Genomic DNA, 144,179 nt, shown 5'->3' on the forward strand with positions numbered 1-144,179 from the left:
AATCTGGAGTGTGCATAGGTATTCACCCCTTTCGTGTTTATTTTAAAGCCAAACAAAACCCAAAAATGTAAACAACCTTATACTGACAAATAATATCCATACAAGACATGCTCGAGTGTTCACTTGTTCATATTTGTGTCAAGGACCAGACAGGAGAGGAGATCAAATGCACTCAAACCACAGTTTAATAATAACAGGGGAAAAGGGAGTTGGAAGAATGTGTGTGTAAAGCTCAGTGGCAGGAAGACTGAGAGGCAGGGATGGATGGTGGAAGCATGGTGGTGACGTCTAAGGTCTCCCATCCAAGTATTGGCCAGGTCTGGCCCTGCTTAGCTTCTGAGAGCAGACAGGATCAGGCGTTGTCAGAGAGGTGTGGCTGTAGGCTGATAGCACTTGGGTTTCAGGCAGTCTCCCAGCAGTAGTCCCTCAGCAGGCTGGAGTTAGTGAGCAGGCTGGAACACAAAGTCACAGATCAGATAGTAAGATAGGGGACAGAAATGCAGGGTCAGGTTACCGGGGCTGAAGAGTAGGGCTCCAGGCAGGGCTGCTCACACCGGGCTGATGGAGAGGCAGGCGAGCAGCAGGGCTGGGCAAGCTGGAGATCAGGCGAAGGTACAGGAGAGGCAGGCAAGAGGCAGAGTCGACAGGACAGAAGGCAGATCAGGTTACCAGGGCTGGAGAGCAGACAGAGTCAGACGGAACAGAATATCGTCAGGAGTCAGAGTAGTAGGAACACAGAGCAGGTTATCATGCTGGAAGTTGCAGACGATCTGACACTGAGGCTTGGGAGAACTGCAGCTTAAATACACACAGGGGGGAAGCAGGTGACCGGCAACAGCCAATGACAGTCACTGAAAGTTAATAAGAGGAAGTGAGAGTGGGCGTGGCCGGTAATGCTGAGTGGAGATGTTATCTGAAGAGAGAAGCCCACAGGTAGGACCATGACAATTTGTACCTGTATACTGTGTACAGATTTTATTTTAAAAGAAGAACCATGTCCCTGGGTACTGACATCTTACTCTCTCCAAGGTGCAAATATTGTGCTCTGAGTACAAATCATGACATCACCAACTCCTCACATGATCGAGGCTAGAGGATCTAGTGGATGCATTGCTTCTAAACTGTTGTAAACAACCCCAAAGATGCTCGACTGTCAAGCGTTTTGGGTGTAAAAATAAGCCCAATCATTGATCATTTTATGTGACATGCTTTTGTTTGTTTTTATTCACTGAAAAAAGTGATCATTTTGGCAAGAATCATATTGTTATGGCAATAGGATTGTTTGCTAATATCTGTGTCAAGACTGCATATGCGTTATCTAGCCGAGTGAGATTTAAACTTCATAAAAGTGAAGTCTGTTCATTCATGAATTTTGTTGACAACAAAAATCATATGATTAGAGAAAATTTCTGATTAAATTTTTAGAATTACAGTGGTATGCAAAAGTTTAGGCACCCCTGGTCAAAATTGCTGTTACTGTGAACAGTTAAGCAAGTTGAAGATGAAATGATCTCCAAAAGGCATTTGACTCATTCCCTTTATATTTTAAGCAAAAACTTTTTTTTTTTATTTTCATCTTTTACATTTTCAAAATGACAAAAAAGAAAAAGGGTCCAAAGCAAAAGTTTGGGCACCCTGCATGGTTAGTACCTAGTAATACCCCCTTTGGCAGGTATCACAGCTTGTAAACACTTTTTGTAGCCAGCTAATAATTTTTCAGTTCTTACCTGGGGGATATCCATACATTCATCCTTGCAAAAGGCTTGCAGTTCTACAAGTTTCTTGGGCTGTCTTGCATGCATGGCTCTTTTGAGATCTATCCACAGATTTTCAATGATGTTTAGGTCAGGGGACTGTGAGGGCCATGGCAAAACCTTCAGCTTGTGCCTCTTGAGGTATTCCATTGTTGAGTTTGAGGTGTGTTTTGGATCATCGTCTTATTGTAGGACCCATCCTCTTTTTAACTTCAACTTTTTTACAGATGGTGTGATGTTTGCTTCCAGAATTTGCTGGTATTTATTCGAATCCATGCTTCCCTCGACCAATGAAATGTGCCCTGTGCCACTGGCTGCAACACAACCCCAAAGCATGATTGATCCACACCCATGCTTCAGAGTTGGAGAGGTGTTCTTTTCCTGGAATTTGGCACCCTTTTTTCTCCAAACATACCTTTGCACATTGTGGCCAAAAAGTTCTATTTTGATTTCATCAGTCCACAGGACTTGTTTCCAAAATGTTTCCGGCTTATTTAGATGTTCATTTGCAAACTTCAGACACTGAATTTTGTGGCTAGGATGCAGGAAAGGTTTTTTTTTCTGATTACTCTCCCATGAAGGTCATATTTGTTCAGGTGTTGCTGCATAGTAGAACAGTCCACCACCACTCCAGGGTCTGCTAAATCTTTCTGAAGGTCTTTTGCAGTCAAACAGGGTTTTTTATTTGCCTTTCTAGCAATCCAACGAGCAGTTCTTTCAGAAAGTTTTCTTTATCTTCCAGACCTCACCTTGATCTCCACTGTTTCTGTTAACTGCCATTTCTTAATAACATTACAATCTGAGGAAACAGCTACCTGAAAACACTTTGCTATGTTCTTGTAGCCTTCTCCTGCTTTGTGAGGATCAATTATTTTATTATTCAGAATGCGAGGGAGTTGCTTAAAGGAGCCCATGGCTGTTGATTTTAGGGACAAGTTTGAGGAGTCAGAGAATTTATAAAGCTTTGAAATCTGCATCACCTGACCTTTCCTAACAAAGAATTTGAACAAGCCACAGCTCAATAAGTTAATGAAGGTCTGGAACCTTGTTAAAAGTTACCTGAGAACTCAAATGTATTGGGGTGCCCAAACTTTCGCATGGTGTTCCTTTTCTTTTTTCACTCTCCAATTGTACAAAACAAAAATAATACAAAAATCTTGCAGAAAATGCTGAAAAGAAATGTGTTGTCTTTACCCTTATGCCTTTTGGTGATCAGTTCATCTTCTGCTCACTTAACTATTCACAGTAACAGATATTTTCAGTAAGGGTACCCAAACTTTTGCATGCCACTGTAGAAGCCTTTTTTTTGTCACATACAGTGGTGCTTGAAAGTTTGTGAACCCTTTAGAATTTTCTATATTTCTGCATAAATATGACCTGAAACAGCCCTGTGATGACCTGGCGACTTGTCCAGGGTGTACCCCGCCTTTCGCCCGTAGTCAGCTGGGATAGGCTCCAGCTTGCCTGCGACCCTGTAGAACAGGATAAAGCGGCTAGAGATAATGAGATGAGAGGATATGACCTAAAACCTCATCAGATTTTCACACAAGTCTTAAAAGTAGATAAAGTGAACCCAGTTAAACAAATGAGACAAAAATATTATACTTGGTCATTTATTTATTGCGGCACGGTGGTGTAGTGGTTAGCACTGTCACCTCACAGCAAGAAGGTCCGGGTTCGAGCCCCCGTGGCCGGCGAGGGCCTTTCTGTGCGGAGTTTGCATGTTCTCCCCGTGTCCGCATGGGTTTCCTCCGGGTGCACCGGTTTCCCCCACAGTCCAAAGACATGCAGGTTAGGTTAACTGGTGACTCTAAATTGACCATAGGTGTGAATGTGAGTGTGAATGGTTGTCTGTGTCTATGTGTCAGCCCTGTGATGACCTGGCGACTTGTCCAGGGTGTACCCCGCCTTTCGCCCGTAGTCGGCTGGGATAGGCTCCAGCTTGCCTGCGACCCTGTAGAACAGGATGAAGCGGCTAGAGATAATGAGATGAGATGAGATTTATTTATTGAGGAAACTGATCCAATATTACATATCTGTGAGTGGCAAAAGTATGTGAAGCTCTAGGATTAGCAGTTAATTTGAAGGTGAAATTAAAGTCAGGTGTTTTCAATCAATGGGATGACAATCAGGTGTGAGTGGGCACCCTGTTTTATTTAAAGAACAGGGATCTATGAAACTCTGATCTTCACAACACATGTTTGTGGAAGTGTATCATGGCATGAACAAAGGAGATTTCTGAGGACCTCAGAAAAAGCATTGCTGATGCTCATCAGGCTGGAAAAGGTTACAAAACCATCTCTAAAGAGTTTGGACTCAGGGAGCAGCAGTTTACTGGGATATATATACAACCCCAATTCCAAAAAAGTTGGGACAAAGTACAAATTGTAAATAAAAACAGAATGCAATAATGTGGAAGTTTCAAAATTCCATATTTTATTCAGAATAGAACATAGATGACATATCAAATGTTTAAACTGAGAAAATGTATCATTTAAAGAGAAAAATTAGCCGATTTTAAATTTCATGACAACACATTTCAAAAAAGTTGGGACAAGGCCATGTTTACCACTGTGAGACATCCCCTTTTCTCTTTACAACAGTCTGTAAATGTCTGGGGACTGAGGAGACAAGTTGCTCAAGTTTAGGGATAGGAATGTTAACCCATTCTTGTCTAATGTAGGATTCTAGTTGCTCAACTGTCTTAGGTCTTTTTTGTCATATCTTCCATTTTATGATGCACCAAATGTTTTCTATGGGTGAAAGATCTGGACTGCAGGCTGGCCAGTTCAGTACCCGGACCCTTCTTCTACGCAGCCATGATGCTGTAATTGATGCAGCATTTGGTTTGGCATTGTCATGTTGGAAAATGCAAGGTCTTCCCTGAAAGAGACGTCGTCTGGATGGGAGCGTATGTTGCTCTAGAACCTGGATATACCTTTCAGCATTGATGGTGTCTTTCCAGATGTGTAAGCTGCCCATGCCACATGCACTAATGCAACCCCATACCATCAGAGATGCAGGCTTCTGAACTGAGCACTGATGATAACTTGGGTCGTCCTTCTCCTCTTTAGTCCGAATGACACGGCGTCCCTGATTTCCTTAAAGAACTTCAAATTTTGATTCGTCTGACCACAGAACAGTTTTCCACTTTGCCATTTTTTTCCACTTTGACAGTTTTTCACAGTCCATTTTAAATGAGCCTTGGCCCAGAGAAGACATCTGCGCTTCTGGATCATGTTTAAATACGGCTTCTTCCTTGAACTATAGAGATTTAGCTGGTAACGGCGGATGGCACGGTGAATTGTGTTCACAGATAATGTTCTCTGGAAATATTCCTGAGCTCATTTTGTGATTTCCAATACAGATGCATGCCTGTATGTGATGCAGTGCCGTCTAAGGGCCCGAAGATCACAGGCACCCAGTATGGTTTTCCAGCCTTGACCCTTACGCACAGAGATTCTTCCAGATTCTCTGAATCTTTTGATGATATTATGCACTGTAGATAATGATATGCTCAAACTCTTTGCAATTTTACACTGTCAAACTCCTTTCTGATATTGCTCCACTATTTGTCGGCGCAGAATTAGGGGGATTGGTGATCCTCTTCCCATCTTTACTTCTGAGAGCCGCTGCCACTCCAAGATGCTCTTTTTATACCCAGTCATGTTAATGACCTATTGCCAATTGACCTAATGAGTTGCAATTTGGTCCTCCAGCTGTTCCTTTTTTGTACCTTTAACTTTTCCAGCCTCTTATTGCCCCGTCCCAACTTTTCTGAGATGTGTTGCTGTCATGAAATTTCAAATGAGCCAATATTTGGCATGAAATTTCAAAATGTCTCACTTTCGACATTTGATATGTTGTCTATGTTCTATTGTGAATACAATATCAGTTTTTGAGATTTGTAAATTATTGCATTCTGTTTTTATTTACAATTTGTACTTTGTTTGTACTTTGTCCCAACTTTTTTAGAATCAGGGTTTTATATATATATATACATACATACACACACGCATGGTGGTGTAGTGGTTAGCACTGTCGCCTTACAGCAAGAAGGTCCTGGGTTCGAGTCAAGCGGCTGATGGGGGCGTTTCTGTGTGGAGTTTGCATGTTCTCCCTGTGTCTGCGTGGGTTTCCTCCGGGTGTTCCGGTTTCCCCCAAAGACATGCAGGTTAGGCTAATTGGTGGCTCTAAATTGACCATAGGTGTGAATGGTCTCTATGTGTCAGCCCTGTGATGACTTGGTGACTTGTCCAGGGTGTACCCACCTCTCGCCCATAGTCAGCTGGGATAGGCTCCAGTTTGCCAGCGACCCTGCACAGGATAAGTGGTTACAGATAATGGATGTGTGTGTGTGTATATATATACTGTATATATACACACACACACATATATATATATATATATATATATATATACACACACATCCATTATCTGTAACTGCTTATCCTGTGCAGGGTCGCTGGCAAACTGGAGCCTATCCCAGCTGACTATGGGCGAGAGGTGGGTACACCCTGGACAAGTCACCAAGTCATCACAGGGCTGACACATAGAGACCATTCACACCTATGGTCAATTTAGAGCCACCAATTAGCCTAACCTGCATGTCTTTGGGGGAAACCGGAGCACCCGGAGGAAACCCACGCAGACACAGGGAGAACATGCAAACTCCACACAGAAAGGCCCCCATCAGCCGCTTGACTCGAACCCAGGACCTTCTTGCTGTAAGGCGACAGTGCTAACCACTACACCACCATGCGTATACATACACACACACACAGAGTGTCTTTCAAAAGTATTCACCCCCCTTAGTATTTTTCCTGTTTTGTTGCATTACAAGCTGGAATTAAAACAGATTTTGGCTGGTTTAGCACCATTTGATTTACACAGCATAGCTACCACTTTAAAGTTGAAAATTGTTGTTTTATTGTGACATAAGCAATAATTAAGGTAAAAAAAAACAGAAATCTGGAGTGTGCATAGGTATTCAACTCCTTTCGTATGAAACCCCTAAATAAGAGATGGTCCAACCAATTCACTTCATAAGTCACATAATTAATTGATTGATTGCACACAGGTGGATCTTAAATTGTCACATGATCCGTCATATAATGTCTGTATAAATCAACCTGTTCTGGAAGGACCCTGACTCTGCAACACTACTAAGCAAGCAACATGAAAACCAAGGAGCACTATAAACATGTCAGAAACAAAGTTGTGAAGAAGTATCGATCAGGGTTGGGTAATAAAAAAAAATATCCCAAACTTTGAATATCCGAGGGAGCACCATTAAATCCATTATAGCAAAATGGAAAGAATATGGCACCACTACAAACATGACAAGAGAAGGCTGCCCACCAAAACTCACAGAAAGGGCAAGAAGGGCATTAATCAGAGATGCAACTTTATGCTTTATGGAATAGTGGCCAGAAAAAAGTAATTGCTTAAAGAAAACACATCTGGAGTTTGCCTAACATGTGGTAGACTCCCCAAACTCACTGAAGAAGATTCTCTGGTCAAATGAGACTAAAATTGATATTTTTGGCCATCATGGGAATTGCCATGTGTGGCACAAACCCAATACCCTGAGAACACCATTCCTACAGTGAAGCATGATGATGGCAGCATCATGCTGTGGGGATATTTTTCATCTGCAGGGACAGGAAAGCTGGTCAGGACTGAAGGAAATATGGATGGCATTAAATACAGGGCAATTCTGCAGGAAAACCTGTTTGAGTCGGCCAGAGGTTTGAGACTGGGATGAAGGTTCATGTTCTAGCAGGACAATGACCCTAAGCATACTGCTAAAGCTACAGTGGAGTGGTTTAAAGGGAAACATTTAAATGTCTTGGAATGGTCTAATCAAAGCCCAGACCTCAATCCAATTGAGAATCTGTGGCATAACTTGAAGATTGCTGTACACCAACACAACCCATCTAACTTGAAGGATTTGGAGCAGTTTTGCCTTGAGGAATGGGCAAAAATCCAAGTGGCTAGATATGCTAAGCTACAGTAATAGAGACATACCCCAAGAGACTTGCAGCTGTAATTGTAGCAAAAGGTGGCGGTACAAAGTATTGACTTTAGGGGGTGAATACCTATGCACACTCCAGATTTCTGTTTTTTTTTTCATCTTAATTATTGTTTGTGTAAGAATAATACAGCAATTTGCACCTTTAAAGCTGTAGGCATGTTGTGTAAATCAAATGGTGCTAACCCTCCAAAAATTGATTTTAATTCCATCTTGTAATGCAACAAAACAGGAAAAACATGAAGGGGGATGAATACTTTTGCAAGACACTGTATATAAGCCATATACAGTTAGGTCCATAAATATTTGGACAGAGACAACATTTTTCTAATTTTGGTCCTGTACATTACCACAATGAATTTTGAACAAAACAATTCAGATGCAGTTGAAGTTCAGATTTTCAGCTTTAATTCAGTGGGTTGAACAAAATGATTGCATAAAAATGTGAGGAACTAAAGCATTTTTTAAACACAATCCCTTCATTTCAGGGGCTCAAAAGTAATTGGACAAATTAAATAATTGTAAATAAAATGTTCATTTCTAATACTTGGTTGAAAACCCTTTGTTGGCAATGACTGCCTGAAGTCTTGAACTCATGGACATCACCAGATGCTGTGTTTCCTCCTTTTTAATGCTGTGCCAGGCCTTTACTGCAGCGGTTTTCAGTTGCTGTCTGTTTGTGGGCCTTTCTGTCTGAAGTTTAGTCTTTAACAAGTGAAATGCATGCTCAATTGGGTTGAGATCAGGTGACTGACTTGGCCATTCAAGAATATTCCACTTCTTTGCTTTTATAAACTCCTGGGTTGCTTTGGCTTTATGTTTTGGGTCATTGTCCGTCTGTATTATGAAACGCTGACCAATCAGTTTGGCTGTATTTGGCTGGATTTGAGCACACAGTATGTCTCTGAATACCTCAGAATTCATCCGGCTGCTTCTGTCCTGTGTCACATCATCAATAAACACTAGTGACCCAGTGCCACTGGCAGCCATGCATGCCCAAGCCATCACACTGCCTCCGCCGTGTTTTACAGATGATGTGGTATGCTTTGGATCATGAGCTGTACCACGCCTTCACCATACTTTTTTCTTTCCATCATTCTGGTAGAGATTGATCTTGGTTTCATCTGTCCAAAGAATGTTCTTCCAGAACTGTGCTGTTTTTTTTAGATGTTTTTTAGCAAAGTCCAATCTAGCCTTTTTATTCTTGAGGCTTATGAGTGGCTTGCACCGTGCAGTGAACCCTCTGTATTTACTTTCATACAGTCTTCTCTTTATGGTAGATTTGGATATTGATAGGCCTACCTCCTGGAGAGTGTTGTTCACTTGGTTGGCTGTTGTGAAGGGGTTTCTCTTCACCATGGAAATTATTCTGCGATCATCCACCACTGTTGTCTTCTGTGGGCATCCAGGTCTTTTTGCATTGATGAGTTCACCAGCAGGGCCGTAACTACCATTGAGGACACCGAGGTCATGTCCTCGGCATTTTTTTCCCATGGTATTTTTTTTTCACTCAGAAATGTGAAATTAATATATGATGAAAATCGTTCTGACTTTGATCGGTGGAAAATTCTAAATTCAGCTTGCATCCCCCTGTTCTCATTTGTTTGTCTAAAAATAAAGTCCACATAATCATTTTTAAACGAAGCTGAAATATCCGACATTGGAAACATATTTCATATCAGGCAGCCTCGCGATAGTCAGCTAAGCACCACGGGATACACAAGAGCTGAGAAGTGTTCTCATCAAGGTCCGACTCCGCAGCCAGTCAGTTTGTCAATTAGTCGTGGAATCTGAAAATTGACATAAGATGAAGAAGTCTACTACACTAAAACAAACCAAACTCAGCTCTGGAAAGTCAACAAGTGAGAGAAAAAGAAAGAGGGAAGGGGAGTTAATTTTGCCAGTCACTGACAGTTATGTGCCGGAATGCTTATGATCATTAACAGTGCAATTTTAATTAGCATTTCAAGCAACAACAGTCGAAGCCACTTAGCTAGATAGGATTTTCATTTTCCAGGCGGCACAAACTCTTTTATTCTCTCTTGTCTTGATTTGATTTGGTGCGTTTCAGATCAGAAAAGGCTGGACAGTCGTGACCTGTTGTTTATGAAGTTATTGGGTGCTGACGAGACTTGAGCTATTTTGCTAACTTACCAGACTATAGGCTAACGTGAACACAAGACACTATTGTTTTGATCATTGGTTGTATTTTCGAACGGAAATGAAAACGGGTAGCAAACTTATGTTCACATTTTATTTACAACATGATGTACCACCTCTGACTGCTTTCTGTCAATCATGAACAGCCCAGCCGCGTTCACAGCTCCTCCTCCGATCAGCAGCTGGAGATGAGCCTCCTCTCGGGAAGTCTTGTCCCGCCCCTCTTATTGACTCCCATCTCCAGTGAGGCTCAGTCTCCGAATGGAGCGTTTTAGTCGGTTTTGTCCAATAACCGTCTAGTATTTTGCTATTGAAAAGGGCATATATTTTTTAAAAAGCAATTGAAGTCCATTCAGGCTCGGCTAGATTGCGTTGTCACTCTCACTCACTCATTCTCACTCACTCACACTAACTCACTCACTCTCACTCACACTCTCTCTCTCACTCATTCTCACTCACACTCACTCACACTCACTCACTCATTCTCACTCACTCACTCACACTCTCATTCTCACTCACTCACTCACTCACTCACACTCTCTCTCTCTCTCACTCACACTCCATCACTCACTCAAACTCTCACTCACTCACGCACACACACAAAATACTTTTGTGATCGTGCAGTTTTGAAATTGTTAAAATAAACATGTTCACCTACATGTTCATCTTGTTGGGCTTGTGATTTTGACTCGTTTCCAAAATGTATGAAAAGTCACCATATTAGGACTTTTTTTTTTTTTTGGCAAATAAGATGCATCGCAATGTTTGACCTCGGTATTTGAAAAATCCTGGTTACGGCCCTGTTCACCAGTGCTTTCTTTCTTTCTCAGGATGTACCAAACTGTAGATTTTGCCACTCCTAATATTGTAGCAATTTCTCTGATGTTTTTTTTTTCTGTTTTCGCAGCTTAAGGATGGCTTGTTTCACCTGCATGGAGAGCTCCTTTGACCGCATGTTTTCTTCACAGCAAAATCTTCCAAATGCAAGCACCACACCTCAAATCAACTCCAGGCCTTTTATCTGCTTAATTGAGAATGACATAACGAAGGAATTGTCCACACCTGCCCATGAAATAGCCTTTGAGTCAATTGTCCAATTACTTTTGGTCCCTTTAAAAACAGGGTGGCACATGTTAAGGAACTGAAACTCCTAAACCCTTCATCCAATTTTAATGTGGATACCCTCAAATGAAAGCTGAAAGTGTGGACTTTATGTCCATGTCCATTATATAACTATAACCTGAATATGTTTCAGTAAACAGGTAAAAAAACAAAATTTGTGTCAGTGTCCAAATATATATGGACCTAACTGTATAGCCTAGTGCATGCCATAGCAGGGTGATGCACGTGCCTAAGTATTGCTTCATTAGATTCTGCCTTGTACTGAAATATGACACACACACACACCACTGTGTCAACTAAATAATACAACACAGGATCAAGAGAGATCACATTAATCCTGGAAGAGAATAAAACGTTTTGGAGTATTTCTTGGTTCATATTGAAAGTGCTTATCATAAATTAAGATGTGAGATCAGGATGGAGTGAAGGTGTAGAGCAGACAGTGCACTCGTGTGTGGTCCTCGCCCACCCGTAACACGCCCATATTACCCCGCCTCTGTCGGGATGAGTTAAGAGCATCACTTGTTCAGCGCTCTGATTGGCTCGTGGATTGTGCTCACGTAGAAGTCTGGGCTCGAGCACCAACTACGAGCCAATAGCGCGCGGGCTTTTGTGGAGATGTGGGTGGGAAGTAGCGGCGCACCGCATCCACATCTGCAGAGTCCATCAGCCGACCCTCCTCAAGGTCGCGCTTACAAAGCATCACGGGATGAATCGGAGTATCGGATTCTCCGTGTGACGAGTTCTCGACGCAAAGATGCGGCGCTCCGGATAAATGAAAGGAGGAGGAGGAGGAGAGAAAGCAGAGAGGTCACTCTGATTATTGGCTGAAGCAAACCAGGGGGCTTTTTTTTTCTTTCGTCAAAGGGCAACGTGAGAATCGTCACATATTCACAGTGTGACAAACGCACATGAAAAGACTCGTCCAGCATCAGTGGGTACGAGAGACAGGCACGCGCACGAACGGGTCAGTCACGACATCCAGGAAAGGTAAAGCGCGCGCGCGATGCGTTTCCGAAAAATGATGGCGTAGTTGCATTATCTCATCTCATAGTGCAACTGAATGTCTGTAATGTCACTGAAGTGTGTGTGTGTGTGTGTGTGTGTGTGTGTGTGTGTGTGTGCAGTAGCACTGAGCTGATGATGCATTGTGTTAAGACTAAATCCATCATCATTTTCATTCGAGAACAGTCGCAAGAGAATGAATGAATAGCCTGTAAATTAAATTAAAATGTATGAAGTGTATGCAAATGAAGTTTCAAAATTAAATGTGTTTAAAAATCCAGCAATCAAGCACCTGTTGTATGTCAGCTAAAACATCTTGAGTTATTTTTGCATATATGTATCCTTATTATTATTATATTTCATATCTGCATTATTTTGATTCTCGATTTCTAATGTTTCTCAATTTTTCAGCCTCAGTGTATTTTGTATCGGAACCTGCGTGCCAAATTGCTCGTTCACGACTTGCTCGCCACTCCCATTTCACTGAAACATGGAGGGGGAGAAGGTGAGTGCTCTACACCAAGACAACAACAACATGCTTAACAGGCAAACAGGATTCTCGAGGTTTAAAACGATCCCTTTTATGGTGTTTAGCCTTTATAACAATGTCACTACATTATGCCAAATGTCCAGGGTGTACCCTGCCTCTCACCCATAGTCAGCTGGGATAGGCTCCAGCTTGTCCATGACCCTGCACAGGATAAGCGGTTACAGATAGTGGATGGATGAGTTCACGACTCAATTTTCCCATATTTTTTAAAAAAGTTAAATGAAGAAAATTTTATCAATAAATGCAGCATTTGGTTTCATATTCTTTATCAACTTAATTGGGGCAGCACAGGGGTGCAGTGGTTAGCACTGCTGCCTCACAGCAATAAGGTTCTGGTTTCGAGCCCAGTGGCCAACAGGGGCCCTTCTGTGTGGAGTTTGCATGTTCTCTCCGTGTCAGCGTGGGTTTCCTCTGGGTGCTCCGGTTTCCCCCACTGTCCAAAGACATGTGGTTAGGTTAACTGGCTACTCTAAATTGCCCATAGGTGTGAATGGTTGAGTAGAGTAAACCTCTATAAATAATCCAGTAGAAGGCAATAAGAAACCATAATCTGTAATTCTTCCCTAGAAACTTGGACCTGCCATAAGGCAAAACACTAAAAAAAAATCAACTTAATTATTCCTTTTGTTAAATAAAAACACTCTGGTTACATTTTCTCTATAACCAACAGTAATTATTGACCCACATTTGTAAAGATTGGAGTAAAATGCAATAGCCTATTAATGAGAGTATTCCTTTTATTAAAAATGAAAAAGGGTTATAACAAATAGGCCTTTTCTTAATACATTTTTATGAACATTTGTCCTCCCTCAATTTGTTTCTCTTTTCTTTATCTTTCAGCAGTCTGTAAAAAGAGATTTGGTTTCTTGTTAAATCTAGTTGTACAGTCAATCACACAACAGCTCTTTCCCATTTCAAATCTGTTTTTTGTGTGTTATCACAGCATTAGAGTTGTGTTACTTGTCAGGACACAGGCACTTACTGATGTAATTGCAGAAGAGAGCGGGGAACAGACAGTAACCAAGCCAAATCGTGAAACAGGAATTGTGGTCATGGACAGGCGAGGGTCAGTCGATTTGCGAACAGGACAACGTAGACTAGGCAGGAAGAGTAAATGAGGAAACATAGCAAGAGTCAGAATAATGATAAGCAGTCAGGAAGATAAGGCTCGGTATGAACTGGAGAACTCAGGACAATACTTCGCAATGAGTGCTTGAGTGCGAGGTGTTTAAATAGCATTGTGCTGATTACAGATGTACTTCAGCTGTGTTCAATACTCAGGTGACTGGGGGTGCTGTGGTTCATGGGCATTGTAGTCTTGAGCGGCCATGTTTGTAGTTTGTTCAGTGCTGTCATTATCAACACTCATACTGACAGAGCACACACACACACACCCATGAGCTCCCTCTGGGAGCTACATTCTTCCTGAGGCGCCCTCTCCCCCTAGGTGCTGGCTTGTCTGGGTGTTCAGCATGGAATTTCTGCTTTGACAGGGGATCCAAGTTGTCTTTGGCTGCCACCCAGCTTCGTTCCTCAGGTCCGTAGCCCTCCCGGTCTACCAAGTACTCTACCTGACCTCCTCAGCATCTGGAATTGAGTAACCCGTTGACCTGGTAGATGGGCTCACCCTCGAGGTTGAGTGACAGGTGCTTTTAGACAGGGGAGTTCTCGGCAAGCGGCCCTGGAATGGCAGGTTTTAAACAGGAGACGTGGAATGTGCGGGAGATTCGGCTGTGAGAGGGGAGTTCTAACCTGTAAGAAACTTCATTTATATGTCGAAGTACCTTGAAGGGACTAATATACCATTGTGGCAGCGGGGGCGTGGTCAAGTGCCGGTCTGTGACCGGAGTGCGGAGTCAGGGAAGGTAAGTGGCAGAATCACTACACCTGATGTCAATTAACCTGTTTTTGTGTCTTCCCAGTGACCGCGCCCTATATAAAGAGAGAGAGAGCAGAGGAAGTGAGCCCTCTCCTGAACCAGATGACTTGTGTGTGTGTGTGTGTGTATGACTGGGAGAGTAATTTGTGTCTGAAAAGAACAAATAAACTAAGTTATGGAACTTTATTCTGGCCTGCCGTTTTTCTGTGCTCCTCCCCCTCCTACGAACTGCCACAACCATGCTTACAGTTTACGGCACGTGTCGGGTTCTCTGAGGTTCTTGGTCAATACCAACACTCTGTCACCTGGTGAGAACTCTGGGTTGTTACCTCTACTCTTGTTGGTGTATTCTTTGTACTTGGTGTTGACAGTCTCTATGCGTTGATGGAACTCCTCCCAGATGGTTTGGCTGCATGAGAACCAGTCGTCTACTGCTTGGACTTGGACTGGAGAGTCGTCCCAGGGGAACAGTGGAAGTTGGTAGCTGAGTATGCACTGAAGGGGTGTTAACTGAGTTGCCGAGTGCTTAAGCAAGTTTTGTGTGTACTCAGCCCATGGGATGAAGCAGGACCAGTCCCCCTGGTTTCTCATGCAAAAGATCCATAAGAAGCATCCGATTTCCTGATTGGTTTATTCCACCTGGCCATTAGATTGGGGATGGTAGCCTGATGTGAGACTTACGGAAACACCAAGTCATTCCATGAAGCAAGTCCATAAGCAAGAGATAAACTGGAGACCTCTGTCTCTGACAGTGTCCTCAGGGATCCCATAATATCTGAAGACCTGTAGGAACAGAAGTTCTGCTGTCTGGAGTGCTGTGGGGATGCCTGGCAGAGGGAAGACCTTCAGTGACTTGGAGAACCTGTCCACTAACACCATGATGGTGGTGTTGCCTTGTGACGATGGTAGGTCAGTGATGTAGTCAGTAGCTAAGTGTGACCAAGGTCTCTGAGGTATTGGGAGCAGGCAAAGCTTACCTGCTGGAGGAGTTCATGGAACCTTTGCTTGTGCACACTCAGAACATGATGCGATGAACTGGTTGATCTCCGTGAGCATGTTCTCCCACCAGTACTTGTTCTTAAGCATTTGATGGGTCCAATGGCTTCCAGGGTGTCCTGTGGCGGGAGATGTGTGTGCCCACGTGATGAGTTGCCCACGGAGATGCTTGGGTACGTAAAGAAGACCTGATGGAAGACTGACTGGAAGAGTTTTGGCTTGCTTTCTCCTGATCTCCTGATGTAAGTCCCATGTAATGGACTGCAGAAAGCACTTGGAGGGGAAAATTGGGTGGGTGGTGGGATCCTGATGGTCTGACGCGAAGGTGCGGGACAGTGCATCTGCCTTCGAATTCTTGGAGCCTGGACGAAATGAGATGGTGAAGTTAAACCGTGCGAAAAATAGGGGTGAGCGGCCCCCTCTAGCCAGTGTCTCTAATCCTCAAGGGCAACTTTGATGGCTAGTAGTTCCGGGTTCCCGACATCATAGTTTCTCTCTGCAGCAGTGAGTTTCTTAGAGAAGAAAGCCACAGGATGGCACATTTGTCTCTCGCCACTACGTTGGGGTAAGACTCCTCCAACTCCTGTGTCTGATGCATTAACCTTCACTGTGAAGGGCTTGGTTGGATCAGGATGTTGTAGAACTGGAGCTGACATGAATTTGTTCTTAAGACGGTTGAAGGCCTCTTCTGCAGATGGGTTCCATTGAAGCTTCTTAGGTCTCTTCTTGAGCAGGGCTGTTAGGGGGGCCGCAATAGTGCTGAAACCCCTGATGAAGTGATGATAGAAGTTGGCAAAGCCCAGAAACCTTTGAAGCTCCTTTATAGACATGGGAACTGGCCAAGACGTGACTGCACTAACCTTGGAGGAGTCCATGCTAACTCCCTTAGGATTATTATATATCCCAGGAAGGAAATCTGTTTGCAGTGAAATTCGCATTTCTCTGCCTTGATGTAAAGGTGATTAGCTAGGAGGCATTGGAGAACTGCTCTGACATGTTCCACATGGGTCTCCTTGTCAGGAGAGTAGACTAGGATGTAATTGATGGAGACAATAATGCACCTTCCTAGCATATCCCTTAATACGTCGTTTATCAGGCACTGGAATACACTGGGCGCTGAAGCAAGGCCATATGGCATTATCCAGTACTCAAAATGCTGTCTTCCATTCATCGCCCTTCTTAATTCTGATTAGATTGTAAGCACTGCGTAGGTCGAGCTTGGAAAATATCCTGGCAGAACGAAGCTGTCCTAGGGCTGACAGAACAAGAGGAAGAGGATAAGGGTACTTGATTGTGACTTGATTGAGACCTCTGTAATCTATGCAGGGTCAGAGCCCACCACCTCGTTTCTCCACAAAGAAGAAGCCTGCTGAAGCTGGAGATTTGGATGGATGAATATAACCCTGGTTAAGGGCCTCTTGGATGTATTCCTCCATGGCTGCTTGCTCCTTCAGAGAAAGAGGGTAGATTTGGCCCCACAGGGATGATATACCTGGTAGGAGGTCTATGGCACAATCATATGGTCGGTGGGGCAGTATCCCACAAGCCTTCCCCTTGCTGAAGACTTCCTGTAGGTCTTGGTAACATTCTGGGATGTGAATCATAAAACTTGGTTGCAGACTTTCTACCGATGTAGATGAAATGCACAAGCATGGACATGACAGACAATTTTGAAAACATGTGGGAGACCATTGAAGAATTTCTTTCTTATGCCATGAGATCAGTGGGTCATGCAGTTGCAGCCAGGGAAAGCCAAGAATGATGTCATGAAGAATGGTATTAGTGACATAGAGGGCTATGTGTTCAGAATGGAGCGCCCTCACCTGGATGTGAATGGGAGTGGTTTGGGAGGTAACGAAGCCTTCCCCTATGGGTCTTCCATCAACTGCTCAGATGCTGAGTGGACTCTGCAGAGGGATTGTAGGCAAGTCGTACTTCTTGACGATCGTGTTGCTGATGAAATTCCCCTCTGCCCCTGAGTCAATAAAGGCAGATATAATGTGTGTGGCTGACTGCAACTGTAAGAACACTGGTACCTTGAATGAATGAGCGTTAAACTTTCTTTCGGGACTCACCACTCGTGTCGGAACCTCTACTGGGTTGGAGCGAGGTGGGTGAAGAGGGCACTGGTAAATTTGATGTTCCCAGCTCCCACATTAGAAGCAGAGACCTTCCTTTCACCACCTTTCACGTTCTGAGCGCTTTAAACGTGTGTTCAAAACCTCCATTGCTGTAGCTTCCTCGGATGGCTGAGCAGGCATGGAGGTCTCCTTCAGAGGGTCGACTGGTCAACAGGTGGTCCAGTCAGATCGCTAGATCAATGAGAGAGTCTAAGCTTAGCTTCTCATCTTTTCATGCCAACTCACTCAGTACCTCAGGACAGAGACCTTGGCGAAACACGGCCTTGAGTGCTGGTTCGTTCCACCCACTTGCTGCTGCCACTGTCCTGAAGTCCAAGGCATACTCAGTGACACTCCGTGAGCCCTGTTTCATTTTAAAAAGGATCTCTCCTACCTCGATTCCTTCTGGTTCATGGTCGAAGACCTGCTTGAATAACTTGAGAAACCGCTCATAGGAAGTCATGTGATCTCCTCCACTCATCCATATGGTGCTTGCCCACTGTAGCACTTTACCAGTGAGAAAGGAGAGAAACTTTGCAATTTTATGTTCATCAGAGAGATTAGGTAAAGAGGAGAAATACATAGAGCATTGAAGCAAAACACTACAGGTGTGGATATCACCGGCGAATCTTTCCAGGACGGGGAGCGGAGCTGTGGCGCTGGGAGATGTCTCAGGGCATGGTAGGAGGGCCTACGACATAACAGCTGCAAGCTGTGCTATTCGTGTGTTGAGGTCAGCAAGCATCTGTTGATGTTCTCCCAGCAAATGTCCCTGAGCATTGAGTGCAGTATGTTTCACCTCCTCGGCTACATCCATTTTAGGCAAAGTATCCTGCCAGGACACAGGCACTTACTGATGTAATTGCAGAGGAGAGTGGGGAACAAACAGTAACCAAGCCAAATCGTGAAACAGGAATCATGGTCATGGACAAGCGAGGGTCGGTCGATTTGCAAACAGGACAACGTAGACTAGGCAGGAAGAGTAAATGAGGAAACATAGCGAGAGTCAGAATAATGATAAGCAGTCAGGAAGATAAGGCTTGGTATGAACTGGAAAACTCAGGACAATACTTCACAATGAGTGCTTGAGTGCGAGGTATTTAAATAGCATTGTGCTGATTACAGATGTACTTCAGCTGTGTTCAATACTCAGGTGACTGGGGGTGCTGTGGTTCATGGGCATTGTAGTCTTGAGTAGCCATGTTTGTAGTTTGTTCAGCACTGTTGTTATCAATACTCATACTGGCATTACTTCTGCCTAGAGTGAAGTCACATGCAGTCAAGCTATTGTATATTATTGTACCCTCTGGTGACTAAACAACACAATTACAGCAATTATGGGAAATAGTAAAAGATTACACAGCCTGATAATTATCATGATTAATTTTTTATTTCATTGACTCAAAGCATCATAAATTTATATTGTGATTTACTGTCACGCTATATTTCGCTCCATGTATATTATAACTTTTCAGTTATATTGCTGAAAAGTATCTATTGCCATGTTCACTAATGATGTCACTAACACTACTGTAGCAACCATTTCAAACTAGGAAATGGAATTTTATATTTATGGAATTTTATGGGACAGTGAAACATCTCAGTGGTCTTATAGTAAATATCAGCACTCTTGGTACACTGCTCAGCTAATCAACTTAGTGGACCAGGACTAGCTCTTGTGTAATGATCTTTAAACACATTCCAGAATGAACATTGTATGTATTTGTCAAACAAATATATAAATAACACATTGCCAAAATAGGTATGCTAATACAATTTTATGTTAATATGTCTTGTCATAACAGAATAACCTGACTATGTAATGTCACATTATTAATTTTGATAATTTAACCAATACTCTCTAAAAAATATTCTCTCTAAAACAGTACTCTCAAAAATGCAGTAGATATGTTGGGAGAAAGTGTTGGACTTGATCTTTAAGAGAACAGGCATATGACTGCTGTGGATAACCATTACACATCATGCAGAGCCTCTCATAGAGTCATGCATAGTACTTTGTAGTTCTCAGATATACACGTAGTAGAGTGGATATAACATATCTACACATCTCTGTAAATTTTTGTGATGTAAGAAAATAAAACCAAGTTAAATAATTATTAAATCTTATCCCACCTTTAATGTGATATGGCAAAATTCAAATGAAAAACAAACAGAAATGTTTTAGGATAAAAAAGGAAAAAAAAACTTACAATAACCTTTTTATAATGGGGCATGTGGCTTTGCTCAGAATTAAGTAATCACATTCAAACTCATGTTCAAAATTAATTGTCACACCCCTGCCATCAGTGAAGTGATTCTGATTAACCCCAAATAAAGATCAGCTGTTTCTCGAGGATTTTTTGACGATCTTCTTGATGTCATCATACTGCTGAGCCATTGTCACAAAGAGCTTATAAATATATAAATAACACAATGCCAATATAGTTGTTATTTAATTATTTTTTAAATGCCTTGTCATAACAGAATAACCTGACTATGTAAATTAATAATATACTTTTTGATAATTTCAACAAAAATTAAAATTAAAAAGACTCTCTCGAAAATAATATTCTTAAACATGCAGTTAACATGTTGGCAGAAAATGTTGGAATTGCTTTCATTTCAAATAATGTGCAGATCAATCATATAACTGCTGTGGATAACCATGGTTAACCCGAAATAAAGATCAGCTGTTTCTGTAGGATTTTCTTGACATCTTATTGTCTTCATCAGACTGCTGAAGTCATGGTCACAAAGAGCTTACAGAAAGCATGTGAAGTTCTTACTGTCTAAAGGTATCAATTAGGACAGTGGTACAAAATAATTTCCAGACCATTAGATGTACCACAGAACAGGGGTTCTCAACCTTTTCTGCTTTGACGCCCACCTATTCATACTTGTAAGGAGTCGCGGCCCATTGAAAAGCTCACCAATTATTTTGTTTCATCTATTCTATTAGAATCTAATAATCTATTGTAAAGTGCATTAATGGGATGCAACATCACTCCCTATTACAGATGTGTAGGGGGCTGCCATGCCGTAGCCATAGTACCCACAATTCCCTGCTTCACTTTATGGCCCATCTTCTCCCCTTTCACTGTTACAGCATTGAACACATCAATCCCTGTACTCGATGCCATGTTCTATCTCCGCCCATTCTTCTGACTCCCTGTAATGGTATTGGATACAGAGATGATACTGGATACCAAATACAGTGACGTCACGACTGTGCTTTAAAACCTGCAGCAGAATTGAACTTCTTTCTCTCTGGCGTTATCCCCACGCGTGAAAGAGATATTGTTGCATCTGTGCTACAGAAGAACAAAGGACAAAGAACGAGCTATTGATACCGGACCTTTAGCCAAAGTTCAATGTATTTGATCTTCGCATAGTTGCAATAATAACTGAACCGGTTAGTTACTGTAGCCCACGCAGTATTTTAAAGAGAAAAGGCGACCGGATCCCTTTTCCCTTTCTCAACGTCGATGAATTACAAGCAAGATTCCTTGCAGATCATCAGACGACCGACAGGACACCGAAGATCTTCAGTTGACGAGCTGTAAAAGCAAAAGGAACAGAACTGTTTTCTCCCTGGACCTGCGCGCTGCGCTGTCTTTGGATAACAGACGGTGCACTTTCAGTTGCCAAACAAGAGCGCTCTCAAGTAAGGCTGGCATCTGGGCAATTGTTAGTCTTAGTTGTGGCTAGTTAATGTGAAGAGTGTTGTTTATTTGAATTCATTCATGGTTTAAATGTACGCATTTTGATTCACATGAAAGTCGGTCTTAGATTGTGTGTTGTTTGACTTGCTTTGTTTACTATCCGTATTAGTTAGATCGTGCATGCTCTCTCTCTCTCTTCTTTAACTCCCTCCGTTGCACCACACCCCTCAACATTGGGATTTCAGGAGTAGCTAAGGGTTGAATAGAAGGTTGGGTTTAAGGCCTAACTAGGACTAGTTTTTAAGCTACTGATCCTTTGTCTCTCCCTCGTCCGCTCTCCTTGTTGCCCATCCCCTTTTAGGTGGAGCCTAGCACAAAGGCTCGCTCACTGCATTCACATACCACACCTATCTCGCCCCCGTGCACCGCCTTGTTCCCTCACTTCCCTCCTCCTTGTCATGCGCCTGCGCACGCTCTCTCTCTCTCCCTAGCTCCTCCTCACTTCTTATTTTTTTTTATTTTGACATTTATTAGAGTTACACTTAATATCTTAAAGATAATATGCACATGGCTCCATTCTCCTCATCTTGTTAGTGCACAGCTGCGCACACGTACGCACACACGCCTACACTCACACATATACTCTCTCTCACACACACACACATACTCACACAGAGAGTCTCACACAGACACACAAACACGTAATTTCCCTCTCACATTTTAACATCCACTCGCCCCTACACTGTAACACATGCATATAGCCCATTACTTCTGATCACCATTAGTGCCTTAGTTATCATCATATTCACTGCTGATTTTTTACTTTTACTGCTGGTTATTATTCTACTTACTACTGACTATTGCTTTATACACTACTGATTATTACTTGTATACATTGAATCACCATTTATATTGAATTATTCCTTGGCTGCTATTGTTGCTATATCTGATCAGTATTAGTTTGCTAATTCATGTCAGCCATTTCAATAAATGGTACCTTTGGAGTAAATTGTGTCCTGTCTATTGCTACAACATTCACTGAGTGCCAACCTCTGCCATACAAGTATTCTAATTGCCTTCGCCCATTTGGTTGTTATATGAATGTTATAGATCTAGAGTAAACGTATTACATTAGAGCTACAATACTCACTAAAACTATAGCAGCATCACCCCTAAGTTATTCCATTGATTTTAATATTTTAGCTATAAACTATTAGACACTTGAATTAATGATTAATGAATTTATGAGACTGATCCCTTTTTACATGAGACTGATTCGATAAGCCTATTGCACCTACAGATGGGAGCCCAGGAATTAAATAAATGCAATAAAAAACAAACTGTTTTTAATTAATTGCAGGTATTGTATTTAAAACCGTATGGATGTGCCAGAAGCCAACATAAAACCATGCATGCAGGGCATTCTCAGGCAAAAGGGATTAATGATCCAAAATTGGAGTCTGATCGATTAACATAGGAACTTATTGCCATGTTTGTGTACAGCAAACAAGCAAGTTATTAAAACTAAGAAGTACACTCAGAAGAAGTGCATATAGAAACCACTCAGTGGGATTAGATCCTTACATGCTAACAAAGAAGGATTTTCCCTATGAAAGAAAAATTGACTAGCTAAATTTGACAGTAGAATAAATTTTGATCCTACTATAGCCGGAACTAAATACAAAGACAATAGTTATGCATACTATTAATGTGAAGATAATTAACAGATAATCAACAGACTTTAAGGTTTTTTTTAAGATTGTGTTTATTTTTAGTCATTTGTATTTGTAATTATTTGTATCTGTGCATGCACGACCCCACCAGCTCTGCTGATCAACTTATAGTGTTTAAATAAAGTATTTCATTCATTCATTATGAGCTGGAAAATTATCCATCCGTTGAGTTCCCCAAAATTTCAAACTACCTGATGCTGCAGACATCGTTCTACATGGACAAACAGATGAAAACCTGGAAGAGCATGGAGGCATACAACTTTTTATATGTGGCTGGGTTAAAGATCTGGGGATCAGGACACTGCAAGATAAATCCTGTCTCATTTTCTCCTTCTAAAAAAAGTCTAAAGTCCCTCGCGCACCATATGGTGCCAGTCTCTGATTCTGTAGCCCTCAGCCTCTCGCCTATTACATAACTAGGGTTACAGTGGGGGGCTGGTCCTCTGGTAACCATGAAAGTTTGACTCCCCACTCGCATCTGTATTGCAGTATGCCTTGCCAGACGGCAGTAGGTACCATTTTTATGATGGTCTTTGGTATGAACCGATGGCAAGTAGAACTCGCGATCTCCCGATCGAGAGGCAGACACACTAACCACTAGGCCAACTCATAGTTAAAGTGTTTAAGAGTGTGTGGCAGCGGGGGCGTGGTCAAGTGCCGGTCTGTGACAGGAGGGTGGAGCCGGGGAAGGTGAGTGGCAGAATCGCGACACCTGAGGATAATTAACCTGTGTTTGTGTGTGTGTGTTTTCCCAGTAACCGCTCCCTATTTAAGGAGGCAGAGAGAGAGGAGAGGGAGCGCAACCCGGGACCAGACGAGCGTGTGTGTGTGTGTGTGTGTGTGTGTGTGTGTGTGTGTGTGTGAATGAATGAGATTACTGAAACTGAAAAGTTATAAAAATAAATCGCCTTGTCTGCCTCCAAACGTTGTCCTGCCGTCCTCTGTGCTCCACCCACACTCGATACGTGCTACAGTGGTGCCGAAACCTGGGAAAAGGTGGAGCACCAACACAGCAGCCCCATGGAATCCTCCCCGTTCGCAGACTTGGTCCACGCCCTCGCCACGGCTCAGCAGAGCCAGCACCAGGCACTTGTCATGCTCCGAAAGGAGCAGGAGCGCCGCTTTGAAGCCCTGGTGCTGGCCCAGCAGGAAGATCGAGAGGCGTTCCGGCGTCTCCTCGCGTCGGCTGGGTCCACCAGCGCCCCGGCCGCGGGCCCGTCTCCCCTCACCGTGACCAAGATGGGCCCGCAGGACGACCCCGAGGCTTTCATCACATTGTTCGAGCAGGTCGCCGAAGCCTCGGGGTGGCCGATGGAGCAGTGCGCAGCGCGCCTCCTCCCCCTCCTGACGGGAGAGGCGCAGCTGGCCACACTACAGCTCCCCGCCGACCACAGGCTGGCCTACGCCGACCTTCGCCGGGCTGTCCTCCAGTGCGTGGGGCGCACGCCGGAGCAGCAGCGCCAGCGCTTCCGCGTGCTGCGGATGGAGGAAGTCGGCAGCCCGTTCGCATTCGGCCAGCAGCTCCGGGATGCCTGCTGGCGGTGGCTGAGGGCCGAAGATCGCGACGCCGAGGGAATCATCAACCAGGTGGCGCTGGAACAGTTCATCGCCCGCTTACCAGCTGGAACCGCGGAGTGGGTCCAGTGCCACCGCCCGGCGTCGCTGGATCAGGCCATGGGACTGGCGGAGGATCATCTGGCGGCTGTTTCGGCAGCAGGACAGCGGACGACAGCATCTTCTTTCTCCTCTTCTCTCTCTCTTTCTCCCCCCCCTCCTCCCGTGTCCCGTCCTCGCCCCATTCCCCCACCGCGGAGGCGGGGGCCGGCTCCACCCCAGCCGGCCCGCCGCACCCGTGGTGCCCTCCTGTTTCTCCCTTCTGTGTCTGTCTCTCCCCCCCCTCAGGTGAGTGAGCCCCAGAACACAGCTGCAGAGGGAAGGCCCGGGCCGGTTTGCTGGCGCTGTGGGGAACCGGGCCACCTGCAGCAACAGTGTGCAGCGATGGAAGTGGGGGCGGTGGTGCGGATCCCCGACGCGCCAGAGGCTGCCCTCGATCGGGCCGGAGCGTATCGCATACCGGTAAGTGTACAAGGGGCTACATATCAGGCGTTGGTGGATTCAGGTTGCAATCAGACCTCGATCCGCCAAAGCCTGGTGCAAGACGAGGCATTGGGGGGAGCACAAGGGGTGAAGGTGTTGTGTGTGCACGGGGATATTCACAGCTACCCATTGGTGTCGGTCCACATACATTTCAGAGGGGAGAAATCGATAGTGAAGGCGGCGGTTAATCCTCGCCTTACCCACTCTTTGATCTTGGGGACTGATTGGCCGGGATTTCGGGGTTTAATGGCACGCCTAATAAAGAGTGGGTCCTGCCGGTTAACAGGGGAGGGTCCCGGTGTCGCTTTGGCTGGAGCTGTGGTCGCAGAGCCGTCTACGTCATCTCCGCGACAGAGTGAGGAGCCACCGGCCCCTCCTCTTTCTATTGGGGAATCCCTCGCGGATTTCCCACTGGAACAATCGCGAGACGAGACTCTGCGACACGCGTTTGACCAAGTGAGAGTAATCGATGGTCAGACGCTCCAGCCGGGCGCCACCCCGTCCTTCCCCTATTTTTCCATTTTGAAGGATAGGTTATACCGAGTGACGCAGGACACTCAGACGAAAGAGCGAGTCACCCAATTGCTAATTCCAAAGAGCCGCCGGGAATTGGTATTTCAGGCGGCTCACTTTAATCCCATGGCTGGACACCTCGGGCAGGATAAGACACTCGCCCGGATAATGGCCCGATTCTATTGGCCGGGGATTCGTGGCGACGTCCGTAAGTGGTGTACGGCGTGCCACGAATGCCAGTTAGTAAATCCAGCGGCCATTCCAAAAGCGCCCTTGCGCCCCCTACCATTAATCGAGACCCCGTTTGAAAGAATTGGGATGGATCTCGTCGGGCCATTAGATCGGTCAACACGAGGGTACCGCTTTATATTGGTTCTGGTGGAGTATGCAACGCGATACCCGGAAGCGGTGCCTCTTCGCAATATCTCAGCACGCAGTATTGCGGAGGCCCTCTTCCACGTCATCTCCCGGGTTGGAATCCCGAAAGAGATTCTGACTGACCAAGGCACCTTGTTTATGTCACGAACACTGAGCAAACTGTATGGGCTACTGGGTATTAAGCTGATCCGCACCAGCGTTTATCACCCACAGACGGACGGTTTAGTTGAACGGTTCAACCGCACCCTCAAGAATATTATCAAAAAATTCGTAAGTGAGGACGCACGTAACTGGGATAAGTGGCTCGAACCCTTGTTGTTTGCAGTGCGAGAGGTCCCCCAAGCCTCCACAGGGTTCTCCCCGTTTGAATTATTATATGGGCGTAAGCCGCGCGGCATCTTAGATGTACTGCGGGAAAATTGGGAGGAGGGACCGTCACCGAGCAAAAACGAAATTCAGTACGTTATGGATCTGCGCGCAAAACTCCACACGCTCACCCACCTAACTCAGGAGAATTTGCGGCAGGCCCAGGAACGGCAAGCCCGCCTGTACAACAAGGGCACGCGCCTTAGAGAGTTCACTCCGGGAGATAAGGTACTCGTCCTGTTGCCCACGTCGAGCTCCAAATTAATCGCCAAGTGGCAAGGACCCTTTGAGGTCACACGGCGAGTTGGGGACATCGACTATGAGGTTAGGCGAATGGACAGGGAGGGGGCGCTACAGATCTACCACCTCAATCTGCTGAAACTCTGGAACGAGGAGGTCCCCGTAGCGTTGGTGTCGGTAGTTCCGGAGAAGGCGGAGCTGGGGCCGGAGGTCCAAAAAGGGTCATTGGCATCACGTACCTCTCCGGTCCCCTGTGGAGACCACCTCTCCCCGACCCAACTCATAGAGGTCGCCCAGTTGCAGGCCGAGTTTTCGGATGTGTTCTCGCCCCTTCCCGGTCGCACTAACCTCATAGAACACCACATAGAGATGCCCCCGGGGGTGGTAGTGCGTAGCCGTCCTTATAGATTACCCGAACACAAAAAAAAGGTGGTTCGGGAAGAACTTCAGGCCATGCTTGAAATGGGCATCGTCGAGGAGTCCCACAGTGACTGGAGCAGCCCGGTGGTCTTGGTCCCAAGGCCGACGGCTCGGTCCGGTTCTGTGTGGACTATAGAAAAGTCAACGCGGTGTCTAAATTTGACGCGTACCCAATGCCTCGTATTGATGAGCTGCTCGATCGACTAGGCACGGCTCGCTTTTACTCGACACTGGATTTGACGAAGGGATATCGGCAGATCCCCTTGACTCCATTATCCCGGGAAAAAATGGCCTTTTCCACACCGTTCGGCTTACACCAGTTCGTCACACTTCCTTTTGGGCTGTTTGGGGCGCCCGCTACGTTTCAGCGGCTGATGGACCGGGTCCTCCGGCCCCACGCCACCTATGCAGCCGCTTACCTAGATGATATCATCATTTATAGTAATGATTGGCAGCGGCACCTACAACACCTGAGGGCCGTCCTTAGGTCGCTGAGGTGGGCGGGACTCACTGCCAACCCAAAGAAGTGTGCGATTGGGCGGGTGGAAGTACGGTATCTGGGCTTCCACTTGGGCAATGGGCAGGTGCGTCCCCAAATTAATAAGACAGCAGCGATTGCGGCCTGCCCGAGGCCCAAGACCAAAAAGGGGGTGAGACAGTTCCTGGGGTTGGCTGGCTACTATCGTAGGTTTATACCTAATTATTCGGACGTCACCAGCCCGCTGACTGACCTCACTAAAAAGGGGGCGCCAGATCCGGTCCAGTGGACAGAGCAGTGCCAGCGGGCTTTCTCTGAGGTAAAGGCTGCACTGTGTGGGGGGCCACTTTTACACTCCCCTGACTTCTCTCTCCCTTTTGTGTTGCAGACCGATGCGTCGGACAGAGGGCTGGGGGCCGTTTTGTCCCAGCAGGTGGAGGGGGAGGACCGCCCGGTTCTGTACATCAGCCGGAAGCTGTCAGTGCGTGAGGGGCGCTACAGCACAATTGAAAAAGAGTGCCTGGCGATTAAGTGGGTGGTCCTCGCCCTCCGTTACTACCTGCTGGGGCGCTCTTTCACTCTCTGTTCGGACCACGCGCCCCTCCAGTGGCTCCACCGCATGAAGGATGCCAACGCGTGGATCACCCGTTGGTATCTGGCACTCCAACCCTTCAACTTCAAGGTGGTCCACAGGCCGGGGGCGCAGATGGTCGTGGCGGACTTCCTCTCCCGTCAAGGGGGGGGGGGGGGGGGGAGTTGGCTGCGGGCCGGACGGGCGCCCGGCCTAAGTCGGGCGGTGGGGGTATGTGGCAGCAGGGGCGTGGTCAAGCGCCGGTCTGTGACAGGAGGGTGGAGCCGGGGAAGGTGAGTGGCAGAATCGCGACACCTGAGGATAATTAACCTGTGTTTGTGTGTGTGTGTTTTCCCAGTAACCGCTCCCTATTTAAGGAGGCAGAGAGAGAGGAGAGGGAGCGCAACCCGGGACCAGACGAGTGTGTGTGTGTGTGTGTGTGTGTGTGTGTGTGTGTGTGTGTGTGTGTGTGTGTGAATGAATGAATGAGATTACTGAAACTGAAAAGTTATAAAAATAAATCGCCTTGTCTGCCTCCAAACGTTGTCCTGCCGTCCTCTGTGCTCCACCCACACTCAATACGCGCTACAGAGTGTTTATTAGCAGGCATGATATTTACAAAAACAGAATCATAGAGAATACAGAAAAAAACAGAATTTACAAAAAGCAGAATCATAAAGCAGAGTATTTAAACAGTGTTATAAACCTGACTAGAAACAAACGTGACAGTAATAATGATAATTCTTTGCAAAGCCTCTGTGAAAATAGCGTCTGTACCTGTGCATGCTGACTGCGCTCAAATCAGTATCAGGTGTTTCCCATAATGACTGGGTCCCAAGCATGCGCACAACAATCTCCGGGAACGCGTGCAGCCACTCGAGTTGCACCAGACTCAAGCGCACAAAGGCATGATAGTCAAGTGTTCACCTGCTGTGTGACCACAACTTTTAACTCACATGTACATCACCATACATCGCCACCAAAAATGCCTCATTTTCATCGATAACCCATTGCAAAGCATTGAAAGCTATAGTGTGACCATAGCTTAATGAGGTGAATGTGACGTCGGATGCAATCCAGCAATTGTACTCTACTTCGAGTAAAAATTAGCTTCAACTTGGAAAAAAAGTCACGGCCCACTAGATGACGCTTCGTGGCCCATCAATGGGCCACAGCCCAGTTGTTGAGGAACACTGGTATAGATAATTCCCTAAAATTTTTCGAAATAGTAGATGCTAGAAGTAAAATAGTTTAGTTTCTTAAATTTGAAATTGTGTAACTTGTAGTAAAAGCAATATCTGGTGTCATCAGAACCAACTTCTAGAATATTCCAGCAAGTTTAAAGCCACTGTGTACAACACTGATCTTTCTATGAACATTGGAAAAGTGCTTCAGAAGGACTTTTTTTTTTGCAAATATTCTGTTTTCAGCCATTTTGAAGGACACATTTTTAAAAAAAAGTCAGATACAGCCTTGCTATGAGCTGGACTACCTGAGAAATACACTACCTCTGGCCAGAAATATTTACAAGAAGACAACTTTGCACAAATATTAAAACTGAAGCCACCAAAAAGTAAAAAAAAAAAAAAATGAATGAATGAATGAATGAATAAATGAATAAAAAAAACTACTTCATTTGTTAAAAAAATTGTTAACATCACTATTTTCAAGGCATCAAATTTTAAAAATAGTTGATCACATCACAACAATATTTGAGATTTGGCAGTTCTTTATACCAAACTTGATAGACGGAAGGTTGAGGGAATTCTGAGATCATGGTGCAGCCACCTCTGTTTGCATTGATATTGATTAACCCACTGGTGTGTGTGTGTATACAGTGTCTTGCAAAAGTATTCTTTTTGATCTTTTTGGCCATCATGGGAAATGATGGCCAAAAAGACACCCTTGGTGTTTCTCCCGTTTTGTCACATTATAAGATGGAATTAAAATGGATTTTGACTTTTTTCTGGCCCTTGGTGTTTCTCCTGTTTTGTCACATTTCAAGATGGAATTAAAATGAATTTTTGGGGAGTTAACACCATTTGAATTACACAACATGCCTACCACTTTAAAGATGCATTTTTTGTTTGTTTGTTTATTTTTTTAAAACAATAATTAAGATGAAAAAAAATAAATCTGGAGTGTGCATAGGTATTCACCCCCTCCAAAGTCAATACTTTGCAGAGCCACCTTTTGCTGCAAATACAGCTGCAAGTTTCTTGGGGTATGTCTCTATTAGCTTAGCCCATCTAGCCACTGGGAGTTTTGCCCATTCCTCAAGGCAGAACTGCTCCAACTCCTTCAAGTTAGATGGGTTGTGTTGGTGTACAGCAATCTTCAAGTTATGCCACAGATTCTCAATTGGATTGAGGTCTGGGCTTTGATTAGGCCATTCCAAGACATTTAAATGTTTCCCTTTAAACCACTCCACTGTAGCTTTAGCACCATCATGCTTCACTGTAGAAATGGTGTTCTCAGGGTGATGGGTTTGCACCACACATGGCATTTCCCATGATGGCTAAAAAGCTCAATTTTAGTCTCATTTGACCAGAGAATCTTCTTCAATATGTTTGGGGAGTCTGCCACATGTTGGGCAAACTCCAAACGTGTTTTCTTTAAGCAATGACTTTTTTCTGGCCACTCTTCCATAAAGCCCCACTCTCTGGAGTATATGGCTTAAAGTGGTCCTATGGACAGATACTCCCATCTCCACTGTGGATCTTTGCTGCTCCTTCAGTGTTATCTTTGGTATCTTTGCTGCATCTCTGATTTATGTCCTCCTCCGGTCTGTGAGTTTTGGTGGGCAGCCTTCTCGTGTCATGTTTGTAGTCGTGCCATATTCTTTCCATTTTGCTATAATGGCTTTAATGGTGCTCCCTCGGATATTCAAAGTTTGGGATATTTTTTATAACCCAACCCTGATCGATACTTCTTCACAACTTTGTCTCTGAGATGTTTGGAGTGCTCCTTGGTTTTCATGTTGCTTGCTTAGTAGTGTTGCAGAGTCAGGGTCCTTCCAGAACAGGTTGATTTATACAGACATTATGTGATGGATCATGTGACAATTTAAGATCCACCTGTGTGCAATCAATCAATTAATTATGTGACTTATGAAGTGAATTGGTTGGACCAGCTCTTATTTAGGGGTTTCATACGAAAGGGGTTGAATACCTATGCACACTCCAGATTTCTGTTTTTTTTTTCATCTTAAGTATTGCTTGTGTCACAATAAAACAATTTTCAACTTTAAAGTGGTAGCTATGTTGTGTAAATCAAATGGTGCTAAGCCCCCCAAATCCTTTTAAATTCCAGCTTGTAATGCAACAAAACAGGAAAAACATTAAGGGGGATGAATACTTTTGCAAAATACTGTGATTTTATTTATATATATATATATATATATATATGCACGGTGGTGTAGTGATTAACACTGTCACCTCACAGCAAGAAGGTTCTGGGTTTGAGCCCAGCGACCGACGAGGGCCTTTCTGTGTGGAGTTTGCATGTTCTCCCCATGTCTGTGTGGGTTTCCTCCAGGTGCTCCGGTTTCCCCCAAAGACATGCAGGTTAGGCTAATTGGTGGCTCTAAATTGACCGTAGGTGTGAATGGTTGTTTGTCTCTATTACCCCTTTTCCACCAAATCAGTTCCAGGGCTGGTGTGGGGCCAGTGCTGGTGCTGGTTCACAACTCGTTCAACTTGCGAGCCAGCTGAGAACCAGTTTGCTTTTCCCTAGCTCGCGGTGCTAAGGGAAGCCACGTCATTACATCGCTGTATATGTCAGTTATGTCATTGTATATGTCAGTTACATCGCTACGTTTGCATAAACCTTGGCGCGAATATCGAAGCAAAAACAACACGGAAGAAGCAGCAGCAGCAACAACAACAATAATAATAATGGATGACTTCGCGTTTGTACAGCTGCTGCTTCTCGTCGCTTAAAAATGGCGATCTTTCGCGGTCTTGTTATTGTTGTTGGTCTTAACAACTCCGCCCCCCCGCTGACATAAGCAGTTCTTTCCTCTGGCCCAGCAGAGAGTTGGTGCTAGCCTGGAACCATTTTTTCTGGCCCCAGAGCCAGTTCTTTGTCAGTGGAAACAGAAAACCCGGGTTCCAAACTAAGCACTGGCCCCGAACCAGCCCTGGAACTGCTTTGGTGGAAAAGGGGCATATGTGTCAGCCCTGTGATGACCTGGCGACTTGTCCAGGGTGTACCCGCCTCTCGCCCATAGTCAGCTGGGATAGGCTCCAGCTTGCCTGGGACCCTGTAGGACAGGATAAAACGGCTACCGATAATTGATGGATATATGTGTGTGTGTTGTTATATAATAAAAGATTGAAGATGAAGGGTTAGAGTGTGTAGATATGAGTTTCAGTAGAGGAACAATGGGAGCTTCTGAAGACCAGCCAGATTCAAATGAAATTTAGTTTATACTTGTTTACCTGATTTGAATGAACGTACAAATGCTGTACTGAACATAGCATTTTCTGCACAAACTGAAATAAAGAAAATCTTTTTCACTTCTTTTCCTCATATATATGGCAATTTTATTTTGATATGCTCTCTTATATGTCCGGGTATATTTGTACGGTGGTGCTTCAAAGTTTGTATACATTTTAGAATTTTCTATATTTCTGCATAAATATGACCTAAAACATCAGATTTTCACACAAGTTGTAAAAGTAGATAAAGAGAACCCAGTTAAACAAATGAGACAAAAATATTATACTTGGTCATTTATTTATTGAGGAAAATGATCCAATATTACATATCTGTGAGTGGCAAAAGTATGTGAAACTCTATTTGAAACTAAATTTCAATTTCAGCATACCATCCCAGCTTTTTCTAATTTGGGGTTGTAGGACCAGTTCAAGCTTGAAAATAGTTTTTAAATAAAACAAAAACCAAAAATAAATGCCATTTGCTGATCACGGCATGTGCCCTGATGTGCTCCCTGCATGCTTAAATTAAAAATAAGATTTTATAACAATAATTTTTCCATTTTAAAAGTTATGAGTTGTCAGCTTTACTCACTTGCTGCTCACACACAGTCACACATGCACACACACGTGTTCTGGTCGGGAGAAACCTCTTCTCTGCTCTCCCCCACCGCCCGACTCACCGGCCTGTGGACCACCTTGAACTTAAATGGCTGGAGGGCAATGCAGCGAAGCCACTGGAAGGGCACGTGGTCTGAACAGAGGGTGAAAGGGCACCCCAGCAGGTAGTATCGGAGGGTGAGGACCGCCCACTTGATGGCCAGGCATTACTTTTCGATGGTGCTGTACTTGCTTTCACGCATCAAGAGCTTGCGGCTGATGTACAGCACAGGAAGTTCCTCGCCCTCCACCTTCGGGGACAGAACAGCCCCCAGACCCCTGTCTGATGCGTCCGTCTATAAAACAAAGGGGAGAGAGAAGTCAGGTGGGTGTAAAAGTGGCCCCCCCACACAGTGCAGCTTTTACCTTAGAGAAAGACTGTTGGCACTGCTCCGTCCACTGGACCGGATCTGGTGCTCCCTTTATAGTGAGATCAGTCAGCGGGCTGGTGACGTCTGAATAATTAGGTATGAACCTACGATAGTAGCCAGCCAACCCCAGGAACCTTGTCACCCCCTTTTTGGTCTTGGGCCTAGGGCAGGCCACAATTGCTGCAGTCTTGTTAATTTGGGGACGCACCTGCCCATGACCCAAGTGGAAACCCAGATACCATACTTCCACCCACCCAATTGCACACTTTTTTGGGTTAGCTGTGAGACCCGCATGCCTCAGTAACTTTAGGACGGCCCTAAGGTGTTCCAGGTGCCGCTGGCAATCATTACTATAAATAATGATATCATCAAGGTACGCTGCCGCGTAGGCAGTGTGAGAGCGGAGGATCTTGTCCATGAGCCCCGGAACATAGCGGGAGCCCCAAATAACACAAGAGGAAGCGTGACAAATTGGTGTAACCCAAATGGTGTGGAAAAGGCCATTTTCTCTCGAGATAGAGGAGTCAAGGGGATCTGCCAATATCCCTTTGTTAGATCTAGTGTTGAATAAAAGCAAGCAGTGCCTAACCAATTGAGCAACTTATCAATGCGAGGCATTGGGTATACGTCAAATTTAGACACCACATTGACCCTTCTATAGTCCACACAGAACTGGACTGACCCGTCGGTCTTGGGAACCAGGACCACCGGGTTGCTCCAGTCACTGTGGGACTCCTCGATTATGCCCATTTCGAGCATGGCCTCAAGTTCATCCTGAACCACCTTTTTTTTTGTGTTCGGGCAAGCGGTAAGGGCGGCTATGCACCACCACCCGCAGGGGCATCTCAGTGTGGTGTTCTCTGAGGTGGGTGCGGCCGGGCAGGAGCAAGAACACGTTGGAAAATTCCTTCTGCAACTTGGCCACCTCTGTGAGTTGGGCCAGTAAGAGGTGGTCTACACAAGGGACCAGAGTGGCCTGAGATGTTTTTTTTTTTAACCTCTGGCCCCAGCTCCGCCTTCTCTGGGATTACTGACGCCAATGCCACGGGGACCCCCTTGTTCCAACATTTTAACAGATTGAGGTGGTAAATTTGCAATGCCCCACCCCTATCATTCGCCTCATCTCATAGTCGATGTCCCCGACTCGCTGTGTGACCTTGAAGGACCCTTGCCACTTGGAGATTAATTTGGAGCTCGATGTGGACAATAATATGAGCACTTTGTCTCCCGGTGTGAACTCTCTAAGGCATGTGTCCCTGTTGTACAGCCGGATTTGACATTCTTGTGCCTGTTGTAAATTCTCCTGGGTTAAGTGTGTAAGGGTGTGGAGTTTTGCATGCAGGTCGAGAATGTATTGAATTTTGTTCTTGCTAGGCGAAGGTCCCGCCTCCCAATTTTCTCGTAGCATGTCCAAAATGCCACGCGGTTTACACCCATATACAGTGCCTTGAAAAAGTATTCATACCCCTTGAACTTTTTCACATTTTTCCACCTTACAACCACGAACTTAAAAGTTTTTATTGAGATTTTATGTGATAGACCAACACAGAGTAGCACGTAATTGTGAAGTGAAATGAAAATGATAAATGGTCTTCAAAATTTTAAACAAATAAAAATCTGAAAAATGTGGTGTGCATTAGTATTCAGCCCCCCTGCGTCAATACTTTGTAGAGCCACCTTTTGCTGCAGTTACACCTGCAAGTCTTTTGTGGTATGTCTCTACCAGCTTTGCACATCTAGACACTGAAATTTTTGCCCATTCTTCTTTGCAAAATAGCTCAAGCTCAGCCAGATTGGATGGAGACCGCCTGTGAACGGCAATTTTCAAGTCTTGCCACAGATGCTCAATGGGATTTAGGTCTGGACTTTGACTGGGCCATTCTAACACATGAATATTCTTTTATCTAAACCATTCCATTGTAGCTCTGGCTGTATGTTTAGGGTCATTGTCTTGCTGGAAGGTGAATCTCCTTCCCAGTCTCAAGTCTTTTGCAGCCTCCAACAGGTTTTCTTCCAGGATTGCCCTGTATTTAGCTCCATCCATCTTCCCATCAACTCTGACCAGCTTCCCTGTCCTTGCTGAAATAAAGCATCCCCATAGCATTATGCTGCCACCACCATGTTTCACAGCGGGGATGGTGTGTGCAGGGTGATGAGCAGTGTTAGTTTTCCGCCACACATAGCGCTTTGCATTTAGGCCAAAAAGTTCAACTTTGGTCTCATCTGACCAAAGCACCTTCTTCCACATGTTTGCTGTGTCCCCTACATGGCTTCTGGCAAACTGCAAATGGGACTTCTTATGCCTGTCTTTCAACAATGGCTTTCTTCTTGCCACTCTTCCAAAAAGGCCAGATTTGTGGAGTGTATGACTTATAGTTGTCCTGTGCAGATTCTCCCACCTGAGCTGTGGATTTCTGCAGCTCCTCCAGAGTGATCATGGGCCTCTTGGCTGCTTCTCTGACCAGTGCTCTCCTTGCTCGCTCTGTCAGTTTAGGTGGACGGCCATGTCTTGGTAGGTTTGCAGTTGTGCCATACTTTTTCCATTTTTGAATGATGGATTGAACAGTGCTTCTTGAGATGTTCAGAGCTTGGGATATTTTTTTATAACCTAACCCTGCTTTAAACTTCTTCAGAACTTTATCCCTGACCTGTCTGGTGAGTTCTTTGGTCTTCATGATGCTGTTTGTTCTTCAGTGTTCTCTTACAAACCACTGAGGCCTTCACAGAACAAGTGTATTTATGCTGAGAGTAAATTACACACAGTAGGACTCTGTTAACTAATTAGATGACTTCTGAAGGCAATTGATTGCACTGGATTGTATTTAGAGGTATCAGAGTACGGGGGGCGGCACGGTGGTGTAGTGGTTAGCGCTGTCGCCTCACAGCAAGAAGGTCCGGGTTCAAGCCCCGTGGCTGGCGAGGGCCTTTCTGTCTGGAGTTTGCATGTTGTCTGCGTGGGTTTCCTCCGGGTGCTCCGGTTTCCCCCACAGTCCAAAGACATGCAGGTTAGGTTAACTGGTGACTCTAAATTGACTGTAGGTGTGAATGTGAGTGTGAATGGTTGGCTGTGTCTATGTGTCAGCCCTGTGATGACCTGGTGACTTGTCCAGGGTGTACCCTGCCTTTTGCCCATAGTCAGCTGGGATAGGCTCCAGCTTGCCTGCGACCCTGTAGAACAGGATAAAGCGGCTAGAGATAATGAGATGAGATGAGAGTACAGGGGGCTGAATACTAATGCACACCACATTTTTCAGATTTTTATTTGTTTAAAAATTTGAAGACCATTTATCATTTTGATTTCACTTCACAATTATGTGCTACTCTGTGTTGGTCTATCACATAAAATCTCAATAAAAAAACTTTTAAGTTTGTGATTGTAAGGTGGAAAAATGTGAAAAAGTTCAAGGGGTATGAATACTTTTTCAAGGCACTGCAATAACTCAAACGGTGAAAAACCTGTGGAGGCTTGTGGGACCTCTTGTACTGAAAATAACAGGGGCTGTAGCCATTTATCCCAATTATGTGCATCCTCACTTACAAATTTCCGAATTAAGTTTTTGAATGTTTGATTAAACTGTTCCACTAAGCCATCCATTTGTGGGTAATAGACACTGGTAATGATAGACTTAATTCCCAATCACCCATACAGTTCACGCAGTGTGCATGACATAAATGTAGTGCCTTGGTCTGTCAGGATTTCTTTCGGAATCCCGACCCGGGATATAATACAGAAGAGTGCTTCCGCAATACTGTGTGCTGAGATATTGTGGAGAGGCACCGCTTCCGGATATTGCATTGCATCATCCACCAGAACTAAAATAAAGGGATATCCCTGTGCTGACTGATCTAATGGCCCGACGAGATCCATACCAATTCTCTCAAAAGGGGTCTTGATTAGATCTCTCAAAAGGGGTCTTGATTAGTGTGAGAAGGCGCAAAGGCACTTTTGGAGTGACTGCAGGATTTACTAATTGGCATTTGCATCACACCACCACCAGACATCTCCGTGAATCCCTGGCCAATAGAACTGGGCCATTTTTCAGGCTAGTGTTTTATTCTGCCCCAAGTGTCCAGCCATGGGATTAAAGTGAGCCGCATGGAATACGTGTTCCCTACGGCTCTTTGGGATCAACAACTGGGCTATCTGTTCACCAGTTTGAGTGTCCTGCATCACTCAGTACAGCCTATCCTTAATAATAGCGAAATATGGGCAGTCCGGTGTGGCGCTTGGCTGGAGAGTTTTACCATCGATTACTCTCACTTGGCCAAACGCATGATGCAGAGTCTCGTCTCCTGACTGCTCTAATGGGAAATCCTCAAGGAAATCCCCGAGAGAGGGAGGAGGGCGAGCTGCTTCTCACTCTTCGTATCGCCCTGATGCGGTGCTGACGTAGACAGCTCTGTGACAGCTTCCCCAGTCAGTGCCACACCGGGATGTACCCATGATGTATTAATGCAGGATCCACCTCTTACTATGTGTTCCATCAGTTCTTTAAACCCTGGACAATCAGTACCCAAAATCAGCGAGTGGGTGAGACAAGGATTAACCGCCACCTTTACTCTATGCTTTTGGCCCTGGAATAGAATATGGATGGACACTAGAGGATAATTGTGAACATCCCCATGCACACAACACCTTCACCACTTGTGCTCTCCCCAATGCCTCACCTTCAACCAGGCTTTGGTGAATTGAGGTCTGATTACAACCGGAATCCACCAACGCGTGATATGTATTCCCTCAAACACTTACCGGTATGCGATACGTTCTGGCCCGATCGGGGGCGCTCTCTGGCGCATCAGGGATCTGGATCACAGCTCCTACCTCCACTCCGGAGCCCTGACTCTGGAGATGCTCTGGCTCCCCGCCGCGCCAGCACACTGGCCCAGGCTTTCCCTCTGCACCGGCATTATGGGAGTCACTCACCTGAGGGGGAGAAGACACAGACATGGAAGAGGGAGATGGGAGGACACCACGTGTGCAATGGGCCAGCTGGGGGGGAGCCGGCCCCTGCCTCCGCGGTGGGTGAATGGGGCGAGGAAGGGAGGAAGAGAAAAAGGAGAGAGAGAAAAGAAACAAGGAGCGGCACCTCCTCCACCTGCCGTCAGAACCGCCCCCAGATGGTCCTCCGCCAACTTAATGGCTCATTCTAGCGACGCCCGGCGATGACGCTGGACCCATTCCACCGTTCCTTCCAGAAGTTGAAAAATAAACTGTTCCAGTGCCACCAGATGGATGATCCCATCGGTGTTGCTGTCTTCCGCCCTCAGCCACTGCCGGCAAGCATCCCAGAGTCGTTGCCTGAATGCCAACGGCCGGCCAATCTTCTCCAACATCAGCATCCAGAAGCGCTGGCAATGTTGTTCTGGGGAGCGGCCGACACGCTGCAGGATGGCTCGCTTTAGGTTGGCATACATGAGCTGGCTGTCAGCAGGGAGCTGCTGCACCACAAGCTGTGCCTCACCAATCAGGAGCGGGAGGAGGCGTGCCATGTACAGCTCGAGTGGCCACCCCCACGTTTTGGCTGCTTGCTTGAAGAGAGCGATGAAAGCTTCTGGATCGTCATGCAGGCCCATCTTCATGAGGGTGGCATGAGGAGGGTCTGCTGTGGTGGTGGTCAAAGCCCCTGCCAACGCAAGCAGCTGCCGGAACACTTGGTAATCTTCCTGCTGGGCCAGTATCAAGGCTTCAAAGCATTGCTCTTGCTCCTTCTGGAGAGCAGTCAGCACTTGATGCTGGTTTGCTAGGTGGTAGTGAGGGCATGGATGAGCTCCTTAAATGGGGAGGTTCCCTTCCGTACTATGTGGTGGTTCCCTTCCGTACCTCCCGGGTTTCAGCACCATGGTAATAAGCCCCTTTTGTGGGTGGAGTACAGAAGCATGGCTGACAGGAGTTGAAGTTCTCACACACTTTATTTTCGGTTATTTTGCTGCTTTTCAGCTTCACTCACTCGCTGCTCACATACAGTCACACATGCATACACCCGTGTTCTGGTTGGGAGAGACTTCTTCTCTGCTCTCCCCCTCCTTTTATGCTCCACCATCACTGCAACAAAACACACACACATTAATTGATAACAGGTGTAATGACTTGGCCATTCACCTTCCCTGACTCCGCCCTCCATTCACAAACTGACGATTGGCCATGCCCCCACTGCCACAGCTTGTATAGTTGTAAAAATATATATACATAAGAGAAGAGAAATGACTTCCTAAAATGTGTGGAAGTAATGTGAAAGTCAATACTGTCATGGTCACGTTTCATTAGAGACTGTTTGTCTCCTTGGGTGAGGCTTTTCTCCTTTCTTGTCCTCTGTCTCTACTTCTAACTTCATAATCTCCTTTTCTTCTATTATTCTTCTCTATTGTCTGGCAGTTAGCAACACTGGGCTATATAGTTGCTGATTTTATTTATAGTTTTAGAAGCTCGTTGGCTGAACTTTGAATGGTACAATAGCAATGTCATATGTAAGGAATAAAACATGGCATAACATGGCATTATGGAAAAATAATCAACCTTGAGATATAGCAATATGAAGCAGAGAGCTGATTACCACCTCAGATTTTATTTATTTCATTATAACAACACACCTTGTGTTTTTTTTCCTTGTTTCATTCTACTTATACCACAGTAATGTGCAAATGGCCGCACATTTTTAGTTATTTAGTTCTCCCCCTCCTGTGTGGGTTTCTTCCAGGTCGGTTTCATTCCATAGTCCAAAGACATGCAGATTAGGTCAACTGGCTACTCGTTGAGTGTTACATGCCACCAGATGAGTGTTTGGATCCCTCTGGTGTGCTTTAATCACCCAAGAGAATCTTTGATGGCTTCCTGGCTCGCCAACCCTCAACTATGAAGATGGCAGTAGACAGGCAGAGTTACATTTAATGTTCTGGAACCAATCAAGTTAGTTGCTGTTATAAGCAGTTTCTCTTTAAGTTAGTTTCCTTCCATAAATATTAAATGTCCTCCTTGAAGAATGTTTGCCAGTTTTTGCAATGATTATTAGTACAGTATACTTACTTTCTGAAGTGGTATCACTAATGCTAGCAGGATAAAACATTCTGTAGACTTTACAAAAATTTTGGTTGGCACATACATAAATATCTGAGAATTTACAAATTCTTTTTCTTCTGGCTGCTCCTGTTAGGGGTTGCCACAGGGAATCTGTTCCGCATATTTTGATTTGGCATAGGTTTTACACTGGATGCCCTTCCTGACACAACCCTCCTGGGCTTGGGACTGGCACTAAGGCCAAGTTTACATTAGACCGTATCTGTCTCGTTTTCTTTGCGGATGCACTGTCCGTTTACATTAAAACGCCTGGAAACGCCGGGAAACGGGAATCCGCCAGGGTCCACGTATTCAATCCAGATCGTGTCTGGTCCGGTGCTGTGTAAACATTGAGAATACACGGATACGCTGTGCTGAGCTCTAGCTGGCGTCGTCATTGGACAACATCACTGTGACATCCACCTTCCTGATTCGCTGGCGTTGGTCATGTGACGCGACTGCTGAAAAACGGCGTGGACTTCCGCCTTGTATCACCTTTCATTAAAGAGTATAAAAGTATGAAAATACTGCAAATACTGATGCAAATACTGCCCATTGTGTAGTTATGATTGTCTTTCGGCTTGCCATCCTTCCACTTGCAAGTGGTGAGTGATGCGCATGACCGATATGCACTAGGATCACACACACAGCGGCTCAGTCCCGAATCACTGCTCGTGCACTTCACTCGCGCGCTCTGTGAGCTGCACAGGGCCGGAGTGCGCACCCTCCAGAGGGCACTCGCTGTTCAGGGCGGAGTGATTTGAAGCGCAGGATGCCTGCGGAGCCGAGCGTATCCGTGTATTGGCGTTGCTGTGTGCACGCGAATCGTGTATTGGCGTTGCTGTGTGCATGCTAATCGTTTTAAAAATGTTAATCTGATGATCCGCTGATACGGTCTAATGTAAACCCCACCTAAGTATGCGCTGGCTTGTACAACCCGAGGGGCTGGGTATTTTCCCTAACCTACATGTCTTTGAACTGTGGGGAAACCGGAACACCCGGAGGAAACCCACGCAGACACAGGGAGAACATGACAACTCCACACAGAAAGGCCCCCATCAACCATGAGGTTCAAACCTGGAACCTTCTTTCTGTGAGGCGACAGTGCAAACCACTGCACTTCCGTGTCGCCCTGAGAATTTAGAAATTACTGATTAAAGACAGATGCTGGAATCCATTTAAGCACAACAAACATGATTGTCATGTTTGCTCCATTCTTCTAATAATAATTGAGCAAAGGTTTGTGAAGGTCATTTTCTTTTTAGTGATACACAATATTCATTTTTATCTCTCAATGAACATCCTTAAAGGAGAACTGAAGGCAATTTATTTTATTATCAAAATTCTATGTATCTCATTTTATTAAATATAGCAGGGCTTTTCAAAGTGTGGGGCGCGCCCCCCCTGGGGGGCACCAGAGTTCTTCGGGGGGGTGCAACGTGAGGAAAAATAAACCAGAATAAGTTACTATTGCGGACATTTAGCGAACTTCAGCTAGCCTTTACCAGAGACAAAATGGATCGATTTTTAGTACCTAAAGCTACAGTGAGTGAGGAGACGGAGTCTGGGCCAAGCAAAAAAAACAGAGCCTCCAGGATGTTGCGATTTGCAACTTCAACGCAAATTCAACCAATCCCCGCCAATTCAGGGCGGTGTTGCAATTATATCCAATCACCGCAGCTTTCCCGCAAATTTGACCAATCGTTGGCGTCGTCTTGAGGTGACGTCGACAAACTACCTTCCGCCTTACTTCCGTGTATACGTTCAAGAGAAGCAGCATGCGCGCAGTGTTGCCAGATTGGGCGGTTTCAAGTGCATTTTGGCGGGTTTTGAACATATTTTGGACTGGAAAACGTCAGCAGTATCTGGCAACATTGTATGATGTGCAAGTCAGTGTTTATATAGGCTTAAATTCTGTTACTGAAAGTGTGTTATGTTTACAGTGAAGGACTGTGTGCACTTTACATTATTTTTTTTTACTTAATACAAGAAATTAATGGATGCCAACATTTTTACCAAAAATCTCATTATCTCATTATCTGTAGCTGCTTTATCCTGTTCTACAGGGTCGCAGGCAAGCTGGAGCCTATCCCAGCTGACTACGGGCGAAAGGCGGGGTACACCCTGGACAAGTCGCCAGGTCATCACAGGGCTGACACATAGACACAGACAACCATTCACACCTATGGTCAATTTAGAGTCACCAGTTAACCTAACCTGCATGTCTTTGGACTGTGGGGGAAACCGGAGCACCCGGAGGAAACCCACGCGGACACGGGGAGAACATGCAAACTCCGCACAGAAAGGCCCTCGCCGGCCACGGGGCTCGAACCCGGACCTTCTTGCTGTGAGGCAACAGCGCTAACCACTACACCACTGTGCCACCATTTTTGCCAAAATGGTATTTTATTTTCCATTGTTTAGGCAGCTTCAGCATCATACTGTGAGATTCTGTTCAAATTGTTTTTTTTCTTCTATGAAGCCTGAGCCATTTATTTTATTAGTTTATAATTATTGTTTAATTTAGTCTTCAGGAGAGACTGCCTGCACACAGTACTAGTATTAATAGTTTTTTTTTTTTCTTACATGAAAGCTGAGGCATTTATATTATATTTTAAGGTAACTTCATGTTGTGCTGTGAGGTTCTATGCACTTTAACTTTTGAACCAACAGGTGCATTTGGATAAGTAAAGCCTATTTTTCTGCATTTTTGTAGTCCTGGTAATCTTTTATATTGGTAAAGTTGTTTATAGGACCATTTCTCAGTGTCTTTGTTTTTTTAATCAATAGTTTTTCAGTAATAACTTAATATTTAACATATCACTCAATTTTAATCATAAAAAGAGAAAATCGCAACAATTTCTCACAACTTTCACTTCCTCCTGCAATGTAATCGCAACAAAAACCTAAAAAACACCGCAACTTTCATCGCAATTTTTTGGAAAACCCCCGCAACATCAGACATTTTAGCCCGCAACAATCACAAAAAAGGCCCGCAAAATCCTGGGGGGACTGAAAAAAGAAGGAAGTATGACCACGATTATTTAAAGTTTGGATTTTCATGGACTGGATCTGAAGATGCTCCACTGCCACAGTGTGTTGTCTGCCAAGAGGTGCTAGCTAACGATGCTATGAGATGTTTAAAATGTGTAAAACAAGATGTTTTAAAAAGCACAGATGTTTAAAATGTGAAAAAGAAAAAATAAAAATGTGTACAACAACCATTTTTTAAAAATATGAATGGAACATTAAGTATAGCAACAACAAAAATTGTAAGGGGGGGGCGCTGTTGTTTATTTGCTCTCCGAGGGGGGGCTGACTCTCCCACACTTTGAAAACCCCTGAAATATAGGAATGCATTTTTGATAGTGGTGTAGTGGTTAGTGCTGTCGCCTCACAGCAAGAAGGTCCGGGTTCGAGCCCCGTGGCCGGCGAGGGCCTTTCTGTGTGGAGTTTGCATGTTGTCTGCGTGGGTTTCCTCTGGGTGCTCCGGTTTCCCCCACAGTCCAAAGACATGCAGGTTAGGTTAACTGGTGACTGTGAATGTGAGTGTGAATGGTTGTCTGTGTCTATGTGTCAGCCCTGTGATGACCTGGTGACTTGTCCAGGGTGTACCCTGCCTTTCGCCCGTAGTCAGCTGGGATAGGCTCCAGCTTGCCTGCGACCCTGTAGAACAGGATAAAGTGGCTAGAGATAATGAGAGATGAGATGAGATTTTTGATAGCTATTTTGTCACTGCTATAGCAAGTTATGAGTGTTTGAAATATGCTATGTAATATATCAGTCTATATGTCAAAGCAATGGCCGTAAACGAGATTCATTGAGGCCTGTGCGAGACATTATAGGACAGATGTAAAACGTACAGCAGAAATCAAAGTGACCAACATCTGCCAACGTTGTCAAAAGATGAGCACACCCTCTTTCGAATTCTGATGTAATCAAGTGGGAAGTTTTGTTTGTTTTGATAGTAATCAGGAAAGTTTGAAAAAAGTAGGCAGTAATTGTTATTTAAACTCATTTTTGTGCAATATTTTGTTTGGAAAACAGTTTTCAAAATGGTGGCACTGACACCTGGCTGACACTTCACGTTTGGAAGTCTCGCACAAGTCTCGTGAAGATCGCGCAGATAAGTGACGTCTGCCGTGGACCCAATGAACTAAATTCAGCATGGCTAAAAACCGAATAGGCTGATGAGTATAAAATTTAATTGCAATTAGTTACCAATACGAGTCACGATATAAGGTTACTAAAACCAAAAACGTAATTGAACAACACGCTAATTAAGAAATAATGCAAGTTTAAAAATGACTTCAGTTCTCCTTTAAGGCCAAGTTTACATTAGACCGTATCTGTCTCATTTTCTTCGCGGATGCACTGTCCGTTTATATTAAAACGCCTGGAAACGCCGGGAAACGGGAATCCGCCAGGGTCCACGTATTCAATCTAGATCGTGTCTGGTCCGGTGCTATGTAAACATTGAGAATACGCGGATACGCTGTGCTGAGCTCTAGCTGGCGTCGTCATTGGACAACGTCACTGTGACATCCACCTTCCTGATTCGCTGGCGTTGGTCATGTGACGCGACTGCTGAAAAACGGCGCAGACTTCTGCCTTGTATCACCTTTCATTAAAGAGTATAAAAGTATGAAAATACTGCAAATACTGATGCAAATACTGCCCATTGTGTAGTTATGATTGTCTTTAGGCTTGCCATCCTTCCACTTGCAAGTGGTAAGTGATATGCGCTGGGATCACACACACAGCGGCTCAGTCCCGAATCACAGCTTGTGCACTTCACTCGCGTGCTCTGTGAGCTGCGCAGGGCCGGAGTGCGCACCCTCCAGAGGGCACTCGCTGTTCAGGGCGGAGTGATTTGGAGCGCAGGATGCCTGCAGAGCCGAGCGTATCCGTGTATTGGTGTTGCTGTGTGCACGCGAATCATGTATTGGTGTTGCTGTGTGCACAGTAATCGTTTTAAAAACGTTAATCTGATGATCCGCTGATACGGTCTAATGTAAACCCCACCTAAATCATTTGACTTAATCACCAATTTACAGCAACATTGGCAAGATAGGCACATTGACATGCAATATATCTTTTTTGACAGGCTATGCTTAGAAACGTTATCTTGTTTTATAATTGAATTTCTGGCTATGTAGGTCATCTTGCTTGCAACTATATTTGACTTGCTGGCTGACATTACCTATAGAATATAATCTTATTGACTTGGTCATTAAAAAATTCAAGGATATTTTTGAACCTGTTGTGTGTTAAATTGGTAGAATTTTGTGTCAGCATAGAACAGGGGTTAGCAAATTAGGGGTCACAGCCCCACATTGGGGGTTTGATTTACAAATGGAACTGCATGAGAAACTCACTCTCCTCTTCTATTTTATTCATTTATTTGACAAATTATTGTGAGAAATGTGGCGGCACGGTGGTGTAGTGGTTAGCGCTGTCGCCTCACAGCAAGAAGGTCCTGGGTTCGAGCCCCGGGGCCGGCGAGGGCCTTTCTGTGTGGAGTTTGCATGTTGTCCGCGTGGGTTTGCTCTGGTTTCCCCCAAAGACATGCAGGTTAGGTTAACTGGTGACTCTAAATTGACTGTAGGTGTGAATGGTTGTCTGTGTCTATTGGCCCTTTTCCACTACCCTTTTTCAGCTCACTTCAGCCCGACACGGCTCGCGTTTCGACTACCAAAAACCAGCACGACTCAGCTCGTTTCAGCCCTGCTTAGCCCCTAAAACTCGCACCGTTTTGGAGTGGGACTGAAGCGAGCCAAACCGTGCCGAGTGAGGCTAGGGGCGTGAGCAGACACTCCCCTGTGCACTGATTGGTGAGGAGGAGTGTCCTCACGTGCCCACACACGCCCCGCGAGCGCGCTGGGATCTGTAAACACCGCAAACCCGGAAGAAGAAGAATTACGAATTACGAGAATTTCTGAAGCCTTATACGCCTCGCCTCATCCATACGCTCTTGCCAGTATCTGTTGGCGTTGTCGGTGACAACAAGCCACAGCACCAAGACCAGCAACACTAACGACTCCATGTCCTCCATGTTTATTGTTTACTATTCGGGTCGTGAGACTACTGCTTAAAAGATCACTGAATCAGTGACATACAGAGCATCGTGCACGAGTTCGCGGAGCGCAAGGCTCGTCGTATGCCCTTCAAATAATGCGCGCAGTAGGCTATTGATGTTTTATTATGAGCCATGTACAGTATGTCGCCTAATGTTTTTTTGTTTCTGAGTTACATGTTCGTTTGAAGGACTTAATGTACAAAATAACATAGTTGCACCCCGTAGTGTTGAAATTGGTAAACACAGTGCATTCAGTGAGGTTTGCACCGCCCTCCTTTTATTTCTGACTCTTCCTGTCACCGTTGCAACCTCTGAGCGCTCATTCGTATGCCCTTCAAATAATGTGCGCAGTATAGGCTATTGATGTTTTATTATGAGCCATGTACAGTATCCTAATGTTTTTTGTTTCTGAGTTACATGTTCGTTTGAAGGACTTGATGTACTAAATAACATAGTTGCACCCGGTAGTGTTAAAATTGGTAAACATCGCAGTTGCGGACATTTTGTAGCCTAAAATGATGTTATGATAAGCTTTAATAAAATGCCCGGTCATTTGCCCCGCCCCCGGCCCGGCTCTGACTTGTTCCGCCACTGTCACTGATGTCACTGTTTGCGCTGCTTAACGACATCACGTGACGTCCACCCACTTTCGCTAACTCCACCCAATGTGTCCACCCACTTCCAGCCAGCACGGTTCAGCGCGGTTGTAGTCGAAATGCAACTCCAACAGCCCCGCTCAGCTCGACTCAGCTCGACTCGGCACGGCACGGCTCAGCCGCGTTTGTAGTGGAAAAGCGGCATATGTGTCAGCCCTGTGATGACCTGGCGACTTGTCCAGGGGGTACCCCGCCTTTTGCCCGTAGTCAGCTGGGATAGGCTCCAGCTTGCCTGCGACCCTGTAGAACAGGATAAAGCGGCTAGAGATAATGAGATGAGATGAGATTGTGAGAAATGTCACTCTAACTATGAAAATGGGTTTTGTGTTTTGAAATGTTACTGGGAGTCATGTTCAGTGAAGCCACATTTAAATGAAGAGTGTATGTGCTATTTTTGTTTTCACTATCCTGACATACAATGTTAGCGTAATAATTCAACAATAGAAATAGACAAATTTCTCTATCTATCTCCACTAAAAAAGCTAACATCCTGTCTCAAATTGCATACTTACAGTTAACGTTTGAATTTTAAAAACCTCTTACTGTATGTAGCCTTCAAACCTACTGAAAAGTTTGTTTTGCATACCAGTCTTCTGTGTTTCTAAATTAGCAAATATTTAAGAATGAAAGGCCAGAGTTTTGGATTTGTGACACAGCGGAATGTGTCATGACATGGTGGAAAACACAGTCAGTAGAACAATGATAAATATAAATGTTAAAGAGAAACAGAGCTTGTCAAATCATGCATCAAGTGTAAACCAGGCTCCTCTGCTTTATGTCAGGCCATATCAAATTAGAGCCCTGCGATGACCTGGCGACTTGTCCAGGGTGTACCCCGCCTTTCGCCCGTAGTCAGCTGGGATAGGCTCCAGCTTGCCTGCGACCCTGTAGAAGGATAAAGCGGCTAGAGATAATGAGATGAGATGAGATGAGATGAGATGAGACAATACATCGGGCATATTTTATTCCTTATGTATCTGTAACAACCTTATGAGAGTGGGCAATGAGGAACTGGAGACAGGTGCTGAAATTAAAGTTGTGATTTAATTTTATTTACACACTTCAGTGACTTCTACTACCATGTAGGCACACTATACACACAAACGCACACGACGGGGTGACAGAGCTCTCTCTCCCATTACTGGCTATCTGAAATACACACAAAGACACGTTAATAGACAGCCAGTAATTATACACAGGTGTACCTCGTCACATGTTACCTGCTGGTTCAACCTGACTCCTCGCCGTTCACAGATGACACTTGACCACACCCTCACTGCCACATACCCCCACTGCCTGACTCAGACCAGGGAGCCATCCAGCCTGCAGCTAACAGCCCCCCAGCAGGAGAGGTAAGGGCTGAAGGGCCAGATACCAAGATATCAATGAGTAATCCATGCATTGGCATCCTTCATGCGGTGGAGCCACTGGAGTGGGGCAGAACAGAGGGTGAATGGGCATCCTAGTAGGTAGTACTGGAGAGTGAGGACCAGCCACTTGATAGGCAGACACTCCTTTTTGATGGTGCTGTAATATGACTCTTGCATGGAGAGCTCGCAGTTGATGTGCACCACTAGACTAGACTGAGCAAAAGCCTGCTCGCACAGCTATGTCCCCTGGACCAGATCTGGTGCCCCCTTTTTAGTGAGGTCAGTCAGTGGGCTGGTGACGTCTGAATAGTTAGGCACAAACCGCCTATAATAGCCAGCCCCAGGAACTGCTTCACCCCTTTTTGGTCTTAAGTCTTGGGCAGGCCACAATTGCTGCAGTCTTATCAATTTGGGGACACCCATGACCCAAGTGGAAGCCTAGATACCGTACTTCCACTCATCCAGTTGCACACTTCTTTGGGTTTGCTGTGAGCACCACACACCTTAGCAATCTCAGAACAGCCCTGAGATGTTGTAAATACCGCTGCCAATCATGATTATAAATAATTATGTCATCTAAGTAGGCTGCCGCATACGCATTGTGGGGACGGAGAATTTGGTCCATGCGATACTGAAATGTTGCTGGGGCCCCAAACAATCTGAAAGGAAAGGTGACAAATTTGTGTATACCATATGGAGTAGAAAAGGCCATTTTCTCATGGGATAATGAAATCAAGTGGATCTGCCAATATCCCTTTATTAAATCCAGTGTTGAATAAAAGTTAACCATGCTTAACCAATCAAGCATTTAATCAATGCGAGGCATTGGATATCCATCAAATTTAGATACCGCATTCACTTTCCTATAGTCCACACAGAACCAGACCGATGCATCAGTCTTAGGAACCAAGACCACTGGGCTGCTCCAGTCACTGTGCAAATCCTCAATTACCTCCACCTCAAGCACAGCCTGGAGTTCATCCCGAACCACTTTTATCTTGTGCTCTGGGAGCTGATATGGGCGACTGCACATCACCACCCTTGAGGGAGTCTTGATGTGGTGTTTTATGAGGTCAGTGCGACCAGAGAGGGGCGAGAACACATCGCAGAACTCCTCCTGCAACATGTTAACCTGTGCTCTCTGGGACGGTGAGAAATGGTTTCCACAGGGAACTGGGGTGAATTGGGCCACACTTTTTGGACTTACCTCTGGTCCCAGCTCCGCCCTGTCTGGAATGACTGTTGCCAGAGCCACAGGAGCTTCCTCTCTCCATGGATTTAGGAGATTGAGGTGGTAACATGCGTCATCTCTATCTGGACGTTTGACCTCATAGTCAACTGTCCCAATTCGTCGTGTGACCTCAAAGGGCCCTTGCCACTTGGTGAGTAATTCTGAGCTTGAAGTGGGCGGTAAAATGAGCATTTCTTCTCCCGGTGCAAATTTCCTTAGCTGTGTCCTTAGCTGGAGGGTTTGGCCAATAATTACATTCACTTGGTTGAAAGCGTGCTTCAGAGACTCGTCGTGCGTCTGTTCCAATGAGAAATCCCCTGAGGGATTCCCAAGAACAGGGGTTTCATCAAGAAAAGAAGTATGGGGTGGAGCAATGTTCTGTCCTGTCGCCTTTTCATTTTGAATTGTTGCAAATCAGAAGCGAGCTTTCTGGTACTCCAGCATTGCCGCGATGAGCAGCCAATCAACACCAAGCTTTCATACAGTGTAGCTGATGTGATTGAAAGTCAAGGCCTTAAAGCCGCCGCAAGTACACAACAGGCTTGTAGTACTTGAGTCCAGGCCTCGGACTCGAGTCCAACTTGTACACCTAATTTTAAGGACTGATGACTCGGACTTGGACTCGGATTTTTTCTTTATTTTTTGTAACATGCCATAATAAATTGGCATAATATATTTATATCTACATTAATTTTTTGACTAATTTCATGCAAGAGTGTCACACCTGCGTGCCTTGGCACATGCATCAGATAGCCTCTTGGCTCTCTGAACAGCATGCGCGCTAGAGTCCGCTTGGAGGTTGAGGAGGTCACGTGGCGTTCATTTTTTACCAAAAAACAATGAAATATAAAGTGTTTAAAATATTGTATTGTCATTAAACTTACATATATAATGTGGTAATTAATAATTGAAACTATATTACATTTTTGGGCAATATTTTTTTTATTCCAAGCTTGTTTTTTTAATTAAATGAATAAACATTCACACGAAAGAATGAGCAAATAATAAACTAAATAACTAAGTAAATGTGTTACCTGTGCTGGCTCATTTCACTGTTACTCAAACATACAGTCAGGATTATTTCAACTGTTATCCACAATGCCAAAATTAGATTAGATTAGATTAGATTAGATTAGATTAGATTCACTTTATTGATCCCATATCGGGGAAATTCATGTGTTACAGTAGCAAGAAAATGTCATACAGATAACAAAATAAAACTGAAATAAAAATTAGACAAACGAAAGATTAAATACAGAGGGCTATTTGCATTATCTACCGTGAAAAAGTATAGAAATATTGCCTTATTGAGAGGCTCAGAAAAAATTGCACATTACAGGTAGACTCTGTATAATATATATAAGTATGTATAAAAATAGATTAAGACCTATATTATTGCACATAATAATTGCATTGATGAGAGATGGCAGAGGTAGTAGTGGTGAAGTAGTGCAAATATAACGACATTGGTTATTCGTGCTACATTACAAGTTGTGGGTGTTATACAGTTTAACAGCAGTAGGTATGAATGACCTGCGGTATCTCTCCTTCTTACACCGTGGGTGTAGCAGTCTACTACTAAAAGAGCTGCTTAAGGCCCCCACAGCCTCATGTAGGGGGTGAGAGGGGTTATCCATGATTGATGTCAACTTGGTTAACATCCTCCTCTTACCCACCTCCTCAATGGAGTCCAGAGGACAGTCCAAGACTGAGCCAGCCCTTCTGACCAGTTTATTAAGTTTCTTCCTGTCCCTCTCTGAACTTCCACAGCCCCAGCAGACCACAGCGTAGAAAATCACTGATGCCACCACAGAGTCATAAAAAGTCCTAATCAGTGTCCTGCACACACCAAAAGACCTCAGTCTTCTCAACAGGTGGAGACGACTTTGGCCCTTCTTGTACAGGACATCTGTGTTGTTTGTCCAGTCCAGTTTGTTGTTGAGGTGAACACCCAGGTATTTGCACTCCTCCACGATCTCAATGTCCAAACCCTGGATGTTCACTGGTGCAATTTGAGGAGCCGTCCTTCTGAAATCGATCACCACCTCCTTTGTCTTGCTGGCGTTGATGCGCAGGTGGTTCAGTTCGCACCAGGCGACAAAGTTGGTGATGACCTCTCTGTACTCCAGATTGTCCCCCTCTGACACACGTCCAACGATGGCTGTATCATCTGAGAACTTCTGGAGGTGGCAGCTGTCCATGTTGTAGCTGAAGTCAGATGTGTAAAGTGTAAAGAGGAAAGGAGAGAGCACTGTACCCTGTGGAGCCCCCGTGCTGCAGACTACCACATCAGACACACAGTTGTGGAGCCTCACATAGTGCAGTCTGTTAATGAGGTAGTCGATGATCCATGCAGCCAGGTGGCAGTCGACACGAGCTCCCTCCAGCTTCCCCCTAAGCAGTGATGGCTGGATTGTGCTGAAAGCACTGGAGAAGTCAAAGAACATGACTCTCACAGTGCTCCCAGTGCCCTCCAGGTGTAAAAGTGACTGTAAAATACAGTATAAGTTAAAATACAAGCTGGAGGGGAGGGGAAAAAAGTACATAATAAGAACTATGCAAGAAATAAATGCCTAAAAAACAGTACCTAATAGAATAACAGTAGATATACTGTAAGTTACATAAGGGGAATAGAAAAAGCAAAAACCAGTATCTTGATGGTTAACATTCTAACAGTAGAAATAAGGTAAGTTATGTAAGAAACTAACTTAATTGTGAAAGTAAATATTGCACATGCGTTGGGGAATATATATATATATATATATATATATATATATATATATATATATATATATATATATATATGTGACCGCTCACCGAATCCAGGGACACATGTCGGCCGAAACGAATCTGAGATAATCGCAAAAGAAGCATTTTTTTTTTCCGAAATTTGTGATTTTTGTTTTTTTTCCATCATGTGCAAGTTGAGATCTTGAAGAATGCAATCAGTATTTCAGATAATAGATTGTTTTGTTGGAAAAGCATACATTTTTTGTTGCAAATTGTCTCGTTTTTGTCAGGACTGTAGCCTGCTGGGGGGTGTGGGTAAATTACCATATGGGCCATTCACATGAAGATTTAAAGTCATTTGTTTTTTTTTCCGCGAATCAGCTGTATGATCCGAGTTGAGCGCATGGCTACTTAACCTGCATACAGGCGTGTGATTTCACTATGGAATGAGTTACTAAACAGAGCGCAGAGGACCTGACACACCGCGAAGCAAACAGACACACGGTATTTACATCGGAGATAACCATTTCTAGCAAAAAAAAACGCAACCTCGTTTTCCAGATTGAATGGAATACTTGAATGATCGGATGATACACAGACCGTTCTAGGATTACATTCCATCGGAGGCATTGTTGTGTGCAAGGCACCGTTTCTCTTTCTGATGGGGTAAGTTTATTAATCTAAGGCTGTGTGGTTATTTTTGCATGTAACGGAGAGTGTTGTGGTTTGGTTAAGCCTAGGTCACAACCGGACATACGATTTTTTGGCCGTGTGATTTTTGCCGTTTCCCAAATCGCTGCGTTTTTTTTTTTTGTTCACGGAGAAAGATGCACATTGGCCGTAAGTTTGTCTTGCAACCTGAAAAAAAACGTAAGCGCCTGTAGAGTTTGTTTGACATGACAAAGAACCTCTGCGGTCGGTCTGCGGCTCGAAAATCAGCACATCACACGCGCGCTCTCATGCTTTTCACACGTGCGCTCTCGTGCGTTTCATGCACACGCTCCGTGTGTTTCTTGCGTTTTTTGCGTGTAGACCGGCCGTAGGAGCGTGTACTGTACGGCCGGTTGTGACCGAGGCTTTACATGAAACTAGTGTTGTGTTAGTTGTGTCATCATCGTGCTATCTTTCTTTCTTATGGTGTGAGTAATTTTTCAACCACAAAACGTTAAAGTATACTTTAGGACTTATTTTTGTACTTCATAATTGTGTTGGGCGGCACGGTGGTGTAGTGGTTAGCGCTGTCGCCTCACAGCAAGAAGGTCCTGGGTTCGAGCCCCGGGGCCGGCGAGGGCCTTTCTGTGTGGAGTTTGCATGTTCTCCCCGTGTCCGCGTGGGTTTCCTCCGGGTGCTCCGGTTTCCCCCACAGTCCAAAGACATGCAGGTTAGGTTAACTGGTGACTCTAAATTGACCGTAGGTGTGAGTGTGAATGGTTGTCTGTGTCTATGTGTCAGCCCTGTGATGACCTGGCGACTTGTCCAGGGTGTACCCCGCCTTTCGCCCGTAGTCAGCTGGGATAGGCTCCAGCTTGCCTGCGACCCTGTAGAAGGATAAAGCGGCTAGAGATAATGAGATGAGATGAGATAATTGTGTTGGGCATACTTTGCATGGAAGGAAAATTGACGTGGTGATCTTTGTTTACATGAAAGTGGCATCGTGCTAGTTCGTAGGGGGTAGGGCTTTCCTTAATGTCATGCAAATGAGCACCATTATGTGCCCGCCCTACACCCAGAGTAGCTGAGATGGAAAACTTTGAGGGCGATTTTCTCCCTTTTCTGTTTTAAGAAGTATACACTTTCAAAAGGCCACACATTCTTCAAATATTGTCAGATCTCCACATGGAAGGCATCATTGGAAAGCTTAGAAACTGTACTTTCTGAATCTGTCAATAACTCAAAATGCCCCCGGGCCGACATGTGTCCCTGGATTCTGTGATCTGCCACATATATAAAAGAGGTCAATTCAACCTCCTTAGGTACACACAGATCAAAACTTCTCTCGCACACACACACACACACACACACAATGTTAGAAGTGCAGAAATTTGTCTCATTTATGACACTAAATGATATAATCACTCACCTAATGGAGTTAAATTTGATTAAAATGTGGCGATATCAGTGTGACATTCCGATATCCATACATGATTCCAGACCATATTGAATATATTCATAATGTTTTTGTATATTTATTTCATAATTAACTTGATGTACTTGCAGTGTACAAGAAAAATAATTGAACACCAGCACCAGATTCAACACCAGTTTCCCCCGTTGACTGTGAGAGTCCCTCAGAGGCACATGCGCATTGTATGTATTCGGCTGTGAGCAAGTCGCTCTTTGTTTTGAACGAGTGGTCCAGGCCCCTCATAAATTCAGTGCAAACTAAAGGACTACTTGGGCTACAATGTTGTTTGGGAAAACCATGTTCGCTTGACGATGGATCTTAGGAAGTAATTAAAGACACTCTTGGCTTTATGAGGCTTTTGGGAAACCCACCCCTGGATTGTTTACCTGTCTTTACTTGTATTAATAAACACACCTTCTGCACTTACATCCGTCTCCCAACCATCTCTGACAGAATACTTTGCACTCCCTGACAAAGAGAATGCATGTTCACCTGTTCATACGTCATGTTCAGGAACAAACTACTGTAATGTTAATGGCACTATAACAGCCACTGTCAAATGGTGCAGTTGGAGTCTTGTTCTCGGACTCGACTCGGACTCAACACAAATTTTTTTTTTAATGACTTGGACTTGACTTGGACTTGAACACTGGGGACTCAAGACTGGACGGACTCGAGGTTTAGTGACTTGACTACAACACTGGTACACAAACACAGTAAAACGTGTAAAGGAATGCAAAAATCAGGAAAAAAAGGTCTTGGAAAATAGGAAATCTAATAGCATTGTTGGCTGAGGAACTTTGAAAAGTAACCAGCGCCAGGCTGATCATAGCCAGATTTTGCACTGGGTGCCGGCCCTTAATGAAACCCCTATAGAGAGAGAGGAGGGACGGGGCCCTCTCCATGTCATCATGACATGGGGTTGATGTGGACGGCCCTGGGACTGCCTCTCCAGCTAACATTGCAATGGGTGATGTGCTACTGTAGTACCCACCCACTACTAACTGGTTTATTCATGTTTTAATCCCCGGCCAATCTGTTCCCAGGATAAGTGGATGGGTGAGGTTTAGACTAACCACCACCTCCACACTATACTTTTCTCCCCAAAATTGTATAGTGACGGGCATTAGTGGATATTTGTGAATATCACCATGCACACATCAGACCTTCAGTACTTTTCCCAGTGCCCCGCATTGAATCATGCTTTGATGCATGGAGGTCTGATTACAACCAGAATCCACCAAAGCCTGATGTGTACCCCTTCAAATACTCACAGAGACTCTGTATGTTCCTGCTCGATCAGGGGAAGCCTGTGGTGTATCAGGAATGCAAATCAGTAGCCCTGCCTCCCTGCGGAAGTGCTGATTCTGGGAAGTCCCAGCCTTCCCACTGTGCCAACAGACCTGCCCGGGCTCACTCCCGGTTCTAGTGGGCATGGAAGAGTCCACCTGTGGAGAGAGAGAAGGGATTAATGGCAGCACAGGCAAAGAAGGAGAAGGGAGGGGAGAAACATTAGGACAGACATAAGTGTGGGGAGCAGGTTTCGGAGGAGTTGGCCCCCATTTTTGCGGGGTTGGGTTAGGGGAGGGCCGACAAGAGAGAGAGTGAGAAGGAGAGAGGGGGAGAAAGTGAAAGTGAGTGAAAGAGAGTAAGAGAAGCTGTGGGAGCACCTGCTCCTGGAAATGCCATCAGGTGATCCTCTGCCAGCCGGACCACCTCCTCCAGTGATGCCACATGGTGACACTGGATCCATGTCGAGGTCTCACTTGGGAGTTGGGAACTGCTTCAGCGTCACATGGTCGATGACTTGCTCCACGTTGCACTCGCCTGCCCGTAACCACCATTGGCAAGCGTCTTAGAACTGCTGCACGAACACAAATGGGCAGGCGATTTCACTGTAGGCCAGCGCATGGAACCGCTGGCGATGTTCTTCTGGGCTGTGGCTGACTCATTGCAGTTTAGCCTGCTTCAGGTCCGTGTACCCCAGCATGCTGGTGGCCAGGAGCTGCGGAGCCATGAGTTGTGCTTCCCCCGACAGGAGCAGCAGTAGGCGCACTCCCCACTGCAAAGTTGGGCACAAGCTTGCCTCTGTGATATGCTCAAACAGCTTGAGGAAGGCTTCTGTGTTGTCCTGTGGCCCCATCATGACCAGCTGCACAGGAACACTGGCCGCAGGAGTGACCACTAGAGTATCCACTGACTGGACCAAGCTCCGAATCATCTGTTGGTCCTTCGCCTGGGCTTCACACAGGGCCTGGAAGTGTTGCTCCTGCTCACTGGACAGTTCAAGCAGCTCTTGGTACTGATGTTGGAGGTCAGTAGTGAGGGTCTGGAGGAGCTCCTTGACTGGTTTGGACTCCATGGCGGCATTTGTTCCTCGTCTCAGGTTTTGGCACCAGTGTAACAACCTTATGAGAGTGAGCAATGAGGAACTGGAGGCAGGCGCTGCAATCCAAGGTGTGATTTAAGTTTATTTACACTTTTCAGTGACTTCTACTACTGTGTAGGCACACTATACACACAAAAGCACACGACAGGGTGACATAGCTCTCTCTCTCTCTTGCTCTCTCTCTCATTACTGGCTATCTGAAAGATACACAGAGACACATGTTAATAGACAGCCAGTAATTAGACACAGGTGTACCTCATAACATGTTACCTGCTGGTTCAACCTGACTCCTCACCATTCACAGATGACACTCGACCACACCCTTGCTGCCACAGTATCATTCAGAGCTGGATGGATGTGACAGTGGAAGGAGATGTGGCCATTCTGTTTTAAAGTAATTACCTCCACCAACATAACTCAAAAAGTAGTGAACTGATTTTGATGAAATTCTGAGGAAAGGTGAGCCACTAGCCAAGGAACAATTGATTAGATTTTGATGCAAATCTGAATATGTGGCTTGGTGGAGGTATGCACTCTACCAAGTGCCCTTCGAATTTATAAATGCATTTTACAGTCAGCTCCAGAATTAGTACCCATGGTAAGGATGCTTAGTCTAATCTCACACTGAAAATATGTGAGAAATTTAACCTCTAGTTGAAGTAAATATATTTTAAGAAATAATCCCTTATCAGTAATATTTTAATGAAATCACATGTCACAACTATTCTGCATTTAGTATTAGTAGTCTTCTCCTATTATGCTTAATAGTATTGGAGAATACACACCAGGTTCCTTTGTATTGACTCTCCTCTTCAGCTCACTCCACAGGTATTCAAAGCTGTTTAAGTCAAGGGTCAGAACATTGATTCTGCAGTCGCTGAACCATTTTTGTGTGGCTTTTCACATATGTTTTGGGTGGACGATTCAGCCATGACCAAGCTGTATCTTTTTATCCCCCCGGCATATAATGCAGGGGGATATAGCTATCGCTCTGTCTGTCTGTCCATCTGTAAACATTAGTTTCTGGGGCATAACTCAAAAACTATTAGGAATTTTTCATGAAACCTGACAGTTATGTTAAGTGACTAGAGAAGTTGTGCCTTTTGACATTTTGGGATTTCTGTGATTTTAATTTTTTTCTGTATTTCCATGGCAACCAATTCAACTTAGGAAAATTTGGAGTGGGGTTTCATGTGGGGGCCGAGGAGATACACTACCGTTCAAAAGTTTGGGGTCACTTTGAAATTTCCTTATTTTTGAAAGAAAAGCGCTGTTCTTTTCAATGAAGATCACTTTAAACTAATCAGAAATACACTCTATACATTGCTAATGTGGTAAATGACTATTCTAGCTAAATTCTATTAAATGTCTGGTTTTTGGTGCAATATCTGCATAGGTGTATAGAGGCCCATTTCCAGCAACTATCACTCCAGTGTTCTAATGGTACAATGTGTTTGCTCATTGCCTCAGAAGGCTAATGGATGATTAGAAAACCCTTGTACAATCATGTTAGCACAGCTGAAAACAGTTTAGCTCTTTAGAGAAGCTATAAAACTGACCTTCCTTTGAGCAGATTGAGTTTCTGGAGCATCACATTTGTGGGGTCGATTAAATGCCCAAAATGGCCAGAAAAATGTTTTGACTATATTTTCTATTCATTTTACAACTTATGGTGGTAAATAAAAGTGTGACTTTTCATGGAAAACACAGAATTGTCTGGGTGACCCCAAACTTTTGAACGGTAGTGTATGTCATCTCCTGATGACTCTTGTTTCTAGGAATATCGGTATCAGCCGATATTCCCCTTGTTGACTACCATCAGCCTATTGGTAAATAAGATTGAATTCGCCGATGTCAGTCACTGATGTTCTGGTTATTTTTGGTTGGACGGTCAGACTCAGACAGTAGTTCAACCGTAGTGACATACAGATAGAACTGGCTGCACACGGCACAAGGCAAAAGGTGCCGAGCGCACCTGTGGCTTGTTTTCAAAGTGAGCGAAAAATCGTGGCCGTGTGGGAGTATTTCACCGTCTCTGAGACAAATCCACGATATGCAATTTGTAAGACATGTTTGAGTGACATTTCAAAAGGATGTGCTATATCTAATAATTTTAACACATCAAATCTCATCAACCATCTGAAAAACAGATATGAGTAGGAATACAACAATTACCTGAACATGGGTAAAAATGGAGAGATGAACTGGACAGGAAAAGGGAACAAACCATCACCAGCAAGACTCAGTCCTTGATTAGCACAGCATTTGAGAAAGGGAAAAAATTTCCTCGGACAGTGCCAAAGCTAAAGAGATTACTAAAAAAGTGATGGAATTCATCACATTAGATGATCAGCCTTTCTCCGTAGTGGAGGACATGGGATTTAGAGGCCTGATGGAGTATATGGAGCCCCACTACACACTGCCCAGCCACCGTCATTTTGCCAACATCTGTCTCCCTGAAATCTACAATGCTGTGGCCATACGCATTCATGAACTACTGGCTTGTAACGTCCCTGCCATCAGTTTTACAACTGATATTTTGAGTTTGGATGTTAGCCCAGTGAGCATGCTTAGCCTCATGGCACAGTGGATTGACAAGGATTTTAAACTGATAAAAGTGGTGCTACACTCCTAGGAGTTCACGGGCTCCCACTCTGCACCTGTCATCTCAGAGGCATTTAAGAAAATGTTTGAAACATGGAAAATAGAGAAATCTAAAGTGCATGCTCTTGTGAGAGATAATACCAGAAATATTGCAAAAGTTATGATGGACAGTGGTCTGGTTACTTTTGGCTGCATGGCTCACACTCTGCAGCTGACTGTCCAGGATGGCGCAGCATCTCGGATGTTGTGGAAATAAGCCAAAAGATAGTTGGTCACTTTAAACACTCACCCCTTGCTTAATCCTGCCTACAGGCAGTGCAGATCCAGTTGGGGATGAAACTAAAAAGGCTACAGCAAGATGTGGCTACTTGGTGGAATAGTACATTCTACATGATGCAGAGCCTTCTCGAACAAAAGCATGCACTTGCTACCGTACATGTGCTAAAGACTATGACCTCCCCGCAACCCTTACTGCACACCAGTGGGGATTGGTTGAAAACTTTATCACTCTTCTCTCCCTGTTTGAACAATTGATAAGAGAAGTCAGCTCATCGGAGGCATCAGCTGCTGACATGATCCCCTTGGTGAGAGCCCTGAGACATCTTTTGAGCAAGGAGACCAATACAGACCATGGTGTGAAAACAACAAAAATCACATTATTGGAGGCTATAAACAAGGGATTTGATCAAATAGAGTTTGATCCAATTTTCTCCATTGCAACCTCACTGGACCCCAGATATAAGGACCGCTACTTTGATGACGATGTTAAACAACATACACGAGCAGTGCTTGACACGCAACTTATGGATTGGCCTGCTGCTGGTGTTGGAGATGGTAGAGAGAGCAAGTGGGCTCACACAGACCTGGCACAGTCCACTCTGCACTCTGTTTGAGGAGGTTCTGGAGGAAAATGGACCAGAAGTGCCAAGGATGAAGGCATTACAGCAACTGGATGCTTACTTTGCAGAGCCTCCCATTCCCAGAAATTATAGTACACTTGGATATTGGAGAAACAATCACCTGTATTTTCCAGCACTGGCACAAATAGCACGCAAATACTTGAGTGCTCCATGCAGCAGTATGGACAGTGAGTAGCCATTCAGCTCTGCACTGTAAACCCGAATAAGTTGAGTTTACTTAAAAAAATTGAGGAAAGTGGTTGCCTTAAAAAAAATAAGTAATTATTAATGATTGAATTGAGTACCTTAAACTTACAATCTTCTGGTAAGTTTAAGGTACTCAATTCAATCATTAATAATTACTTATTTTTTTAAGGCAACCACTTTCCTCAATTTTTTTAAGTAAACTCAACTTATTCGGGTTTACAGTGTGTGTCTTACATCTTGGATGAAGAGAGAAACAGACTGAGCTGCAACAAGGAAGAGATGCTTATCTTTGTAAAGAAAAACATGCATCTCACTATGAAATAGACTATGAGGTAATGGTGATTTTCTTTTCTTTTTTTAAATTATGGGAGTTTTTCCCAAGAGGACAACTATTGTTTTGTGAAGAGGCCCATGTTCAACCCTGTGTTCCAGCCTACTTTATGTTTGTGCTGTTTTTTGAGCGGCACGGTGGTGTAGTGGTTAGTACTGTCGCCTCACAGCAAGAAGGTTCTTGGTTCAAGCTCAGCAGCCAAGGGGGGCCTTTCTGTGTGGAGTTTGCATGTTCTCCCCAGGTCTGCCTAGGTTTCCTCCAGGTGCTCCAGTTTCCCTCACAATTCAAAGACATGCAGTTAGGTTAACATGGGGCAGCCATGACCTGAGGTTGGGCTGAAGTGCCCTTGAGCAAGGCACCTAACCCCCAACTGCTCCCTGGGTGCTATAGCATAGCTGCCCACTGCTCTGGATATGTGTGTGCTCATTGCTCACTTGTGTGTGCATGTGTGTGTTCACTGCTTCAGATGGGTTAGATACAGAAGTTAAATTTAGCTGTGTGCTAAGGTCTGTGCTTGAGTGTATGTGTGACAAATAAAGGCTGCTTGGCTTGGCTTCTTAATAGACACAAGAATGTTTGTATTCTGTATGAAAAACACAAACTGTAAAAGAGCCCTATTTATCTGACTTATTACTATTTTTAAATTATATTTTATTTTTCTTTTCTAGTCACTTTTACATTTATTTTGAATTCATGTTTCACCAAAAGGATGTTTTTGTTGGGCTATGGAAGTACAGAAAATTCTTCTTATTAAGTAGGTAATGTATAACAGGCTAAAGGGATTTTGAAGCAGTTTTCCAAAAGAATTTCTTGCTAAAGAAGATTATTAAATATTGTTTTCATGAAATTGTACAACTAAGTATGTGCTCATTCTAAGATAGTGTAATGATGGGCTGAATTGCTTTAAAACAATTCAGTTATTTTTTAAAAATAATTATTTCTTTGTTTCCCTGTGGAATAAATAACAACAAAACATAATAACACCACCAAAAAAAAAAAAAAATCAGTATTGGTATATATCAGTTGTCGGCCAAATTCTTATTTTAAAAATTGGTATCGGTCTAGAATTTCACAATTGGTGAATCCCTAATTTTTTCAATGATGACATCTCATCTCATCTCATTATCTCTAGCCGCTTTATCCTTCTACAGGGTCGCAGGCAAGCTGGAGCCTATCCCAGCTGACTGTGGGCGAAAGGCGGGGTACACCCTGGACAAGTCTCCAGGTCATCACAGGGCTGATACATAGACACAGACAACCATTCACATTCACGATCAATTTAGAGTCACCAGTTAACCTAACCTGCATGTCTTTGGACTGCGGGGGAAACCGGAGCACCTGGAGGAAACCCACGCGGACAACATGCAAACTCTGCACAGAAAGGCCCTTGTCGGCCACGGGGCTTGAACCTGGGCCTTCTTGCTGTGAGGCAACAGCGCTAACCAGTACACCACCGTGCCGCCCCCCACAAATGCATTTTCATTAAATTTTCTACCCATCTTTACCAATAATTCTGGAGGTGGCAAATTTATCCTCTATACACTTCAACTGGCACAAATTATTCACATTTAAAATGTGAGGCAAAGGTGAATATAAAGTCATAAACTCAGAGTTTTGGCAGCCTTAGGATCATGTGATTCAGTGGATTTTGTTCCCACAGCACTACAATATCCTAATGCCCTTGATCAGGGTTTCTTAAACCATTTTGCAGCAAGAGATGTAAAATTTTACCTGTAAAACAAACTTGCAGACCCTCAGCACAGATTTATTTTTTATGAATTTAGCCCAACTGTTTGAATATACGACTCATTGTTTAAATATGTAAAATAATATTTTGTCTATTTTTGGAGCCACAGAGTTGTTTTTTAATTAAAAAACTCTTTTTATTAAAAAAACCCACATTTTTATTAAAATTGTCATTACATTCAGAGTCACCTTATTTATAGGCATACTTACACTGATCAGCCATAACATTATGACCACTGAGAGATGAAGTGAATAACATTGATTATCTCTTTGCAGAAGAGAAAAGTTAATGCTGACACCTTTCTGTTTTAGCCAGCATTAACTTTTTCTTCAGTTTGTGCTACAGCAGCTTTTCTGTGGGATTGGACTCTATGGGATAGCCTTCATGCCCCATGCGAGTCAATGAGCCTTGGCCGCCCCTGACCCTGTCACCAGTTGTTCTTCCTTAGACCATTTTTGGCAGGTACTAACCACTGCATGCCAGGAACACCCCACAAGATGTGCCATTTTGGAGATGCTCAGACCCAGTTATCTAGCCCTCACAGTTTGGCCCTTGTCAAAGTCACTCAGGTCCTTACGCTTGCCCATTTTTCCTGCTTCCAACACATCAACTTCAAGAACTGACTATTCTCTTGCTGCCTAGTATATCCCACCCTTTGACAGGTGCCATTGTAATGAGATAATATTATTCACTTCACCTGTTAATGGTCATAATGTTATGGCTGACTGGTTTATTTCTATATACTTGAGCTACTGAAGTTTGGAATAAATTCATTCAATTCAAGTGGCAACTCAAATAGACTGTTATCTAACAATAAATAGAATTTAACAATAGAATTTAACAATAAATTGAATAGATAGAAAATTGTGGATCCTCTAGCTATGTTTCATAGACCCTTGGGGGTCCACCCTCAACCTCCCTTAGAGGACCATGGCCCTAGATATCTGGATTCAGCAGAAACATTTAGCACAGTCTCTGTACTTCTAAAAATGCCATGATCCATGACTGAGTCAGTTTTGGGTTAATGTTTTTGCTTGAGTTTAAGGATTTGTAATGTATTTACAAGCCTGTAGCACTGCACTGCCAACAAGGCAAGAGTTACTTTTTTTTTAACTTCTTCCTTTTTCTCGTCCATAGAATCAAGTGACATGCTATCTTCTGTTCTCTCTGTCCACGGCTGTTATTGGCTCCCTGCAGTTCGGCTACAATACAGGGGTCATCAATGCACCTGAGCAGGTAAAATTTATGTGTAAGAGATCATTTCAGTATTTTACACTATTCAGTGTTTAAGACTATGTCAAGATAAATGTCTATTTTAAGTCCATCAAAATGCATTTCCTACCCTTTCAGACAATTCAGACAATTGTCCTTTTTGACAGATGTAGGAAAAGGGTTATGAAAAATCACATGCAATTATGACATATTTTATGTCTCTATATTCATTAAATATAATTAATGTGTTATAAGATATTAAACAGTGAACGTGTCCTCTAAGGGATATTGTAATGGATCAGAGGAAGAGTCAGGAAGTGTATCCATGTGCAGAAGTGTTTATTTACAAAAATCATGCAAGCAAAGATGAAGGTGCTCAAGCTCAGCATTGATAAACAGGCAAGGCAAGGATAAACAAAGTGTAATTTGGCCAGAGGGCAATCCAAAGAATGAAGGTGAATAGATGCAGGAAGTGATTTGTGGCGATGTGACAACAGGTGACCATGTAAAGTCAATGAAAGTCAGTGACATCACGATGACAGGCACAATACCCATCAGCAACAAGAAATGTGTTTGGGGGGGGTTATGGAGTTAAACTGGTCTCAACTTTGAGGTGACACAATTGAGGTAACTACTAATAGGTGCGAAAGGATGCCGTTGACTGACAGATGACACGAACACTGAGTTCCCCAAAACATTTATTGTAAGGAGACTGTGGCAGCGGGGGCGTGGCCAAGTAGCAGTCTGTGAATGGAGGGTGGGGTCGGGGAAGGTAAATGGCTAAGTCATTCCACCTGCTGTCAGTTAATGTGTGTGTGTTTGTTACAGGGACAGAGCATAAAAGGAGGGAGAGAGCAGAGAAAAGGGGCTCGCTCCCGACCACAACGCATGTGTGCGTGTTAAGTGAGTGAGTGCTGAAAAGCTGAAATAAGTGAAATAAAGTGTTTGTGTGGGACCAACAACTCTTGCCTGCCGTGCTTCTGTGCTCCACCCACATCAGGAACTGCTACAGTGGTGCCGAAACCCAGAAGCACAGAAGGGAACCACCCCATGGAGTCCTCCCCATTCGAAGAGCTCGTCCTTGCCCTTGCTACCACCCAGCAGAACCAGCATCAAGCGCTGATTGCCCTCCGAAAGGAACAAGAGCAATGCTTCAAAGCCTTGATGCTGGCCCAGCAGGAAGATTGCCAGGCGTTCCGGCACCTGCTTGCGTCAGCAGGGGCGTCGACCACCGCAGCCAGCACCCTTACGAAGATGGGCCCGCAGAACAATCCAGAAGCATTCCTCACCCTCCTTGAGCAAGCAGCCGAGGTATGGGGGTGGCCGGTGGAGCAGCTCGCAGCGCGCCTCCTCCCGCTCCTGACTGGTGAGGCGCAGCTCGCAGTGCAGTAGCTCCCTGCTGACAGCCGACTGGTGTATACTGACCTGAGGAAAGCCATCCTGCAGCAGGTCGGCCGCTCCTCGGAACAACATCGCCAGCGCTTCCGGATGCTGGCATTGGAGGAGGTCGGCCGGCTGTTTGCATTCGGCCAGCAACTCTGGGCCGCCTGTCGGTGGTGGCTGAGGGTGGAAGACCGCAACGCAGACAAGATCATCAATCTGGTGGCACTGGAACAGTTTATATCTCGACTTCTGGAAGGAACAGTGGAATGGTTCCAGTGTCATCGCCTGGTGTCGCTGGAACGAGCCATCGAGCTGGTGGAGGACCATCTGGAGGCGGCTCTAACGGCAGGCAGACGAGGCGGCTCCCCTCACTTCTCTTCATGCTCCCTCTTCCCCCCCGTCTCTCGTCCCCCTCCCCACCCCGTTCCCCTGCCGCGGAGGCAGCGGCCAGCTCCTCCCCAACCGGCCCGTCACACCTGTGGTGTCCTCCCATCTCCCTCTTCCATGTCTGTGTTGTTTCCTCCTCAGTTGAGTGACACCCATAACACCAGTGCAGAGGGAAAACCTGGGCTGGTGTGCTGGCGCGGCAGGGAATCAGCGCATCTCCAGAGTTGGAGTGCCGCAAGGGAGGTGGAAGCTGTAATTCGGAACCCCAATGTGCCAGAAACCGCCCCCGATTGGGCCAGAACGTATCGCATACCGGTAAGTGTTCAAGGGGATACATATCACCCTTTGCTGGATTCCGGTTGTAATCAGACCTCAATTCACCAACGTCTGCTGCAAGGTGCGGCATTGGGGAGAGCGCAAGCAGTGAAAGTGTTGTGCGTGCACAGGGATATTCACAATTATCCCTTAGTGTCTGTCTGTATTCTATTCCGGGGCCAAATGCATAAAGGCAGCGGTTAGTCCTTGTCTCACCCACTTGTTGATTTTGGGTACTGATTGGCCAGGGTTTAAAAAGCTGATGGAACATTTAACACGTAGTGGGTCCTGCACTAATAGGTCATGGGAAGATCCCGGTGTGGCATTGACTGGAGAAGCTGTCACAGAGCCGTCTACATCAACACTGCGTCATAGTGAGGAGCAGCCTACTCCTCCTCCCTCTCTCGGGGATTCCCTTGGGGATTTCCCATTAGAGCAGTCGCAAGACGAGACTCTGTGGCATGCATTTGACCAAGTGAGAGTAATCGATGGTCAAACTCTCCAGCCAAGCACGACACCGAGCTTCCCTTATTTTGTTATTATTAAAGATGGATTGTACCGAGTGACGCAGGACACTCAAACTAGTGAACAAATAACCCAATTATTAATCCCAAAGAGCCGTAGGGAACTCGTATTCCATGTGGCTCACTTTAATCCCATGGCTGGACACTTAGGGCAAGATAAAACACTAGCCCGAATAATGGCCCGATTCTATTGGCCAGGGATTCACGGGGATGTCTGTCGGTGGTGTGCGGCGTGCCACGAATGCCAATTAGTAAATCCCATGGCCACTCCAAAATGCCGTTGCGCCCTCTTCCTCTAATTGAGATCCCATTTGAGCAAATTGGGATGGATCTCGTCAGGCCATTTGTTCAGTCAGCACGGGGATATCACTTTATTTTAGTTCTGGTGGACTATGCAACGCAATATCCGGAAGCAGTGCCTCTCTGCAATATCTCAGCATGCAGTATTGCGGAAGCGCTCTTCCACCTTATCTCCCGGGTCGGGATTCCAAAAGAAGTCCTGACAGACCAAGGCACTTCATTTATGTCACGTACACTGCATAAACTGTATTGGTTATTGGGTATTAAGTCTATCTGCACCAGTGTCTATCACCCAAAAACGGATGGCTTAGTAGAGTGATTTAACCAAACACTCAAGAACATAATCCGGAAAGTCATAAGTGAAGATGCACGTAATTGGGATAAGTGGCTCGAGCCCCTGTTATTCGCAGTATGAGAGGTCCCGCAAGCCTCCACGGGGTTTTCTCCATTTTAATTATTACTGTATATGGGCGTAAGCTGCGTGGCATTCTGGACATGCTACAGGAAAATAGGGACCTTTACCTAGCAAAAATGAAATCCAGTACGTTCTTGACCTGCGCTCAAAACTTCACAACCTCACGCACCTAACCCAGGAGAATTTGCGGGAGGCACAAGAACATCAAATTCGGCTGTATGACAGAAGCACGCACCTTAGAGAGTTCACACCGGGAGACAACGTACTCGTATTATTGCCCACGTCGAGCTCCAAATTAATCGCCAAGTGGCAAGGACCCTTCAAGGTCACACGGCAAGTCAGGGACGTCAACTATGAGGTGAGGTGAACGGATAGGGACGGGGCATTGCAAATCTACCACCTCAACCTTTTAAAACACTGGAATGAGGGGGTCTCCGTGGCGTGGGCGTCGGTAGTCCCGGAGAAGGCAGAGCTGCGGCCGGAGGTGAAAAAGATAACATCTCGGACCACTCCGGTCCCTTGTGGAGACCACCTCTCACCGACCCAACTCACAGAAGTGGCCAAGTTGCAAAAGGAATTTTCCGACGTGTTCTCGCCCCGTCCTGGTCGCACCCACCTCATAGAACACCACATCGAAACGCCCCCAGGGATGGTAGTGCGTAGCCGCCCTTACCGCTTGACCGAACACAAGAAAAAGTTGGTTTGGGACGAACTCAAGGCCATGCTTGAAATGGGCATAATCGAGGAGTCCTACAGTGACTGGAGCAACCCAGTGGTCCTGGTTCCCAAGACCGATGGGTCGGTCTGGGTCTGTGTGAACTATAGAAAGGTCAACGCAGTGTCTAAATTTGACGCACACCCAATGCCTTGCATTGATGAGTTGCCCGATTGGTTAGGCACTGCTCGCTTTTATTCGACACTGGATCTAACAAAGGGATATTGGCAGATCCCCTTGACTCCTCTATCCTGAGAGAAAACGGCCTTTTCCACAACGTTTGGTTTACACCAATTTGTCACACTCCCTTTTGAGTTTTTGGGGTGCCCGCTACGTTCCAGCGGCTTATGGACAGGGTCCTCCGCCCTCATGCTGCCTATGCGGCTGCCTATCTGGACGATATAATAATCTACAGCCATGATTGGCCGCGGCACTTGGAACACCTGACGGCTGTTCTAAAGTCGCTGAGGCGAGCAAGCCTCACAGCTAACCCGAAAAAGTGTGCAATTGGACGGGTGGAAGTACGGTATCTGGGGTTCCACTTGGGTCATGGGCAGGTGCGTCCCCAAATTAACAAGACTGCAGCGATTGCGGCCTGCCCAAGGCCTAAGACCAAAAAGGAGGTGAGACGGTTCTTGGGGCTGGTTGGCTATTATCATAGGTTTCTGCCTAATTATTAGGACATCACCAGCTCGCTAACCGATCTCACAAAAAAGGAGGCTCCAGATTTGGTCCAGTGGACGGAGCAGTGCCAACAGGCGTTCTCTGAGGTAAAAGCTGCACTGTGTGGGGGGCCACTTTTACACTCCCCTGACTTCTCTCTCCCCTTTATTTTGCAGACTGATGCATTAGACAGAGGGCTGGGGGCTGTTTTGTCCCAGGCGGTGGAGGGCGAGGAGTGCCCCCTGCTGTACATCAGCCAGAAACTGTCGATGCATGAAAGCAAATACAGCACAATTGAGAAGGAGTGTCTTGTCATCAAGTGGGCGATCCTCGGCCTCCAATACTACCTGCTGGGGCACCCTTTCACTCTCTGTTTGGACCATGCGCCCCTCCAGTGGCTCCACCGCATGAAGGATGCCAATGCACGGATCACCCGTTGGTGTCTCGCCTCCAGCCATTTAAATTTGAGGTGATCCACAGGCCGGGGGCACAGATGGTGGTGGCAAACTTCTTGTCCCGTCAGGGAGGGAGTCAGCTTCAGGCCAGACGGCTCCCCGGCCTGACTTGGGTGGTGGGGGTATGTAGTAGTGGGGGCGTGGCCAAGCGGCAGTCTGTGAATGGAGGGCGGGATCGGGGAAGGTAACTGGCTAAGTCATTCCACCTGCTGTCAGTTAATGTGTATGTGTGTGTGTGTGTGTGTGTGTTTTTGTTACAGGGACGGAGCATAAAAGGAGGAAGAGAGCAGAGAAAAGAGGCTCCCTCCTGACCACAACGCATGTGTGCATGTTGAGTGAGTGCTGAAAAGCTAAAATAAGTGAAATAAAGTGTTTGTATGGGACCAACAATTCTCGCCTGCCGTGCTTCTGTGCTCCACCCACATCAGGAACTGCTACAGAGACAGTGACTACGTTTACATGCACATCCAAATCGAGCTGCTGTCGGTAATCGAGCTGAAGGTCCCAGCAGGGTGCCAGAGAAATCCAATCCTACATGCACAGTGTTTAAATCGAGCTATTGTTATGAGGTGCATTGTGCACCCGAGCCACAGGTGGCGCTACACGCCCCATCGTGTTAGTACACTTCCAGTTGTCGTCATGAAGAAGAGCTATTCAAGAGTATAAACAAAGTGACTACAGGCGGAAATTAGCATGCACTGCTATAACCTGGTACAGACATCTGTCCTGACCACAAGGATAATGTTTAATTTGTGCACTGGCCCTTTTAAAAATAAAATAAACTCTAAACTCTAAGAAGAGTGTTTGTAGTTTGTATGTACGAACAGAAGTGTTCCTATTAAAGTGGGCGGCTAAGGTGAAGTGTCATGCCGACCGAGGCTGTTTTTTCGACACAATTCACAGCTATGCAACAGCTGTACAGATGTATTTGGTGATACAGTAAGTGAGCTAAATTTTAACAGTGCAAACAATGCCACAAAAAGAAAAGATTCATGCCGTTGTCATGATTCGTTGTCATGCCGACCGAGGCTGTTGTGTTTCCCTTGTGGTCTTGTCACTTCCGGAAGGGGCAGTGCTGAAGTAAGTAGCTCGAATACGTAGCTCAATAGGGTATACATGCACTAAGTAGCTCGGCAGAAATCGCATAATCTAGGTCGTGTAGCTCGATTCCAAGAAATCAAGTTCGGTTCAATTTCAGCCGAATTAAGGTGTATACATGGCATTTTGAACTTCGATTTCAGTCGAGCAACGGCAGAAATTCGATTCTCTCTATGTGCATGTAAACGTAGTGACTGTCCACAACTTTGGTTCCTGTGTCAAAATGATGTAAAAGAGTAATGAAATCACTTAGCTGTATGGTGTAATTTATAGGAACTGATCTCTTGCTGGAATGTGATTAATATATTTATAGGGCCAAGACTTCTGATTTGTTATTTGGTAAAGCCTTTAGCCAGTCATTTACTTTATAAATATTTATCTGATTTTTAATAGAAAGAATCAGTGATATACCCAGTCATTCTACTCACTAAATATCTCAACAGTTATCAAAGTAGCAGCGTTACAGAAACCAGAAAAAAAAATTATGGCTTTGATCTATAAACTGTGCTGTCTGTGGACTAAAAGAAATTAAATGTGGATGAATTGTCACTGTTGAAGCGGAGCTCTCTTCGTATGCATACATAAGTGATATGTTTGGTCTTGTAGAGAACTAGCCAGCTACTGCTTGTTTCACTCAAACATTTGGGGTAGGAAATACACAAGAGGGTTACATCCACAACTAGGCCCTGGAATGACGACAAGCAAATTGCTTTATATGTAGATAGCCCTAACGACAAACATTCAGTAACAAAGTGATGGGCAATGAGTAAGGCCAAGTTTACATTAGACCGTATCTGTCTCGTTTTCTTCGCGGATGCACTGTCCGTTTATATTAAAATGCCTGGAAACGCCGGGAAACGGGAATCCGCCAGGGTCCACGTATTCAATCCAGATCATGTCTGGTCCGGTGCTGTGTAAACATTGAGAATACGTGGATACGCTGTGCTGAGCTCTAGCTGACGTCGTCATTGGACAACGTCACTGTGACATCCACCTTCCTGATTCGCTGGCGTTGGGATCACACACACAGCGGCTCAGTCCCGAATCACTGCTCGTGCGCTTCACTCGCGCGCTCTGTGAGCTGCGCAGGGCCGGAGTGCGCACCCTCCAGAGGGCACTCGCTGTTCAGGGTGGAGTGATTTGGAGCGCAGGAGGAAGCGCTGAGCTGCACTGAGGTTTATTTACACATTTCAACCTCCTTCAGGCGCTTAAACTCAGTGAGAACATGAACATCACAGCCAGGTGTGTTTATCTGCTGGAGAAGGTGTTCGCTTGCTATCCTTCCACTTGCAAGTGGTGAGTGACTTGCGCATGCCCGATATGCACTGGGATCATGTGACGTGCCGTCTAATTAGTCATGTGATTAGCATATCCGTGTATTGGCGTTGCTGTGTGCACGCAAATCGTGTATTGGCGTTGCTGTGTGCACGCGAATCGTTTTAAAAACGTTAATCTGATGATCCGCTGATTCAAAATAATGTAAACAGGGCCTAAATCGCTTTCTGTGTGTGTGTGTGTGTGTGTGTGTGTGTGTGTGTGTGTGCCCCTTAAACCTTGAGAATATGCAAGGGTGACATACAGGATAAACATTTATATTTATGGCATTTGGCAGATACACTTATTCATAGCAACTGTGCTTTGTAGTCTCTATCAAAATAATTCTGGCAGCAAGAATATAACACTCTCTGAACTTATACAATGGTTGGCAAGACTTTGCAAACACTATTGAATGTGACCACTATTTATGAATAAATGACTAGAAGACAGCACTAGTTTGAGCAGAGATACATGGAAAAAGGGTGCAGTGTTTGATACAATTACCTACAGTGGAGGTAATTGTAAATAATTATGAAACTGGATTGATTTAATTATTACAGGTGGATCAATGAATCTTAAAATTATGTTGTCTGATGGACATCACAGATGACGTTTATAATGTGGGTAGTGGCACTAAACGACAGGCTTTGGGAAACCTATTAGTAATTGTAAGTAGGTATTCAATCCTTTTAATAAAGGTAAATCAGTTATGTAGTCCAGCAGTTTTGGGACCAGAGGCATTGTGGCACTAGGAATGTTACTAACAGTCATGTGAGCAGATGGCAAGAGGTCCTGGTTTGTGCACATTTAGCAAGCCCTATGTAACCGTTCCTGATTTGGGTGGAGCACAGAAGCATGGCAGGCGAGAGTTGATGTTCACATACACACTCTTTATTGTCCTTATTTTAGCTTTTCAGCTGCATGCACTCACTCACTCATACCGTCACACACACACACACACACACACACACACACACACACACACACACACACACACACACACACACGTGTTGTGGTCGGGGAGGGACTCTTCTCTGCTCTCCCCCTCCTTTTATGCTCCATCCCAGTAACAAACACACACACACAAGGTGTAATGACTTAGCCACTTACCTTCCCCGACCCCACCTTCCATTCACAAACTGCCGCTTGGCCACGCCCCCGTTGCCACATACCCCCACCACCCGACTCAGGCCGGGGAGCCATCCAGCCTGAAGCAGACTCCCCCCCCCCCTCCCCGATGGGACAGGAAGTCCGCCACCACCATCTGTGCCCCCGGCCTTTGGACCACCTTGAACTTAAATGGCTGGAGGGCGAGATACCAATTGGTGATCCGCGCATTGGCATCTTTCATGCGATGGAGTCACTGGAGGGGCGCGTGGTCCAAACAGAGGGTGAAAGGGCACCCCAGCAGGTAGTTTTGGAGGGCAAGGACTGCCCACTTGACAGCAAGGCACTCTTTATCGATGGTTTTGTACTTGCTTTCACGCATTGAGAGTTTATGGCTGATGTACAGCACAGGGCACTCCTCACCCTCCACCTTCTGGGACAAAATGGCCCCCAGCCCTCTGTCCGATGCGTCAGTCTGCAAAATAAAGGGGAGAGAGAAGTCAAGGGAGTGCAAAAGTGGCCCCCCACACAGTGCAGCTTTTACCTTAGAGAAAGACTGTTGGCACTGCTCCGTCCACTGGACCGGATCTGGAGCCCCCTTTTTAGTGAGATTGGTTAAAGGGCAGGTGATGTACGAATAATTAGGTATAAACCTATGATAATAGCCAGCCCCAGGAACTGTCTCACCTCCTTTTTGGTCTTGGGCCTCGGGCAAGCCGCAATCACTGCAGACTTGTTAATTTGGGGATGCACCTGCCCATGACCCAAGTGGAACCCCAGATACCGTACTTCCACCCGCCCAATTGCACACTTTTTTGGGTTAGCTGTGAGGCCTGCATGCCTCAGTGACTTTAGAATGGCCCTCAGATGTTCTAGGTGCCACGGCCAATCATGGCTGTAGATTATTATATCATCAAGATATGCGGCTGTGTAGGCTGCGTGAGGGCGGAGGACCCTGTCCATGAGCCACTGGAACATAGCGGGAGCCCCAAATAACCCAAAAGGGAGTGTGACAAATTGGTGTAATCCAAACAGTGTGGAAAAGGCCGTTTTCTCTCGGGATAGAGGAGTCAAGGGGATCTGCCAATATCCCTTTGTTAGCTCCAGCGTTGAATAAAAGTGAGCAGAGTTTAACTGATCGGGCAACTCATCAATGCGAGGCATTGGGTATGCATCAAATTTAGACACCGCATTGACCTTTCTCTAGTCCACACAGAACCGAACCGACCCATTGGTCTTGGGAACCACTGGGTTGCTCCAGTCACTGTGGGACTCCTCGATTATACCCATCTCGAGCATGGCCTTGAGTTCGTCCTGAACCACCTTTTTTTTGTTTTGGGGTAGGCGGTAAGGGCGGCTATGCACCACCACCCCCGGGGGCATCCCACCTTGGTATTCTACGAGGTGGGTGCGGCCGGGTAGGGGCGAAAACATGTCGGAAAATTCCTTCTGCAACTTGGCTACCTCTGTGAGTTGGGTCAGTGAGAGGTAGTCACCACAGGGCACCAGAGTGCTTTGAGATGTTACATTTTTTACCTTCAGCCCCAGCTCTGCCTTCTCTGGAACTACCAACACCACGGGGACCCCCTCATTCCAGCATTTTAAATGGTTGAGGTGGTAGATTTGCAATGCCCCACCCCTATTTGTTCACCTTACCTCATAGTCGACATCCCCGACTCGCTGTGTGACCTTGAAGGGCCCTTGCCACTTGGTGATTAATTTAGAACTCAACCTGAGCAATAATACGAGCACTTTGGTCAAACACATGCCGTAGAGTCTCATCTCACGACTGCTCTAACAGGAAATCCCCAAGGTAATCCCCGAAAGAGGGAGGAGGGGCGGGGTGCTCCTCAATCCTCATATCGCCCTGATGCGGTGCTGACGTAGACGGCTCTGTGACAGCTTCCCCAGTCAATGCCACACTGTAGCTTCCCGCGACATATTTATGCAAGACCCACCTCTCATTATGTGTTCCATCAATTCTTTAAACCCTGGCCAATCAGTTCCCAAAATTAACAAGTGGGTGAGACAAGGGTTAACTGCCACCTTAATTCTATGCTTTTGGCCCTGGAATAGAATATGGACGGACACTAGAGGGTAATTGTGAACATCCCCATGCATACACAACACCTTCACCGTTTGTGCTTTCCCTAATGCCTCACCTTCTACCAGGCATTGGTGAATTGAGGTCTGGTTACAACCAGAATCCACCAATGCGTGATATGTATCCCCTTGAATACTTACTGGTATCCAGTATGTTCCGGCCCGATTGGGGGCGGTCTTTGATGTGTCGGGGATCTGGATCACAGCTCCCACCTCCCTTGCGGAGCTCCGTGTTTGGAGATGCTCTGACTCCCTGCCGCGCCAGCACACCGGCCCAGACTTTCCCTCTGCACTGGCGTTATGAAAGCTACTCACCTGAGGAGGAGACAACACAGACATGGAAGAGGGAGATGGGAGGACACCACGGGTGCGACGGGCCAGCTGGGGAGAAGCCAGCCGGGGAGAAGCCAGCTGCTGCCTCTGTGGTAGGGGAAAGGGATGGGGAGGAGGACGAGAGACAGAAGGGGAGAAGAGAGAGAGAGGAGAAATGAGGAAAGACGCTTCATCTGCCTGCCATAAGAGCCGCCTCCAGATGGTCCTCCGCCAACTCGATTGCTCATTCTAGCGACACCGGGCGATGATACTTGACCCATTCCGCTGTTCCTTCCGGAAGTCGAGAGATGAACTGTTCCAGTGCCACCAGATCGATGATCTCGTCGGCGTCGCAGTCTTCCGCCCTCAGCCACCGCCGGCAGGCATCCTGGAGTTGCTAGCCAAATGCAAATGGCTGGCCGACCTCCTCCAATGCCAGCATCTGGAAGCGGCTGACCGACCTCCTCCAATGCCAGCATCCGGAAGCGCTGGCGATGTTGTTCTGAGGAGCGGCCGACCCGCTGCAGGATGGCTTTCTTCAGGTCAGCATACACCAGTCAGCTGTCACCAGGGAGCTGCTGCACTGCGAGATGCGCCTCGCCAGTCAGGAGCTGGAGGAGGCTCGCCGTGCGCTGCTCAAGCGGCCACCCCCACGTCTCAGCTGCTTGTTCCAAGAGGGCGAGGAATGCTTCCGGATCATCCTGCGGGCCCATCTTCGTGAGGGTGCCGGCTGCGGTGATGATCTACGCCCCTGCTGACGCGAGCAGATGTCGGAACGCCTGGTGATCTTCCCACTGGGCCAGCATCAAGGCTTTGAAGCGTTGCTCTTGTTCCTTTCGTAGGGCGGTCAGCACTTGATGCTGGTTCTGCTGGGCGGTAGCAAGGGCAAGGATGAGCTCTTCGAATGGGGAGGACTCCATGGGGTGGTTCCCTTCTGTGCGTCCTGGGTTTTGGCACCACTGTAACCGTTCCTGATGTGGGTGGAGCACAGAAGCATGGCAGGCAAGAGTTGATGTTCACATACACATTCTTTATTGTCCTTATTTTAGCTTTTCAGCTGCACTCTGTCTCTCTCTCTCACACACACACACACTCTCACTCACTCACACTCGCACGCGCGCGCACGCACACACACACGCACACACATGCGTTGTGGTCGGGGAGAGAATCTTCTCTGCTCTCCCCCTCCTTTTATGCTCCGTCCGTGTAACAAACAAACACGCACACATTAATTGACAGCAAGTGTAATGGCTTAGCCACTTACCTTCCCCAACCCCGCCCTCCATTCACAACGCCCCCGTTGCCACAACCTAACATATTGAGCTTAACTTCATTAATTAGAGAAGGCCACCAGAATTTGTTCATCACTAAGGAGTACCTTGGAATACCCTTTCACTTGTGAACTATTCCTGCATTGATGGAGATACAAAGGTTGGAGATTATTCTGAAAGTGTAGTTTTATCGCTGTGGTCTCTGGTGATGTCCTGCAATGTTTGTTATAGTTGAGATTCAAGATTACTGTCATTAATTCTTGACCAAGTCGGGGTATTCTTGGATCCAAGTCTGTATGTATCGGTGAACTTAAATCTGTTGAAGAATAGTGCTTAATGAGCTTGTCTGTGTCATTTAGACAGTTTAGATGTGCTGCACTTTCCAAACAGTGCCTCTATTTATGTAAGGCTGCTGTTATGAACAATGGCGCTTGATTTCCCACATGATTGTTTCTTTCTGTGGAGTTCAGTTTTTTGAGTAATGATGTATTTTGGTGGATTTCCATGATGTTGAGTTAAGATTGCCTCAGTGCCACTTTCTGAAGCATCTGCCTCTGCTTTGAAATGCAGAGATGGCTACAGTATGGGGCCACTACTGAAAGTTCTTTCAGGAGTTTGAAAGATCATTGGTGTTTATATGCAGCGTAAGGCTCAAATAACATATTATTTCCATAGCTTGGGTTTTTCTGATGGATAATGGGTAAACTCAACTGCCTGGAATACATGTACCTGACATGAATATAGCACTATCCATTGGGCAATGTGAAAGCTATAAACATTAAGGAGTATTTTCAGTGGAACAAAAGGACATTCAAAATCTTAGTGAAGGGCAGGGCTTCCAAGAAGGTTCTGTTAATATCATAGAGTTCAAAATGCCTGCACAAATCATTCCAGATTTACATTTTGATTGGCCTATTTGCTGTTTTTTATTTAGTTTTATTTCCATATTTTCTGGTCCTTTATTTTCTCTTCACAATAATAATCAGAAGAGAGTGCTGATGAATGGGTGGCATTTATTCCAGTTGGTTTTACTTCCACAGACATTAACAAAAGAAAAATGTGTGCTACCAGAATAATAAAAAGAAAGAGACCTGCCTCTGTGGCTCACACACACTCATGGCCTCAATCTCCACCACAAACTACAACACCAATTATGTGCTGAATCTAATAATTTACTATCTAACACTAGTGAACTCTGCTGTTTTTGTGAAACTCCTTTGTGGAATGTGTAATGGTTGGCAGGTTTGTCTATATAATAGAATCGTGATAAATGTAATGTCACTCAGGCAATGTAATTTCATGTAAGGATAATAATATTGTTATACAAGCCTAATGTCGTGATTTGAATGACATGTTTCTCCCTTATATGTAGTGCTGATGTGTTAATCGATATTAATTATATTCATTACTTGTCCTATGTAAATCATCAAAGTCCAGTAAAGAATTAATCTGCTTGTATGATTACAGAGAAGGACAGTTTTATCCCTTAGATGATAGCAGGGATCACTGGTCATGTTTATCAAAGAAATAAATCATCTCATTTCATTGTAACAGCTATTTTTATTCTTCAATTTGTCAGAAACTACGTGCATTTTTCAACAACACATGGATGGAACGTTATGGCAAACCCATCCAGCCTGGAATGTGCACTATCGTGTGGAGTTTGGCAGTGGCTATCTTCAGTGTGGGTGGAATGGTGGGCTCCTTCAGTGTTGGTGTTCTTGCCAACAAATTTGGCCGGTCAGTGAGAATAAATCTTTTACCACTCATGTACTGATTCTTTTTCAGTGATTTGTCAGCCAATATTTAGTGCAGGCCACAAATAAGCTGTTGCAAGAGTATACAATAATTTTGTCATTATTGTTTATTAAAAGCAGCACTTGCTTCTTTGGCCAGATTGAGGCCTGTGCCTGGTGACACACCGAGTTACCATGGTAACAAGCCCCAGTAACAGTAAAAACTTGATAACTGCTGATTTGATTTATTGTTTTTAACCCTTTGATGCAAAACAAATGCACACCCTTTCTAATGCACAACATGGGTCAAAAATGACCCGCATTCATTTTCCAGGTTATTTCATGCTGAGTTTTTCTTTGCTCTATCTTTTGAAATCAATTTATTTTATGATTGAATATTCCAAGTATTCTTTAAATATCTTGTTTTTAATTACCACAAATCATTAATTTAATTTTTTCTTTCCTACTTTATGAACAAAAATACTTTTTATATTACTACACATGGGTCATCCAAGTGTGATTACAATTAAATGTCTTAATACTATAATAATAATTTGTTTCAAGTAATTACTTTAGCAGTGAATGGGGCCAGTTATTTATTTATTAACTATGTAGTTAGCTAAGCCAACTACAGTAAAATTAGCTAACTAAAGTAGAATATATCAACAGCTCGGTAGCTAATAGTAATTACTTGTAACTTTCTGACAAGTAATCTACTCACTCTCAAGGTAACCTAAACATAATAAATTTTTTTCTAAGGTAATGTTCGAACAATTGAAAAACGTTACTTCCATGTATTAGATGGGCAAAGGGCGCTGTGCTGAGCTGTGAAATGTCTGACACAAGCACAATTCACAGTTCCCACCAAACGCTGTAGTAAATGCATGCGGGTCGGTTCTGACCCATGTGTGTAAACTTGATGTAGAATTACAAAAGCTGTGCTTGTTCATAACTTAAGAAAGGAAAAATAAAAATGATGATTTGTGCTAAACAAAAACAAGATATGTACTGCATATTTGAAAAAGTAAATGACAAAATTAATTTATTTCAAAAGTATATCATAGAAACACTCAGCCATACATGAAATAACCTGGAAAATGAATGCAGGTCGTTTTTGACCCATGTTGTGCATTAGAAGGGTAGTGATACAAAAAGGGTTTTTATTCAAAAAGTAAGAAAGGAAAAAATAAAATAAGGATGTATGATGATCAAAAACAAGTTAATTGAGGAATACCTTGAATACTGAATGATGGAATTAATTTATTGCAAAGATATAGAAGATAAAAACTCAGCCAGGTCATTTTTGACCCATGTTTTGCATCAAAGGGTTAAAAATTTCATTCAAATCATATCAAGACACTCACATTCCCATATGGGAATATGAATGATTTTGTAAACATGTTGGGTAACGTGACATTATCACATAAAATTAACACATAGAAAATTATTAAAAAGGTTGTTCTAGAAACCTGGCTATGGAGCTGTACTGGTTGAAAACATGACAAAGCTCTTCACAGCCTTGTCAGTTTTCAAGGCTGTCTATGCCTAAACTCAGTCTTCTATTAAACAGTACCTTTAATAGAAAGAGCAAGGATGGTCAACCTGAGCACTCAGTGCAGTATTAGCCACTGCCACTGCCACCTATCAAACTTCCAAAACAAAATTATTCTATTATTGGCATAGGCCTAGTCAGAGGATTATTTAAGTTCTCAGTATATTACAGCAGACATCAATACAATATTTGCTGATAGGAAAAATGCCCATGATGCTGTAAATGTAATAAAAACTAGTGAGGTATACCGGTAACATCCAACCAATCATGATAAGGAGGTGAATCTACTAGTTTGACAATCATATGGGCTGTGAATTCAGAAAAACCCCTTTACAGTTTTCAACTAAAGGTACAGTTGAATAATGGTCTACAGTCAACTAAAGGTACTAGGAATAAGGTTTTCAACTTAAGATACAGTCATGTGAAAAAATAAGTACATCCCATGGAAATTGTAGACTTTTCTCAACATTTAAATAAGTAAAGATTTAGCTGTCTTTCATACAATGCCTACAGATAAAGATAATGCACTCCAACAAACAACACATAAAATTGACATATTGTAGACATTTTCATAATTTAAATTAATATTACAAGTCAAAAAATGTAAGGACACCCTGGAAAAAGTACATACATCCTTATATTTAAGCACGCTTTTAAGTCCATAAAATTAGAATCATATGTTCCAGATTAGGTGTCATTGATTAGAACCTCCTGCAGGTGGAGGTGGAGGTCGAACCTGTCTTATTTAAACTTGATGTCTGGGGTGGTTAGCACTGTTGCCTCACAACAAGAAGGTTCTTGGTTCGAGCCCAGCGGCCGGAGTTTGCACGTTCTCCCCGTGTCTGCGTGGGTTTCCTCCGGGTGCTCCGGTTTCCCCCACAGTCCAAAGACATGCAGGTTAGTTTAATTGGTGGCTCTAAATTGACCGTAGGTATGAATGTAAGTGTGAATGGTTGTTTGTCTCTATGTGACAGCCCTGCAGCGATCTGTCGACTTGTCCAGGATGTACCCTGACTCTTGCCCATAGTCAGCTGGGATAGGCTCCAGCTTGCCCATGACCCTGCACAGGATAAGCATTTACAGATAATGGATGGATGGATGGATGGATGGAACTTCTTGTAGGCATTTTGTATAATTGTCCACCAGTCTCTGACATCAGCTTGCTGAAACTTTTAACCATTCTTCCGTGCAAAGTTCCTTCAGTTGCAAGATATTTGAGGGTTTTCTTGAATGTTCTGCCCTTTTCAAATCTCCCCATAACATTTCAATGGGGTTCAAATCTGGGCTTTGACTTGGCCATTCCATAACCCTCCATTTCTTCTTTTTGAGCCATTCCTTGGTGGATTTGCTCATGTACTCAGGATCATTATCTTGTTGAAAGGTCCCCCTCTGGTTCAACTTCAGCTTTTGAAAAGATGTCCTCACATTATCTTCAAGCACTCTTTGATATGATACAGAATTCATAGTTGAATCAATAAATGCAAGCTTCCCAAATCCCTGAAGCAGCGAAGCAAACCAAAACCATAACTTTTCCACCATCATGCTTCACATTTCGGATGAGGTTCTTCTCCTGAAAAGCCATCTTTGGTCTGCGCCACATGTGTACTCTTATTGTGGCCAAACAACTCTATCTTTGATTTGTCTGTCCAGAGCATGTTATTCCAAAAGGCCTGGTCTTTACCTATATGTTCATTGGCAAACTGTAGTCTTGCTTTAATGTTCCATTTGGATAGTAAATGCTTTTTTCCTGGGACGCCACCCATGCATGTCAAATTTGTCCAATCTTTTTCTGATTGTAGATGTGTGCACTTTTACACCAACAGTTGCAAGAGTTACCTGCAGATCCAGTGATGAAATGCTGTGGTTCTTGGAAACCTCTTTTTTTTAGCATCAACTGGTCTGCTCTTGGCCTGAATTTGCTGGGGTGGCCAGTCCTAGACAAATTGGCAGTTGTTTGAAATCTACACCACTTGTAGATTATTTTCCTTACAGTGGAATTATTTATTTCTAATATCTGGGTGGCACGGTGGTGTAGTGATTAGCGCTGTCGCCTCACAACAAGAAAGTCCGGGTTCAAGCCCCGTGGCCGGCGAGGGCCTTTCTGTGTGGAGTTTGCATGTTCTCCCCGTGTCCGTGTGGGTTTCCTCCGGGTGCTCCGTTTTCCCCCACAGTCCAAAGACATGCAGGTTAGGTTAACTGGTGACTCTAAATTGACCGTAGGTGTGAGTGTGAATGGTTGTCTGTGTCTATGTGTCAGCCCTGTGATGACCTGGCGACTTGTCCAGGGTGTACCCTGCCTTTTGCCCGTAGTCAGCTGGGATAGGCTCCAGCTTGCCTGCGACCCTGTAGGACAGGATAAAGCAGCTAGAGATAATGAGATGAGATGAGAATTTTGATATCTTTTTAAATCCCTTGCTAGATTCATAGGCAACCACAACCTTTTTTCTGAGGTCCTCAGAGAGCTCTTTAGATCTTGGCATAATAACACCACACACTTCAATTGCAGAGAGAACTCCAGACCCTAGATCCATCCATCCATTATCTGTAGCCACTTATCCTGTTCTACAGGGTCACAGGCAAGCTGGAGCCTATCCCAGCTGACTATGGAGGAAAGGCAGGGTACACCCTGCCAGGTCATTGCAGGGTTGACACATAGAGACAAACAACCATTCACACCTATGGTCAATTTAGAGCCACCAATTAGCCTAACCTGCATGTCTTTGGACTGTGGGGAAACCGGAGCACCCAGAGGAAACCCATGCAGACAAGGGGAGAACATACAAACTCCACACAGAAAGGCCCCTGTCGGCCACTGGGCTCGAACCCAGAATCTTCTTGCTGTGAGGTGACAATGCTAACCACTACACCACCATGCTGCCCCTACCAGAAATTATTTCTGTTAAATAGGGCAATACTAACTTCTAAAACCAAGGGTGTACTTACTTTCTCCACATAAGAACATTATATCTATAGATATTTTTGTTAAATAAATTATTGAAAGAGCTAATTTTCCTTGCTGTTTTGCTCAAGTATATCACCTTTATCTGTAGGCACTGTATCAAAAGAGTGAAATGTTTGCTTGTTTAAATATGTTGAGAAAAGTCTACAATTTCCATAGGATGTACTTTTTTCACATAACTGTATATTTTCAGTTTAGAACAGCTGACTTTAACAAACTTCTGTGAAGCCATCTCCATATAAAAAGAAATCAAATAAAACGTGTATTTGTGTTGTGTTCCTACTGATTTGCGCCATTACTGTTCTGTTTAACGCTTCTAAACAATAGAGATCATGGGTAACATAGAGCCATCTTAAGTGGTGGGCAAGTGGTGGTATTTTGTGGTAAACATGCTGAGAGAATGTATGGCGTGTGAACATACAAATCAGCTGTAGAACCAAACATAACTAATGTGTGGATGACATCATAACAAATGAAGCATTTCTTAGATAACTTTTTTTAGCTTCCAAGCTCATATTGCCCCAGCTGTTTACCAAGGATGCCAGAAAAACTGGAGTAGGGTTTATTACACTGTGATGTCCTGCTTGACTCTCGACATAAATTTAAATATAGCCATTCTAATGTTGTATAAATCAAACCAGTATAAACAATATATTTGCAGCTCAAAAGCAGTACAAAGAAAATGACCAAAATTTTATTCTTTTTATTTTTGGATTGAGTGCCAGCTTCACAGAAGTCTTCAGAGAAGAGCTACCAAACCACTGACTACAAATTTTAAGCTTTAGTTGATTGTAATAAAGTCTTGCAAGTCATAAAATAAATTGCATTTGTTTTTTGAAAGTTAAAAAAGAATATTTGAAGAATGTAATGGTTAACTTTGAATAGTACACTGATCTATTTCATTTCTCCTAACCACCAGGGGCAGTGTTTCAACACCTGGATATCTTCCTGATCATATGCACACATATGTTGAGACTATTTGACACTGATCATATGGTGATCATGGGGCGGCACAGTAGCATTGTCACCTCACAGCAAGAAGGTCCTGGGTTCGAGCCCAACGGCCGACGAGGGCCTTTCTGTGTGGAGTTTGCATGTTGTCTGCATGGGTTTCCTCCGGGTGCTCTGGTTTCCCCCACAGTCCAAAGACATGCACGTTAGGCTAATTGGTGGCTCTAAATTGACTGTAGGTGTGAATGTGAATGGTTGTTTGTCTCTGTGTCAGCCCTGCGATGATCTGGCGACTTGTCCAGGGTGTACCCCGCCTCTTGCCCATAGTCAGCTGGGATAGGCTCCTGCGACCCTGTAGGACAGGATAAGCGGCTACAGATACTGGATGGATGGATGGATGGATGGATGGATGGATATGGTGATCATACTAGAAAATGCCATCAGTAATGTCACATCCGTTTTTTATATTACTTTTAAAAATAGGCATTGATGTACAGCAGCTTTACAGAAAAATAAAGATTTTAAACATATGAACTAATTTATTCCTAATAAATTTATTTATCCTTAATGATCAAGCCTGGTGACGGTGGCAAAGAAACCTGAGACCCCATGAGGAAGAAACCTTGAGAGGAATCAGACTCAAAAGGGAACCCATCTTCATTTGGGTGATTAACAGATAGGCATACTGAAAATGGTAGGCATTGCTTTTTATTCTTCTTGTTTCATACACATGTGGAGCATATCAAGCTATCTACTTAACAGACTTTGGAACAATGTTCCTAGTGACTAGGAGCATTTTGGAAAAAAACATTCCTTGTGGTATGTAATAATATAACTGTCTGTGGTAGGCATTCAGGCACATAAGGCCAAAACACGGTATTTTTGATCTTATGATACTACCTTGCATTAGGTGTCCACAGGCATTTGACTACAGCTGCTTACATGGGAACACTTACTTCAGTCCACAGCCCACTCACATTTTGGTGAGTGAAGCTGATCAAAACCTCCTGACAGTAAGACAACTAGAATGGGATGCAATACAGATCCATATCGACATGGTTGCAACCATCTGAGCACGATCAACTTAAACGTGGGTGGCTCTTCAGTGGATGTCCCCACCCTTTGGAACCATTCCAGAAGAACAAAATCTTATGCTCAGAAACATTATTTAGCAGTGTCTACATCAGACAGGGATTCTAATTTTTAAGTTGCCGGGACATAAACTTCAATTCTGCCTTTGACCAAATTGTTCGGTCTTAGGGTCTGGCCAGGTTCTAATTCTGTTTAGAAAACACCTGTCCCAGGAAAGTATTCTGACCATGGACATAGAAAGATGGATTCCATGTTTTGAACAAAAGATTCTTCTTCACATGCTTCCAAAAGGACAATGATCACTCTCTGAGTTTTTTAAGCCACTTTTTTAGATGGGGTCACATCAGTGTCTCAAACTTAAGAACCTGGTGAATAACTTTGCAGTGTGCTACAAGGGGGTGTGGAAATCAAATCCATTTATTTGTATAGCAGTTTTTGCAATAGGCATTGTCACAAAGGGCGGCACGGTGGTGTAGTGGTTAGCACTGTCACCTCACAGCAAGAAGGTTCTGTGTTTGAGCCCAGTGGCCAATACAGGCCTTTCTGTATGGAGTTTGCATGTTCTCCCCATGTCTGTGTGGGTTTCCTCTGGGTGTTCGGGTTTCTCCCACAGTCCAAAGACATACAGGTTAGGCTAATTGGTGGCTCTAAATTGACCGTAGGTGTGAATGTGAGTGTGAATGGTTGTTTATCTCTCTGTGTCAGCCCTGCAATGATTTAGTGACTTGTCCAGAGTGTACTCCACCTCTCACCCTTAGTCAGCTGGGATAGGCTCCAGCTTGACTGCGACCCTGCACAGGATAAGCGGTTATAGATAATGGATGGATTGTTGCAATATGAATTAATACATTTATCCCTCATAAATTTATCCCCAATGAGCAAGCCTGAGGTGACAGTGGCAGGGAAAAAACTCCCTGAGACAACACAAGGAAGAAACCTGAAGAAGAACCAGACTCAAAAGGAAACCCATCCTCATTTGTGTGAGGGTGGAGGATGAGGAACTGGAGAAAGGTGCTACAATTTAAGGTGTGCTTTAACTTTAGGAACACTTTTCAATGGTTTTAGTGTTCACACAGACACATACGTGGGGAGATACAGCTTTCTCTCGGTACTGGCTATCTGAAAGAAGAGACAAACTGTCAGACGAGCACAGAAGCAAAAAAAGGTAGCAGAGTCCAACATGCAATCCCACAGTGGGAAAAGCGCTCTCAGTGCAAAAACGAAAGTTCAAAAGTTCAGAGCGCTTCTGCGTTGGGGGGAAAAAGAGATCACAGTCCCAAAACAAGAGGCAAACATAATCCACAGAAAAGAGCAAAGTAATTCCTCCAAGTGGTGTAATATAGAGCTGTGGATGAGCTGATGAGAGACAGGTGTGCTGGCTTCAGTACGGGAAAGGCTCAGGGGAAACCAGGGAGTGGAGTAAAAGATTGGATCAGGACCTAGATGTTCCCGGCTGACTCGTGACAGTAGAACTATAACTGGCATATCTGGACACCTTTTCAGTCAGTCTGAATGGGTTCCTCATGACATACGTAATAGCATAAGGTTCTCCATATCTCAACACACCACCCCTAGAAGATTTAGATGGGTGAAATAAAATGTTTGGTTAGCCATCAGGGTTCCCTGTTACACAGAACCTAAGCCAAACTTGGCAAGAAGGTTCCAAAGGGAATGTTATCATTACTGTTTTTATTTATTTATTTGTTTGTTTGTTTGTTTGTTTGTTTGTTTTACTATGCTCACCATGTAACTTAATGTCAAAGATTTCAATATGTGTGCAAACCAGGGTGTTGAAACACCACTCGTGGTGGTTCATAGAACATGGTTACGGTATATCCTTATGTTTGCCTCTTGAGTTTCTTGAGTTGATTTGGAAGCGGAGTTATTCTGCATCTTTTTTGAGTACCATCATTTCTTGAGGACATCATATATTCTGGTAGCTTCACTCCTCCAACATACTGCCAAATCACATTATTTAAGTGCATTCAGTGGTCATTGCTATTATTATGACAGCTGTCTCTCCCTGCTTTATAGCTTACCTCACTTTAACTGTTATAATAATATTTATTTTGTTATGCCTAACTTGTTTTAACCAATGTTTCATAATAAACACCCTTGTTTGAGTCATGCCTACTATTTGTTACCTCGCAAACTCACATAGTCCTTTGTCTTTCTTTTTATGCAGACGCAATTCCATGTTGTTCGTGAATATCTTTGCCTTGATCGGTGGAGGACTCATGGGGCTTTGCACTCTTGTCTCTTCTTTTGAGATGGTTATTGCTGGCCGCTTGGTTATTGGCCTTTTCTGTGGCCTTTTCACTGGTCTCACCCCCATGTATGTGGGAGAAGTTTCACCAACTCCTCTCCGGGGAGCTTTTGGAACTCTACATCAGCTTGGCGTGGTAGTAGGCATCTTGATTGCACAGGTGAATGATTTCACATCCCTGTCATTGTGTGATTTCATACAGAATTTTAAATAGTTGTCTTTCAAAAATTTCCTACTTTATTTATAGTTCCACCCAAATACATAATTAACTGTTTATTACTGTGAAATTAACACAACTACAAAGCCATTTAAGCCTATAATGCAAATAACTTAATTACAAATTAATACCAAAAATACAAGTATATTTTTAAGATGATTATTTCTCTCTCTTTTTTTTTGAGGATATTTAATGCTCAGAAAACATGACTATCAGTGGCTTGTCTTCTTTATCAAGCTGTCTCTTATCATTCCTACTCACCTAATTCAACCTAATACAAGCTGCCTAAATTTTCACTATTGTTGACATGCTAAAATACTTGGAAGTATATATGTAAGCTGTACCTCCAGTTAATTTTTTGGCTGCATATAGATCTTTGGCCTGGAGTTTCTGCTGGGCTCAGATAAATTGTGGCCTTTGTTGCTGGCTCTGACTGTGGCCCCTGCTGTACTACAATGTTTCCTACTACCCTTCTGCCCTGAGAGTCCACGCTATCTCCTCATTAACCTCAATAAAGAGGAACAGGCTCGCAAAGGTGAAATCCTTACATTTGACATTAGAATTGCCTAATTCATAATGTTTTTATTCACAGATACCAACACTGCCATGTGATGTGTAAAAATGTTTCAAGAACATGACTGCTCTTAAAGCTGGAGACTTTCCAAATACAAAACAGGAAATATGGAGGCATCAAAGGTTTTGACTGGCAAAACTTTAAATATTTAAATTAAAATTTTTGGTGATCTGATGCACTGTAAAAAATGACTGTGAAATTTACAGTAAAACTATGTGAAATGCATACAGAACAGCACTGTAAACCCCGAAACATATATTTGTTGTTCAAATCACTGTTAAATTTTGTAAACCAGTAAACAGAATGTTTTTGTTATATTTACAACATCAATATGTGATTTAAAGCAAATTTATTTGTTAAAGCTACAAGTACTGGTAACAAAAACAGAGAAATACTGTAACACTCATAACAGAAAACTTGTGTCAATTTGACATGCACTTACTGCAGAATGAAGGGTTTTTCTTAGTAAAAGTACATAGCCTTCTTTCTGGGCTATGCATATAAATTCATTGCTTATGCCAGCCTGCATGAAACTAGAAACACTCTTCAGTTCCAACTCCCAACCATTTCTAACTGAATTCTAACGATTTCTAACAACATTTAGGCAAAGTTATTAAAATGTAAACAACCACCCAACAGTGTTATTAACTGCAGCAAATGCAGTGTTTTAGTGTGATTTCAGCCGTGATTTCATTCACTGTAAATCACTTTACATGTTCGCCAGTAAAGTGATCTACTGGGGTGCTGTATTTTTTACAGGGATTTTCTGGTCACCCCAGCTGCCAGGGTTTTCCTGTTAAAATGACAGATTTTTTTTTTTTACAGTGTGAGTTTGATAGCCTTTAATCATATTAAATATAGGCAGACTTACTCTGGCATATTCTGGCTTGCATTCAGATCATGTCTCAGGCAGACATAAACAAATGTTTGTGATGTGTTTGTATCAAATTGACATTAGGGTAGAAAGTACCTGCCCACAGGGTACAGCCTGTTAAAATGTATTAAATAAAACCAAATCAGAAACAACGTTATGGACCTGACAAAAACAGTGAAAAGGTAGAACACAACTTTTTATTTATGTACCCGTAGTTGTACTTATTCTGAAGTTTGTAACTTTTGGCCCCAAAATGATCTGCTCCCACCACATTCCATGCCTGTAGTAACTGGTTCATTCTTAGTTACAGTACTAGTTCAGTATTGTACCATTTTGCAGTACTTACTTTCTTTGCAATTTAAAGGAATATGGTCTGCAATGTCACTGAACAGCAATGAGAGTCTCTTACAATAAATGAAGAGTCCATGGGCATTTTCAAGCTCTCACACAGGTATTTGATAGGGGTGTAATGATATATCATTCATATTCGGAAAGTTCAGATTAGGTAGTGGAGAATGCAGGATTCAAAAACACATCCAGGCCAACAGAGAGTTATGTGACTCTGACAGCAATTCATTTAGTAAGCTGTAAACTGATTACCAGTTAAGGTCCAGAAGCCCTTGATTTCTGACAGCTCCTCACGAGTCATGTCTGACAGAAAACTGGTAAGTGAAGCAATATAAATTGACGATATATATGTATATTTGAATGGACATTTATATGGATATAAATCATGTACACATAAAACATCCCCTTTCCAAGTGACTGTACATGTCAGTATTCTGAGAACTACAAATGTACTTTGCCCATCTTTTTGACATGGTGCTCAATTACTCAATATTTTCCAGCCCTTGCTGACTACAGCACAGCCAGAAACCTCATGGATGTGGAAGCAGCAAAGCACCTGGCAGTTGCTCAGTTTTAATAAAAGTAAAACTTTTTTTATGCACGAGATGGATATCTCCTGGGAAATGAAAGGATGGAACTGAGCATCATCCCTATGACCATGCATGCTCATGCATACTTCCTAATCAATACAGGCTTCTTTTTTCATGAGAAAAAAGGATTGGATTGAAACATTGTATTGAGTAAAGGGATTTAAATGTCATCACAGTAAAATACTGGAACCCATTTCCTTTGGTACATGGTGTAAAAATATGCACTAAGTTAGACTTATTAAGTGCATATAATATCATCAGAAATGGGAAATTGTTTATATTACTGCATCAGGCCTCCATGAATATTTGGTCATGTTTATGGGCTGGTCAATATATTGATGACATGCAAAATTCTCCATGCTTCATTTTTTTCAGCTTCAGTTGAAGGTGTCAAGCATGTACGGTATGTCTTGTCTTTACCAAGTCCTTTGAGAATCAGATCAAGGTAAAATTGGAGAAGTGTGAGTTTCACAAGCACACAGTAAGATGCTTCTTGCGTTTACTTCTTAAGTCATATCCTCAGTGCACAGGGAGTAAAAATGGAAAAGGAACAAGTCAAGGCAGTGACTTCATAGACTCAACCTTGTAGTATCAAGGTACTAAAGTGATTCCTAGGGTTTGCAAACCTCTATCAAAGATTGATTAAAGGTTAGAGTTTTACATTTACAGCAGACACCCTTATCCAGAGCAACTTATGGCAGTGCTTTCTATTCTCTATCAAAAATGTATCTTCATGCTAGTTCATTAGATCAGGGACAAAGAGTAAAACCTTGCTTGGGAGGTTAGTACAAGATGAAAAAGAAAAAAATGGGGAGAGGTTGAAAACAAGTTGCAACACCTGCAGTCTGGATCAGTTGCAGAAGGTGGATGGTGGACAAAGGCAGACCTGTCAGGATCCAGTTGCAGTAGGCCAATCTTGAAGTGACTGGACTGAACAAGTACCTGAGTGGCCTCTGTAGATACAACCCAAATCAGAAAAAGTTGGGACGATATGGAAAATTCAAATAAAAAAATAAAGCAGTGATTTCTAAATTTACTTTAACTTGTATTTTATTGCAGACAGTATGAACCCAAGACATTTCATGTTTTGTCAGGTCAACTTGATTTCCTTTGTTAATATACATCCATTCCTGCATTTCAGGCCTGCAACACATTCCAAAAAATTGGGATGGAGTAATATAAGTCTAGGAATGAGGTAAAACAACTAAATAATGTTGTGATTTTGAAACAGGTGATGTCAACATGTGATTGTAATCATGATTTGGTACAAAATATGTATCTAGGATAGGGTGACCAGATTTCCCTAGTCTGAAACCGGGACACTTTTGCGCATGACCATGCTCGTGCACGCACACCTTTTTTTTACGTAAACGTGACATTCAGAGAGGTGCTCTTATCATTTTGTTGAAGCTCACATTTATCAACATCTCACATGAAATAAAACAAACAGGCACTTTGTTATCTAGTAGCATAGTGGTATACAGATCAGTTAAATTATGGTCAGACAACAGATTTTGTAATGGCTGAGAATAGGCCAGGCTATGTCCATAGGCCAAATTTAAACTGATTTATTTCACCTGTTTGTGAGAACACCAAGAAGAATGCATATGCACATGTAGGCTATATCTCTAAAATTGTATGCACTATAGCATGAACTTAAAAAGTAGATATGTGACCTCAGCATAGCCTAGGTCAGAATCAACCTTACTAACCATTCCCCACAACTGAATGAATAAAGCAAGAAGATGTGTACAAAAGTGAACACTTTAATGGAAGGTGCAACAAGCTGTTCAACACAGTTTGGCCATATTGCTGTCAGAATGGTATGTTAAACAGAAACAAAAAAGAGACAAGTGATTTGAGAATATATACTACGGAAGCTGAGAGAGACCCTTCATATAATCATTTTTTTTTTTATTCACCTTGTTATCCCGAGATAACGACATAATTAATTCAGGATCTCGAGAAAACAACACAACTAATTCAAGATCTCGAGAAAACAAAACCATTATTCCGAGATCTCGAGTAAACAGCTGAGAAATGGTTCATTCAGGTGCGCCAAGAGACTTGTGATATGCTGACTTTGGGGCTATTTCTCATTCTGTATAGATGCAACTTTGGTCATTAGAATGTCTGGAATAATCGATCACCTAATAAGGCAATATTTTGATCAGGGGTTGACACAGGGAGAGATTGCATAAGTCTTTTAATAAGGGATAATTTCAAAATTAGTCCACGACACCTCCGCAGAAGACTGGCCCGGCTTCGTCTCTACCAACGGAGATACAGTGATCCAGCTGAGATCATGAAATAATTGTTTTGTTTTCTCGAGATTTCGGAATAATGGTTTTGTTTTCTCGAGATCTCGAATTAGTTGTGTTGTTTTCTCGAGATCCTGAATTAATTATGTCGTTATCTTGGGATAACAAGGTGAATAAAAAGAGATTATATGAAGGGCCTCTCGCGGCTTCCGTAAATATACACTCAAACAAAACAGCAGTAAAGAAGGAGAGGGGCGACAGCCCGAGGAAAGCCCCCACAGGAGCGCACAGCATTTGCAGCATAGGCTACCCAACTCAGTACAAGAACAAAGCACTTACAGTGTGTGCAGTAGGCTTCATGCGCATTGTTCTGCACCTCTCGGAGGAAGGGGTAGGTGCCCTGTAAATCTTTGGAAAAGGTACATTTTCTTTTCGGCATAATTGCTGCTAGCTGCTAGACAAAGAACATTCGCGCCAGTTAATGTTTATTTTATTGTTGCATGGCAACACGTTCTGTTGTCTGGAATAATGTGGCTAAATAAACACCCATGCCACAGGGCCAGGGGGCAGTAACCAGGAAAGTTTGCGATTCCTGTCAATTCATCAAAATAGTGCAGACATTTCTCCACTAATGATTCCCACGCTGCTCAGTCGCAAACGTCGCGAGTGGCGAAAACTGGGACATATCCGTGTCCCGACAGACTTTTGTCAGGACTCGGGACACACAACCCCAAACCGGGACTGTCCCGGTAAAACCGGGACATTTGGTCACCCTAATCTAGGAAAGACGGTCTTTGATGGGCCAAGAATCTCTAGTTTGTCAGCCTATACGTGAGAAAGTTATTGAAATGTTTAAGAATAATGTTCCTCAAAGAAAGATATGAAGGGATTTTAGATATTTCACCCTCTACGTTGCATAATATCATTAAGCGATTCAAGGAATCTGGAGGAATTTTGGTGCATAAAGGGCAAGGGTGTAAGCCTAAGTTGAACAGTTGTGATCGCCAATCCCTCAAATGGCACTACATCAAGAACCATCATTCATTTATAGCTGATATAACCACATAGGTTCAGGATTACTTTTGGCAAACCTTTTTCATGCACCACAATACAGAGTTACATCCACAAATGCCAGTTAAAACTTGAATGTGTAAAAATGAAGCCTTATGTTAACTGTGTCTAGAAGTGCTGTCGACTTCTCTGGGCTCAGAGGCATCTGGGATGGACCATCACACAGTGGAAACGTGTATTGTGGTCAGTCGAATCAGTATTCTAGGTCTTTTTTTTGGAAAAAAATGGATGCTATGTGTGCCAGACCAAGAATGAAAAAGACCATCCAGACTGTTACCAGCAACAAGTCCAAAAGCCAGGGTCTGTCATAGTATGGGGTTGTGTCAGTGCCCTTGGCAAAGGTAACTTACACTACTATGATGGCAGCATGAATGCAGAAAAGTACATTGAGATTTTGGAGCAGCATATGCGGCCTTGAAAACAACTTTTCCAAGGATATTTCAACAAGACAATGCAAAGCCACATTCTGTACACATTACAAAGGCATGGCTGTGGAAGAAGAGGGTGTCTGTTGCTTGTTCCCTCTGTCCCAATGGAAAATGTGTGGTGAATTCTCTAAAATGAAAAATATGACAATGATAACCCTGTACTGTTGCACACCTTAAGATCCGCTTGCAAGAAGAATGGGACAAAATAACACCTGAAACATTTCATCACTTGGTGTCAGTCCCTGAACATCTTTTAAGTGTCATGAAAAGGAGTGGCAACATTATAAATTTGTAAATGCTTTACCACTTTTTTTAAACATGTTGCATGAATCAAAATTGAAATGTGTGGGGGGTTTTTTTATTTGAAAGAAAAAAAAACAATAAAATTTGGGGTTGTAGAAATGGCCAGATTCTTTTGATATTACAAAGGAAAAATCTGCATGACTGAGTCAGTTTCATGAGGTGAGATGAGAAGGATAGCTGGTTTTCAAGACTACCCCATTGTTGCATGAAGTTACAGATGATGACATCTGAGGGTTGTCCAGGGAGATCGTAAGATCTTGACATGGGGATGCAAATCTCCAGGGATGTACAGCAGCTCATTCTTGCTAGTTGCACCTGATGCATTGCAATCCTTGGCAAGACATCTGCCAGCCATGCTGAGAGCCATGCAGAAACATGTTGATTTTGTCAAAGATTGCTGAAAGGCCGAGGGGGATAATGACAAATGATAGTTTGGCTGATGAAGCAGCATGAAGCTTGTCAGTAACAGCCACAAGGGCAGATTCTGTGGAGTGCACCACTTTGAAGCCAGACTGTTTAGGGTCTTGGAGGCCACGCTCAGTTAGAATGACTGCCAAGTGATGCTGATCTCTTCACACTGCTCTCTTTTGTCAAAATGTGTTGTGCCCACACTAGGTACCTTAGATATCCACAACTACCAAGTGCTATAATTTCTTTCTTTCTTAAATTCTTGAAATTTCTGTGTAGATTTATTTGTATCTCTTTCTTATCTAGAGCAACATCCAAGCAGTCAGCTTTCAAAACAGCACAATTGACAGAAACTGCCATTGTGACTGTTACTGTGAAGCTTCTTGCCACTTGGTCAGCCAAGCAGTCACAAGGCTCAGTGCTGGGTCCTTTTTTGTTCTCTTTCTGTACCCACTTTCTTCATGAGGTAATATCCTCACATGGTTATTCTCTTGACCCCCAATGCCTCCAAATCCTTTCATTTCCTCCCTCCAATACTCATGTTTCTGAATGGATCCCAGAATGACAGACAGATATCTTGCAATAGATGACAGCTCATCACCTGAAACTAAGACCTGAGACTGAGCTGCTGTAACTCTCTGGAGATGCATCACCATATCAAGATCTTGTGATCTCCCTTGACAACTATTGGATCACACCACCTGACAAGCTCACAGCATAGGGGTAGTCCTGGATAACCAACTATCCTTATGTCCTCATACTACTATCTTGAATTGGTCATGCAAGTTACTCCTTTACAACATAAGGAGGATCAGACCTTGTCATCTCAGCTGCTGCAGTTTGATCCTGGCAAGTCTTCTCTTGCATGCTGTTTGACCCTTGCAACTGACCCAGAATGCAGCAAGAATTATTTTTACCCCCAAACTTTGCTGCATTACCCCATTGCTGCCTTTGCAACTGGTTCCTGTAGCTGATCACATCGGCTTTAAAAAAAAAAGCTGATGCTTATGTACAAAGCCAAAAATAGACCAGCTCCCACCTACCTGAAGGCACTTATCAAACCCCACTGTGCACTAATCTTCAGGCTTCTCGCACAACTTAGCATGACACACCATCCCTCAAGATACGAGGAAGATATGCATCAAGACTTTTCCTTGTATTATACCTGTATTTCCCTGAATGCTTGTGTGTTTTTTCCATTATGGTGCTCTTAGGCCCTAATGTACTGCACTGGAATGAGGACATATTTATGATAGAAAGTACAAAGCACTTCTGTAATGTAAATTTTATATTGTGTCTGCTTGTTCTGTCAGCCCTTTGAGGTCTGTCTTGAAATTCACCTCTAACTGACTGGATTTTAATAAAGTGCCTCTAGACATGGATCCTAATACTCTGACTGACCACAGCTAAGTGACAAACTTGTGTGTGTGCATGTGTGTGTTCACTGCTTCAGATGGGTTAAATACAGAGAGGAAATTTTACAAGTGTGTGATGAATAAAGTTGTGCTTTCTTTCTTCAAAACTAAATCCCCTGCACTCTGACTGTTAATAAACAGTCAGAATAACTAACCACTGTTTTGTGCTTCAGCATTGGTGCGTCTCCGTGGCTGTGAGGATGTGTCAAAGGACATGCAGGAGATGAAGGAAGAAAGTGTAAAAATGAACATGGAAAAGAAAGTGACCATCCCTGAGCTGTTCCGCACAGCCACGTATCGTCAGCCGCTTCTCATTGCTATCATGCTTCAGCTTTCCCAGCAACTGTCTGGGATCAATGCTGTGAGTGATATAAATTTTAAAACCCACCAGACACTGAAACAACTCCTCTAGTGTGTGCTTATCTAACACAGCTGTGCACTTAACTGTACTTCTTTTAGGTGTTCTACTACTCAACAGGTATTTTTGAGTCTGCTGGTGTGACCAAGCCAATATATGCTACCATCGGAGCTGGAGTTGTGAACACTGTTTTCACTGTAGTGTCTGTAAGTAAACAAGCTTAGCTAAAATTGTTGGCACCTAAATGAATTCAGGTGAAAATTGGACGTTTGATTAGCCAAAACCTGTTTGCTGTCCAAAGTGTAGTTTTTTTACAGTCATTTTGAAAGTTGAGGTAAGCATATAGAGGGGAGTTAAGACCAAAATTGATATTCAGACCTCAGGACAAATGCAAACTTAAATACTGCTAAGACAGTTATGCAATTTTGTGCACGTGAGGAAAAGAGAACTAAATTATAACCTTGAATCATTTTCTTCACCTGTGATCAATTTGCCCAAGGAGCAGTATTAAATCAAGTGCCACTATCTGACAACTTGTTTGGCCACAATATTTCCTGTTCAAGGCTTGGAGCTGCAAGCTTCATTTAAGGCCCATATCTCTGAGCTGATGTCTACACCATATTTCAGTCTGTAGTAGAACATAATTAAAATGCTGTTATATTATTTATCAGGTTCTAAGGTTGTTATTGCCGGGGTGGGTGTCAAAGCTCTGCCTTTACAGCCTATAAAATGCCCCAATGGCTTAGCGCAAAATATAGCCTTGGACAACCAAAGTCCAGCTCCTGGCCTTCACGTGGCAGAACTGTTAACACCAACAGAAGGGGCACAGGGCGGGTCACTGGCGCCCTAAAACCAGTGGTTCCTGTTCTTCGCAGAAATGTCATCTAAAGTTTCCTGTTACTGCCTCGTAGACAATCTTCAGAACCCAGTCCCTGGACGTTGGCTGTGAATCTAGGTTGGCGGTAGGAAGGGCATCCAGACGTAAAAACTCTGGTTCATTAAAAGTCATGGTAGCTTGTAGTAATAGTTTAGATTCAGACGGGGCTCCTGGAACTGCCAGGAGTGTCGGGAACGGTAGGGTGGGTGTCATGCGTGGGCACCGCCAGATCGGCATTAAGCAACCATGCAAAAACTGTCAGAAATTTCGAATTGCAACCTTAAATGTTGGAACTATGAGGGGAAGATGTAGTGAAGTTGTAGAGACTGTTTCAAGAAGGCGTATTGACCTGTGCTGTCTGCAAGAGACAAGGTGGCATGGTGGATCAGCTCGTATGATCATAGGCAAAGACTCAAAGTATAAATTCTTCTGGGTTGGTAATGATAAGGGTATAGGGGGAGTACTGTAGGTATCCTTCTGGCTGAAAAGTGGGTTGAGCATGTGCTTGATGTTAACGGGATCTCAGACAGAATCTGTCTTATAAAGGTTACCGTTGGGGCAAATATATTATCCATCTTTACAATCTATGCCGGCGGCACGGTGGTGTAGTGGTTAGCACTGTCGCCTCACAGCAAGAAGGTCCTGGGTTCGAGCCCCGGGGCCGGCGAGGGCCTTTCTGTGTGGAGTTTGCATGTTCTCCCCGTGTCCGCGTGGGTTTCCTCCGGGTGCTCCGGTTTCCCCCACAGTCCAAAGACATGCAGGTTAGGTTAACTGGTGACTCTAAATTGACCGTAGGTGTGAATGTGAGTGTGAATGGTTGTCTGTGTCTATGTGTCAGCCCTGTGATGACCTGGCGACTTGTCCAGGGTGTACCCCGCCTTTCGCCCGTAGTCAGCTGGGATAGGCTCCAGCTTGCCTGCGACCCTGTAGAAGGATAAAGCGGCTAGAGATAATGTGATGTGATGTGTGACAATCTATGCCCCTCAAGTCGGCTTAAGCGATTCCGAGAAGGATGTGTTCTATGACCAACTTCAGAGCTCAGTTACCAAAGTGGGTATAAATGAGACCCTGTTTATCTGTGGTGACTTCAATGGCCACATTGGTGCCACACCCTCTGGATATGAAGGGATCCATGGTGGTTTTGGTTTTGGTGAGAGAAACATTGAAGGTGAAAGGATTCTAGAGTTTTCAGTGGCAAACGAGCTTGTTGTGTGTAACTCTTTGTTCAAGAAGAGAAGTACTCAACTTATCACCTACAAATCTGGTCAATGCTCTACTCTACATCTTGACCAGTCGTAAGCACCTTAGGTTTGTGACTAATGTCAAAATATTCCCCAATGAGGAGTGTGCACCCCAGCACAGGCTTCTAGTATGTGATCTCAAAGTAAGCCCTAGTAAATTTAATAAATCCACCTTCAAGCCTAAGCTTCGTGTCTGGAAACTCCAAGACCCTGAAACTCGGAAAGAATACCAGAAGATGGTTGAGAAGGAGCTAGTACTGAACAAGCCAGTAGAGGACTCTGTTGAAGGAATGTGGGTGGCTCTAAAAGGAAGTCTCCTGAAGGCTGCCGAAACCATGTGTGGTACAACTAAGAAACGTGGAGGCTGGAGAAAGGAAACATGGTGGTGGAATGAGACTGTAAGCTCTGCTGTAGATGAAAAGAAACGGTTATGGAAAAAATGGCATAAAGAGGGTGAAAGCAAAGAAGAATATCTTACAGCTAAGCGCAACGCTAGGCATGTCTTTGCTGCCAAGAAATGTGCTGAAAATAAGAGGTTCCAGAATGTTGTGAAAGGCGAGCAAGACATCTTTCGCATTGCTAAACAGATGAGGAAAGAAAATCAGGATATTGTTGGTGAAAGTGCTGTGAAGAATGACCTTGGCTGTCTGGCTGTAAACGACTAGGCCAAGAAGAAAGCCTGGAAAGAGCATTATGAGCGCCTCCTCAACATAGAATTCCCTTGGTCTATAGAGGACTTACCTATTGCTGAGCCTGTTGCTGGTCCTCCTGTGCTAATAACACCCTTAATGGTAGCGGAAAGCTTGGCAAAGATGAAGACTGGCAAATCGCCCGGGCCATCTGGCATTGTCACTGAAATGCTTAAATCTTCTTCTGATGTCACCTGTCAAGTGTTGAGTAATCTCGCCAACTTGATTATAGCAGAAAGGAAAATACCATCCGATTGGGACGACAGTTATATTGTCAATCTGTATAAAGGGAAAGGTGATGCTGCAGAAAGAGGCAGTTACAGAGGTCTGAAACTCACGGAACACTGTCTGAAAGTTGTTGAAAGAGTTATTGAGGCAATAGCCCGTGACATAGTCAACATCAATGAAATGCAGTTTGGTTTTGTGAGTGGTAGAAGCACTAATGATGCCATTTTCGTTGTCCATCAATTACAAGAGAAATATCTTGCCAAAGATAGGAAGCGCTTTCTGATGTTTGTAGACCTTGAGAAGGCATTCGATCATGTCCCTCGTGATGTCTTATGGTGGGCCATGAGGAGGCTAGGTCTGCCAGAATGGTTAGTTGGAGCAGTACAAGCAATGTATGCCCATGCAAGGAGCAGGGTCCGCATAAGCAACACGTATAGCGATGACTTCAGTGTTCAAGTTGGGGTTCACCAAGGCTCTGTGCTCAGTCCCGTTATTCATCATTGTCATGGAGGCTCTCTCAAGAGATTTCCACACTGGCTGTCCTTGGGAGTTACTGTATGCAGATGATCTTGTTCTGATTTCTGAGTCCTTGGAAGAACTGCTTGAAAGGTTCCATCGTTGGAAAGCTGGGCTAGAGTCAAAAGGCTTACGGGTGAACATGGACAAAACTAAGGTTATGTTCTGTGGTCCAAACCTAAATCCTCTCAAGGACTCTGGAAAGCACCCGTGTGGTGTCTGTCGCAGTGGTGTAGGCAGCAACTCTATATTCTGCTCAGGCTGTTCCCACTGGATCCACAAGAAGTGTAGTGGCATCAAGGGAAGGCTGACCACCGACTCTGCCTTTAGATGTAGTAGGTGTTGCGGAATAGCCCGTCCAATCGATACCAGACCATGTGACCATGTGGTCATTGGCAACCAAAGGCTTGAAGTTGTAGACTCGTTCTGTTACCTTGGGGATACCCTTACGCCTGGTGGTGGCTGTGAGGCTGCTACTATCCTTAGAACAAGATGTGCATGGGGCAAGTTTAGAGAGCTACTCCCGGTCCTGTCCAGTAGGAGCCTGTCTCTGTCAACCCGTGGGAAGGTGTATAACACCTACATAAGAGGATCTATGCTGTATGGTAGTGAGTGCTGGCCGGTGAAGGATAGCGATATCAAGAGACTCGAAAGAAATGAGAGGGCCATGTTGCGTTGGCTTTGCCACATAAGACCTGACAACAGAACAAGAACTGCCGTCCTAAGAGAGAAGCTTGGTCTTAAAGATCTAAAGTCTACACTCCAGCAGCGGAGACTCCATTGGTATGGCCATGTGCAAAGGAGCAGTTCAATAATAAATCGCGTTTGCAACTTCAATGTTGATGGCAACAGAAAGAAAGGGAGGCCACAGAAGTCATGGAGGGAGTGTGTGGAAAGTGACCTTAAAGGGCTTGGTCTAAGTTCAACTGACACCCAAGACAGAAGGCGTTGGAGAACTCTGACGAACCATGTGCCGTCCAACCCTCTGCACTGAGGATAAAGGACGTAAAAACGGATAGTGAGTGAGTGAGTGAGTGAGTGAGTGAGTGAGTGAGTGAGTGAGTGAGTGAAAGCATTACAGTGCCCATTGTACAGGGACTGCTGACTGCAGTTCATAGGCATGAAGCTTGACTTAAGGGCTATACAAGTTTTTTGATGGAAGACAAGGGCAGTCAGAATATTATGTGTGCCACACACCACCCACATATAGACTTTCCTCTTATGGCAGGAATGCTGACAACAGCAACCTGAGTGATCAAACTGGAAATGCTATACCTCAGACCATTTCAGTGTCAGTTAAATGCTCAATGACTGTCAGTAAAAGCATGTTTCGCTGTTATCCCTATTAAATGTCATTAACTATACACATTTTACTTTCAGTTCACATGTGTGAATTACTCAAACTTTGCCAAGCTTTGGCATACTTCAGGGAATGGTGGCAAATGTTTGTTTTGCCAGTCTGTTATGGCAGTGGATAATGGCTATAAGCAATGCCCAAAATGACCGGGACCTGAAGTCCTACAAGGGGCACTTTTTGAGCTGTGTCCAAACTATAATATATAATGGCAAGTATAATGGCATTAACAAAATATAAAAGCACAACTCACAGACTACAAAAATACTGCTTTCTATTCATCACTTTATTCTTGCTCTGCATGAATCCAGCCACTGGGGGTGCATAAGCGTACTCTTGGTGCCGGTCCCAAGTCCGGATAAATTGGAGAGGGTTGCGTCAGGAAGGGCATCCGGCGTAAAACTGTGCCAAATCTAACATACGGAATGAAAAGAGAAATACCATACCGGATTAGTTGGGGCCCGGGTTAACAACGACCGCCTCTGGTACTGTTGGTCAACAGGGTGCCAGTGGAAAGTGTGCTACTGTTGCGCCAAAATGGAGAAGGAGAAAGAGAGGGAGGAGGCGTGTTAGGAGAGAGTGTGAAAGATGGAAGGGAAGGAGCTTAGAATTGAGGGTAGGAACACTGAATGTGGGAACATTGACTGGCAGGGCGAGAGAGTTAGCAGGTATGATGGAAAGAAGGAAGTTGGACATTTTGTGTGTGCAGGAGACTAGGTGGAAAGGAAGCAAGGCCAAGAACATTGGAGATGGATGCAAGTTGTTTTATTATGGAGTCGATAGAAAGAGAAATGGTGTTGGTATTTGTAGCTTTCCCTAGGTGTGGGTGGAGCACAGAGGACGGCAGGACAGAGATCAGGTTCAACAACTAGTTTTATTGCTACACTTTTCAGTGAACACAATATGTTTGGCACACACACACATCCGGTGTCTGGTTCGGGAGAGACCTCCTCTGCTCTCGCTCTCCCTCCCTAAATAGGGCGCGGTCACTGGGAAGACACACAAACAGGTTAATTGCTCTCAGGTGAAGTGATTCTGCCACTTACCTTCCCTGACTCCGCCCTCCTGTCACAGACCGGTGCTTGACCACGCCCCTGCTGCCACATACCCCCACCGCCCGACTCAGGCCGGGCAGCCGTCCGGCCCGCAGCCGACTCCCCCCCCCCTTGACGGGAGAGGAAGTCCGCCACGACCATCTGCGCCCCCGGCCTGTGGACCACCTTGAAATTAAAGGGTTGGAGCGCCAGATACCAACGGGTGATCCGCGCGTTGGCATCTTTCATGCGGTGGAGCCACTGGAGGGGCGCGTGGTCCGAACAGAGGGTGAAAGAGCGCCCCAGCAGGTAGTACCGGAGGGCGAGGACCGCCCATTTGATCGCCAGGCACTCCTTTTCAATCGTGCTGTAGCGCCCCTCACACACCGACAGCTTCCGGCTGATGTATAGGACCGGGCGATCCTCCCCCTCCACCTGCTGGGACAAAACGGCCCCCAGCCCTCTGTCCGACGCAACCGTCTGTAACATAAAAGGGAGAGAGAAGTCAGGGGAGTGTAAAAGTGGCCCCCCACACAGTGCAGCCTTTACCTCCGAGAAAGCCCGCTGGCACTGCTCCGTCCACTGGACCGGATCTGGCGCCCCCTTTTTAGTGAGGTCAGTCAGCGGGCTGGTGACGTCCGAATAATTAGGTATAAACCTACGATAGTAGCCAGCCAGCCCCAGGAACTGTCTCACCCCCTTTTTGGTCTTGGGCCTCGGGCAGGCCGCAATCGCTGCTGTCTTATTAATTTGGGGACGCACCTGCCCGTTGCCCAAGTGGAAGCCCAGATACCGTACTTCCACCCGCCCAATCGCACACTTCTTTGGGTTGGCCGTGAGTCCCGCCCGTCTCAGCGACCTAAGGACGGCCCTCAGGTGTTGCAGGTGCCGCTGCCAGTCGTTACTATAAACGATAATGTCGTCCAGGTAGGCGGCCGCATAGGTGGCGTGGGGCCGGAGGACCCGGTCCATCAGCCGCTGAAACGTAGCAGGCGCCCCAAACAGCCCAAACGGAAGTGTGACGAACTGGTGTAAGCCAAACGGTGTGGAAAAGGCCATTTTCTCCCGGGATAATGGAGTCAAGGGGATCTGCCAATATCCCTTCGTTAAATCCAGTGTCGAGTAAAAGCGAGCCGTGCCTAGTCGATCGAGCAGCTCATCAATACGAGGCATTGGGTACGCGTCGAATTTAGACACCGCGTTGACTTTTCTATAGTCCACACAGAACCGGACCGAGCCGTCGGCCTTGGGAACCAAGACCACCGGGCTGCTCCAGTCGCTGTGGGACTCCTCGACGATGCCCATTTCGAGCATGGCCTGAAGTTCTTCCCGAACCACCTTTTTTTTGTGTTCGGGTAGTCTATAAGGGCGGCTACGCACTACCACCCCCGGGGGTGTCTCTATGTGGTGTTCTATGAGGTTAGTGCGACCGGGCAGGGGCGAGAACACATCCGAAAACTCGGCCTGCAACTGGGCGACCTCCGTGAGTTGGGTCGGGGAGAGGTGGTCTCCACAGGGGACCGGAGAGGTACGTGATGCCAAATTCCCTTTTTGAACCTTCGGCCCCAGCTCCGCCTTCTCCGGAACTACCGACACCAACGCCACGGGGACCTCCTCGTTCCAGAGTTTGAGCAGATTGAGGTGGTAAATCTGTAGCGCCCCACCCCTGTCTGTTCGCCTCACCTCATAGTCGACGTCCCCGACTCGCCGTGTGACCTCAAAGGGTCCTTGCCACTTGGCGATTAATTTGGAGCTCGACGTGGGCAAGAGTACGAGTACTTTATCTCCCGGTGTGAGCTCTCTAAGGCGCGTACCCTTGTTGTACAGGCGGGCTTGCCGTTCCTGGGCCTGCCGCAAATTCTCCTGAGTTAGGTGGGTGAGCGTGTGGAGTTTTGCGTGCAGGTCCATAACGTACTGAATTTCATTCTTACTTTGTGAAGGTCCCTCCTCCCAATTTTCCCGCAGCACGTCCAGGATGCCGCGCGGCTTACGCCCATATAATAATTCGAACGGGGAGAACCCCGTGGAGGCTTGAGGGACCTCTCGCACTGAGAACAGCAAGGGTTCGAGCCACTTATCCCAATTACGTGCGTCCTCACTTACGAATTTCTTAATGATATTTTTGAGGGTGCGGTTGAACCGTTCTACTAAACCGTCCGTTTGTGGGTGATATACACTGGTGCGGATCGGCTTAATCCCCAATAACCCATACAGTTCGCGTAGTGTTCGTGACATAAACGTAGTGCCTTGATCAGTCAGAATCTCTTTCGGGATTCCAACTCGGGAGATGACGCGGAAGAGTGCCTCTGCAATACTGCGTGCTGAGATATTGCGCAGAGGCACTGCTTTCGGGTATCGCGTTGCATAGTCCACTAGAACTAATATAAAGCGGTACCCTCGTGCTGACCGATCTAATGGCCCGACGAGATCCATCCCAATTCTTTCAAACGGGGTCTCGATTAACGGTAGAGGGCGCAATGGCGCTTTTGGAATGGCCGCTGGATTTACTAACTGGCATTCGCGGCATGCCGTACACCACCTACGGACATCGCCGCGAATCCCCGGCCAATAGAATCGGGCCATTATTCGGGCTAGTGTTTTATCCTGCCCTAAGTGTCCAGCCATGGGATTAAAGTGAGCCGCCTGGAATACCAATTCCCGGCGGCTCTTTGGAATCAAAAGCTGCGTGACTTGCTCTTTAGTTTGAGTGTCCTGCGTCACTCGGTATAACCTATCCTTCATAATCGCGAAGTAGGGGAAGGACGGGGCGGCATTCGGCGGGAGCGTTTGACCATCGATTACTCTCACTTGGTCAAACGCATGCCGCAGAGTCTCGTCTCGCGACTGCTCCAATGGGAAATCCGCAAGGGATTCCCCAATAGAGAGAGGAGGAGCCGGTGGCTCCTCACCCTGACGCGGAGATGACGTAGGCGGCTCTGCGACAGCTGCTCCCGCCAAAACGACACCGGGCCCTCCCCCTGTCAACTGGCAGGACCCACTCTCTACTAGGCGCGTCATTAAACCCCGAAATCCCGGCCAATCAGTCCCCAAAATTAACGAGTGGGTAAGGCGAGGATTAACCGCCGCCTTCACTATAAATTTTTCCCCTCTGAAAATAATATGGACCGACACCAAAGGGTAGCTGTGAACATCCCCGTGCACACACAAAACCTTCACCCCTTGTGCTCCCCCCAATGCCTCGTTTTGAACCAGGCTTTGGCGAATTGAGGTCTGATTACAACCAGAATCCACCAATGCCTGATATGTAGCCCCTTGGATACTCACCGGTATGCGATACGCTCCGGCCCGATCGAGGGCGGCCTCTGGCGCGTCGGGGATCCGAACCACCGCGCCCACTTCCATTGCTGTGCACTGCTGTTGAAGGTGGTCCGGTTCCCCGCAGCGCCAGCAAACCGGCCCGGGCTTCCCCTCTGCACCGGTGATCTGGGGCTCACTCACCTGAGGTGGGGGAGAGACAGACACAGAAGGGAGAAACGGGAGAGCACCGCGGGTGCGGCGGGCCGGCAGGGGTGGTGCCGGCCCCCGCCTCCGCGGTGGGGGAATGGGGCGAGGACGGGACACAGGAGGAGGGGAGAGAGAGAGAGAAAGAGAAGAGGAGAGAAGAGATGTCGACATCTGCTGTCCTGCCGCCGAGACAGCCGCCAGATGATCCTCCGCCAGCTCGACTGCCTGATCCAGCGACGCCGGGCGGTGGCACTGGACCCACTCCGCGGCTCCTGCTGGTAAGCGGGCGATGAACTGTTCCAGTACCACCTGATCGACGATTCCCTCGGCGTCGCGGTCTTAGGCCCTCAGCCACCGCCAGCAGGCGTCCCGGAGCTGCTGGCCGAACGCGAACGGGCTGCCGACTTCCTCCATCCGCAGCGCGCGGAAGCGCTGGCGCTGCTGCTCCGGCGTGCGCCCCACGCGCTGAAGGACAGCCCGGCGAAGGTCGGCGTAGGCCAGCCGGCGATCGGCGGGGAGCTGTAGTGCAGCCAGCTGCGCCTCTCCCGTCAGGAGGGGGAGGAGGCGCGCCGCGCGCTGCTCCATCGGCCACCCCGAGGCTTCGGCGACCTGCTCGAATAACGTGAAGAAAGCCTCGGGGTCATCCTGCGGGCCCATCTTAGTTAAGGTGAGGGGAGACGGGCCCGCGGCCGGAGCGCTGGTGGGCCCCGCCGACGCGAGGAGACGCCGGAACGCCTTGCGATCTTCTTGCTGGGCCAGCACCAGGGCATCGAAGCGCCGCTCTTGTTCCTTTCAGAGTGTGACGAGCGCCTGGTGCTGGCTTTGCTGAGCCGTGGCGAGGGCGTGGACCAGGTCGGTGAACGGGGAGGATTCCATGGGGCTGCTGGGTTGGTGCTCCATATCCCGGGTTTCGGCACCACTGTAGCTTTCCCTAGGTGTGGGTGGAGCACAGAGGACGGCAGGACAGAGATCAGGTTCAACAACTAGTTTTATTGCTACACTTTTCAGTGAACACAATATGTTTGGCACACACACACATCCGGTGTCTGGTTCGGGAGAGACCTCCTCTGCTCTCGCTCTCCCTCCCTAAATAGGGCGCGGTCACTGGGAAGACACACAAACAGGTTAATTGCTCTCAGGTGAAGTGATTCTGCCACTTACCTTCCCTGACTCCGCCCTCCTGTCACAGACCGGTGCTTGACCATGCCCCCGCTGCCACAGTATTGTTTTGAGGGGAGTGTTGGTCAACAGTGTGATTGATGTGAAGAGGGTGTCAGAGTGATAGGCATGAAGTTGGAGATTCAAGGAGTGGTAATCAATGTTGTGTGTGCGTACGCCCCACAGGTTGGATGTGAGAATGAAGAGAAAGAGTCTTTCTGGGAAAAGATGGATGAAGTGGTAGAAGGTATACCGAGGGAGGAGCGTGTGCTGATAGGAGCAGATTTCAATGGACGTGTTGGCGAGGGAAACAGAGGAGATGAGGACATGATGGGTAGATATGGTGTAAGAGAGAGAAATGTGGAAGGGCAAATGGTGGTTGATTTTTCAAAGAGGGTGAATTTGGCAATAGTCAATACATACTTCGAGAAGAAAGAGCAGCACAGGGTGATGTTTAAGAGCGGAGGAAGATCTACACAGGTGGACTACATACTCTGCAGAAGGGGTAACCTGAAGGAGATTGGAAACTGTAAAGTGATGGCAGGGGAGAGTGTAGCTAGACAGCATCAAGTGGTTGTGTGCAGGATGAGCTTGAAAGTGAAAAAGAGAAAGCGTGAAATAGTGGAGCTGAAGATTAAGTGGTGGAAGCTAAAAGAGGTTGAACATCACATGGAGTTTAGGGAAGAAATGAGACAAGCATTGAGTGGTCATGGAAGTCTGCCAGAAGATTGGAATACTACTGCTGTACTAGTAAGAGAGGCAGCAAGGAAGGTGCTAGGGTGGTCATCGGGAAGGAGGAGGGAAGACAAGGAGACATGGTGGTGGAACAAAGAAGTGCAGGAAGTTATAAAAGAGAAGAGGCTAGCAAAGAAGAATTGGGACGATCAGAGAGACGAGGAAAGCAGGCGGTTATACAGAGAGACGAGACAGAAGGCAAAAAGAGTGGTAGCGAAAGCAGATGCATACCAGGAGTTGCACAAAAGACTGGAGACCAAAAAAGGAGAGAAAGACCTGTACAGACTAGCTAGGCAGAGAAACAGGGAAGCGAGGGATGTACAGCAGGTAAGAGTGATGAAAGATGTAAATGGAAATGTGCTGACAAACAAAGAGAGTGTATTAAGAATGTGGAAAGAGTGCTTTGAGGATTTATTAAATGAGGAGAATCCAAGAGAGAAAAGGTCAGATTAATTGGAGACAGCAAATCAGGAAGCAGAGTTGGTTAGTAAGGATGAGGTGAGGGCAGCCATGAAAAGAATGAAGACTGGGAAAGCAGTCAGACCATATGGTATCCCAATTGAGGCTTGGAGATGTTTGGGTGAGACAGCTGTGGAGTTCCTAATGAGATTGTTTAATAAGATCCTAGAGAATGAGAAAATGCCAAATGAATGGAGAAAGAGTGTGCTAGTCCCAATATACTAGAATAAGGGAGATGTACAGAGCTGCCGTAATTGCAGAGGAATAAAATTGATGAGCCACACCATGAAGCTATGGGAAAGGGTATTGGAGGTGAGATTGAGAAGAGAGGTAGCAATCTGTGAACAGCAGTACGGGTTTATGCCAAGGAAGAGCACGTCGGATGCAATTTTTGCTTTAAGAATGTGCATGGAGAAGTACAGAGAAGGCCAGAGAAAGCTACATTGTGTGTTTGTAGACCTGGAGAAGGCATACGATAGAGTGCCGAGAGATGAGTTATGGTATTGTATGAGAAAGAGTGGAGTGAATGAGAAGTATATTAGAGTGGTGCAAGACATGTATGAGAACAGTGAAACAGCAGTGAGGTGTGCAGTTGGAACAACTGAATGGTTCAAGGTGAAGGTGAGACTCCATCAAGGATCTGCTTTGAGTCCTTTTTTGTTTACTATAGTGATGGATAGCTTGACGGACAAAGTGAGGCAAGAGTCACCATGAAACATGATGTTTGTGGCTGATATTGTGATATGTGGTGAAAGTAGAAAGGAGGTTGAGTTGGGTTTGGAGAGTTGGAGGTATGCATTGGAATGAAAGTGAGCAGTACCAAAACAGAATGCATGTGCATCAATGAGAATGGGGATGAGAGTGTAGTGAAGATGCAAGGAGTAGACATAACGAAAGTTGGTGAATTCAAGTACCTGGGGTCAACTGTGCAGGAAAATGGGGGCTGCGATAGTGAGGTGAGAAAGAGAGTGCAGGCAGGGTGGAGCAGTTGGAGAAGGATTTCAGGAGTCATTTGTGATAGGAAAGTCCCAGCAAAAGTGAAAGGTAAGATGTATAAGACAGTAGTGAGACCAGCTGTGATGTATGGATTGGAGACCGTACCCTTAACGAAGAGACAGGAGGCAAAGTTGGAGGTGGTGGAGTTGAGGATGTTAAGGTTTGCGATGGGAGTGATGAGGTTGGACAGGATAAGGAACAAGCACATCAGAGGGACAGCACATGTGGAGAGCTTGGGAATTAAGCTAAGAGAGATGAGACTGAGATAGTATGGGCACATCCTGAGAAGAGATGCAGAGCATGTGGGAAGGAGAATGTTGAGGATGGAGCTGCCAGGCAAACGAAAACGAGGAAGGCCAAAGAGGAGATACATGGATGTGGTGAGAGAGGACACGAAAGTGGCAGGTGTGGTAGAGAAGGATGCGGAAGACAGGGAGCAATGGAGATGAAAGATCCGCTGTGGCGACCCCTAATCGGGAGCAGCCAAAAGAAGAAGAATAATTCTTGCTCTGCATGGCCACAGCAATGAGTGAAGGGAACAGCAAATACAACTTCAGAGCTTTCTAGGAAAAGAAAGTAATGGAAGTGCCCAGAAGATGCTGCCTAGCACTCCCATAAAAGAAGAAAGAGGGAAGATTAGAAGTGCTTACAGTAGGCATGGGCCAAATGTAAGAGTTCTTTGTGGAAATGCAACAATGCATTGATGTGTAGAGCTCAAGAGACCCAAGTGAAACAAGAGCTCAATTGGAGCCAAGTGACAAACCAGACAGGGCTCTTGATATCACATAGACGCTCTAGGACTACAGACTGTGCAGTTCATAAGCATGAAGCTTGACTCAAGGGCTATGCAAGTTTTTTTGATGGAAGACAGAGCTGTCTTAAACAAAGGCAATCAGAATATTATGTGTGCCACACAGCATCCACATATAGACTTTCCTCTTATGGTAGAAATGCTGACAACAGCAACCTCAGTGATCAAACTGGGAATGCTATACCGCAGACCATTTCAGTGTCAGCAAAATGCTCACTGACTGTCAGTAAAAGCATGCTTCACTATTGACAAGAGCATACTTGCACACCTTGGGGAGTTGGCCCAATGCACATTTCCTCCTTTGAGAAATCCTTGAGATGACCCTTAAGTGTTTTAATTTATCTATTTTCTGATCCAGGTTAGAATTTCATAAATCTTACATCTCAAGTCCGATTCAAGTGAGTCAAGTTAAGCCCCAGCACCGCCAAGCTGAAACTGTGAGACCCTAGAGCAAGGACCTTAATCCTGTCTGCTCCAGGGTCACTGTGCCATGGCTGACCCTGCAGCCTGACACCAACTTCATAACATCTGGGATAGTCAAAGAAAATTATTTCACTGCAATGTAACATATATGTGACAAAATAGGTTATTTTCTTTCTTCTTCTTTCAAGTTCAAGTTGAGTTGACTCATGAGTCCTGAAAGATTTAGGATTTAACAAAATTGCATGCTAACTCAATTAGGTGAATGTACTGAATAGGCTACACTGAATAAGCTCTATGCCAAAAAGCTAATGTAGCAAAACCAAAGCTATATTATCTATGGGCACAACACAGGTCTTGCCTGATTGACAACACAGGATAAGTAGAAAATTTTGGATTAAGTAGATTTTTCACCAAACTTTTTTCTTTTAAAAGTGTGGAGAACATGTTTGCTTGTTTATGGTTTTCATGTCACACTTCTTTTGATTGAAGCTCTTCCTAGTTGAAAGAGCTGGACGAAGGACTTTACACCTCATCGGCTTGGGTGGCATGGCAGTCAGTGCCCTGCTAATGACCATCACCCTTTCATTGGTAGGTCCCATATCCTCTTTACTGATGTCACCTTTTTATTTTCTTTTTCCAGTGACCAAAACCTGTTTGTTCTTCTCTCTGTTCCTGACTAGGACCGCATTCCATCTCTGAACTACGTGAGCATTGCAGCAGTGTTTGGCTTTGTGGCTATGTTTGAGATGGGTCCAGGACCCATCCCCTGGTTCATTGTTGCTGAGCTCTTCTCTCAAGGACCACGGCCTGCTGCCATGGCCATTGCAGGATGTTCCAACTGGACGGCCAACTTCCTTGTGGGCATCAGTTTCCCAAAACTAAAGGTTAGTAATGTTACTCTAGATACTAAAGCACCAAAGTATGTGGAAAATAAAACACTCAACTAAAAAGCATTGTGGAAATTACAACCCCGTTTCCAGAAAGGTTGGGATATTTTCCAAAATGCAATAAAAACAAAAATGTGATTTGGTAATTCATGTGAACCTTTATTTAACTGACTAAAGTACAAAGAAAACATTTCCAATAGTTTTACTGACCAACTTAATTGCATTTGGTAAATATAAACAAAGTCAGAATTTAATGCTTGCAACACACTCAAAGTTGTGACAGAGACATTATTACCATTGTATTACAACATCTTTCCTTAAATAACAATTTTTAATCATATGGGATCTGAGGATACTAATTGTTGCAGTTTTGCAACTGGAATTTTTGTCCATTCTTGCTTGATACAAGACTTCAGCTGCTCAAGAGTGTGTAGTCGCCGTTGTCTGATTCTGCTCTTCATGATGCCACATACATTCTCAATAGGAGACAGAGGTGGACTGGCAGCAGGCCAGTCATGCACAGACACTCTGTCAACGAAGCCACGCCATTGTACCCTGTGCAGAATGAGGCCTGGCATTGTCCTGCTCAAATAAGCATGGACTTCCCAGGAATGGACATTGCCTTGATGAATATGTCTCCCTAAAATCCCAATATTCAAGATTAACTTTATTGTCTCACAAAGTGAGAAATTTGTTCTGGGCCATTTGCCCATGCTGCAGCCACAACACAGAACATACAATACAACACAATAACAAACATACAATAGATGTTTGTTATTGTGTTATATATGCCCCAATATATCAATGGTACCTTCACACACATGCAACTCACCCATGCCATGGGCACTAATGCCCCCCATACCATCACAGATGCTGGCTTTTGCACCTTTCTCTGATAACAAACTGGCACCGAGAACTCACCATCTGGCTTTCCCAAAAACAAGCTGAAATATGGACTCATCTAATCACAGCATACAGTTCCACAGGCAGTGCCGCCTGAGAGCTCAAAGGTCATGCACATTCAGTGGTTTCAAACCTTGCCCTTTATGCACTGAGATGTCACCAAATTCCCTGAATCTTTTCACAATATGAAGAAATTGGTCCACCCTAGGCGGCACGGTGGTGTAGTGGTTAGCGCTGTCGCCTCACAGCAAGAAGGTCCGGGTTCGAGCCCCGTGGCCGGTGAGGGCCTTTCTGTGTGGAGTTTGCATGTTCTCCCCATGTCCACGTGGGTTTCCTCCGGGTGCTCCGGTTTCCCCCACAGTCCAAAGACATGCAGGTTAGGTTAACTGGTGACTCTAAATTGACCGTAGGTGTGAATGTGAGTGTGAATGGTTGTCTGTGTCTATGTGTCAGCCCTGTGATGACCTGGCGACTTGTCCAGGGTGTACCCCGCCTTTTGCCCGTAGTCAGCTGGGATAGGCTCCAGCTTGCCTGCGACCCTGTAGAGCAGGATAAAGCGGCTAGAGATAATGAGATGAGATGGTCCACCCTAAGGACAGAATGCCCAGACATAAACAGGACAACATAGTGAACACAATTCAATGCAGTGAGGAATACACAGACCTGTACATTGGGGAAACTAGACAACCGCTTCACAAGTGCATGGCTCAACACAGGAGAACCAGTTCCTTAGTCCAGGACTCTGCAGTCTATCTTCATCTCAATAACAAAGGACACTCGTTTCAGGACTGCAATGTATGCATTCTAGCTAGAGAAGACTGGTGGTTTGAAAGAGGAGTAAAAGAAGCCATCTTCGTTAACCTGGAACAACCATCACTGAACAGACGAGGTGGTCTGAGATGCCACTTATCAGCAACCTACAATGCAGTCCTTGGCACACTTCCCAGAAAACTGAATAAATATCTACACCAAGATTCAGCTGACTTCAATAACTCACATGATGGCAGAGAGAGCCAACAACCCAGAGATCACCCTAACAACTCTCTAGACTGCTAACACCGTTCACACCTAGCCCCCAGTGACCTACACCTACAGGATGACTCAACGACCCATGTGACTTCAATGACTCTCCTTAGGGTTGCTTTTGGTCCACCAGAGGATAAATACCTGGAACTCCCCACTAGTCAGACAGAACTGAACAAGTCAAGTCAAGTTTATTTGTATAGCGCTTTTAACAATAAACACTGTTGCAAAGCAGTTTTACAGAATTTGAACGACTTAAAATATGAGCTAATTTTATCCCTAATCTATCCCCAATGAGCACGCCTGTGGCGACGGTGGCAAGGAAAAACTCCCTCAGATGACACGAGGAAGAAATCTCAAGAGGAACCAGACTCAAAAGGGAACCCATCCCCATCTGGACAACAACAGACAACATGACTGTAACATTAACAGTCCTAACATAAAGTCAGCTTCGTGGATGCTATAAACCACCCACCGATGGAAACCCGAGCGCAAAACCGTTCACGACAACCAAAGTCAGCAAGTCAACTGCAGTCCCAAAGTCAGCAAGTCAACTGCAGTCCCAAAGTCAGCAAGTCAGCTGCAGTCCCCAGCCACAAAAGCACCACTGCAAGAGTCCAGAGCGTTCTCCAGGCACGAACCCCAACTGTCCACATGGGACCGCCCTCCACAGGAGCGATGCGATGAGACTCCAACCAGACACAGGGCACCAGGATGGATCAGGCAGGTCCGAGGAGCAGAAGAGGTCAGCATATCGATCCCAGGACCGACATATAACTCAGAGGGACAGATTTGGGGGGGAGAGAAAACACAGGTTGTTAGGTATGCCCAATGTCACCTGAATAAGTAGGAACAGTATACATATTGCACTGAGTACAAGCAGGAACTCTGGCAACCAACTATGAGAGCATAACTAAAAGGGGAGAGCCAGAAGGTAACACAGGCATGAGGGAGCCCTGGGACATAAAGCAGCCAGCCATTACACCATCAACAAACTCGAGTGAGCAAGCGAGTGGGGACTGACAGCATCCATACATCCCAGTTTACCAAAACATTCTATGTCTGAGGACCCTCCAGATCTACACCTTTACCTCATAAACAACGTTAACAAAAGGCTTGACTAAACAGATATGCTTTCAGCCTAGACTTAAATGCTGAGACTGTGTCTGATTCCCGAACACTACTTGGAAGGCTGTTCCATAACTGTGGGGCTTTGTAAGAAAAGGCTCTGCCCCCTGATGTAGCCTTCACTATACGAGGTACCAGCAGATAGCCTGCACCTTTTGATCTAAGTAGGCGTGGCGAGTCATAGAGGAGCAGAAGTTCACTCAGGTACTGTGGTACGAGACCATTCAGTGCTTTAAAGGTCAGTAGTAGTACTTTATAATCAATATGAAATTTGATTGGGAGCCAATGCAGTGTGGATAAGACAGGGGTGATGTGATCATATTTTCTAGTTCTAGTAAGGACTCTTGCTGCTGCATTTTGAACTAACTGGAGCTTGTTTATGCACTTATTGGAACATCCAGACAGTAAGGCATTACAATAATCCAACCTGGAGGTAACGAAAAGCATGAACTAGTTTTTCTGCGTCATGTAGTGACATTAAATTTCTTATCTTAGCAATATTTCTGAGATGAAAGAAAGCTATCCGGGTAATGTTATCAATGTGAGTTTCAAATGAAAGACTGGGGTCAATAATCACTCCAAGGTCTTATACTGCTGCACGTGAAGAAACAGAAAGGCCATCCAGAGTTACTATGTAATCAGAAAACTTACTTCTAGCTATATGTGGTCCTAGTACAAGTACTTCAGTCTTGTCAGAGTTAAGCAGAAGGAAATTAATAAGCATCCAGTGTCTAATGTCCTTTACACATTCCTCAATTCTATTAATCTGGTGTCTTTCATCAGGTTTTGTAGAAACATACAACTGTGTGTCATCAGCATAGCAGTGGAAACTAATACAATGAACTTTACCTCAGTATGTCTAGAAATATCACCATTTATATCAACATACTGATAACAATCAGTTAAATAAGGGCAGAGCCAGGAGATGGCCGGTCCCTTAACTCCCACAACATTTTCTAGTCTATCCAGAAGAATGGAATGATCAATGGTATCAAATGCTGCACTAAGGTCAAGCAACACAAGCAGCGAGACACAGCCCTGATCAGACCCCAACAGTAGGTCGTTTACTACTTTAACCAGAGCTGTCTCTGTGCTATGATGTGGTCTAAATCCTGACTGATACATTTCATGGATGTTATTCCTCTGTAAATATGAGCATAACTGCTGTGCTACAGCTTTTTCAAGGATCTTGGAGATAAAGGGGAGATTTGATATTGGCCAATAATTGGACAGCTGACAGGGATCAAGGTCAGGTTTTTTAATCAGGGGTTTGATAACTGCTAGTTTAAAGGATTTGGGTACATAGCCAATTGTAAGACAAGAATTTATTATTTTTAGAAGCAGTTCAATTACTTCAGGTATTATCTGTTTGAATAGACGTGTAGGTCAGGGATCTAGTACACAAGTTGAGGCTTTTGATGCCGAGATGAATGAAAATAATTCAGTTTCTTTTAGGGGAGTAAAACATTCTAATTGATGATCTGATACAGTTATATTGTTAACTACAGGGCCACTTACATTGTCTGACCTTAAATTAGTAGTTTGAATTTTTTGTCGGATATTCTCAATTTTGTCATTAAAAAAAATTATGAAATTGTTGCTACTACATGCTACAGGTGTGCATGTGTCTATAGTGGACTTATTCCTGGTTAATTTTGCTACAGTATTAAATCGGAATCTAGGATTATTTCTGTTATCTTCTATTAGGGAGGAGAGATATGTTGATCTCGCAGCACTAAGAGCTTTTCTATACTTCAGGAAGCTCTCCTTCCACGCTAATTTGAACACTACCAATTTTGTTTGATGCCATTTACGTTCCAGTTTTTGAGTGGTCTGTTTTAATGTGCGAGTGTCATCATTATACCAGGGTGCTAATTTTTTGTCTCTGACCATTTTCCTTTTAAGAGGAGCTACATTATCTAAGGTATGGCAGAATGTTGACTCTAAGCATTCAGTTGCCTGATCAAGTTCTGCAGGGGCTGACAGTGACCCAGTCAAAGTTGATAACTCTGGGAGATCATTTATAAAGCTCTGTGCAGTAGTTGACGTGAATGTACGTTTAATACAGTAGCGTGGTGAGGTGCATATATTATTACTCAGACATATTTTGAATGAGATGAGATAATGATCTGAGAACTTCAGACTGTGGAAGTATGACTATATTTTCTACGTTTAACCCGAATGTTGTATTAAATCGAGGGTGTGACCACAATTACGGGTTGGTCCTATGACATTCTGATTAATCCCTACTGAATCTAAAATGGACACAAACGCTGTTTTCAAAGGGTCTTCTGGGTTATCAAAGTGAATATTAAAATCTCCGACAACTAAAGCTTTGTCTAAGGAAATAACCAGATCTGAGATAAAATCTGCAAATTCAGAAAGAAACTCAGAATATGGCCCCGGGGGCCTGTAAATAATAAGTAACGGAATTAACTGGGTAGACTTGTTTTTCAAGACTACATGCATTATATGAGTATGAAGAACATCAAATGTATTAAATGTATTACCAGGTTTTTGTGTTACACCTAGATAATCATTATAAATAACCGCAACGCCTCCTCCTTTGCCAATTAGACGAAGCTGGTGTATATAACTGTATCCAGGAGGACTCACTTCATTTAATGCTATATATTCATTTGGCTTAATCCATGTTTCAGTTAAACAAAGTACATTAAACTCCTGATCAGTAATGAGTTCATTAACCATTAGCGCTTTAGATGTAAGAGATCTAATATTTAATAGCCCCACCTTTAGATCAAAGGTGCTGGCAGCAGCTGTACAGTCAGTATGATCTAATTTTATATTGATTAGGTTACTGGAACAAACTCTCTGAATATTTCTACCTTTTTGTTTAGCTTGGGGAACAGACACAGTCTTGATGTAGTGGACCCTGAGTGACAACTCTGTGCAGCTAGCAGACAGTCAGTTTAGTCTGTTCGTCTGCTCCCTGGCCTTGGCTCTGGATTGTCAGAAATTAACTAGGCCTGTTCTGAGACTATGAGCTATAACAAGCCTTTCAGATGAGAGGTGAAATGTCTTTAAGAATTTCAAGCAAGTTTAGTTGCCTTCTTCAGCACCTACAGTTTTAGACAGTGAGGTATAGGAAGATCAGTTGAGAAAGTACAGTGGTTCTGTATATTGAGGTAGGCCACTCAACCATGTTAGGCACACTAGTCGCAAGACCACCTGTCAGGGGCCTGCAGGACAAAGCCAAAGTACTGAAGGGGGCACCTGTATACCTCTTAGCAGAGTCTAGCTTACTTCACAAGCTCAGTGATGAAGAGTGTGATATGGTGAGGGAGTGATTCAGCCCACTCAATCACACAACTTAACAAAAACTCTGAGCAAAGAGCTGTTTGTAGCTAACTCCTGGACAGTTAGGTGTGATAGATAACTTGCTACCCAACTCAAGCTAGTAGCCACAATGTTCTGAATAGCTCCAAGGCCTGGAGCCTGAAGAGGTTAAAATAGATGATGAAAGGTCATAGGAGTCCAGGTTACCCGTAATAAACTGGTACACTCCAAAGTCTATGAGGTCTGATGTGTATAAAGTGAGAAGAAGAAAGGGACCAATGACTGTATGACAATGGTATTTAAATATTTTCTCATCTGGTCCACTCTGACTTTGTTGAAGGTCTTGGTGTGCCCATATGCACAAAAAATGTATCCAGCTGATTCTTATTGGTGGTTAGGAGAGGTGAAACACAACCACCATCATTTACATATTATGCATTTATTAGGTGGTCCAGAACAAAGGTTGGATTAACAAAGGTTATTATTATTTGTACAATGTACTATGGCAGTTTAATATTTGTGCACTATGTAAGTTGGTCTGGTTTTGTTATTTGAAAGATTGTTAACAAGCTATGAATCTTACTTGACAGGAACTTTGCGGGCCATATGTTTTCATTATCTTCACGATCTTCCTCATCTTGTTCTTCATCTTCACATTCTTACGTGTTCCTGAGACCAAGGGTCGGACCTTTGAAGAGATTGCTCAAGGCTTCAGCGGTGCTCCACCTCCTTCAAACACCAGTGTACAGGAGGTTGCTGTGGTCACAGTGCCTACCTCTACAGTTAAGGAAAAAGTCCCATTGGCAGCAGCGAATTCTGAAGGGAAGGAGGACCCAAGTTCCTCTGGGAACATGGCTTCAGAAGCTGTGACTGGTGAGGGGAAACCTGAATCTGTTACTCAACCACTGGTTACATCTACTGCAGAGGAGACATGCAATACTCCTACTATCCAGGAAAGTGTTTAGTTAAAATTGAAGATTTTTTTTTTTAAATGTTAGAATTGAACTTTGTCAGTGTCAGTAAAATGTATTGAAGTAATTTTTTCTGTTTTGATGGAGCTTGTGCAATGAAATCATCATGGGTTACTTATATGGCTGATAGTAATATTGGAAAGGACTGGACTTTGGGCAATTTACTTTCCATCACATTGTACATATTATACATAATCAAACCTCATTTAGGTTTAAACTCAAATAAGGGAATGATAGCTAATTTTAGTAAGTATGCTCATGAAAAATATATTAATTCTTGGCACCACTAATCACTAAATATCATAATTAACTGTTGATATTCAAAACGTCTGAAAAAGTTGCTTAAAGTGTATGTAATGCCTTATTGTAACGCTTTAAAATGAATATACATCATTAGTAACGACCAAAATGAATTAATAAAACGGGGGGGGGGGGGGGGGAATAAAATAAATAATTTGTTATTTTATTATCAAGCACAAAACTATTGATAAATCGTGGGTTCCTGATCCTGGAAAAAGTCAGCCTTGCCTCTGGGCTAATCTTGCATGATGTCACGTGTGGAACTCTGGTTATCTGGGTCATTTCGGTTCATCTGACTCTGAGCTTGTTTACTCAACGAAATTGGATATTGTTGTAGGAATCTTACAAAAATAACGATGGGAAAGCGCTACATTGTGTTTGGATGTTCAAATTTATGTACAACAGGACATTCGGTTCACAAATTTCCGAGAAAAGACACTAATCTAAAGCAACAGTGGGTGAGGTTTGTGCAAACAAAACTTACACCCCGTATCAAAAAGAGAAGAGCTGTGGACAAGTTGATGACAGGCTTTGTATTGTTATCAGTTAATAGCCACCAGCTAATGACCTAGATTGTTTAGAATATATTTACATTGGTGTTAGAGTCAAGGCACGAAATGATGGGCACTAATATTTGCACATTTTTATCTATTATAAAATTATAATTGATATTTATTGGTACATGTACTTGTACATGATTTATACAAATCTAATTAAATTTTCCAGCTGTTGCACCATGCCACTGCATCTATCCAAATCAAGACAGAATCACGACCAGAGAATTATTGGAGCAAAAAAGAAACTAATTTATTTAATAAATGACATTTGATCTGACATTTGGACAGTTCGTCAGTTTTTCCCTATTACTGACTACTTCATATTTTCTTTCAATAATTACACTGTGTCAGTCCTGCGTGCTTTGGCGCACACAATCCAGAGCGTGCCCAAGAGTCCTTGGCGTGCACCAAAGCACAGCAGACACTCACACGTGTGCTGTTAATTATGCACACCTGCGCGTGATTAAGATGTATCAGTGTGCCTATAAAAGGACTGTCAAGGCACACTCGGTGCGAAGTATTACGTGATGTTTGTACACTTTGCCGAGCCTTTTTTCTCCGTGTTGATCTCCTGGTTTTCCAATCCCTGTTGCTAGTTTCCAGTTTTGGTCTGTGCCTGTGAGACTCTGTGCCTCGCCTAACCCATTGCTTGTTTCTCATTTATGAGCTTGCCCGCCATTTTGGATTGTTTGCCACTTTTTATTAATAAAACGTACTTCTGCACTTACATCCATCTCCTATCTATCCCTTAACACACTGAATAAGCGTATGCTTTAAAGATTACTGTGGCAGCGGGGGCGTGGTCAAGCGCCGGTCTGTGACAGGAGGGTGGAGCCGGGGAAGGTGAGTGGCAGAATCGCGACACCTGAGGATAATTAACCTGTGTTTGTGTGTGTGTTTTCCCAGTAACCGCTCCCTATTTAAGGAGGCAGAGAGAGAGGAGAGGGAGCGCAACCCGGGACCAGACAAGTGTGTGCGTGTGAATGAGTGAATGCGATTTTACTGAAAAGTTAAAATAAATCGCCTGCCTGCCTCCAAACGCTGTCCTGCCGTCCTCTGTGCTCCACCCACACTCGATACGCGCTACAATTACATTTCTGCATTTACTGAGATACATGTAAATATTTTCCCTATATTTTGCAGTGGCCAGCTTAGAATAAAAATCCACAAACCAATCTGTGTTTCCAATTCTCTCCGGCTGATGATGCGCTGTCGGTGGTGAGTGGGACTGTCATGAACTGGCAGTTTCTCGTTTTGGGAGCTCGAAAAGATAATCATTTACTCTGGAATATCCTTGATAATCTTCTGCCCCTTCATCCGACATATAAGAATCCCAATCACTATCAGAAATCTCTCCAAAACGTGATTCCATATCGAGACTGGTCTAATCACTGCTGTGCATGGGAACGAAACTGACACCTGGATCCTTGTTACACATGTGATGTCACGCACCCCTTCGGGATCTTCCGGATCAGTCTCGGCAGATTCCGTGAAAATCAGCTGATCTTATTGATTTTCTATTAATTTATGGCCTTTTGGATCAACTATGGTTCGAAAATACATGGTCAATCAACATAATGATTGTTGCTTTGTATAAGGAAAAAAATGGGGTTTAGAGGCATTACATACACTTTAATAATTAATATAGCTGCTGAAGTAATAGTGATAAGCTACTACTGCTAAAGACTAAATAGTAATGCTTTCAGATGTAAGCACATAATAATGGAAGTTAATATAGTAAGTATAGTGAGGCCTCCACAAATGGAACTTAATTCAAAGTAATAGCTGCCACGAACAACCTATTAATTCAATATATAGGTCATTTAAAATTCTCAGACATGAACTCAGCAGATGTTTTTGAAAAATTCTAGGGTTAAAGGCAAAGAATTATCAGGCTTTCCCATGTTTTGTTGTGTTTTTGTGCTGTACCAATTTAAATGTTTAAAACTAAGGCAGTTTAGAACAGTTTATGGTTCAGAAATGAGTGAAATCTAAACTGCATCTTGCTTGCTTAGTGATGTCCTTGATTATCTATGTTCTACATTCATTCATTCATTTATTTATTTCTATATGTATTTTTTTATTTTTGTTGCTTGATATGTTGAGATAGGATGTTGATATATTTGTGCAAAAAAATTAAAAAAGTATTTATTGCTGTGCACTTTTAAGGCTCAAGAGAGAACTGAGAACTATGGCTTTTTCCTGTCTTAATGTCAGAAGTGTGACTGTAGTACTATATGTCTTGTACTAAGGTGATTGTTTCTTGTCAAGATGATGTGTAATTAATGTATCTGATTTTTCTCCTTGAAGGCCAAATTATTGTGTTTTAGGTCTATGTATACTTATAACAGCCTTCTCAGTCTGAAAGCATCAAATCGGGGGGCTAATCATCTCGCAATTGTTAACTGTATGTTTTGAGAAGTAATTTTAGAAGCCTAAAATGGAATCAGCTCTTTTTTTTTTTATTCTATGCCATAGAACAGGTGTCTTATCTCCTGTTTTTGTCCAGAAAGGGCCAGTGTGGCTGCAGGTTTTCACTTGTTTAATCAGATCATCTTATGCTAAGGTCACACATTGCTGGTTGATCCGTGAGAACCGTAGCTGGTGCTACCATGGCTGTTCAGGGAGATTTTGGAGGTGATCCTTTGCATAAATTTGGGCAGAGTAAATATGCAAGTGAAGCTGTTTTAGCCGCGATGGTATATGTCAAAAGTACCGCCCTCAACAACGGATGCCATTACGGTTGCGGATGGTAATGATGGCTGGGCAGCAGTAGCCTCCATGGTTGAGGCTGGTTGGGTGATGACAGCAACATATGGCTTTACAGCAACGGCGGCAGTATGTATGGCTTTCATGGCTACAGTACGCCATAGCCATGGCAAGATGAAATAAGCCATGCCCCCGAGGCATACTTTTCACTTTCTGCAGAATGTTGTTTTGAGCTTGATGGTTGCAATGAAATGCTGTGGTAGCCTATGTAAGCCTCATGTATGCCTCAAGGATGCTTTCATGGTTCCGAAGGATGAATTCATCCGGCACTTGACCAATGGCAAATTTCAACATGACCAATCTTTCCAGGGATGGAAGCCATGCCCTCCTGGTTGTCAAGGTAGTGCCCTGGCTCTCAGAACAGAAGGGCCCAGACCTCGTGCCGGGTGACCCCCAGAAGGCCCAATATCATCGAACTGATTCCGGCTATGTGACACAGAAGCTTTAGTCTTAAATCAACCTCCAGTTTGGCTTTCATGAAATCCTGCAGCCCTTTCTGGATAAAATTGAAGACTCTTGCCATAGAAGGGAAAGAAAATATTACCAAATATTACTCATACATTGCCATCACCTCCTGCATTAATGGCTTTACTGTAAACACCATTTTGTGTGCAAAGCTATAGAGGTATTTTGATATAAATTAGTATTTAAACATTAAGTAAATGTATCTATATTTAAATTCCTACTAATGTATTATCTTGGTGCCTCTAAGGGTTAAAGTTTAGTAAAAAGGGTTAGAAAAAAAGCACCTTTTGGTGAAGTAGCTTCATCTCATACTGAAAAAATAAGAAAAATCTAACCTTTGATTGAAACAAATTTATTCAGAGAAAAACCTCATTCTTAGGCAGCAGAGGTCGATCATACTTTGTCACTTCAACCTTCTTCACTACAGACAGATCAAAACCGAGCACTCATCAAGAAGTAATTATTGTCAACAAAAACACATGTGCCACTATTATTGGCACCCCTGCATTTAATACTTTCTGCATTTAATACATTTTGTTTCTGTTTCCGGTTGAGAGTACGCTGTGCGCATTTCGGCTGCCGCTTCTCACCAGAGCTTTTTATTTTTCTTCCCCCTTTTGTCTTTTTGTTTGTATAGTTTGATGTTTGTTCTTTGTTTGAATGTTCTTTCTTTGAATGTTTTGTCCGCCAGTTGTGGCATAACTCTGGAGCCAGTTTTGGGTATCGGTTTCCTTCAGGCCTTGGTCCACCATGGGTGATTGTCTGTGCTCCTCGCTATGGACTGCAGTGAGCTCGTTGCTCGTTTAACATCAGGGTTGTCCAGCACTGTGTGCGGCAATGCTAATGTGCTTGGTGCAGTGTTCCAAGCGATGTTGCCCAGTGGTATCGCAGTGGCTGTGCAGGTGGTTTGGTACATACCAGTGCTCTGTGCAGTGGTGCTTCTGTGCTCGGTTTATGGATCCATGGCACAGTGTTCTGAGCAATGTTGCCCAGTAGCGTCGCAGCGGTTATGCAGGCAGTGTGGGACATACCTCTGTGTGCCTTTTGGTGGGACTCTGGGTAGCTACGCCATTGGAATCACATCCTGACCCTCCTTTGGTTGGCTTTTTTTTTCTTTTGTAATTGTAAAGTGACCTAGGTGTGTGAGAGGCACTATATAAGTTGACATTATTATTATTATTATTATTATTATTACTTTGTACAACCTCTCTTTGTCAGTAAAACATCACTGAATCTCTCCTATAACATTTTATAAGGTTGGAGATACAGAGCAGGGCATCTGAGACCATTCCTCTTTACACAATCTCTCCAGATCATCCAGAATCTTTGGCCCTCTCTTGTGTTCTCTCTTCAGCTCACTCCACAGGTTTTCACTGGGGTTCAGGTCAGGGGACTGAAATGGTCATGACAGAAGCTACTGTTGTCAGCAAATCATTTTTGTGTTGATTTGGACGTATGCTTTGGCTTACTGTCCTGCTGGAAGATCCAGTGATGACCCAGTTTTAGTTTCCTGGCAGAGCACATGTGTTTTTTGCTGAAAATAATAATTTCTTGATGAGGAATTTGTTTTTCTCTGAATAAATTTATTTAAATTAAAGATTGGATTTTTCTCATTTTTTCAGTGTGAGATTAAGCTACTTCAGCAATAGGTGGATTTTTTTGTAACCCTTTTTACTCATCTTTACAAGGGGTGACAATAATCATGGAGGACACTGTGATTATATATAGGCTATTAAGTCAAGTAAAGTTTATTTGTATAGCGCTTTTAATAATAAACATTGTCGCAAAGCAGCTTTACAGAATTTGAATGACTTAAAACATGAGCTAATTTTATCCCTAATCTATCCCCAATGAGCAAGCCTGTGGCGATGGTGGCAAGGAAAAACTCCCTCAGATGACATGAGGAAGAAACCTCGAGAGGAACCAGACTCAAAAGGGAACCCATCCTCATTTGGGCAACAACAGACAGCATGACTATAATATTAACAGTTTTAACATGAAGTCAGTTTCATTGATGTTATAAACTCTTCATTGATGGAAACTTGAGTGCAAAACTGTTCATGACAACTGCAGTCCTAAAGTTAGCAAGTCAACTGTAGTCCTCAGCCATAAAAGCATTACTGTAAGAGTCCAGAGCGTCCTCCAGGTGTGACTTTCAGCTGTCCTCATGGGGCCATCCTCCACAGGAGCGATGCGATGAGACTCCAACCAGACACAGGGCAACCAGGATGGATCAAGCAGGTCCGAGGAGCAGAAGAGGTCAGCATCTCGATCCCAGGACCGACATGTAACTCAGAGGGACAGATTTTTTTTTTTTTTTGGGGGGGGAGAGAGAGGGAGAGAAAACACAGGTTGTTGGGTATGCCCAATGTCATCTGAATAAGTGTAGGCAACAGGTGTCAATGTCTAAAAATAACACAAGTATTAAGTATGTGTGGTAGGCTCGCAGAGACGAGAGTCCTGACATCAGGCATAATACACAACAATGGCATGTTAATATGGTTAAAAAATATCATGACCTGCTCTGGCTGGATGCTTGATTGGGTGATGGGTGCACACTCCTCAGCAATGAGACAGTTGGAATTATAGATCAGAGTGAGTGCAGGCAGATGCAGATGGGACCCTTAGGGCTGGCCAAGACAATTCAGTTACATTTCACCGGGTCTGGGACATGCGACAGAATGTCTGACGGCCGATTCCCTGCAGGCTATGAGAGCCAGTCAAGGTCTCCACCCTCTCCACCAAAAGATTTCCTGTTGACTCCATGTAACTCAGAGGGACAGATGTGGGGGGAGGGGGGGAGAGAAAACACAGGTTGTTAGGAGTAGGAACAGTATACATATTGCACTGAGTACAAGCAGGGACTCTGGCAATAACTATGACAGCATAACTAAAAGGGGAGAGCTAGAAGGTAACAGAGGCATGAGGGAGCCCCAGGACATAAAGCAGCAGCCACTACACCATCAACAAACTCGAGTGAGCAAGCAAGTGGGGACTGACAGCATCCATACATCCCAGTTTACCAAAACACTCTGTCTGAGGACCCTCCAGATCTACACCTTTACTTCATAAACACCATTAAATAAAGGCTTGACTAAACAGATATGTTTTCAGCCTAGACTTAAACGCTGAGACTGAGTCTGATTCCTGAACATTACTTGGAAGGCTGTTCCATAACTGTGGGGCTTTGTAAGAAAAGGCTCTGCCCCCTGATGTAGCCTTCACTATACGAGGTACCAGCAGATAGCCTGCACCTTTTGATCTACTGTAAGTAGGCGTGGCGGGTCATAGAGGAGCAGAAGTTCACTCAGGTACTGTGGTGCGAGACCATTCAGTGCTTTAAAGGTCAATAGTAGTATTTTATAATCAATATGAAATTTGATTGGGAGCCAATGCAGTGTGGATAAGACGGGTGATGTGGTCATATTTTCTAGTTCTAGTAAGGACTCTTGCTGCTGCATTTTGAACTAACTGGAGCTTGTTTATGCACTTATTGGAACATCCAGACAGTAAGGCATTACAATAATCCAACCTGGATGTAACGAAAGCATGAACTAGTTTTTCGGCGTCATGTAGTGACATTAAATTTCTTATCTTAGCAATATTTCTGAGATGAAAGAAACCTATCCGGGTAATGTTATCAATGTGAGTTTTGAATGAAAGACTGGGGTCAATAATCACTCCGAGGTCTTTTACTGCTGCACGTGAAGAAACAGAAAGGCCAGCCAGAGTTACTGTGTAATCAGAAAACTTACTTCTAGCTATATGTGGTCCTAGTACAAGTACTTCAGTCTTGTCAGAGTTAAGCAGAAGGAAATTAATAAGCATCCAGTGTCTAATGTCCTTAACACATTCCTCAATTCTATTAAGCTGGTTGTCTCTGATCAGGTTTTGCAGAAACATATAACTGTGTGTCATCAGCATAACAGTGGAAACTAATACAATGTTTACAAATAATATCACCCAGAGGTAACATATATAGAGAAAAAAGCAGTGGACCCAAGACAGAACCTTGTGGAACACCAAACTTTACCTCAGTACATCTAGAAATATCACCATTTATATCAACATACTGATAACGATCAGTTAAATAAGAGCTGAGCCAGGAGAGGGCCGTTCCCTTAACTCCCACAACATTTTCTAGTCTATGCAGAAGAATGGAATGATCAATGGTATCAAATGCTGCACTAAGGTTAAGCAACACAAGTTGCGAGACACAGCCCTGATCAGACGCCAACAGTAGGTCGTTTTACTACTTTAACCAAAGCTGTCTCTGTGCTATGATTAGGTCTAAATCCTGACTGATACATTTCATGGATGTTATTCTTATGTAAATATGAGCATAACTGCTGTGCCACAACTTTTTCAAGGATCTTGGAGATAAAGGGGAGGTTTGATATTGGCCTATCATTAGACAGCTGACAGGGATCAAGGTCAGGTTTTTTAATCAGGGGTTTGATAATTGCTAGTTTAAAGGATTTGGGTACATTGCCAATCGTGAGAGAAAAATGTATTATTTTTAGAAGCAGTTCAATTACTTCAGGTATTATCTGTTTAAATAGACATGTAGGTAAGGGATCTAGTACACAAGTTGAGGCTTTTGATGCCGAGATTAATGAAAGTAATTCAGTTTCTTTAAGGGGAGTAAAACATTCTAACTGATGATCTGATACAGTTATACGGTTAACTACAAGGTCACTTACATTGTCTGACCTTAAATTAGTAGTTTGAATTTTTTGTCGGATATTCTTAATTTTGTCATGAAAAAAATTCTATTTTTGCTATTGCTATTACATGCTGCAGGTGTGCATGTGTCTATAGTGGACTTATTCCTGGTTAATTTTGCTACAGTATTGAAGAGGAATCTAGGATTATTTTTGTTATCTTCTATTAAGGAGGAGAGATATGTTGATCTCGCAGCACTAAGAGCTTTTCTATACTTCAGGAAGCTCTCCTTCCACGCTAATTTGAATGCTACCAATTTTGTTTGATGCCATTTACGTTCCAATTTTCGAGTGGTCTGTTTTAATGTTCGAGTGTCATCATTATACCAGGGTGTTAATTTTTTGTCTCTGACCATTTTCCTTTTAAGAGGAGCTACATTATCTAAGGTATGGCGGAATGTTGACTCCAAGCATTCAGTTACCTGATCAAGTTCTGCAGGGGCTGACAGTGACCCAATCAAAGTTGATAACTCTGGAAGATAATTTATAAAGCTCTGTGCAGTAGTTGACGTGAATGTACAGTGGTGCTTGAAAGTTTGTGAACACTTTAGAATTTTCTATATTTCTGCATAAATATGACCTAAAACATCATCAGATTTTCACACAAGTCCTAAAAGTAGATAAAGAGAACCCAGTTAAATAAATGAGATGAAAATATTATACTTGGCCATTTATTTATTGAGGAAAATGATCCAATATTACATATCTGTGAGTGGCAAAAGTATGTGAACCTCTAGGATTAGCAGTTAATTTGAAGGTGAAATTAGAGTCAGGTGTTTTTAATCAATGGGATGACAATCAGGTGTGAGTGGGCACCCTGTTTTATTTAAAGAACAGGGATCTATCAAAGTCTGATCTCCACAACGTATGTTTGTGGAAATGTATCATAGCATGAACAAAAGAGAGTTCTGAGGACCTCAGAAAAAGTGTTGTTGATGCTCATCAGGCTGGAAAAGGTTACAAAACCATCTCTAAAGAGTTTGGACTCCACCAATCCACAGTCAGACAGACTGTGTACAAATGGAGGAAATTCAAGACCATTGTTACCCTCCCCAGGAGTGGTTGACCAACAAAGATCACTCCAAGAGCAAGGCATGTAATAGTCAGTGAGGTCACAAAGGACCCCAGGGTAACTTCTAAGCAACTGAAGGCCTCTCTCACATTAGCCAATGTTAATGTTCATGAGTCCACCATCAGGAGAACACAGAACAACAATGGTGTGCATGGCAGGGTTGCAAGGAGGAAGCCACTGCCCTCCAAAAAGAACATTGCTGCTCATCTGCAGTTTGCTAAAGATCACGTGGACAAGCCAGAATGTTACTGGAAAAATGTTTTGTGGATGGATGAGACCAAAATAGAACTTTTTGGTTTAAATGAGAAGCATTATGTTTGGAGAAAGGAAAACACTGCATTCCAGCATAAGAACTTTATCACATCTGTGAAACATGGTGGTGGTAGTATCATGGTTTGGGCCTGTTTTGCTGCATCTGGGCCAGGACGGCTTGCCATCATTGATGGAACAATGAATTCTGAATTATACCAGTGTATTCTAAAGGAAAATGTCAGGACATCTGTCCATGAACTGAATCTCAAGAGAAGGTGGGTCATGCAGCAAGACAATGACCCTAAGCACACAAGTTGTTCTACCAAAGAATGGTTAAAGAAGAATAAAGTTAATGTTTTGGAATGGCCAAGTCAAAGTCCTGACCTTAATCCAATCGAAATGTTGTGGAAGGACCTGAAGCGAGCAGTTCATGTGAGGAAACCCACCAACATCCCAGAGTTGAAGCTGTTCTGTACAGAGGAACGGGCTAAAATTCCTCCAAGCCAGTGTGCAGGACTGATCAACAGTTACTGGAAACATTTAGTTGCAGTTATTGCTGCACAAGGGGGTCACACCAGATACTGAAAGTAAAGGTTCACATACTTTTGCCACTCACAGATATGTAATATTGGATCATTTTCCTCAATAAATAAATGACCAAGTATAATATTTTTGTCTCATTTGTTTAACTGAGTTCTCTTTATCTACTTTTAGGACTTGTGTGAAAATCTGATGATGTTTTAGGTCATATTTATGTAGAAATATAGAAAATTCTAAAGGGTTCACAAACTTTCAAGCACCACTGTACGTTTAATACAGTAGCGTGGTGAGGTGCATATATTATTACTCAGACATAGCTTGAATGAGATGAGATAATGATCTGAGAGAACTTCAGACTGTGGAAGTATGACTATATTGTCTACATTTAACCTGAATGTTAGTATTAGATCAAGGGTGTGACCACCATTATGGGTCGGTCCTATGACATTCTGATTAATCCCTACTGAATCTAAAATGGACACAAATGCTGTTTTTAAAGGGTCTTCTGGGTTATCAAAGTGAATATTAAAATCTCTGACAACTAAAGCTTTGTCTAAGGAAATAACCAGATCTGAGATAAAATCTGCAAATTCAGAAAGAAACTCAAAATATGGCTCTGGGGTCTGTAAATAATAAGCAATGGAATTAACTGGGTAGACTAATTTTTCGAGGCTACATACATTATATGAGTATGAAGAACTTCAAATGTATTAAATTTATAACCAGGTTTTTGTGTTACACCTAGATTATCATTATAAATAACCGCAACGCCTCCTCATCTGCCAGTTAGACGAGGCTGGTGTATATAACTGTATCCAGGAGGACTCGCTTCATTTAATGATATATATTCATTTGGTTTAATCCATGTTTCAGTTAAACAAAGTACATTAAACTCCTGATCAGTAATGAGTTCATTAACCATTAGCGCTTTAGATGTAAGAGATCTAATATTTAATAGTCCCACCTTTAGATCAAAGGTGCTGGCAGCAGCTGTACAGTCAATATGATCTAATTTTATATTGATTAGGTTACTGGAACAAACTCTCTGAATATTTCTACCTTTTTGTTGAGCTTGGGGCACAGACACAGTCTGAATGTAGTGGATCCTGAGTGACGACTCTGTGCAGCTAGTAGACAATCAGTTTAGCCTCCAGGTAGTCCCAATGCGGCGTGGCGATGTAGCTTACAGCAGGTTATGGTCGCTGAACTCCTGGCTGTCCAGGTGGTGCTCTGAAAACAGTGTAGGCTTTATAGATAATTGGGCTAATTTTGAGGGCACTGCTGGCCTGTTAGGGCGGGACGGTATCCATCCCACTCAGGAAGGTGCTGCTCTCATTTCCTGCAGCATAGGTCATAGTCTCAGAACAGGCCTAGTTAATTTCTGACAATCCAGAGCCAAGGCCAGGGAGCAGACAAACAGGCTAAACCGACTGTCTGCTAGCTGCAAAGAGTCGTCACTCAGGGTCCACTACATTGAGACTGTGTCTGTTCCCCAAGCTCAACAAAAAGGTAGAAATTTTCAGAGAGTTTGTTCCAGTAACTTAATCAATATAAAATTAGATCATACTGACTGTACAGCTGCTGCCAGCACCTTTGATCTAAAGGTGGGGCTATTAAATATTAGATCTCTTACATCTAAAGCGCTAATGGTTAATGAACTCATTACTGATCAGGAGTTTAATGTACTTTGTTTAACTGAAACATGGATTAAGCCAAATGAATATATAACATTAAATGAAGTGAGTCCTCCTGGATACAGTTATATACACCAGCCTCGTCTAACTGGCAGAGGAGGAGGCGTTGTGGCTATTTATAACGATTATCTAGGTGTAACACAAAAACCTGGTTATAAATTTAATACATTTGAAGTTCTTCATACTCATATAATGTATGTAACCTCGAAAAATAAGTCTACCCAGTTAATTCCATTGCTTATTATTTACAGGCCCCCAGGGCAATATTCTGAGTTTCTTTCTGAATTTGCAGATTTTATCTCAGATCTGGTTATTTCCTTAGACAAAGCTTTAGTTGTCGGATATTTTAATATTCACTTCGATAACCCAGAAGACTCTTTAAAAACAGCGTTTGTGTCCATCTTAGATTCAGTAGGGATTAAGCAGAATGTCATAGGACCGACCCATAATGGTGGTCACACCCTTGATCTAATACTAACATTCAGATTAAACGTAGACAATATAGTCATACTTCCACAGTCTGAAGTTATCTCAGATCATTATCTCATCTCATTCAAACTATGTCTGAGTAATAATATATGCACCTCACCACGCTACTGTATTAAACGTACTTTCACGTCAACTACTGCACAGAGCTTTATAAATGTTCTCCCAGAGTTGTCAACTTTGTATGGGTCACTGTCAGCCCCTGCAGAACTTGATCAGGCAACTGAATGCTTGGAGTCAACATTCTGCCATACTTTAGATAATGTAGCTCCTCTAAAAAGGAAAATGGTCAGAGACAAAAAATTAGCACCCTGGTATAATGATGACACTCGCACATTAAAACAGACCACTCGAAAATTGGAACGTAAATGGCATCAAACAAAATTGGTAGTGTTCAAATTAGCATGGAAGGAGAGCTTCCTGAAGTATAGAAAAGCTCTTAGTGCTGCGAGATCAACATATTTCTCCTCCCTAATAGAAGATAACAAAAATAATCCTAGATTCCTATTTAATACTGTAGCAAAATTAACCAGGAATAAGTCCACTATTGACACATGCACACCTGCAGTATGTAGTAGCAACAACTTCATGAATTTTTTTAATGACAAAATTAAGAATATCCGACAAAAAATTCAAACTACTAATTTAAGGTCAGACAATGATAGTGACCTTGTAGTTAACTATATAACTGTATCAGATCATCAGTTAGAATGTTTTACTCCCCTTAAAGAAACTAAATTACTTTCATTAATCTCTACATCAAAAGCCTCAACTTGTGTACTAGATCCCTTACCTATACGTTTATTCAAACAGATAATACCTGAAGTAATTGAACCGCTTCTAAAAATAATAAATTCTTCTCTTACGATTGGCTATGTACCCAAATCCTTTAAACTAGCAGTTATCAAACCCCTGATTAAAAAACCTGACCTTGATCCCTGTCAGCTGTCCAATTATCGGCCAATATCAAACCTCCCCTTTATCTCCAAGATCCTTGAAAAAGCTGTGGCACAACAGTTATGCTCATATTTACATAGGAATAACATCCATGAAATGTATCAGTCAGGATTTAGACCTCATCATAGCACAGAGTCAGCACTGGTTAAAGTAGTAAACAACCTACTGTTGGCGTCTGATCAGGGCTGTGTCTCGGTACTTGTGTTGCTTGACCTTAGTGCAGCATTTGATAACATTGATCATTCCATTCTTCTGCATAGACTAGAAAATGTTGTGGGAGTTAAGGGAACGGCCCTCTCCTGGCTCAGCTCTTATTTAACTGATCGTTATCAGTATGTTGATATAAATGGTGATATTTCTAGACGTACTGAGGTAAAGTTTGGTGTTCCACAAGGTTCTGTCTTGGGTCCACTGCTTTTTTCTCTATATATGTTACTTCTGGGTGATATTATTCGTAAACACTGTATTAGTTTCCACTGTTATGCTGATGACACACAGTTGTATGTCTCTGCAAAACCTGATGAGAGACACCAGCTTAATAGAATTGAGGAACGTGTTAAGGACATTAGACACTGGATGCTTATTAATTTCCTTCTGCTTAACTCTGACAAGACTGAAGTACTTGTGCTAGGACCACATACAGCGAGAAGTAAGTTTTCTGATTACACAGTGATTCTGGATGGCCTTTCTGTTTCTTCACGTACAGCAGTAAAAGACCTTGGAGTGATTATTGACCCCAGTTTTTCATTCGAAACTCACATTGATAACATCGCCCGGATAGCTTTCTTTCATCTCAGAAATATTGCAAAGATAAGAAATTTAATGTCATTGCATGACGCGGAAAAACAAGTCCATGCTTTTGTTACCTCCAGGTTGGATTATTGTAATGCCTTACTGTCTGGATGTTCCAATAAGTGCATAAACAAGCTCCAGTTAGTTCAAAATGCAGCAGCAAGAGTCCTTACTAGAACTAGAAAATATGACCACATCACGCCTGTCTTATCCACACTGCATTGGCTCCCAATCAAATTTCGTATTGATTATAAAATACTACTATTGACCTTTAAAGCACTAAATGGTCTCGCACCACAGTACCTGAGTGAACTTCTGCTCCTCTATGACCCGCCACGCCTACTTAGATCAAGAGGTGCAGGCTATCTGCTGGTACCTTGCATAGTGAAGGCTACATCAGGGGGCACAGCCTTTTCTTACAAAGCCCCACAGTTATGGAACAGCCTTCCAAGTAATGTTCAGGAATCAGACACAGTCTCAGCATTTAAGTCTAGGCTGAAAACATATCTGTTTAGTCAAGCCTTTTGTTAATGGTGTTTATGAGGTAAAGGTGTAGATCTGGAGGGTCCTCAGACATAGAGTGTTTTGGTAAACTGGGATGTAAGGATGCTGTCAGTCCCCACTTGCTTGCTCACTCGAGTTTGTTGACGGTGTAGTGGCTGGCTGCTTTATGTCCCGGGGCTCCCTCATGCCTGTGTTATCTTCTGGCTCTCCCCTTTTAGTTATGCTGTCATAGTTAGTTGCCGGAGTCCCTGCTTGTACTTGGTGCAATATGTATACTGTTCCTACTTATTCAGGTGACATTGGGCATACCTAACAACCTGCGTTTTCTTTCCCTCCTCTCCCAAATCTGTCCCTCTGAGTTACTTGGAGTCAACAGGAAATCTTTTGGTGGAGAGGGTGGAGACCTCGACTGGCTATCGTAGCCTGCAGGGAATAAGCCGTCGGACGTTCTGTCGCATGTCCCAGACCCGGTGAAATGTAGCTGAATTGTCTTGGCCAGCCCTAAGGGTCCCATCTGCATCTCATCATTGCTGAGGAGTGTGCTCCCATCACCCAATCAAGCATCCAGCCAGAGCAGGTCATTATATATTTTTTTAACCATATTAACATGCCATTGTTGTGTGTTATGCCTGATGTCAAGACTCTCGTCTCTGCGAGCCTACCACACAGATTTAGTACTTGTCATTTTTAGGGCATACCTAACAACATGTGGTTTTTTTCTCTCTCTCTTCCCCCCCCCCCCCCCAATCTGTCCCTCTGAGTTACATGTTGGTCCTGGGATCGAGATGCTGGCCTCTTCTGCCCCTCGGACCTGCTTGATCCATCCTGGTGCCCTGTGTCTGGTCGGAGTTTTATCGCATCGCTCCTGTGAAGGACGGCCCCATGAGGACAGTTGAGGGTTATACCTGGAGGATGCTCTGGACTCTTATAGTAATGCTTTTGTGGCTGAGGACTACAGTTGACTTGCTAACTTTAGGACTGCAGTTATCATGAACAGTTTTGCACTCAAGTTTCCATCAATGAAGAGTTATAACATCAACGAAACTGTCTTCATGTTAAAATTGTTAATGTTATAGTCATGCTGTTGTTGCCCAAATGAGGATGGGTTCCCTTTTGAGTCTGATTCCTCTCGAGGTTTCTTCCTCATGTCGTCTGAGGGAGTTTTTCCTTGCCACCGTCGCCACAGGCTTGCTCATTGGGGATAGATTAGGGATAAAATTAGCTCATGTTTTGTCGTTCAAATTCTGTAAAGCTGCTTTGCGACAATGTTTATTGTTAAAAGCGCTGTACAAATAAACTTGACTTGACTTGACTAGTGCAAAATAGAGCAGCAAGGTTTGCCCTAGGATGTGATACCAAGACAGATAGTGCAACAATACTACATATCTTAGGCTGGTTACCGGTGAGCGAAAGAATCCAACACAGAAGCTTTGCCACATTTCGTAGGATACTACACACTGGAGTGCCAAAAACATTGTACAACCAACTCACCTTCCAGTCAAACACCAGTCGGTACCAAACTCGAGCAACAACAACAAACTCCATCAAACTGCCAAAACCTAAAACCAATGCTGAAAGGAAACGCTTCCTCTACCGTATGTCTCATCAGTGGAATACAACACACGACAGGACAGTTAATGAATTAACTTGTATTTTTCTTTTTCTTTTTTTTCTTTTATTTCTGCAGTATGATTATGTATTTTATGTATTTTAGTGTGATTGTTCTGTAGTTTCCCTGTCTGTCATGTGATATTGTATTGTACTTCATGTATAGGACCACAGGGAGAATAGCTAACAGAAATGTCAAGCTAATTGTGGATCCAAATAAAGTCAAAGTCAAAGCCTGTTCATTAAATTACACAGTGGGGCAAAGATATGAAGTTTATCTTCAAATGGTGAATATATTCACAAGCAAGTGAAACGAACAAGTGAAATATTTTTCAACACAAGAAGATAAACTAAATATCTTTGCGCCACCATGTAATGTTCTTTATATTATATGGACATATACACAAAAAAATCTCATCTCATCTCATCATCTCTAGCCACTTTTATCCTGTTCTACAGGCTCGCAGGCAAGCTGGAGCCTATCCCATCTGACTATGGGCGAAAGGCGGGGTACACCCTGGACAAGTCACCAGGTCATCACAGGGTGCACAAAAAATACACAAGATAATCAAAAGGATTTTAATTTTGAACTGGTTCGCCATTTTGAAACCGCACGTCTAATCAGCAGGAAAACACTGGGAGTGATGTTATCAGAGTGAAATATCAGGAAATGTCACTCAGGTCTGGGATGTATTTCGTATGAAAAATACAAGTTTTCAAGCCAACATGTAATTTTATTTTTATTATTATTTTATTAATGTGTCTATACACATGGGGCGGCACGGTGGTGTAGTGGTTAGCGCTGTCGCCTCACAGCAAGAAGGTCCGGGTTCAAGCCCCGTGGCCAGCGAGGGCCTTTCTGTGTGGAGTTTGCATGTTCTCCCTGTGTCCGTGTGGGTTTCCTCTGGGTGCTCCGGTTTCCCCCACAGTCCAAAGACATGCAGGTTAGGTTAACTGGTGACTCTAAATTTACTGTAGGTGTGAATGTGAGTGTGAATGGTTGTCTGTGTCTATGTGTCAGCCCTGTGATGACCTGGCGACTTGTCCAGGGTGTACCCCGCCTTTCGCCCGTAGTCAGCTGGGATAGGCTCCAGCTTGCCTGCGACCCTGTAGAACAGGATAAAGCGGCTAGAGATAATGAGATGAGATGAGATGTCTATACACATTCACAAACAAAAAGTACCTACATTTATCAAAACAATTCATTGATTTCCTCATGAGTGAGTATATTGGAAAATATGTTACTCAATGTCCCAGATGTAGTTTGTATGAAAAAAAATCCATATATAAAACAGATTGTCCCTCTAAATATTGGGTGAATAAATATAAATTGGTTGTGAATGGTTGTATTTATTTTTGAAATAGCTATAATTGTGTAAAATACAAAAATAATGTATTTGAACTGAAAATCTGTTTACAGCTTTAACTGGAAGGTTAGGTTTTGGGTTGAAAATCAAGCAGAAAGCATTTCTTTTTGTACAAAGAAATTACAACAAACTACAAAGATTTTTTTTATTATTATTATTTACCTAACATTAAGCCCACATTAACACCAGAAGACATCCAAAAAGCTGATTCCAGAACTGAACCATGGCAAGATGCACATACCGTATAGCTTGTAAAGGAGCCTTGTAACTATGGTTTAATCACTCTATATAAACGTGAGGACGTATGTAATTTCTGAAAACTGTTATTTCATGTGATACAGTATTCAATATAAAAACATAGTGCCATCATACATTAATCATTTTCTTGAACCTTCCCACCACAGCAGCACAGGCTGTAAATGTGAAGGAAGCCTGGAACCCAGATAGCTTCAGCAAAGATTTCCTGGAGTTGTACATGTCAAATAAACAAATGAACAGACAGACAAGGCCCAAGAGGAGAGTCTTCTTGTTGAATGGCATAAGACAAGGAATGCACTCAATACCTAAATATGTGTAATATGTAATAAATAAGCAATTAATCAACAACAATGTTCCTTTGAAGGGCTCAAAAAAAACATCCCTCGGACCAAACTACTTATTCATGCACTTGTTTCATACTTTTCCTTTACTTCATTAATTCAGAATATTTCTTTGATTATTTTATCCCTCTGATGTATTGTGACTGATGCCAGAGAAAAAAAACTGTTTTTAATCAACCCTTTTTGTACATTCAGAGAGGATCTGAGAGGCAACACGTCCAGTTTTAAGGCACTGTTTAGGCCCTTTCAGTATTACCACACCAGAGATGTCTGCACTACTTTTCTGGTGTTGCTTAAACTTCTGTTTTAAAATCATCTGAGCCTTTATTACCCCTCGTCTAGGTTTAAGATGGTCCGTGTGTGTATTTTAAGATGTATGCAGAAAATACACTGAGTGGACTTTTTCATATATTAATGCAGATATAAAACACCAAAGCGATTTTTACTATAAGCTAACATACTACTAGCAAACAAAAGACAATCTACTTCCTCCACAGGCAAGTAAACACCTTATTAATTGTTTAATCAAGATCCAAAATTAAAGAAATACTGCTAATTGGTACTGTGACAGAGCCGCTTGTTTCTCATGTGTTTTTGTTCCACCTTGTTTGAATTAACTGAAGAAAAAAAATGTACTTCAAAGCAGACCTGATGATGGCATGTTGCAAAGGATATTCAGTAACATATTTGTTATTCTTCTTAACAGATGCCTCTGGTCTTACACGCATAGATATACATAGAAGACTAGATGCCTCGTCCCCGTTGCCCGTCAACGAAGTCGAACGTCCGCACATGGCGGCCATCTTACCTCAGACAGCTGGCTTACCCATTACATTGTGTTGGTAGCGATATGTACTTTTCAGATGACCGTAACTTCCTCAAATTTCAATCGATATTCAAACGGTTTGGTTTGTTATATAAAAAAAAACAAATGGAAGTATGTATTTATGATATTAATGATGAATAATCATTTTATGTTTTAAAAAAAATACATGCTGAAATTCCTATGCTGTGAGAAGCCTAACACTGCATACTTATGGATAACTGCGGCCTTAGGACAAATAACCATACAATTTATTTCCAATTTTTAGTGAAAATATTTTTACATGTGATAGGGCCGTAGGAGAAGCTAAAGTTAAATAAACAGCTTACTCACTTACAACCTCACACCCAAATGTAACAATACAGTATGATACTGTTGTCCTAGCCCAGCTGCTCATATCAGGAACTGTATTGGACATTATTTCACTAAGTAAATAACGCTACCGATTATCCTTAAAAAAATGATGTATTATCTTACTGGTGAAAGGTGATCCCACGTGCCCTACTTTCCAGACATCGCCGGTTCGAGCAACTGAAAGCCACGCAGAAGTCTGGCATCTCGTCACAGTCAGTAATTTAATTTCCTCTAGAAATCATAATGTAAGTTGTTTTAAATTAACCAACCCAAAATGAAAACCCCTGCGACCCTGTAGAAGGATAAAGCGGCTAGAGATAATGAGATGAGATGAGAAAATGAAAACCATGTGCAAGTGCAACTTCAGTTATTGAAAATATTATCTCATGACCTTCCATGTAAAATTACTTGGTGCTACGAGCTAGCCTAGCATGAAACACAACTTTGACAAAGCTGCAGTAAGTCGTTTTTGAAGAGAAAAGGTACGATTTTAGCATGTTCAAGCACCCAGAATTACAACCACATTAATAATGTTTTAAGAAATCAAACCATTTGTATATACTTCAAAATTTCAGCGAGATAAGAGTATAAACATTTAAGCATCTCAATGGTCTTACCTCAGTGTACCGCAAATTCTGTGGAAAAGCTTGCCTGTGGTAAGATGGCTGCCCTGTGCGGACGTTCTGGAATACGCGGTGAGGCATCTAGTCTTCTATGTATATCTATGCTTACACGTTTGTGTCTCAATGCTGGGCATACAACAATTAAGTGGAATGTCTTGCTTCATTAAAAACACTCATGAGTGTCAGTATGAAAAGGGATGGACATGCTGGCTGTAGTCTTCTACTAGTGCTTTACTGAGGTACATGCAGGAGTATCTCTGTATGAAGATGGTGGCATGAAAGTTATGTTCACAACACCACGTGTTAAAAAAAAGTCATTGGCCAAAGTGGCAGCCATACACGGACCACCAATTTTGTTTATAATATATAAATGATCAGCCATAACATTAAAACCACTGATAATTGAAGTGAATAACAGATTTTCTCTTTACAATGGAACCTGTCAAGGGGTGGGATGTATTAAGCAGCAAGTGAACAGTCAGTTCTCAAAGTTCATGTGTTAGAAGTAGAGGTCGACCGATATATCAGTTTGCCCAATATATCAGCCATTTTTGGGCCATTTTTCACTTATCGATCCATATTGGTATCGGCCTCATCATATTGGTCTTTGACGATATTTGTCCAAATGCGCCCTCTTGTGTTAAATCCAATGTAGGGCTACAGCTGGTTCAAATGTGCTGCAACTGAAATGTATTACTGTCTGTTTTATAAACATCAAATTAATTAGATTGTTTATTTTGTAATAAGCCTACCATAGAACCAGTTTAGCCTACTGTGGTTCGGTTGGGAATATAACCAAAACATAGGCTACCCAAACAGCAAAGACACTTAGAAACGTGGCTCAGCCTGTGGAGGAAGAAATTAATTGGACATCCAAGAAATGGAACAGGTAGCTTTAACACCTCTTTTGGCAAAATAACATAGGCAGGTTTAAGTAAGACTGTATAACTCAAAATGAATCTGATGATGTAACGTTAGTGAAATGTAGACTAGCCTTGCCTTGGTTTAACTTAGCCTTACATTAGCTATTACAAGAGAATGTTAGCAGTCTTTTAACATAGCCAGTGCCCGTGATTATTAGTGATGCAGTGCCTAGTTTTCATTTTATTGTGTAGCTTGTGGGCTACATGGTTTAAATTTAGGTTATAGCAGCCTAAATCTCATACAGGGTTATCTCAAGCTGGCATGTGGTAATGTAGGCTAACTGTTCAGTCCTTTGGTCAATCGTAGACCCTGCTGCCTGTCACTTTTCAGAAGTATCATAACCTAAAGGGGAAAATCCACCTGAACGCATTTTCTCTTTATAATTAGACCTCTGCTTCTGTAGAAATAGACGGTCAGCTTCCACTTACGGAAAGTTGGTGTAGTGCCATAGCCTAGAAATCTAACATTACTCATTGGGTGTTGTTGTTGTTGTTGTTGTTTTTACTCCTGCTGTTTGGCATGTTGCTCTCGCACAAACTCAAATAACATTCAGTAGACTAACTTTCACAAAGTCTACTTAAGGGACATTGAATAGATTACATGTATGTGAATATTTTTATTCACATTGTAGGTCATTGCAGTAGACACAAGTCCCTCTTGCTGCTGCACACACAATGTCGCACAGCTCTCTGCATTCTGAGCTTGCGAGTCACATGCACTTCCCACCCAGGGAGTACAGTGGTGCTTGAAAGTTTGTGAACCCTTTAGAATTTTCTATATTTCTGCCTAAATATGACCTAAAACATCATCAGATTTTCACACAAGTCCTAAAAGTCGATAAAGAGAACCCAGTTAAACAAATGAGACAAAAATATTATATTTGGTCATTTATTTATTGAGGAAAATAATCCAATATTACATATCTGTGAGTGGCAAAAGAATGTGAACCTTTGCTTTCAGTATCTGGTGTGACCCCCTTGTGCAGCAATAACTGCAACTAAACGTTTCTGGTAACTGTTGATCAGTCCTGTACACTGGCTTGGAGGAATTCTAGCCCATTCCTCCGTACAGAACAGCTTCAACTCTGGGATGTTGGTGGGTTTCCTCACATGAACTGCTCGCTTCAGGTCCTTCCACAACATTTCAATTGGATTAAGGTCAGGACTTTGACTTGGCCATTCCAAAACATTAACTTTATCCCTCTTTAACCATTCTTTGGTAGAATGACTTGCGTGCTTAGGGTCGTTGCCTTGCTGCATGACCTACTTTCTCTTGAGATTCAGTTCATGGACAGATGTCCTGACATTTTCCTTTAGAATTCGTTGGTATAATTCAGAATTCATTTGCCATCATTGATGGAACAGCCATACTGGCCCAGATGCAGCAAAACAGGCCCAAACCATGATACTGCCAACATCATGTTTCACAGATGGGATAAGGTTCTTATGCTGGAATGCGGTGCTTTCCTTTCTCCAAACATAATGCTTCTCATTTAAACCAAAAAGTTCTATTTTGGTCTCATCTGTCCACAAAACATTTTTCCAGTAACCTTCTGGCTTGTCCACGTGATCTTTTGCAAACTGCAGATGAGCAGCAATGTTCTTTACGGAGAGCAGTGGTTTTCCCCTTGCAACCCTGCCATGCACACCATTGTTGTTCAGTGTTCTCCTGATGGTGGACTCATGAACATTAGCCAATGTGAGAGAGGCCTTCAGTTGCTTAGAAGTTACCCTGGGGTCCTTTGTGACCTCGCAGACTATTACACGCCTTGCTCTTGGAGTGAGCTTTGCTGGTCGACCACTCCTGGGGAGGGTAACAATGGTCTTGAATTTCCTCCATTTGTACACAGTCTGTCTGACTGTAGATTGGTGGAGTCCAAACTCTTTAGAGATGGTTTTGTAACCTTTTCCAGCCTGATGAGCATCAACAACGCTTTTTCTGAGGTCCTCAGAAATCTCCTTTGTTCGTGCCATGATACACTTCCACAAACATGTGTTGTGAAGATCAGACTTTGATAGATCCCTGTTCTTTACATAAAACAGGGTGCCCACTCACACCTGATTGTCATCCCACTGAGTAAAAACACCTGGCTCTAATTTCACCTTCAAATTAACTGCTAATCCTAGAGGTTCACATACTTTTGCTACTCACAGATATGTAATATTAGATCATTTCTCTCAATAAATAAATGACCAATTATAATATTTTTGTCTCATTTGTTTAACTGGGTTCTCTTTATCTACTTTTAGGACTTGTAAAAATCTAATGATGTTTTAAGTCATATTTATGCAGAAATAGAGAAAATTCTAAAGGGTTCACAAACTTTCAAGCACCACTGTACATGCATCTTGTCAGCAGCCTATCAGCATGGAGAATAGCATACTAGGCAAAGACGAATTAACAGTAGCCTATTATCCGCTTCTTCTGCTATGTCCTGGCTATGCATCTGTGAAAATGAATTTAGGCTACTGCAACACAGGTATTTAATTTAAAACCTATGATGAATGTCACAAGCTGCAGAATAAATAACCATGGACATTTGCTGTATGATAATGGCCATGTTCAAATAGGCATACGCTACACTAATACTAATGTCAATAAAAACATGATTTTAGTTTTGTTATTCTGCTGCACTTTGACTACTACCACTACTACAAGGCCTAGCCTACAACAACAATAGAACACACACACACTTTGTAATTAAAAATTTGCATTTAATTCATAATTGCTTTCTAATTCATGACATATGTCTGGACAAAATTGTGGACCGAAAAGTGTGGTTTGGAAGCACTTTACAGAACAACCACCAGGAACTGCATTGTGCAAAGAATGCAACAGCACTGTGAAGCTTGGCTCTGAAACATCAAAAACAGAAAATACCTCCAACATGTGGTCTCATCTAAAAGTTCATCATGCCAATCGCTATCGGGCCACACAGGCAAAACAAAAGATGACATCCTCCACTTCTAAAACTGCCATTCAGCCCACTCTTGTCCAATTATCGGCCAATATCAAACCTCCCCTTTATCTCCAAGATCCTTGAAAAAGCTGTGGCACAGCAGTTATGCTCATATTTACATAGGAATAACATCCATGAAATGTATCAGTCAGGATTTAGACCTCATCATAGCACAGAGACAGCACTGGTTAAAGTAGTAAACGACCTACTGTTGGCATCTGATCAGGGCTGTGTCTCACTACTTGTGTTGCTTTACCTTAGTGCTGCATTTGATACCATTGATCATTCCATTCTTCTGGATAGACTAGAAAATGTTGTGGGAGTTAAGGGAACGGCCCTCTCCTGGCTCAGGTCTTATCTAACTGATCGTTATCAGTATGTTGATATAAATGGTGATATTTCTAGATGTACCGAGGTAAAGTTTGGTGTTCTACAAGGTTCTGTCTTGGGTCCACTGCTTTTTTCTCTATACATGTTACCTCTGGGCGATATTATTCGTAAACATTGTATTAGTTTCCACTGTTATGCTGATGACACACAGTTGTATGTCTCTGCAAAACCTGATGAGAGACACCAGCTTAATAGAATTGAGGAATGTGTTAAGGACATTAGACACTGGATGCTTATTAATTTCCTTCTGTTTAACTCTGACAAGAGTGAAGTACTTGTGCTAGGACCACATACAGCTAGAAGTAAGTTTTCTGATTACACAGTGAGTCTGGATGGCCTTTCTGTTTCTTCACGTGCAGCAGTAAAAGACCTCGGAGTGATTATTGACCCCAGTCTTTCATTCGAAACTCACATTGATAACATCACCCGGATAGCTTTCTTTCATCTCAGAAATATTGCAAAGATAAGAAATGTAATATCATTGCATGACACAGAAAAACTAGTCCATGCTTTCGTTACCTCCAGGTTGGATTATTGTAATGCCTTACTGTCTGGATGTTCCAATAAGTGCATAAATAAGCTCCAGTTAGTTCAAAATGCAGCAGCAAGAGTCCTTACTAGAACTAGAAAATATGACCACATCATGCCTGTCTTATCCACACTGCATTGGCTCCCAATCAAATTTCGTATTGATTATAAAATACTACTATTGACCTTTAAAGCACTAAATGGTCTCGCACCACAGTACCTGAGTGAACTTCTGCTCCTCTATGACCCGCCACGCCTACTTAGATCAAAAGGTGCAGGCTATCTGCTGGTACCTCGTATAGTGAAGGCTACATCAGGGGGCAGAGCCTTTTCTTACAAAGCCCCACAGTTATGGAACAGCCTTCCAAGTAATGTTCGGGAATCAGACACAGTCTCAGCATTTAAGGTAGGGTTTACATTAGACCGTATCAGCGGATCATCAGATTAACGTTTTTAAAACGATTAACATGCACACAGCAACACCAATACATGATTCGCCTGCACACAGCAACGCCAATACACGGATACGCTTGGCTCCGCAGGCATCCTGCGCTCCAAATCACTCCGCCCTGAACAGCGAGTGCCCTCTGGAGGGTGCGCACTCTGGCCCTGCGCAGCTCACAGAGCGCGCGAGTGAAGTGCACGAGCAGTAATTCGGGACTGAGCCGCTGTGTGTGTGCTCTCAGTGCATATCGGGTATGCGCGTCACTTACCACTTGCAAGTGGAAGGATGGCAAGCCTAAAGACAAT

At 43.8% G+C, this 144,179-nt stretch overlaps 1 protein-coding gene across 1 annotated transcript; it reads left to right on the forward strand.

Moving 5' to 3' along the window:
- Positions 1-11,988: 11,988 nt before the first annotated feature.
- On the forward strand, positions 11,989-118,178 carry slc2a3a (solute carrier family 2 member 3a). Its single transcript, XM_060904867.1, has 11 exons — positions 11,989-12,060; positions 12,487-12,580; positions 64,105-64,203; positions 78,124-78,284; positions 87,020-87,260; positions 87,690-87,852; positions 95,763-95,950; positions 96,049-96,153; positions 110,423-110,521; positions 110,614-110,817; positions 117,762-118,178. The coding sequence occupies exons 2-11, from the start codon at positions 12,566-12,568 to the stop codon at positions 118,134-118,136; spliced, it is 1,650 nt and encodes a 549-aa protein (XP_060760850.1). The 5' UTR covers positions 11,989-12,060; positions 12,487-12,565; the 3' UTR covers positions 118,137-118,178.
- The last annotated feature ends 26,001 nt before the right edge of the window (positions 118,179-144,179 follow it).

The sequence above is a fragment of the Neoarius graeffei genome, chromosome 22 (assembly GCF_027579695.1).
Source record: "Neoarius graeffei isolate fNeoGra1 chromosome 22, fNeoGra1.pri, whole genome shotgun sequence".
NCBI classification, from domain to species: Eukaryota; Metazoa; Chordata; class Actinopteri; order Siluriformes; family Ariidae; genus Neoarius; species Neoarius graeffei.

What these genes read in the sequence shown, in the direction of transcription:
- slc2a3a (XM_060904867.1), top strand. An exon ending in TCATCAATGCACCTGAGCAG is followed by an intron (nt 64,204 to 78,123) that starts GTAAAATTTATG and finishes TCAATTTGTCAG; the next exon opens with AAACTACGTGCATTTTTCAA. An exon ending in TAGGCATCTTGATTGCACAG is followed by an intron (nt 87,261 to 87,689) that starts GTGAATGATTTC and finishes GGCTGCATATAG; the next exon opens with ATCTTTGGCCTGGAGTTTCT.